General features: G+C 48.6%; 1 protein-coding gene and 1 pseudogene across 9 annotated transcripts; both read left to right on the top strand.

Annotated features, from left to right (window-relative positions):
- The first annotated feature begins 45104 nt into the window (after positions 1-45104).
- On the top strand, positions 45105-92299 carry TLE3 (TLE family member 3, transcriptional corepressor). Of its 9 annotated transcripts, none has more exons than XM_034783332.1 (20): positions 45107-45333; positions 45646-45746; positions 46394-46457; positions 47620-47664; positions 61651-61713; positions 62314-62388; positions 73439-73640; positions 76577-76593; positions 79478-79597; positions 79874-79924; positions 80625-80777; positions 81198-81330; positions 81826-82001; positions 83048-83124; positions 83689-83938; positions 84146-84393; positions 85115-85262; positions 88176-88326; positions 89206-89282; positions 89829-92299. In XM_034783332.1, the coding sequence occupies exons 1-20, from the start codon at positions 45310-45312 to the stop codon at positions 89934-89936; spliced, it is 2283 nt and encodes a 760-aa protein (XP_034639223.1). In that variant the 5' UTR covers positions 45107-45309; the 3' UTR covers positions 89937-92299. The 9 variants fall into 9 exon arrangements, with proteins under 9 accessions (XP_034639225.1, XP_034639223.1, XP_034639221.1 ...); XM_034783330.1 differs by having other exon boundaries at positions 81826-82016; XM_034783331.1 differs by having other exon boundaries at positions 73436-73640.
- A 7487-nt stretch (positions 92300-99786) lies between these two features.
- Positions 99787-99887, top strand: LOC117884564 (annotated as a pseudogene).
- Positions 99888-142846: the final 42959 nt, after the last annotated feature.

The raw sequence follows: 142846 nt of genomic DNA, 5'->3' as shown, positions 1-142846 counted from the left end.
GCATTTTTCCAATTGGATTTTTTTTTTTCAGTCTTTCCATACCTGGTCCCCATTCTACCTGTTCTCTTCGCCATTTCTGACCTTGTTTTTATTGGTTGTTTTCCTCTGCGTCCCTTCCTCATGCTCCACTTGGTGTCCAAGTTCTAATCCAACTGTCAAACTCATCATGTCTGAGCAATTTAGGCATTTTTTAAAAAAGGCATCTGTAGTGTGAGTTTTGCACCCAGAATTAGTGGTGGGCATAGGTGCTACCAAGAAGAGACCTAAGATCCTGATTTGCGGGCACAGGCTCCAACTCCCATTAAAGTCAGCAGGAAAACTCCCATGGACTGCAAGGGGAGCTGGAGCAGACCCAGGTGTCTAAACTGAAGCTTTGGCCACCACAAAAATGGAAACTACTTATCAAAATCAGTCCTGGTGTATTTTCTCAGCTCTAGTCTCCAGGGCTACCAGCTGCTTCAGGAGCACTTAAAAGGCACATTTTCAGCTAGGTTGCTGAACAGCCTCCCTGACTGTGGGAGTAATTTCATCCTGCAAAAAAAATAAAAATAAAAATAAAAAAAGGCCTTCATTTATTTTCACCTTAAAATGAATTGCAAGTGCAAATCTTAGTAGTTACCCATCTAACTACCTGACTAAGGGTAGAAATGAAATGTTAGATATTTAAGATCAGTGACGGCAGTTCAATTGTATGTCCAATAATGCAGGCACTTTTTTTTCCCCGCAGCATCGATAAAGGGGACGCAGGTGATTAAAAATGTATCCAAAAAGATGAAGGGGAACATGGGTTCTTCTGGAATGTCTTAGCCAGAAATGTTGGGGTCTTTGTAGATGTCACGTATTAGTCTTGGTGTTCTGATTTCTCGGCTCTGTTGCAATACCCTGCCTTGCCTTCTAGCTTGCAATTCAAAAGAGCAAATGTATAGTCATGGAAATTCTCCTTGTTCATAGTCTGTATTTTGCTAATAGAAAAGTGTAGCACTGTTCATTTCTCGTGCTGACTCAGACCTGCTTGTCCGAGACAATGTCAATGGCCACACTGAAGATGCCCTCTGAGAAGACAGTGCATGACAGAGAACTCAGGGGAAGAACTGCCATTCCGTCCCACCACCACCACTGGCCACAGCTGGCTTCACAGATCCCTTTGCACCAAAAATCCACTCTGAGACCTTACAGGGCTGGCACTGTGTTAGCATGTGCTGCTGTTTGAGGCTGTAGATGTATCTTTGTTAACCCTGGTTCAGCTCTACTGTTGATCGCAGCAGGAGTAGCTCTAGTGTAGACAAAGCTCCCGCAGACAGTAGTGTTTACGCCTTCTCTGAGCAGGTCTTCTTAACACCGTGTAAATGCCAGTGGCCTCTGACACCTTCACTAGTGCTCCTGACGCTGCCATTGGCGCGACGCTGGTGTTAGCAATAGCGGGGGAATGTTCAGAAAAAGGCAAGGCCCGAGGTGCCGACAGATCTGTCGTGAAAGGGACGCCCCACTGTTGCAAAGGCACGTGTTCTCCACATGCATGAGTGTTCAGAGCAGGCAGGCCAGAGCGGGGCTTTGGCTCAGAGCTGGCCATGATTGCCTCCTGGCTGGTTTCCTAAGTCAGATGCTTTTACCCAGAAACATGAGCCGATTGAGTCCAAAGTTTCCTTTGGCAGGAAAAAGGTCTCCCTCTCCTGCTCTGTATGGCCCACATCCTGTCCTAAGTTGGCCCTGACACTTTCTTCCTTTAATCAGTGAATGGTTGATGTGCCGATGCATTAACATTTCATATTCACACCCACCTACGAACAGCCCTGAGGAGAAGGCTTAGTTGGGAGGGTGGAGCTCCTATCCAGGCACTAACCATTCTTTATTAATTGGACTGAGTCATGGTGGTGGTGGCCTGCGATGCAAAGAGGTCAGAGTAGGTAGACGGGTGGTTCCTTCTGGCCTTAAACTCTCTGGTTCGATGATTCTGGGATTATCACCAATGAAATACTGTCAGGGCTAGGGAATGTATGCATAAGGCACTTATGAAACAGACCCTGCAATTCCTGCTTTAGCTTTGGCCTTCATAGCACTAATAATAGTGCTTCAGACTTGCATAGCACTTTGCAAACATTAATTCTCACGACACCCCTAGGAGGTGGGCGCATAGATATTAGCCTGGGTGTATAGATGGGGAAACTGAGACCAAAAAGTTGCCCGAGGCCGGAGTGAGTCATTGGAGGAGTTCAGGTTAGAACTGATTCACCCGTCGCTGTTCTCAGGCAACCAGGCCGTGTTCCCCAGCTCTGATGAGCTGTGCAGTCAGATATCTTAGGCAAGAATCTTGTTCAGTGCATTAGGGCAGAGATGCAATTGACCTTGAGTCTGCTGATCCATGATGATGCTTTCTGAGTCTTTCAAGGCTGTTAGCCCTTGTATACAGACTGACTCATACACACAGAGGATAAGGAGAACCTAAGGCTCCAGTCAGCTCCTGTCATGAACTCAATGAGGAATTTTCCAGGGACCATAAGCCATGTGAGTCCACAGATGACCTCAAATATTTTCATTGCAAATCAGCAGTTCTAGGTAGTTCAGTCTATGCTGTGTTTGGTTTTCAAGGCTATGATGTCAGAGGGTATCAGCTGTCTGTTTGCGTTCTGTTGGGAGCTGAGGTTACAGCTTTGAAAATGGATCGGAATTCTCATTTATGGAATGTTATGTGAGAACCTTCGTCATTTTGTCCCCCCTCCCGCCATTCCCCTGTCCCCACTCCAAATTTTGCTTTAGGCAAATAGCTATTTTCCCATCGAAACCATGAACTTGAGTTCCAAAATGGGCCCTTCTCAGTCAGAGATGGGTCTGCTTTCCCACCAGTGAATGGCAAACCTTAGAATAAACAGCAAACAGAAGAAACAATAAACAGCAGAAATCAGAAAGCCTATTTATATCAGAGTGTAAAGAAATTCAGGGCAGGTGAAGAAAATAAATCCAACTCAGGAATCGAATGGATAGCCCGGGAGCTGCTCTGACTGGGTCTCCTGTCCGTCTGTCAGTGCTTAACAATACAGGAGAGGTTAGAGCAGCTCTGGTCATTAGTAACAAATAAGCACTTGTTGCAGCAGTTTCATCTGAAGAGTGCCAAGTGCTTTAAAAACAGTTTGGGCCCCATTCTGCTCCATTTGAGTCAATGGGACTTTGACTTCAAGGGGATCAGGATGGCACCTGTATTTTTCACAATATCCCTCTGAGGCACAGAACACCTCACTTTGCTAATGGGTAAACTGAGTCACGGGAAAGGTGACAGCCTGGCTCCAGGTTACACTGAGTATGTCTGTACTGCATTGTAAACGTAGGGCTGTGGGACCTGATCCTGTTGGCTAGTTGTTTCCAAGCCCATGCTTGAGTGACCACACTGCATTGCCGGGCCCGGGTCTTGCAGCCCCATACTGCACTGCGCAGACCTCTGACTCAGGTCTGAGGCTTGAGCTGCGTCCAGACAGCCGATGATAGGGCATGGACCTGAGTCACTGTGGGACTCTGGCTTGAACCCCTTCCCCCAGGTGGGTCCAAGCCTTGGGTCCGAGCGCTTGCAAGAGTCAGACAGATGTTTGTGTGTGGACGGTAGGGGGTTGGGGCTCAAACCTGAGTTTACAGTGGTCTGGCAACGCAGTGTAGACACACCCACTGAGTCAGTGACTAGGCTGGGAATAGAGCCTTGGAGATGTGAATCCCTACCTATCTGCTCGTGTATCACAGGCATTTGGTAGTGTCATCTCCACAGTACTTAAATGCCAGATTTTCAAAGGTATTTAGGCACATGATGCAGAAAGGCACCAAGGGGAATTTCAAACGCACCTGGGCACCTAACGCCCATTGATTTCAAGGTATTTAGGCCCCTAACGTCCTGTGAAATCAGTGTTCCTGAGCCTAGGTGCTTACCTACATCTTTAGGCTCTTAAATACCTTTGAAAATCCAGCCCTAAGTCATTTTCAGTTAAATGAGATCGGCAGAGTCGACTTCATGGAGTCTTCTGTTCTTCCCTGGTTATACAAGGGTTTGTTTCCAGGAATGTTTAATAACTGATACCCATAGCCCCAGTGCTGTTTCAGTAGTCAGTTAGTAACAGCAATTGTCCACCTTAGTTTGCTCTTTACATTTGCAATGCCCTGGACAAACCAGAATTAAATAATCAATTAACCAATGTATCAGTTAATCGTGATCGGCATTTGAAGAACTGGCGACTGTCGCCATGTAACAAGAATACCGTCCCCACATTTTGTGACAAATGCTTTTATCTAGTAAATCACCAGTTATAATTTGCATGAGGGCTAAAATGCTATTTTAGGCATACATGTGTTTTCAAATTATTATAAAAAGCAGACATTAAAGTGTTCCACTCAGACATTCTGTGAATGGTTCTTAAAAAAACCTTTCTTATTTTTGTAAATGGCATTAGTATCTTTGTTATGTATTGAAAGCTTTTTAAAAAGTAACTGATTTCCTTGAAGTCATTAAAGTCTAACCTTTAAACTCCAGGAGTCTAATGGTTCAAGCCAAGCATAATGTTGAGGCACATCTGTGATAAATCTGCTTTTAATCTCCACAAAGTGCTTTTCATAGATTCCAACTTTAACGTATTAGGTGTTGGATGGACACACTGAGTGCTAGTAAAATACACTAGATTGTAATCTATTGCCTTTTACACAAAGCAGCATTTGGTTTTATTAACTATTGAAATATACTGAAAACTGTTTAAAAAGCACCGTGTAAATCTTTAAGATTCATGCTGTTTAATTTTATAGAAGTGTAATTCCTTGCAAAAGTAACAGGCGAGTAGTTCGGCTGGTGATTTAATACTTTGTACTCGATTAACCGAAATCTTGTGTCTAATTTCAGGGAAGCTTTGATTAATACGTCTTTCCTCCTTGAAGGACGGCTGCAGATGCCTGATGCAGGAAAAGAAAACTCCTTTAAATGTTTAGTAAAGAGCCTCAAACTGGCAAAAAGTGGTGCTGCAGTCGGAGTGACTAGCACTGGCTGCTTGCTTCATACGCTTGCATCATCGCAGGGGAAAGATGCTCTACTCGGGGTCCATTAGGCTCCAGTTCAGCCGGGCTCTTAAGCAGGTGATTGATTTTAGGCACACCTGTAAATCTCATTGAGTTCAATAGGATGCTGACGGCTTTGCTGAGCTGAGAGCTTAAATGGACACCTCCCGTCCCGAAACTCCAGTCTTCCCAGAAAGAAAGGAGATCCGGGGACAGCTCTGGTCTCTTTAAGTGCATGGGGAAAGCCAGCTGGCTAGATGCAGAGCCACAGTCGCTCTGCTGAAGCCAGTGGAGTTGCTCTGGAATTTGTCCTATTACCGAGAGCAGGATCAGCCCTTCCATGGGCATATCTTAGAATGAATGACAGACTCAATCCCATCCCGATTGCTGGGCGCCACTCAGAGGACATCCTGCTGGCGCGTGGTAGGATGACTCAGGGCAGGCGGCGGTGCACCTTGAGATGAGCAGTGAGCGTCCCAGCCACACTATGGCACGGGCATTGGGATCCCAGGGGCCTGGCCCTGCCCCAGGACAGCAGAGAGCGCCCTTGTGAGGCCAGTCTTCCAACCTGGTGAGTGCTAGGTTGCCATCCGGCTCTGCAGCACAGCCCCTGCTCTCACACATCTCAGGGCAGGGTTTTGCTAACAGTCTGCAAATGGGGAGAGGTTTTGGAGGCCCTTCTGATACAGAAGACGCTAGCGTGTTATTGAAGGGCAGACCTGCACCATGAAGGGGGAAGCGTGTCTAAGTCCCTTTGGCCTTAGGCTGTTATAGGGGGTTACCTGAAAGGGCCCAGCTGTCTCTCTAGCCCCATCCACACCTGCGGAGTTGGCACCCCGCAGAGCCCAGTGTGATGGGGGATGCGGGTTCCGTGGGGAAGGGACATAGAGCTGGTCAAAAAATGCCAATTTTTTTCACAGAAATATTGTTTTTAATTCCCCCACCCCACCTCCCAAAAGCTCCTGTGGACATTTTGGGGGCATTTGTTTAAAACAAGAATCAAAACACTCCAAAAATTTATTTTTTTTCTTCAGAAAGTTCAAAGGAAATCAACATTTTCCATGAAAAACTGTTGTTTCCTTTGAAAAGCCTTTGTTATCCAAAAAAAAAAAAAAAAAAATACACTCAGCAAACAACCTGTTATTTTCCCAGCTTATTCTAAATTCACAGAGCTGTGACTCCCTCTGCCCGTGGGGAGATGAGGGTCCAGATGAGAACAGGTCTTGCAGGAGATGAGAAAATGTCTTTGCTTCCCAGCGCTCCTTGTTTATTTTCAGCTCTAAAATAATGGGCTCACCTGGAGTGAATATTTTCAGTGGCGGTGTTGCCCGGAAGCCCCCGGGACAAACTGCGGGACCCTCGTGCTGTTATTTTCCTGGCTGTGCTGGGATCCGATAAGCGTCAGAGAAAGGTTCAGGTGGGAGCAGGATCAGCTGTCAAAGCCTCAGCAGCCCAAAAGCTCGCCTTTCGTCAAGGAGACTAAACGAAAAATGGTCTTGAGCTGAGTGTCAAAGGGCTTTTTCTCAACCTGGCTAGTCTGTGACAAAGAAACCTTGTGGCTGTAAAATCCACTGAGATCTCCCTCGCCGTTCAAGAAACCAACATGGTCAATTCGGAGCCCGCAGCCTTTCTTGTTCCCGCAGAAACGAGGCGGGAGAAAGAGAGCTCTGTGCAATGTCTGTGACTGTTCTCCCCTGCGCGCTGTGCCGGGAATAACCTCTGGTTCCTGTCATTGAAAGCACATGGCATTCTTTTGACACCAGGACATGGGTGATGCCCTTGTAGACATGCTGCACCAGTTTGCGCTAAGAGCGCTCAAAGGGGCAGATGCCCAGCGTTGTCACCTCTTCTGCTGGTCTCTCAGCCCTGGCACGTCTTTCAGTTGCTTGCAGCTTGTATGGGCAGCGTTTGGCTGATTTCTCATCCGGGCTAGAAATTCCAGTCGCCATCTCGGCTCACGTTCTGTTGTCCCTGTGACCCAGGACCTGCCATCCCCTAGATTACACAATACACTGGGATAGATCCACTTCCAAAGGGCCTGTTTTAGTCAGCGCCTCATCGCCTGTCTGGGAGGAAGACATTGTTTTATTTGCACTGCATGGGCAGAATGGTCTTCCTTCTTAGGTTGGGTCCCTTCAGTCTTTGGTTTAATATAAAGGGCCCGATTTTTAACCTGGCCTCTAAAGTTGTATCTCCCAGTGGTGACTGCATGAGTGTCTGCCACCACTCCTGCAGATACCATGTATCTATGGAGCTTCTGAACCTGAGAGTGGCCAGATTTATGGGGGCAAATGCAGGTCTTGGCTTGGGTGCAAAATTACCGGTGCAACTCTAAGAGGCCACAAAGTTGGAAAATTTGGTCCTAGGTGTATTTGGATCAGTATCAGGCCTCCAGAAAAAATCATTTTGCTCCCACAGGCAAAGTAACCCCTGAACTGCGTAGGGCTGAGTTACTGAAAGGCTGGAAACGCAAACCATTTGGGTTAAATTTAGGGCTGCAGAAAAGCCATAAATGTGGCCAAAAATCCATGTCTGAGTTCCCTTCTTTATCAGTGTCCAAGTCTGGCCAGTCAAGAAGGGCTGGTGTAGTGGGGGAGCTTTCAAACAGACCAGACGAGGGCAGTGAAAACCAGCATAGGAATGGTAATTGGACTGAGGCTAACTGCCCAAATTACCCAAACGCTTGGTGCTTAAGCAAGAACTTCTGCACAGCCCATCGTCTTTCGGGGCAGCGCGTCAGGTGACTGTACAGTCACTTTCCTGGTCTTTGGTGAACTCTGCGTCTTTACTCAGGCAAAATGCCCAGTGACGTCGACCGGAATCAGGACTGCGTACGAACTTCAGGAGGAAAATCAGGAGAGGAGCTGGGAGCTAAGGCACAGATACCTTCGGGGACAGCAAAGGGAACACAGGCAGCCTCGTCTGAGAGGGACTGGATTAGACTCCCTTTGGGATATTTCAGTTATTGCTATTTCACATGCCAGCAGGTGTCCCTGCTAAGTGACTTCACATGCCAGTCCCTGCGGAGTGACTCAGAGCACAAATGCCTGTGCCTGGACTCTGTGTCACAGGCTGACTGCCCGTCCGCGTGGTGTGCGAAACGCCAGCCGCAGGGTGAGTGTCAATGCCTGCGAGGCAGCGGTAGCCTGTCCTCTCAGGAGAACCAGCCAAGGCTGATCTAGTACTTGCAACGTAACAAGATTTGTGGGGAAAGACCCCCAGGTGAACCAGCCTGGGCCCGTCTCCTCAGCAGCCATGCCCGCTTTCTCTGCAGCTGAGCAGCACTCTCTTGGTACGGCAGTTGTGTTTCGAGGAACATTGAGCAAGAGCCAAGTATTAAATTAGAAGACAACAGGCCACTTGGGCTCGTCTGCTGATTGCTTCGACATGAATCCAAGTCCCGAAAGCGGGGCAGAAGACATGGGGATCGAATCGCGGCCCGGGGAGCCAGCAGAAAGGGATCTGTTCCTGACCATGGACAATCATCTAAGCCACACTTTCCAAAACTGGGTGCCCAAAGTGAGGCCCTTGGTCCATCGTGAGGCACTGAGATGAGGGGCCTGATTTATTTCAGAGCTGTGGCACATTCTAAGGTCCATGTTTGAGTTCAGGGGACGCTCCACAGCTCTGCCAAATCTGGCCACTCTTCACAGGGCGTCTAAATGTGGATTCCAACTCTAGATGCCCAGGCTGGAAAATGTTGGCTTGAGTCTTTTCTGTGCCTTGGTTTTCTCTGTGGTTGCAGGGGGATAATATTTTCCTACCCCCAGGACTGTGGTAAGGTGTTAATGAAACAAAGGGGCTTTGAGATCTCGAGTGGACAGAGCGGCGGAAGTGAATGGTTTGCTGCAGAACATCAAAATGGAAAATAACCTCCTTCCACGCCATTTGCCAAAGACAAGGAACCCGGTGGCTAAGCTTTTCTCTGAAGTGGTTTCTCAGCTTCATTTGACCCAAGCTACATATCTACCCGTGTTCTCCTCTAAGCCGCAGCCAAGCCTAGATGAGCAGCATCTTCACACGCTGGATGTCAGGCCATCTTTGGCTGTTTGCCGGGGTAGGACTAACCCTTTCCACTTTCCTCTCATTTGTGTGTTTCAGATGTGGACTGAACGAAGGGGCGAGCAGCCTCTTCACAGACGATCTCCAGGAGGGTAACTTCCCGCGTCGTGACGGCGTACAAGGCAGCTCAGACTGCGCCCCTTCAAAGGCGCGAACTCATTCCACGAGGGCTCTGACAACGTCGATGGCATTGCCACTGGACATTTGCAGGGCAGCCTCTTGGTCCTCTGTACGTACGTTCACAACCCACTGTGCCATTGCCACTGCATCCAGCTCGCGAGGCGAACTTTGGGACGGCAATCCTGCAGTCCTTGTTTACATAGGGTACGTCTATACTACCCGCCGGATTGGCCGGTAGTGTTCGATGTATCGGGGATCGATTTATCGCATCTCATCTAGACACGATAAATCGATCCCCAAATCGACGCCCGTACTCCACCTTGGCAGGAGGAGTAAGTGGAGTCGACGGGGGAGCCACGGCGGTCGACTTGCCACCGTGAGGACGGCCAGGTAAGTCAAACTAAGATACTTCGAGTTGCGTATCTTAGTTCGAACCCTCCTGCTAGTGTAGCGCAGGCAATAGATTCTGAGCCCCAGCTCCTGCTCGTGCTGCTTGGGAGGCACCGACATGGAATACACGGCTGCATCCACTCGACGACGAAAAAACGGTTCCTTACCCGTGCTGTAGCTGTTCTTTGAGCTGTGATGCGGACGTGTATTCCACAACCCACCCTCCATCCCCTCTGCAGCAGAGGCTGTTCTCCTAACGTTTGGGGTGAAGGGAACTGAGGGGGTCGAGGTGGCACTGCCCTTATGTGGCCTGGGGAGGGGGGAGGGCCACAGGGCGCAAGTCCCGCCCCTATTGGTGTTGCTAGGCTAAGTTCTCCAGCTTCGGTGCACTGGGCGCACACACCTACGGGGAATACACCTCACTGAACAACAGTTACCTGACAGAGAAGTAGTCGTGTTTTCTTACTGCACCTCCTGGCACTATGCAAGCCCTTTGAAAAGCTGCGGGTCCCTGAAGCATCACAGCTCAAACGTTCGCCCTCTACCCAAATCCAACCAGACAACACACGTACAAACACTTGCCTCTGCAGATATGGGAGGGGACTCGGCCAACGGAGAGGCGTCTGTTTTAAGGCAGAAGGGGCCATTGCGATCATCTGAGCTGATCTGCATGGCACGGGCGGGAGGATTTCATCCAGTGATTCCTGCCTCAAGCCCAGTCAGGCTTGTGGGTGAACGTAAGGGTTTTCCAGACTGTGCTTGTAGCATGTGTTAATCAAAGCCAGACACCCCCCAGAATACTTGAAATAGGGGGAACAACCCAAAAAGGAAAATAAGGGTTGAAAAGCTGACCCAAGGATCTTGGCTGTAAGTGGAATTCTGTGCTCTTATTAAAAGTCTTGCAGATGATGCAAGTACACGATACAGGGACATGCAGCCATGTGGTGTTCTGGACATGACACGGGCGTCACGGGGATTTGGTTGTTTACTGCCACTCTGCGAATGGCAATTTATATCTGCCTTTCAGCAAAAGGGTCTTCTAAGGTCAGGGTAACCCAAATACCCAGCTACGTTTACTATTGATGAAACGGCTTTTGTGCTACTTTGTGAAATCTGCCACATGTCCAGCTTCAGTGTTAAGGGCCTGATCCAAGTTTGCTCCCGTTCTTAACCACTTTGCTAAAATGTGTGTGTCCACCAGAGTCATTTCCAGCATCCGAGAGTGACAAGCGTTCAGTCCCCTCCAATCAAGGTAGAATTTGAGCCGTCACCCTAGAAGTAAAGGACTTTTTATAGATAGCATCATTGATCCCCTGAGCCGTCAGCTCTGCTTTCTGACTTTCTAAGCCACGTATTTAGGGACTTTCCAGCCTGTGAAATGTGGTGTCATCCTGGGCATTATACAGGATGTATGATGAGTCAATAAGAAAATCAGAATGATTGTGCTAACAATAAACTGCTTGGGAACAGGACTTGAGCCGATTTAATACAAGACTCGGATTGCCACTTTTTTCTTTTTAACCAGATACAATGGGCCTTGTGTGGTTGAACTGAAAAGAAAATACAAGAGAATTACAGAGTGTTGTCCAAGAGCATCCAAAATGGCGAGCGGATATTAGGAACCAAGTATGATTTTAGCAAGAAGCTGGCAGCACAATGAGTTTTGGAGGAAGAGCGGCTTGACAGGTGAGCACCTGTGTTTTCATGACGTCTCTCTTGGCCATTTGAAACAACCATTGTTCTAGAGCAGGCCAACCCAGACTGACATCCCAATGCACAAAGCCTGCAGTACAGTAAGATGTACAGAATAATAGTGATAATGATGCCCAGCTCTTAGCTTTTTTCATCAGTGTATCTTAAAGCAGGAACGAAACAAACGGAACATACATGACATGGGAAAGCTAATGGCAGGGGACAATGATCAGCAAGAGGCAGTGGTAGCAATCTGCAGCCCACCTGGTTTGATAGCTCTTCAGCAGCGTTATACACACATCATGCCGACACCAGCAGACCCCCTTGCTCAGTGTGGCCAACTCTCACAAGTTGATCCCGCTATTTGGGTGATTTTCTGCTAGCCCCTACTCCAGGAGTCATGTGAATACATGAGACTCTCAACTTTCGTTTTAAAAACCCCAGTAAGTTTCTAGCCTTCATAATTAGGGAGAAAAGCTTGAAAACCCGACCCAGGTGTGTCCCAGGGGCTCAGGAACCAGAAGACAAATAAAACGAACCCAACATTTACAATTGTTAAAAACTCATGATTTGAAGCCCCCTTCCTGGTTCTTTGAGGGCTGCCTCGTGATCTTTGAATGTTTGGGGTGAGCGGTGCTTTATCCCACAGACTTGGGCCTTCCCAGAGAAAGGGTATGAGGCAATTGGTCCCACCCCAGTTTGACAATATATAACCCTTTTTTCTAAGGCCTCTGCTTAGGCAGCCGTCAGGGCACTGGGAGACTCAGGAGATGCCTATGTAGCCCACATCCTTGGACTGCAGCATTTAGCACTGTGAATAAGGGAAGAAATGGCTCTTGGTTTTATTTTGGAGGGCTCTGCCTGCCTGCAGACCTGGCAGAGCTGAGCGGGGATGGGCCAGAATCACCCCAAAAATGGGTGTGGCACGGTCTAGGTGTTTGACAATACTTAGATTATTTCCATTGTGGGCAAGCAGCCTGCCAGGACACACCCAGTCACTCTGGGACCTGGAAGGGAGGAAGAGGAGTTTATAAATAGGAGGAGGAGGAGCCAGATTGAAGAACTCCATGGTGGAGCAGCAACAGGCCCAGAAAAGTCTGCTTAAGGGTTGTGTTCCAGGGACTTTGCCAGTTCTGTTGGATCTAAATCGCAGGCTCCTTCACCTCGCTGGAGAAGCAGACTACACTTTCTGCAAGCTGAGCAAATTGCAGACTGTTGTTGCAAAGACTTAAGGGGAGTTTGAAGGAGACAGCGGGATTATCCCTTGTTTTTCACCTTTAAGGAGCTGGCATGACCTACAGAGGGTTTCACCCCATTCCTTAGGGATTGGGAAGGGGAAATCCACCCAGAGAAGAGCACTAGGGGATTGTACACATGTGTGCACGCATAATTATAGCTTGGACTAAACTTGTGACAGTAAGAAGTACTAACGCTTGGGGAGAGCACCCGGAAAGTGTTATCTTCAAAGAGTTACATTGACAACACACGCAATTGTTTTGTGGGTTTTAAGTACACTGTTATGTATTTATATACAGAGAGAGAGTTAGTAGATATTTTTCCTTGAGTGACTTTGTGGCACTGGGTCTCTCGGCCTGCACTCTGTATAAGAGAGAGAGCTAGATCAAAGCCTTGAAAAGATTAAACTCTGTTCTGTATCCCAGCAGAGAGGACAGCTGAGGGACAGGAAAGAAGAAAGGCTTAGGCCTGATACTGGCCTACTGCATTTCCCAAGCCCGTAACACAGACATGTTGCTCTTGTTCATAAGCTTAATTACAATCTTGCCAAGTTTTTTTTTTCACGGATTGTACTTCAGTGCATGAGAAGGGGAGCATGATGGGGTTCGGAAGCTGGGCCCCCAGCAACTGGGATGTGGGCTAAACCTGAGTCTAGTCAGAGGGCCTTATTTTATACACGCACACGCCATATTCCTTCCCCTTCTCACTGCATACAGACCACTTCACATCCCACTCCGAACAGCAGGGTTGTACTTCTGCTCCCTTCAGAACTCCATTAACGAGGCTCCTACTCAACCATGCAGCATCCCTGTTGTTGCCGAGGGACTCGCGACTCGCTGGCTCCTCCCTTGTCTCCACGGCACTTCCTGCCACTGATGGCCAAGGCAAGGCTTGAAGCCGGGTCTCACGTTTGGTAGCACTAACACGGCCACAGCACTGACCAAGCCCATATCAATAGCAATCCCAGCACTGAGGGGTGACTGTCTTCTAGACACTGTGCCCTGTGGGAAGGTGTTCCCAATTATGTGTCGTTGACAGACAGCGCTGAATGAGTTACCAAGCATTGGCTTTTTGCTTTCCCTAGTCAGTGTTTTACAGAGGAGTTTGCCTCCGGCATGTGTGTGAATCTGGAGAAGGAGGAATGTCTCTGCACTTAATTGCTGACATCTCCACGGTAATGATGTCCATGGGGACTGGCCTCAGGACCTCTGTTCAGGAAGCACAGGCTTCTACCGAATGAGCTGAAGGACCAAGTCCTTGAGCGTGGTGGCAGTTAACAGCCTCGAGACGTAGTCTAGCCACTAGAGGGGGACAGAGAGACCGACCGTGCTAATGTGGGTTCTGCTTTTATATGCAGCAATGGCTGAAATAAAGACAACCTGCCCCCGCACCTAATCCACCTGCCCCCCCACGCTGAGAGGGGTAGAACGAAGGGGAACATGCCCATCTCCACCAGGAAGAATGACCAAAGCTGCGCTGGAGCCCAATGGGCCTTCGCCATGAGGCTGTGTCCCGAGTCGATTCAGGGTAGGAGGAGAGAGGCGGTGTGTTTCAAACGGGCACCCGAGTGAAGGAGCGTCAGGGGAGCCGGGAGTCCCTGAACGGGTGCAGAGCAGGGCTGGGTGTGCCCAAGAACTTGGCAAGAGGGAGCACGTGGAGAAATACTCTGAATTTAGCTGGGTGTGTACATACGTGTGTGAAGTGCTGGACTGGGCACTGAAGGACCCTATCTCCCCGCTGTATAGGTACAGCACGGCAGTGACAGCACAAGCCTCTGTCACCCTGCCTGTGCGAGAGGCTAGCTAATTCCCCATGGCCCTTGGGGCCATAAAAGGTGCCAGTCCTGATGTGCCACCGCCCAGTTTGTTCTGCCGGATAGATACATCAACTGGGAACTTGAGGCCCCCAAATTCATTAGGCCCCCTCCTGCTCTTACTTATGCCTCTATAAATCAAGGTAATGCCACTGACTTTATCTGCGTTCTTCCGGACTTACACTGAGCTAACGGAGAGCAAAGCCTTGCCCATTGCATGTCTCTTCGTGAAGGGTCTACTCATGTGATCAACGCTGGGGGCATGCTTTGCTGGATTGGGGCCTTGGCTCTGTCTGAGATGAGCTCAGGTGCCAGAGTTCAGATCTGGACATGAATCTGGGTCAGACCCTCCCCAGGGTTCTGGGATAGGGGGGGGGGGGGGGGGGGGGGGGGGGGGCACTTGGCTATTGGGGTTTGCTTTGGGCTCCGGCTATAAGACTGCAGCTCTACAACCAACAGGAAAGCATGTATTTAAGAAAAAGCCCTTTAAGCTGCAGAAAACTACGAAAGTGGTCTAAGAATAAAACATTTATGAGAATAATTAAAAGAAATATGGGCCAGGGAGTCAGAATTACAGGAGGTGATTTAAACGTGCACAGGGATCTTTTTATAGCAGGCCACTCTCAAAGGCCTCCAAAATCTGGAAGAAAGTGTTTTTGTTGCCAGGAATATAAGCATGAACTCAAAAAGCTTGGTACATTCTCCAGGCCCACAACGGTTCATGAGAGTTGGGGAACCTCCAAATTCACATGCTGAGCTTTGTATAGTTTTCCTGGGACAGGATTATATTTCCTGAAAATTAAAATGGAAAGCCATTGTTCAAAAGACTGTTCTAGGGGGGAATAACCTCATTTCAGAGTTTATGAAGCCAGTGTACGGTTTGGTTCTTGCTGGTTTTGCAAGGACTGTCAATATTCCTTTTTCGCTCCTTCTTCCTCGTGTGATTATTCATTTCGCCACTAGAGCTGGGCCCAAACCAAAACCCCAGAGCCAAAAACCTTTGAATGTTAAGAAAATGTGGATCCTGATCTGGATCTCTGTCTACATTTTGCAAGTCTGTGTCACAGCATAACATGAGGGCAGAGCACACTCTGCTCCTCCATGCTCCAGTAACAATTAGCCAAGAACACTCTCCTCCTCATCAGGATGCCATGAGTCAAGGAACCCACCAGCAGGTGGCCAAGCCAACAGCATCGGCCCTTGCGCCAGCAGAAACCGATGGCTCAGCACTTGACAAGACTGGCCAAGGAGGACATGTTGTTTTTCAGCTCCTGCGAGGAGGTCTGAAGCAATGGAGGTGAGCAGGAAAAGCAGGGGGGCCAGTGCCATTTCCGGCTAACCCCTTGTTTCACGCTTCCATCACCTCCTTTCTTTCCCCGGGCCCCACGTCTGTGCCAAATATTTTTCATTCGACAGAGGCTGTAAACAAGACCCATCCTTCTCTTTCTGGAGTCTGTGACCGGAGAGAACTTTTGGTCTCTCAGCTGAGCAGTACAAGGTGTTCCGGTGATTATTACCTTTAAATAATGTGGCTTAACAATTAACAGCTTGTTTGAAGAACATTTGCATTTTCCCTGCTGCTAAACAAGAGAGACTTTAATCTCCACGCAGCAGCTCTTGTTGGAACCAGCTACCAAAACCCTGGGCCGCACAGGTGAATGCAGGATGTTTTGCATACCTCATTGATCTTGCTTTGTAGGTTTAATCATCAATGAGCATGGCATCACCAAGAACTACTTTAATCTGCTCTGGGTACATCTGTATTTACATATTCCCCTTCAGAAAAGGGAAAATCTTCTTTGTAAAAGAGAAGAGCCAAGCTCCCTTCAGATCCGCAGGACCCGTACCTGTGCAATCCACTCTTGGCACAGGTGGGAACGGGGCTGTTCAGTTTCTGCGCTCATTGATTGCTTGGCCTCCTTTGAACACACACACACACACACAGAGTCAATTATCTCTAATGACGTGGGGTGTCTTTTGAGCCAGAATACTTTGAACCTAAAAGAGAATTTGAGCCATTTCAAGGTGAGGAGCAGCAAGCCGACTAAAGCCCATTAAAAGTTTATATTCTGAAACTATTAAAGAAATGCCTTTTAACAATTTAATATAATAGTCAGTGTAGAAATGAGTTCTCTCAGATGTCAAAAATCCAATCCAATAAATTATTGGTCTGACAACCAATTTCCACAGACGTATCATCAGGGAATGATTTTCGGAGACAGCCTGAGACGTCAATAATAATGGAGCCAAAAGAGACCTCGGTGTGGGTCATTATTGCTTTTACCTGTGGTAATGAAGGAACTGAGCTGCGTTGTGTGCTGACTGAGGCCTGGGATGCAGCTAAGGCAGCATTTTGATCTCCTGCGTTCTCCTAGTTAGTCATTCTGTTTGATGGGGCCTTGTAACGTTCCTGCTTTCAGCACCTTTCTCGCTCGTCTTGAAGAGATGTGGGAACTGATGTTTCAGCAGATGCTGGAGGCTGCAGCATATTTAGAGGCATAATGCTAGGGTAATATTCCTATTTATTTCAAGGACACTAGTGACCTTTTACAGATAACGCAGATAAATGCTAGACCCAAGCTGCATCATTCTCGCTTAAACCAAGAAATAGAAGCATTAATCATCTAACCAGTCATTTATCATGGTTTGGGAGCATTAATTTGATGGTATGTCATTTTCCATTTGGTTTGTGTGTTGTGGAGGTTGCATTCCAAGCACCGTCAATTAAATGTAACTAATGATTCGGAGCTATTTTTAGGAACGATGAGCCCTTTAAAAAAAAAAAAAGATACTAACATACATAAAAGGTTACAATAATTGACGTGATTGTTAAAATGCTCACCTCTGCCACCTATTTAAACTATACTCCACGAGGAGAGAGGGCTGGCAAGATGCCTGCTGTGGTGTAGACAGCCTGAATGCACAGGCATTGTTGCTTTGGTTAAAAAGACATTTTTAAGGCCTGCACAAGTGATCTGCTGTTTCCAAAATGTATTGTGGAAAAACTCATTCCAGGCTCCAAGTAAGTCGATGATTTCCTGGGGGAGAGGATGGCAGAAGCTCCCGGCCAATATCCAAAAAGTAAATAAGTCTCCCAAGGCCCTGGAACCATTTAAGAGGTTCAGCCCTACGGGCTGAAGTGGGACTTAAGTGGTTCCTGGCCCTTGTACCAGACCAGCTGCGTGAGGGTAAATTTCTGCCCAATAACATACAGTGAACAGGAAGAAAATCTGGTCTAGCCAGTCTATATGTGGGAGTTTAGGTAGAGAACAGAAAATTAACGGGCCACTTCACCTTGAATGGTCTCTTAGATAGAATATGGGCTAACTACTCAGAATAAACTGTCTCTTCCCCCTTGTATTTATCTGTGACGCTCTGAGTACCTTTCCCAGACCTTCAGAAGAGCCCCTCTGCAGCTTGAAAGCTTGTCTCTCTCCCCAACAGAAGTTGGCCCAATAACAGATATTAGCTTGCCCACCTTGTCTCTCCAGAACAGACAGTTGGCCTTCAGGCCGAAAATCCTTCGCACTCCTAGCCACCATTTTTGAGGCTAATTGAGATGCAAACATAACTATTGCTTTTTGAGCCGTAGGCTGTCCTGGACTACCTGGTGCAGAGAGGATAGACACGTGTGTCAAAGTCGGGGGGCAAAGCACCTGAGAAGAGCAATGGCCTTCTCCCCAAATGCTGCCCCACAGGGCTCTGTAGGTCAAGGAGGCAGTGATGGGGTGAATAAGCGAGGGAGACGTGATGCACCTGTTTTCTGCAGCTGGAGGCTCGGCAGGTGTCTCAGTTGCTTAGTTCTAGCACCAATACTGGAACATATTAGGTTCCACAAGTTATTTCAAGAAGGCCAGTCCAGTGGTTATAGTACCACTTGGAAGACCCCGGTTCAAGTCCCTGCTACACCACAGACTCTTTGCAAGTCACTTAGCATCTCTGTGCCTCCGTTTCCTTCTCTGGGGATGATAAACACTGCTCTAACTCACAGGGGTATTGTGAGGCTAAATGCATTCAAGACTGTGAGGTGCCCAGATACTGCAGCAATGTGGCCATGTCAGGGCCGGCTCTACCACTTTTGCCGCCGCCCCGCCCCCCCCAAAAATAGCCGCTCAGATTGCCGCCACACGAACTGCCAAAGCAAAAAAAAAAAAAAAAATCCACCCGGACTGTGCCCAGAATGGACGAAATGCCGCCCCTTAGCATGTGCCGCCCCAGGCACGTGCTTCCTCCGCTGGTGCCTGGAGCCGGCCCTGGTCCGTGTGCCTTAGGCTTCATCTCCACTGCAGACCGCACAGCTGTGCCGCTGTCAGGTCTCCTGTGTAGCTGCTCTTTGCTGGCGGGAGAGCCTCTGTCGGTGAAATTTATGTCAATCTGGGGGGGAAGGGTTGTTTTTCACACCTCTGACCCACAAAAATTTTACCGACAAAAACGGCGCTAGCGTAGCTATAGCCTTAGATCGAGGAATCCCAGCTGGACTCCTCTTTTTCAAACGTGTCAGTGCGCGCACGGCTGCACCTCAGGCTGGTGGTTAGGGAATGGGGGTTCTGCGCCTTGCTCACCTGACCTGCCCAGCTTCTGTAAAGAGCTCTTCCATTGCTGGATGAAAAAGCGCTCCAATGCTCGGTTTTAGTAACGGTGGCAACAGCACCATCAGGCAACCTGGAGAGCCACACCTTGCCACTGCATGTCACATCTAGCCTGCAACACCCTTATCTTCCCCAGCCTGGGACGGCTGCTGCGTAGAGCCGCCCCGCCCCGCTGGGTCAGACTGCACAGTGATGCAGACAAGCATTCGTTAGGCACTAGGTGGAGATGACCAAACCCGTATTCGGTGGTGACCTGGACCACAGCAAAGCTAAAGCTGGACATCAACTTGAACTGTCAGCATCAATGGGAACAGCCTCCCGGCTGTGGGCTTCAGTCAGAGGTTTGCCATCATCTGAGCAGGGAAAAGGGAGCGCCCTCCCGTGGAAGTGGAGGTAAGTTACATACATGTCTCCTGGCTGCACTTGGAAAAACCCAGAGTGCTCCCTGGAGAGGCCTCTTGGAACGGGTCCAAGCTAATGACAGGAGATGCAACCACAGGCATTTCAGAGCGGGAGATGATTTCATGAGGATTCAGCTAGTGCGGTGTTAGTGGTTTGGTCAGGGCCATCTCACAGGTTCCTTGCCAGGCTCTTCATTCCTTGTTGGCCCCAAAGCCCTTGGGGGCCCTAAGCACTAAGACGTTCAGGTTGGCCCCTGCCTGCCTTTGCCCTAAGTGAAATTTATAACCAACATTTTCTGGTTTTAAACTCTTTCCTAGAGAAGACAGAAGGGCAGTCCGCTCTGGGGACCTGGCTAATCATTGGGCGTATGTCCCCAGGGCACTGGCTAATGGACAGGATTTGTGGGTGGCAGGAGGCTGCTGGAAAGAGGACGAGTAGGCGCTCCGGGGTGGACCATGTTCTATGTTGCCTCGCCCCTGCTCAGAACCACCCTCCTGCCCTGGCTGCGTCCCAGATTAAACGTACGTGCTGCCAGCTCCTCCTGAGGGCTCCCTTAGGCTGGCAGTGAAGGGAGAAAGAGGACAGATCCGGTGAAGTGGAAAGAAACCCACGTGCAGCCCCGAGTGGCTTGTGTAGGGCTGCAGGAATGGTGGCTGAGATGAGTGGGCAATCGGCAGTCTGCAGAGGGGGAGGAGATGGAGGTCATGGACCCCTCAGGCAAGCGAGGAGTGAGCCTTAGTGAAAGCCATTGGACTCATCCAGCCTGTTCTAAGGGCTTGTCTACGTGGGGTAATTGACCAGAATAGCTATTGAGAAATAAGCTCTTCCACAATAACTATTCCGGTTCATTTCCCTGTGTGGATGAGCCCGTAGCCTTAATTCACATTGCGGGCTGACGTGGTGGTGGTGGCGTTGGTTTGTTTTTTAAGCAAAGCAACTTTGGATTAAAAGAACTGCACATGCTCACCCATGTCTGGCACACCGGCTTCTGGCTTGTGCTCAGTAAATGTGGGGGACTTGATTTCTTTAACTAGACAGAAAGAGAGAAACTCACTCGTGTGTTGGGACATTGTATGCCAGGTCTGGCCCCTTGCAGTTGGGCGTGGCTGACATGAAAATCCCTGTGAACTGGGACTTGTCATGGGAACCCTGAACTGGAGGCTTATCTTCAAAATTAGGTGAAGAGTGTGGGCCAAGCCTCTGAATTTGTTCAGAGAAGTAAGAAGCGGTTGTTTCCAGACTGCAAGAACCAGTCATCACTGGGCTGTACACCCATTCAAAGACATCCTTCTTTGAAGGGGGGGGGCCCTGGGGGGGGGGGGGGGGGGGGGGAGCTGCCGCAGGGCTTGGGGGAAGGGAGGTGCAAGGTGGAAGGCGCGAAACTTCCTTGCACCGGCCCTGTCTGGCATTGGCCACTGTTGGAAGACAGGATACTAAGCTAGATGGACGTGTGGTCTGACCCAATATGGCCATTCTTATGTTCAGACCTAAACCTGCCCATCTCTGATGGTCACTAGTTTGCTTGGGCACAGGTTGATCAGATACGTTCCACAGCTGTTTAAATCCCATGTTCGGGAGCCTTCCTGGTCATGTATTGTAAAGGCTTCAGCTGGTTCAAACTTCCACAATAACGCTGCTGCTGTTCACAAAACCACAAGGTCATATCTCGCCCCTGCTCCGGGCAATGGATTGGCTCCCTATAAAGGGTTAACCTGCTTTTAAAACTTCCCGGTGAACATATAAAGCCCTTCACGATCCAGTGACCCCAAGTATTTGCTTGATCTCTTGTTGCCACGCATTCTTCCGAGCACAAACACCTCAACACACATGCATCATTCTTCTCAGGAAAGCTTGCTTGTTGTCTTCAGTTATAAACTAAAGTTGACAAGTGTCAGACCTCTTGCCAAATGTACAGGGAGACTGTGGCATTCTCTCACGAGTGGTGGTCAAACAGTCAAGTCTATTCATTTTTTTAAAAGCAAACTGACAACATTCTCCTTGTCTCAGGCTTAAATTAAGTCCCTGCGTGTCTGATATGAAAGCGTTTCATACAGTTTGCTGGGCTGTAGAGCGTCAACTGGGTCTTTATTTGGAACCCTTACATCAGCGATTGCATTGAAGTCTGGGCAGGGTATTAAATGCAAAAGGCGAAAGGACAATGAGTTCCCTCTGGTTAAAAATGTTCACAGATCCAAGTCGATTAATGTTGGCAAAGTCCTTTGAGATTCTTATTTGAATTGCTCATGAATTAGGCCCCTGTGAGGCAGATGAATGTGATGATCAATGGTCCCTCTAGTCCAGTAGCCTGTCTTTGACAGTGACCAGTACCCATCTTCCCCTGCTGGCAGTCAGAGAATTAGGGTCACCCCAAGCATGCGGTTACATCCCTGACCACCTTGGCTAATAGCTATTGAGGAACCCATCCTCCAGGAACGTATCTAATTCTTTTTCCAACCCAGTTATACTTTGGGCCATCACAACATCCCCTGGCAATGAGTCCCATATGTTAATTGTGTGTTGTGTGAATAAGCGTTTCCTCTAGTTTGTATTAAAGCTGCTGCCCATTACTTTTGTGGGGTGAACCCCTGTTTTTTGTATTGTGGGAAAGGGTAAATAACACTTCCCTAGTCACTTTCCCCACACCGGTCATGATTTTATAGCCCTCTATCATATCCTCCCTTAATCGTCTCTTTTCTAAACTGACCAGCTCTAATTTTTTTAGTCTCTCCTTGCACGGAAGTTGTTCCATTCCCTTGAGCATCTTTGTTGCCCTTCTCTGAACTTCTTCCAGTTCCACTATATCCTTTCTGAAACGGGGCAACCAGAACTGCACGCAGTATACAAGCTGTGGGCGCACTCTGGATGCATATAGTTGAATTATGATATTTTCTGTCTTCTTTTCTATCCCTTTCCTAAGTGCTCCTAACATTCCATCTTAAACAAACACAGAAACTGAGGCAGGATGATTAGGTAACAGTCTCACGGTCACATAGGCTCAGCCTAGAACTCAGCTCTTCGACCCCAACTGCTAAGGATGGAATTTAACCCTTCAAAGGCCGTTTCCTCCAACTGACAAGTTCTCACTAAACAGACACTAGACTCCTCACACTGATGCTTCTCCTTTCATTTAGCAAATGAAGCCAGGCAGGTGCTTTGATCTCTCCGACCACAGACATTTTAGGGAGGGTTGCGGCTCCATCTGTTTATTGTCGCAAAGTATGTATGGTTTGCTTGAATCTTCATAAATGGCTTTGCTGACAGCAGACAACAGGAATTGATACTTCCTGCTGCAGGAGATTGATGTGTTGCGCACTCTTTACATTTGATTCAATGCTTTTGAAGAGTGAACTGCTTAGATTTCAAAACCAGCAACAGAAGCCCACATACCTCTTTTGGGCTGTGTATCCTTCCAGAGGTTTTAAGATGTGCTGGGAAGAGGGCACAAGTAGTGGGAAAGTTCTCTTTTCCCCTGGTGGCTTTAGCGAGCAGCTTGAGTTTAGCTTTCAGTTGAGATAAGCCATGATGCTGGAGGCCAGCCTGCCAGACCCGCTGCTCTTGGCACACTAGAGGTTGGGTTTGCATCCTTTCCTTGGAGGTTGAAAATAGTAACTATGGTAGGTGCAGGAAGATCCCATCAGCTTACCTGGCAAGCGGGAGATCTTCCTAAAGTGCTTATTGGGGGCATGGGTGCCAGAAGTGAAGTGACTTGCTGCCCTGTAACTTGAGGAAGCCACTAAATAAGAGCCAACACTGGCAGCTTGGCCCTGGCCCTGCAGTACCTGGAAAGGAGAACAATGAATTGATAACTAGAAACCCTGGGAGCAGTGGCCAAGGAACAACTGAATTCCATCAGCAGACCCCAGCAAGAGGCCGCACCCCTGTCGCAGGCCTCGTGGGAGCCATCAGGGGGTATTTCTGAGCTCCGACAGATACAACAGAGCTGTTTCGGAAGCACGGGTTCTCTGTGGGAACATTTTGACTTTTCATAAAAAAACCTCCAAACCCTGAACATTTTCATCCACCAGCTCTTCGGTTTTTGTTTCTCTGATGAAATGTCTCAGTTTTTCACAGAAAGCAGACCCTGGTCACGAAACACGTCATCTTGTCGAGAACCCAATTTTCTGAGGAAAAACATTTCCCAGGAATGGCTCTCGTATAAGGTTTGCTCGATATAACAAAGTGGGAACACGGCTGTCAGGCCTGGGCTTGGCTTGGGTTCTGTCATGCCCCTCCCCTGGGACAACGGGGCTGGAGCTCTCCAGAGGGACATTCTCCCACCATGAGGGGATCACTGGGTGTCAGGCAGCTACTGAAACTGTCTCCAACCATCCCCTTCTCGAATCCTCAGACGAGGGGACACTCCTGGGTGACAGATGGCATGACCAGAACACGGCTGGTCCACCAATGGCCAGGGGTCCCAGGACTGGAGAGCTGCACACGGCTTCTTTGTAGGTTACACTCAGCTGTACCTGGCAGATGTTGGGCACATCTGGAAAGTGAGCCCAATATCTCTTATTTCAGCCAATTGGCCCTTCACCTCTTCAGAGAGCTTTCTGGTAAATGTTAATGACACCTCCAGCTCCCCTGTGCGGGAAGGTAGGTACTAGCCCCAAAACAAAGGCAGAGTATTGAAGTCAGTTGACCGGTGTCCTGGAGACAAGGGACCTCATGGGCGCCCTGTCCCGTTCTGTACTCAGCCTACGCCCCCTTCCAAGGACCAAATCCTCCTCCCTGTACCAAGCCCCAGGATTTGCTGTGGCGAATGCCGCGGGAGTGGGGAAACAATAAAAAAACTGACGTTTTTTAAATTAGTTTTTTTTATATATATAAATAAGTTTGAGTGTGTCTCTTCCACCTGTGCCCAAGTAATCCCTGCTTAATGCTGGGGGTGAGAAGAGAATGTATGTTAATGGTTTGTTTGCACATTGAATTCGTTAGTCCCCAAACTTGCCCTTGGCAAGGCAATTAAAAATACCCAACTAGAGCCCTCTGTATAAATGTCAGCCGTCTGGTGGATGTGAGGGTCTATCACACTGTGAGAGATTAGTGAGTCTGGCCTGACTAATTGGGATCCTTTGCAGACGTTGCTCAGGGTTGCTTTAGCATGGAGGGGAGAGAGAGAGGATCTCTGGCAGGTGTGGTTAGAGCCATCGGAAGAAAGGGAAGCTGACCTGTAACCACAGATTGGAGCCCCTGCAAGCGGATCCATGCAGGTGGCTCTCTGCCCTCATGAACAGCTATGCTGATTTCAGTTCCACCTTCTGACCAGTTGCAGGATTGGAGCCTTTAACTGTTTTTCCTGCATAAAGAGGGAAGAATGAGAAACTATCCAGTAACTAGAACAGGAGAACTTGTGGCACCTTAGAGACTAACAAATTTATTAGAGCATAAGCTTTCGTGGGCTACAACCCACTTCTTCGGATGCATAGAATGGAACATATAGTGAGGAGATATATATACACATACAGAGAACAGGAAAAGGTGGGAGTTGTCCTACCAACTCTAAGAGGCTAATTAAATAAGAGAAAAAACTTTTGTAGTGATCATCAAGATAGGCCATTACAGTAACTGACTGAGTTCATACTACCTTCTCTACCCTAAGGCCTTGTCTCTACACTACAATTTTGCCATCCAGACTTCTCGGGGAAGCCCAGCCCTTTGTTTACCTTTCCGAGTGCAGTTTCCAATAATGCTAGCTGCCTGAGAGGGGCTTTCCTCCTCTTTCCAGCCAACTTGGCGCCGGGTGCAGAATTCCGGGTGCAGAATCTTCAGAGGTTTACTTTTAAAGTCGCTGATTAGTGGCACAGTAAAAATAACCCTTGCATTATTGGAGCAGTCAGTGACCCCCCTTCCCCCCAAACGTTTTGCAATGCCCTCTAGTGTTCATCAGCAGCAGAGAGAGAATCCACGGTTGCCTGAGAAGAGAGAGAAGCCTTGGCTGTGGAAAAGCATGGCCTCGCTGCCAGTGATTTGAACAGTCATCATTCCTATAAAAAGAGACCGCAAAATAGTTGTTACTGGACAAACACTTGTGGAGCTTCAACCAATACTGAAATATTACTGACACCAGCTCTGCAGTCGTAAACCCAGACGATTGTGTGCTGCTCGCCTGTGTCAGTGGTAACAGTCTTCCTGTTTCAGAGCTCTCCAAATCACAGGGGTAGGTGGTTTTGACATTTGATTAGCCACAGAGAACAACTTGTGCGTGCTTGACGAAGTGAGTGGGCAAGCTCAGAAGCAATCGTGGTGCTGAATACTTGAGCCTGTTGGAGATAGGGCCCTATCAGGGGAGAGTCATGGTGGGCACGGCTCCAAAGGGAAGATAAGTGGGCTGCTGGGAGAGATGAATATGAGGAAAGGAAGTGGTGAGTGAAGTCAACTGAAAACAGTTTCTTATGCTCTCCATGACTCATATGTTTCATTAACACACGGGCTTGCACCGGAGTGAGCAGACTATGGCTGCTAGAAATACTGTCTGGGGGCCGGAGGTGGGGAAACAATCCAGTATTCTTTATCCTTAGCACCAACCTTCACAACAGCAGAGCGCTGCCCCATGCAGCCTGAGCCGCTCCGTTGTTATTCCCGTGGATTCCCACTGCAGTGCTGGCCGGGGGCCGCCACACTATGCCAGATGCCAGTGAGCGATATTCTGTGAGGTGGACGCATTAACCCACGCGGTGCAGCTGCTTTGCACCCAACCATCAGCACAGCCTGGGCTTAGCGCCAGCAATAGCCAGCTTCAGGGAGGTCTTGGGGTGTAAGGCGATGTTGGGGCTCTAACGTGACTCTCCCTTCTGTTGCTGGCACAGCAGGAAAAGACGCATAGCCTGCATACCCCTGCATGACGGTGAGGTCTGGCTGCAACGTGAGCCCCGGGGGCTGTTAGCAGCCGCCACACGCTGGAGCAGCCCTGCAGCTGCTCTAAGTTGATTTAGTGGACCGGGCCCTGCACACAGCTATAGCTGAATTAGAGGAGTGTAAAGACCAGCTTTTGTATGCACACACACCCCTGCCCCCGGCCCAACCCTGCACCCTGTGTGATTTGACTGTATCTAAGGCCCTGTCCCATCGTCTCCTAACAAGTCACAGTAATCCTTTCATCGTGGCCCGAAGGCCTGTGGGCAGAGCTGGGGAGCTCAGTTCTCTCTCTGTGGGATACTTACGTGTGAGATGTTACTGCTCTGGAATCCCAGATAACCCTTGGCGAGCCTCCGCCTGCTTTCCAACAGAGCCAACCCCAAAGACAGGGCCCAAGCAAGGGAAGAATCAGATCATCGGTGTTTCCTTGTGCTACCTGGTGTAAAACCCCGACAGTGGCCTTATCGACAGCAGGGATTTTGCCACTGGCTTTGCTACTCTGATGTAACTCCACCAGTGTAAAACCTGTTGCACCGGTGGTAGTGGTGTTGCTTCGAGTGCCACCTAGCCCATGAGCCACAAAGGTTTTAAAGGTTGGGGGAAAGGATAGCTCAGTGGTTTGAGCATTAGCCTGCTAAACCCAGGGTTGTAAATTCAATCCATGAGGGGGCCATTTAGGGATCTGAGGCAAAAATCAGTCTGGGGGTTAGACTAGATGACCCCCTGAGGGACCTTCCAACCCTGAGATTCTATGCTTCTATTATAAACAATCTGGGATCCCAGCTTCAAATACTTCTGGGTTCCTGTGCAAATAGGGCAGACGCAGCCTGACTTGAAGGCCCGGCCCGGTCAGGGAATACGGGGACTCTCGCTCGTGTGCGTAGGAGTGGTGGGGAGTCAGTGCTAGCCAGGGCCAGGAAGGCTTTGCTGGAGCTGGGAAGTAGCGTTGCCAGGTTGGTAACTCAGGATCCGGCAGCCCAGGGCCTCTCCTGAACAGCCAGATCATTTGGCCACATGATCTGCTGGGCTTTATTGGTGGGCAAATGTCTTTCACAGGCAAGACTGAGGCCTCCAACCCTTTCCTTCTGTGACTGGAGCCAGGAGCCAGGCAGTCGAACCTGGTCCCATGAAGAGAAAAGCTAGTGCGGTCTCCTCCCGCACTCTGCATTCTCAACCCCCTCTGCTGTCCCTGGTCAAAGGTATTTTAAATGACTATTAAATGGGTCTGAAAGCATCTCTGAATTCAGGCAGCAAAGCAGGCGCGTCAGTTCATCTTTGCAGAGAGAGAGAGAGAGAGAGAGAGACTGATACGGAAAGTCCCTGGTGCAACATAACCAAACACCAGCCCAGACAGTCATGAACTCTGGCTCCCCCGCCCAACCTAAAACCTGTTGTGTCAGGCTGGTCATGATACCGTAGGGTTGTTTTCTTTTCTCTTGCTATCCCTGCTATCAAGTAGGAGTTAACAGCTCTTGTTTATACAATGACTATCTGGCCAGAGGCTGATTTAATACCTCCCACTTCTTTTAAGTGCAAATAGACTCTAATGTGTGTATTAGGCTACTTGAATGGCTGTTCTGGTGAAATAGTAGGTTTCAAATAATTTATTCCCAGTTAGTACTTGGGTGGGGGCGGGAAGAGAGCTATATAATGTATCTAAGCAGCTCTAGGAATCCACAGTCTCTGTACCCTGAACAGAGTGGACCAGCATGCTAACAGATTGCCGTAAAAAGATTTCAGAGCAGCAGCCGTGTTAGTCTGTATCCGCAAAAAGAACCGGAGTCCTTGTGGCACCTTAGAGACTAACACATTTATTTCAGCATAAGCTTTCGTGGGCTACGTCCCACGATGTTAGTCTCTAAGGTGCCACAAGTACTCCTGTTCTTTTTGCATAAAAAGATTGTCAGCAAGTACCAAGTCAGCAGTACACCATGATCCCTGCCGTTAGAGATGTCTCTGGCTAATGCACTGTTTTCTCTATACACCCTACTCATTATTATTTATATTCTGTAATGACCAACAATTGGCCCCATTATGCTGGGGACAAACAGAGCTATCGTTATATCATCTAGCTCTTTTATAGTGCTTTTCGTCAATAGCACCTCACAAAATCCCCATTTCTCAGATGGGGAAACTGAGGCACAGCCCATGTCTACACCGCCACTTACAGCGCTGAAACTTTCTTCGCTCAGCTGGTAGCTATTCCCCTCGCAAAGGTGATTTTCTTACAGTGCTGGGAGACCTCTCTCCCAGCGCTGGAGTCGTGACATTAAATTTAACATTGGCTGTGTAGCCATACCCACAGACAGGGAAGTGACTTGCCCAAGGTCACCCAGCAGAGCAGGGACAGAACCAAGACTAGAACCAGATCTCCTTAATCCCAGTCTAGTTTTCTGTCCACTGGGCCATGCTATTTGTTGCCTAGTAGACAAGCCTTACCCTGAGGAGCTTAAAATGGAGACAGCCAAATGGTAGAGAAAAGGGATTGTAATATACAAGCATGGTGAATAGTGTATGACCTGAGGGTGCAATATACATGTATAAAAGATCTGCAGCTTATGTGATACAAATAAAATATTTTGGACATTGAAGCATAAGACCAAGAAAGGTCAGCAGAAGAGCCTGATCCACTAAAGTCTTCCTTTGGTATCCCACATGATATACATTACTATGCACGGCCGAACAAACTTGCAATAATGCCATGTCACGGGTAAAAATGGTGCCAGGGTGGAGAGAGACAGTTCCTGCCAGCAGTACTCCATCATGTAGTTGCTGCTGTTTGGTGGGGTGAGTCAGTCAAAACGTCTCTTTGCGTTAAGCTTTTAAAGCCCTTTTTATTTAAAGCAGAGATTGAGGTCAATGCAGAAAAATGTTCATGCATTAAATTGCAAAACCTTACAGGATTCCGAGTCCTCTCTGTAAGCTTTTTCTCATGTAGGGCATGATCTGGCCCTAAATAAAGTAACTCTAATTGCCAATAAAATGCAGGCAGAAGTGACCGATTTTCACTTAACACATGTTTTAAAAGGTATAATTTCTTTGCCAGGTACTTAGAAAATTCATACCTATAAAATTCAGCTTTCTGTTCCAGGGCAATTTAAAAAGACAAAACTGGGGGGCAGGGGGAATCCTTAGCAGAAGAGTGTAAAATCTCCTGTCACTAACTTGTATGCAATTTGATGGACCATTATGGCTTCTTCAAGGTCACTTTGACCTATTATATGAATAGGAGGCTAGCATGAAAAAAACGCTAAATCTGCTCTAGAATTCATCTATGATAACGCTGGTGCCCAGGAAATATGTGTATTGAAAAGCCTGGTAATACAGGTATTGTGTGTGTGCTCAACAGACCTCTTACACCTTCCATGCCACGATCATTTGCTTTAAGACATCACATGCATACAAAACAGCCTCCCAAACTGGAGTGCCAGAGGAAGTTGCTATGGTGTGGTTAATCAGCCTGAGCTATTCTCAGAGTTGAAGAGGAATTTGCCATGCAATGTTTGTGGTTGGCATCGCCACAGAAGGCCCCAGTGACCCAGTCCTTTTACAAGCAAACTCCCACTGACTTCACCTTGTCTGATGTGCTGGCATAAAGACTGCCAGGGCCCAGCCCACATGTCTTTCTATCAGCAAGATCCCAGCCACAACCGAGTGACCTTCATGAGTGGATGTACAACGAACCCTGCCTGAAGGGACCACTCGAGGGACTGAGGAACAGTGGGTGCTGAGTAAAGGTAGAGCAGAAGGCCCCTTTATTTGGCAGCGTCAAAGGGCCTTAAAACAGGTCTAATGTGATTTACTCCAGCTTTCAGGTCCCTTGGTGGTGACGCAGTGGTGTAAAGGGGCCATGATATAAATAAGAATCAGACCCTAGAACTTACATTCCCTGCGCCAGCCCTTCTCCCTCTGGCACTTCCCTAGAGGGTGAATTTTTTTTAAAGGAAAGGAAACCCACTGTCCCCTGAAATACTAGGAGTGGGGTGATTTTTCCTCTCTCTTTAAGAGAATTCTCTCAGTCCATGGTCTCCATTTTGCATGCGCGTCCATGCTAATCCCTCATCGTCTCTCTTGGTGCAGCTCTGAGTTCCACTGGTATTTTGGACAGGAGCCAACTCCCGTGGCTCATTATTTGTTGCAGCGCATCCCTTTAGCGCTCTGAACCTACTGGAAGTATGACACACTGTTGCAGCCTGGTTGCCTTTTCAATGGGAACTTTCTACTCCTCTTTAGCGAATGCCATTGCAGGGAGGGGCAGATTCTGCTGCCCTGGCTCCGGTGGAAATCAATAGGACAACAGCCAGAAACAAATACTACCCGATGGGAATGAAGGTGGTGGAACCTGAGAGTCAGAATGTGAATCCTTAACTCCCATTGGTGAGCAATTATCACATGATTAGCCCCAATGGCTTCAGTGGGAGCAACTGATTCCATTAGGATCTGGGGTGGATGCTAGCTCTGCTGATGTCAACAGGAGTTTTGCCTTTGACTTCAAGTCCAGGATTTACCCCTGGCCCTTAGCAAAAAGTTCATGAGGAATGTGTCTCCTCTTGCAACCAACTCTGATAACTCCAGGGGAGGAGGGGTGGGAGAGGGGTGTTTTCGATTTGTTATAATACAATAGGAACAGCATCTCACTTTCTTCCTGAATGCAGTTTCTTGCTGTGTATAGTATATTGCCATTACTGCCATTTCCTTAAGTGTGTGGGCATTTCAAATGCAATGAACTCCATTTCTGCTAGAAACAAAGGAAATCTAGCTCTGTGTGCCATCAAAATGGGGAGCACTGGGGTGTTTGTAGCGCCAGCTCCTGCCAGTTTTCTTTTCTTCCTTTCTCTCTCGTTGTTGGAGGAGACTGCAGAAGGTTCTCTCAGTTTAAGGAGTTTAGTTTTTCAGCTCAAGGGAAGTCCAGCATCTTGAAGCAGAAACATGGTTGGGCTCAGGATGGCTTTAAGCCTAGCTCCTCAGAGCCCTTTGTACCCACTGCTCTCTTGAAAGCCCACCGTAGTAGCTTATTTTCCTTGAATTTACATCCACCAAGATACTCCTCCCTGATAAATTCTGGACCTTACCCCCCACCAAAGTGCCCAATCTGCCAAGGAGCATGCATGCTCCTGGGTGGGGAACAGCGTCATCTTTTTTTACCCTGGTGCTGCAGCCAGACTGAAATCTGCCTGCTGCCGACGGAGCACATGACTCCATGCTCAGAGAGGCGCGTAAAGCCAACAGGTGTGTGCACAACATGTTACGCGGCTGAGAAAATGAGGCTTGGGATCTGTGCCCTCAGAGTGGTGGAAAGGCCTGGGAGTAGCAAGCCTAGTGACACTGCAGAGGGCCCTCTCTGTCTCCATGGATCTTAACCTTGTGGCTGAGAACCGCAGCTTACCTCCCGCCCTGTGTACACATCCTGGGCCTTCCAGTGGATACTTCTCCCACTAAAGCCTTGCTCCCACCAGACACCTCTGTAGGCCTACATTGGCTTGCCATGCGATGCCCCCAGAGAAGCTTCAAAGCCTCCACGCGTCCCTTCCCTAGCCGGCTGCAGCTGCAGGAGAGAAGTTTGCTCTTACAAAAGTTCTCAAGGGGCTGAAGTGAGTCATGTACTGACAAGATATCCCCAGACCCTGTTTAAAAACAAAACCTTCCTTTCATGCACTGTAGGAGGTGACTGCTGGATTGTTTTCAATCAACCGCATCAAAACTATTTGTACGTTTGAGAATTCTACATCCTTTTTCTAAAACAACAGCTGCAACAAAAACCTAGCATGTGCAAGGCATGGGCATAGCAATCAGTTCCAAATGTGTATATGCAGCCGCCCCTCCCCATCCACCGGGCCATTGTAAATACTCTGGCTTTTCACCGGGATGGTGCCTCCCAACTGTAGATGCCTAGGTACTGTACAATGCTAACAAAGCAAGCTTCCCAGCACCGTGGGAGGCAGGGGGATATTGTTATCCCCCTCTCCCCTGGACACAATGGGCAGGTGAGACTTGTCTTTTCGGGTGTCTCAAGTTGGGCCCTAAAGATAAGGGACTGCTCTTGAAAAGGCTGGGCTAAATGACTTGTCCAAGTCTCAGGCTGAGCCAGGAATAGAATCTAGATCTCTTGACTCCCCTGTCTGTGCTCTCAGCGTTCGATCCTGTGCCCCTGTCTTACGATACCCATGACATTAAAGAGTGGGCCTTCCACCGTGCATGACGGTGCATACTGGGTATCTTTAGATATAGAGATCTAGGAACTATGAAAAGATACAGTGAAGGACAAATGGAATTGTGCTGAGGAAGTTCAAATGGAACCTCATGGCCACAGTTAGATGAGTACTGGGAGCCAAGATTCCTGGATTTTGTCCCTATCCTCTGCCATTGACTCACGTGGGGATTCTGAACAAGCTCTTTAAACCCCACGTCATTTTACGCATCTATGAAATGCCAGGTGTAATAATACATCCCCTCCCTCACGGCCACATTGCAAGGCTGAATTGTTTGGTAAGTACTTGGAAATCCTCAGCTGAGAGGCATTACAGTACACATGTGAGTTCAAATATCATGACTACACCTAAGTCCAAAGAGCAACACTTCCTGGACAAAGCTTTCTCATAAATGGTTTTGGTTGTTGTTGCTGCAGCGCTTGGAGTGCTGAGAAAGAGGAAAGTCTTGCTAGACTCCAAGCGGAGATCAGGTTCATTGGTGCTCATATCCTGCAAGGCTGCATCTGGAATTTGGATGCACTAAATTTATTTTTCAGTCCCAATCGGAGACTTCAGCATTCCCTGAAAGTAAAGAGGGAAGTTGCACCGGAAAATCTCAGTGGTGTGGTACGCAGTGACTCAGATGCTGTCTGAAATTGATTGACTTCGGCTGGACTCTGCATTGGGACGGATCTATATGGGACACATGCGTTCCAGCATCATTGTCTTGTTTTCAAACTGTTGACCGTGAAGTGTTAGCTTTGGTTCACTTTCCTGGATCTCATTTATAGCTGCAGTGAACCTTTTGCCAAATGTTTGTGTGTGGTTCTGGGTAACAATTGTTTGAGCTACATTCCATTAGCTCATGCACAGCGTGTAAACCCGTCCAGACAGTCAACCTGAGCGCTTCTCTAGGGACGGGACTGGGCTGCTCTTCCGAGGGCCAACGATCACCTGCGGTTCCTTTCAGAGTGAATAGCTCAGCTCAGTCTTTGCTGTATGTTGTCTAATTATAGACATTATGTTGCAAATGGCTTTTGAAGCTGTTAATGGTATTACTGGTGTTATTCTTCTAGCTGTTAATTATAACAGATTTGTTTGGGATGCTTTCCCGGTTTTCAGCTGTAATTGCTCTCCATGTTCCCTGATGTCTTGCAGTTCAGGGTAAGCCCTGTAGTTCTGGAAGATGATGTTCACCTCCCCTGCTGAAAATGGTTGTATAGTGTTACTTGTGAAGAATGGCTGCCATGTTCTACCCCAGAGTCGGCTGCATCCCTGCAATGGGCAAGTGCTGCAGCTATGGGCCTGGATTCAGCAAGATCCTTATGCGTGGGGCTAACTTTACTCAGGTAAATCCCACTGCATTTCAGGTGAGGCACATGCATAAGTTCCTTGCTGAAGCAGAGCTGTGGTCCATAAATCAGTATAGGATTCTTCCTGCTAAGTCAGCAATCTAAGGTATTATTACTAAAGTGCTACATAAGCGTGGAGCATTATTAGTAGGTAGGGAAATGGGAAAATATTAGGTGGATTGCTTCTCTTTTATTGTCTTTAAACTCTAAAGGGGTCTGTTCACTCTGCATTGAAAACCCCAGATTTATACAGCAAGCTGGAGTGCTTTGGGGTTGGTTTGTTTGTTTTTTCCAGGCTTGTTCTTCAATTTTCAAAATACCAATAAAGCAAACACGGAAGAAAAGGCTCTTGGAAATTCTGAGCCCAGTCCTGCACGCAGGGCTTCTGCTGAGCTCCCACGGGGATTTTAGTGCCTGAAGAACGGACAGGATTGTACTTTCGCTGCTGTGAGGCTGTAAAGCTTTACCACCAAGAGCTGATAAAATTCAACTTCAAAACAAAGCAAAATAAACTTGCTTTGATTGATAGCTTTCTTAGCTCTCCTCCATTGTCCCTTATTAGTATGCGTTCCCCTGCCTTCCCAGCTCTGAAATCCTTGTTTAGATAAACTTGAAAGCTAAAGGAAATTTGGCAGGCAGGGTCTTGCCCTATGGGAAGGGCAGATAGTGTCACCTTTAATGTAAACACATACTATTGACTGGGGCTGGGAATTACTTGTCAACGATAAAGCTACCTTACGTGGTGGCTGTGTGCACACAGTTGCATACAATGAACGCGGCTTTTATGTTTAGTGAGCTAACCTATTAAAGCAGGTCAGGAAATGAGATGGGGAACAGAACTGACTCAGTAACTTGACTCAGATTAGTGTGTGTGTGCGCGCCCCTGCATTGTTTGCAGTGTTGTTGCGGTGTTTGTCCCAGGATAGTGGAGAGACAAGGTGGGTGAGGTAACATCTTTTATTGAACAACTTCTGTTGGTGAAAGAGACAAGCTCTTGAGCGCCACAGGGAAGATATTACCTCACCCACTTTGTGTGTGTGTATGTATAATAGATATTTATGTATTGAGACTTCTATAGGGCTTTTAACAATGAGCGTAATTAACGATTGGAACAACTTACCAGGGCCGTGGTGGATTCTCCATCACTGACCATTTTTAAATGAAGATGGGATGTTTCTCTAAACGCTCGGCTCTAGGGATTAGTGTGGGGCAGTTCCCGGGCCTGTGTTACACAGGAGGTCAGACTAGATGATCACAATGGTCCCTTCTGGCCTTGGATTCTATGGCTCTATTAAACCGTTTCCCAGCCTCTCTTGGCTGCATCCTAACAAGCAAATCAACTCGATCTGCTGGAGCTGTGGTTTGACTCTTACCTGGCTTATTTAGGGATGGCGGGAATAAACACGAATCTGAAGGCTAGTACAACTAGTGCAAAATAACAAAACTTTCAACGCTGTGCTAGAGTAAACTAGGAACTGGACAATACAGCCCATGGAGTATCAGGTTTACACCGGAAGTATAGTGTCTGGGCCAGCCCCTCAGCTGGTGTAATTCAGCACGGCTCCAGCAGGGCCTGCATGGAGCTATGTTGAGGTGGACGAGCTGGGGATCTGGCCCTTACACTTTTGGTTCTCCATTCTTTGGTTGGGGGGTTTTCCAAACTCTCCCTCGGGAGCCTTACAAACTGCAGTGACCAGGGCTTTCATTCCACACCAGTGGTGAATTTGAAATGTCCTGTTGCCAAGACTCAGACGCCCCAGGGAACGATTTCAGCAGGGCTTTGTGAAGGATCCGGAGTTGAGTAGGTGTCTTGCCTACGAGGTGGTGGTTGGTGTCCCGTTGGGTGAAAGCACCTGCCGGAGCAGCTACTGCACTCCTGTCGCCGCCAAATGTTTTCACGATGCAAAGGCCATTTGCCCGGGGGAAAAACTGCTCATGCTCTCCATTTGTCACGAGAACAGCGCACCGAGTGTTGCCTTGACCCTTACTCGGTCGGCCCAGCGGCCCCTGCAAAAATCCTAAATACAAGGCTGCACATTGCTGCTTCAGAGAACAGAAGTAATAGGAGAGGATGCGGGTGCACAGCAGCTGTGGATGGCTCTGGGTGTCAGTCCACTTGTTTGAGAGTAATCGAAGGCTTGGCCTACACTACAGACTTATGTGGCCGTATAACTACACCGCAGTTATACCGACCAAACTCCTGGTGTAGACAGCACAATACCATTTGGAGGGCTTCTCCCGTCCACACAGCTCCCGCCTCTCGGGGAAGTGGAGTTCCCACGCTGATGGGAGAAGCTCTCCTGTTGGAGCAGGTAGCGTCTTCACTAAGCGCTACAGCGGCGCTGTATGTGTAGACATGACTTGTGCAGGGACAAAGAACCCCTGGAGAGCAGGATGTGTGAAGGCCGCCCTCTTTGGGGAGGGGCCAGTATGGGGGCATAAATAACAGCTCTTACCCATTGTCTGCACGTGCCTGGAAGGGCCAGGCAGAACATAGCTTGCTTTTCTGGTTTAACATTAGGCCGTTGTATGACTGGAACATGCTGCTTTTCCTTGATTGAAGTGACTCACTCCAGAACGCTGCATGAGTGCAGGCAATTGGTTAGGTGCTTTTTTTCTGCAGTTACTCCTGTGATCCTGGCCCTCACGTTCGGACCATCATTTTTTCTGTCTTTGTTCCTTCCTGAGCTCTGTAAAGCTCTCTCTGGTGCACCGGCTGTAGGTACAGGCTAGATGGGAGCTGAGCAAACGCCCTCTCCCCAGCTCTCACAATGTGCTTGGGACACGGCTGAGCGTCAAGCACCAGATCAGCAATTATGCAAAATCACAGGCCGACAGACAGTCACATGCCCTCTCCTTGTACGGACGCAGCTCTCCAGAGTCTAAAAAGCACTGAGTGACCCCCCCCGTATCTCCATCTCCCGACACCGACATCGGTGGTGTGTGGAGCTTGTAACTGTTCTGCCGTTGTTTTCCGAGTGCTGTGCCTTTACATTACCACAGCATCTTCCTGGCTGCCATTTTGTGACCGATCTGGCGCATGCTTTGCCGTCCCAGGGAGACGTCACGTTTGCTCTTCATTGTGCGTTTGCAGTTTATTTAATCCAAAATAAGCCATTTGGGCTGGTTCTTCTCTGTGTATGGAAAAGCGTAACAACGTCCACTTGACCAGGTGAGAGTCAGACTCTGAGTCTTGGCACGCCATGGGCTTCAGCTATTTAAAGGCTGAATTTTTATCTCAGACGTCTAGACCCTGTGCCACATCCTACCTGTTCACTCTCTCTACTGAGATCAACGTCCAGCTGAAACAGAATCTTCACCTACTTGTGTGCCCGGCAAGTCTTGCTCTTTCGTAAGCACTCCCCTTGGATAGCCCTTGAACCTCTCTTTGCACTCTGCCTTGGCCTTCAGATGCCATTCTTACCTTTGTCAGTTCCCTGAGTATCTTCAGAACCTCATCCTGGCCGGCATCCGCTACCTCTTGCTTGACTCAACCGAAGAAAAACCTCTCAGAACCCTCCAGTAACAGTACGCTCTGCAGAGAGCTAGTTCGGGTTGTTTTATTGCTGGTTTTGTTTTTTCCTTCAATGTCAGGAGTGTTTACACACTGTCACAAAAGATGGGGGTGGGGGAACCTCTCAGATGCCTTACTCTTCTCCGGGTTCAGCACTGTTTGTGTAGACTTAAGAACGGAAGATGCGACTTCCCATGCTCCAGTCACGCTTGTTCATATTATGTGGGCTAATCACGTTTGTTTCATATTGCAACCCTCAGAGCTTGACTTTGCAATAACCCAGGAGCTTTCAGGCTTAAGGGAAACAGTATGTTACTACTAATCTGAAATGGAAGGAGTCTCATAGCCCAGAAGAAACTAGAAACAAGTTGACAGTACAATACACATTATCATCCTCTTATTTCCTGGGTGTAGGATTCCTTCCCAGAACCCATGTCACTTTGTTTGGCACAGGAGAGAACGTTGGGGTGCCTTTAGGCAGAAAAAGTGAAAGTTAAAACTGTTATTTTTATTGTTATTGTTTTGAAAGCTGCCATCTAACACACACAACACAGTCAGTTAAAAATGTGAGATTTTCTTTTCATGCTAACTTTCTGTCTAGTCACATGAAAACACTACACAGAAAAAGAAAAATAACTTACCGGGAAAGTGGTGGGGGGAAAGGCTGATTTATAATGAGGATGTGAAAGCATCCATTTAAATAGACTTTTAAATCCATGTGAACCAGAACACTTCCTTCCCTCTCCAATGGCTTTTTTTGAACCAGGTAAATTTTAAAAACCTACAATCAAAAATCTGCTATTTCAGTACGGCGCTAGTGTGCTAAGTATCAATTAGCAACAGACATTCTTGGTCATCACTTTACCGCATCTCAACAGGACTGGAACTAAGATGAAATGAGAAAGTGATGAAAATTATAATCATTTTAGGGAAATCATTAAATAAAAACCAGAATTGCTATGTAAATACCATGGAACGGTTTGTGTAATGTGTTAAGCCAGCGATAACTAACTTTCAATGCAAAAACATCCCGTTTCCCACCCTAAAAAGGTGGAGGAGGGGGGATGCTTTTCCTTTTCCTTTTCCCCCTTTTCGTAAAAAGACTAGCTTGTCAATCAATTATGCCTCCCGATATCCGTAGGAACTGGGAAATAACACCCTCGTTTTACAGATTGGGATATTGAAGCACAGAGAGATTAAGGCCAAAACTTTCAATCCTGAGTTCCTAAAATCATCCGTCTAAATCCACATTTAGGCCCCAATCCCATAAGCCGACCCAGGCAAGTAACCTTACAGCTACACTGAACCCCACTAAAGTCACTGGGTCCACTTTGCAAGATCAGGGCCTGATCATACGCACCTATATGAAAGTGACCTGATGTCCAAGTACTATATATGATCTCCTGATGCTAGGACAGGGACACAGGGAAAGCTACCTAGCGTGTTACCTCTTTGGGGGCAGAGCCTGTCCTTTGGTTCTGTGTTCGCAGAGCACCCCGCACAATGGCGCCCTGGTCCAGGATACAGGAATACAAATAATAATATGATTGCACTTTAGGCCCTGATCCTGCAAGCACCTATCTGCTCCCATGGTTCCACTGCTATATGCATAACTGTTTGTGGGCTCCAGGCCTTTGATTAGTAAGCTAGCCGTCCTACTTCAAACATCAACTAGATGTTTGATTCTCAGCGAAGAGCCTGATCCGATCTCACAGTGTCAATACCAAAAATCAAACTGTCTTCAAAAGTCAGAGCAGAATCAGGCTCCGTGAAAGCTCAGTCACTTGACTCTAGTTCACCTGTTTTCAGCAAGGTGGAGGATGCTCCCAACTCCAGCCAAAGTCAGTGAGAAGCGTGACTGTTCAGCAGGTTCTCACGGACTCTGCTGGACCGAGCCCAAAGGACTGAAACACGCTGGATATTCAGTCCCACTGAGTTCAGCAAAACAAAAGGACCCTTCCGGAGTAGCTGCAGATACAGCACTACCGTGAGCTGCCTGCTGTAAGATCAATTAACCTTTCCTATTAGTGAAAAATTAACGAACGTGCAAACCCAAAGCAAGCACTGAGGACAAAGTGCAATTATTTGGGGATTTATCATAAATCATTACTTCCTTTGCCAGGCAGCAGGGAAGCGTCTCCAGCTTTCTGAAGCAAGCTGGTCTTGGTCAGCATCTTTTGCAGAAGCCTGGGGAATATTGAATGTGGCTAGGGGTAGTTTTTCCTCTGGGCTGATCTGAACACTTCAGGATAGCCCCCAGTACTCCTGCATTACCCACGACAAAGTATGTCACTGCTGGGGGTGGGTTTCAACTCTTGCCATCTTTGCTTGGTAATATTCCCACCTAGCATTGATCAGACACTATTCTAACACCCTACGATTGTTGATTGCAGTGTTGTGGTAGCCGTGTTGGTCCCAGGATATTAGAAAGCCAAGGTGGGTGAGGAACTATCTTTTATTGGGACCAACTTCCGGTGGTGAGAGAGACAAGCTTTTGAGCTTCCACAGAGCTCTTGAAAGCTTGTCCCTCTCCCCAACCGAAGTTGGTCCAATAAAAGATAGTTCCTCACCCACCTTGACTCGCTAATATCTTGAGGTAGTATTGACCGCCTGCTTTGGTTTATGAGCGTGGAGTAACATAAGTGGAAGCACCGACATACTTGGTTTACTACTGTCTTAGGGCCCAATCCTGAAAGCATTTACTATACGTATACTTGCTTCAGAGAGACAACAAGCGGGAGTAAGCAAATGCCTGGGAGTAACTACTTGGTAGGATCAGGCCCTTGGGTATCATTTCAGTGCAGTAATGTTCTCTCCTTGGTACAAATGTAATGAATCCAGGCCCAAGATGCATATCAAGTTTCTTGCCTAAATAGGTGCCACAAACTGCTATAGATGCAAAATTAACTTACTGGAAAGGTGAGTACCAGCTGCACCAGTCACTGGGCCGAGGTCTCTATTTTTTAAAATTTTATAATAATTTACATAGCGAGTTTGATCTGAAAGGATCTGCCTGCATCAGTCAAACTACAGGATTGGAGCCTATGGGCACAGTCCTTCCAACACCAATACAGCTTTGCTCGGATGAGTAGTCCCCTCGTGATCTACTCATGTGCACAATGTTTACAGCACTAGGCCATGCATGATGGAGCTGATTTTTCAGAGGTGCTGAGCACCTATTGACTTCACTTGGAATGTCGGCTGGTTCTGACAAGAAGGCCGATAAGACAGGCGAAATGCAGTCCCATCTCGGATGCGGAGCAGCGCACAGCACACAAACTGCAGAGTGCACAATGCCAGACTTAGCAGAGGCATAAACAATCCCCACAATAATGATCTCGATACATAATTCTCGAGGCCTGGCCCTTCCATAGCAATTTCCTGATGAGGCTCTCAAAATGCTTGTCCTGCCCTCTGTAAGCGAGAGAAAAATCGCCTCAGTTTGGAATGGAGAAACTGAGGCACAAAGAGTTTGAGGCCAGTATTTTCAAACCTAAAGTGAGGCACCTCAATAAAAGGAAAGTGCACTGATTTGCAGAGATCCTGTGCAACACTGGCAAAGTAGGTTCCATGCTCCTCCCTGCTGGCTCCTCTCCTAGAGGGTAACACCCTACTACTGCTACCGGCCAGCGAAGTTGCTCCTTTTAAGCTCAAGCTGGTCTGTGCTTGTGATGCTGATACCAGTCCCCAATACAAATCTTTCCAGCCAAAGCCCCCCAGGACGCCAGGGCAGTCAGAGCTCCTGACTCACTTGTCCTGGGCTTGGCTGCAAATAGGCTGACCAAAGAGGAGTGTGAAAAATCAGGACAGGGGGTGGGGGTGGGGGGTAACAGGCGCCTATAGAAAACGAAGCCCCAAATAGCGGCACTGTCCCTAGAAAATCGGGACATCTGGTCACCCTAGCTGCAAATCCTGAGCGTGAGAGAAGTTAGAGTGACAACCCCGAGATAAACCACAGGCAGCAGGTGGCTGCCTTGCAAGGCTGCTGCGGCTCCCGCTCCCGGGGACTCCAGTCCGGACTTTCCTTCCCGCTTCGGTGACTGGGTTGATGATTTTTTTTTTTTTTTTTAGGTTGTGCCAGGAACTCCGCTCCCACGTGGGGCGGACTCCAAGGTGCTCCATGGAGCGGCCAATGAAAAGTCCGCGCTCCAGTAGCAAATGACCCTGACACGTCTGGTAACATAAACAGTGGCGAGGCAGCCAATGAGAGGTGGAGGCCGGGACGTTTGGCCTTTGGGAACTTATTGTCCGGTTGATGCATGTTCCCCGCCGTGTCCGGGGCTTGCCCCAGCCGGGCTGTGTTCGCCATGGGGTGTTTGTGTTTGCAAGCAGGGGTGTGTTTGCCATGGGGTGTTTGTGTTTGCAAGCAGGGGTGTGTTTGCCATGGGGTGTTTGTGTTTGCAACCAGGGGTCTGCTCCTGCCCTGGGCCTGATGCGAGGCTCTCGGCCCGAGGGGGGCCCCGTGCTGACCCCCACGCTGAAGGGCTGCAGTCGGGGGGCGGGGAGGAAGGGGGCTGGCCTGGGCTTTGGGATTCCCTTGTCTCCTGCAGGCTGGGAAGGACGAGCCAGCTTCCCCCGTGCAAACACCCTGGTCCCCGCTCCCGCGGCGAGAGGCCCGAACTGCACCTTGACGGCGAGAAACCTGCACCGGGGGGGGGGGCTGGTCTTCTCCTCCCTCCTTTCTGGGGCTGGGAAATAGCAACCGGGCCGGGACCCTGTAACCACAGGCCAACAACCTCCCTCGGCGTCGGGGTCTGGCACGTCCCCCCCTTCAACCAGATCCCTGAATAGGGTGACCAGATGTCCCGATTTTATAGGGACAGTCCTGATTTTGGGGTCTTCTTCTTATATAGGCTCCTATTCCCCCCCCCACCCCGCTTGTTCACACTCGCTGTCTGGTCACCCTATCCCTCCCCCCCCAGATGTTGCAGGGGAGACATCTGCATTGTGGCAGGGGGGCGAGGGGGCCGGTTTCCTAGGTGTGCGCGCGACTTTCCTTTTTGTGCTTTTCCCTTTTATTATTTAAATTGATACGTTTCATTACTAGGGAGAAAAATAAAATATTCCTTTGATACACAAAATCAAATTGATATTTAGCCTCTGCTTACTTTTTTATGCCTGGCTCCTTTTCCCCGCATGGTAGTGACAGATTGTTTGAGCTGGAAGGAAAAGCCATTCAAAGCTAATTAAGCAGCCATTCCAAGCAGTATTTGCAAGCGGGAGGCTGAGAAGCGGCGGCGTTTGTCAGCGCTCGGCACCCGCGTGGCTTTGACTGACAAGCCCGGCGCTGGAGTGGCAGCCCGGGCGGCCTCCGCCAATGGACAGAAGGCAGCCGGCTCTGCCCCTCGCCGATTGGTCGGATGGATCTTTTTGATGGAAGGTTGCTTTTTGAAGAGGGGGGGTGGCGGCGCGGTGCGGGCCCCACGTGGGGGGAAAGGCAGGGCGGGTTGTGTCTGTGACGTGGGGCGCGAGGAGCCATTTTGTGCTAATAGCCGCTGCCCGGGCGCGGAGGTGGGGGTGCATGTGCGGGGCCTGGGTGCAGGGGCGGGCTGAGCCATGCGGGCGAGCCCTGCAAGCCGGGGGCTGCCCTGAGCCCTGCCTGGCTTGCCCCCCTCCCGGGCAGGTGCAGGACCCCCTCCCTCCCCGCTCATTCTCGCGTGGGCAGGACCTCGCCCCGCGTGTTTCCCTGCGGGGCCAGAGCCGAACCCCCGGTTCCGCGCGTGGGAAGGGCCGGGCCAGGCCGGGGTGCTGCTGGCGGAGCTCACCCCGGCTTTCCCAGCAAGATCAGCGGGCGGGGTGGGGGGCTTGGCCCGCCGCCGGCCCCACGGGGCGGGTTATTCCCCGGGGGAGCCAGGGGCCAGCGCCCCGGGCTGGGAAAGTGACCAGACCCCCAGCGCCTTGTTGATGGATTCCCCTCTCCAGGCCTTGCGGCGGGGCGAGCTGGCCACAGCCCGTCCCCAGAGCGCTCCCGACGGCTGGCCAGACCCACCCGGGCCGCCTCGCCTCTTCCCCACTCCGGAGTGCCGCCCTCCGGCGGGCGGACTTTCCGGGCATCGCCCTGTCGCCTTTGGGGGACCCCGGGAGGGAGGCCAAGGGGGGGGGCACCGTCCCTGCTTTGCAGAGTCAGGCGCTTTCTGCTGCTTTATCCTAACAGGCCTAGGAAGGGAGCGAGGCTGGAAAGTGGAGTTTGCAAACCCGGGGCGTGGAAAGGCTGCTGCAGATAAACCCTTTGCCGTGGGAATCTGGGCGGCCGGTGTCTTGTTGGATTGAACGGCTCAGGCCCCCCCCCCCCGTTACACTAAACCCGGCTTTGTACGGCCTGTACGCCCAGGGAGAGTCCAGTCCGGTCGGGCGAGTGTGTCACTGGCGTGACATTGCCCGGGCTCGTCCTGACCGCGGCTCGGACTGGAAAGGAGCCGAGGGGAGGACGATGCGGGGAAGCAGGTCGCGATCGCCGCAGAAAGGGCCGTTCCCCTTCACACGAGTGTCTCAGCCTCCGCCCGGAGGAAGGCCCCCCCGAGGGGATGTTTGCGTGTCTCCCCGTTTCGGGTGGAAGGCAGGAAAGCCATTCTGGGATTCCCCGGCTGCCTTTCTGGGGGGGGGGGGGGGATTGGCCTGTCCCCCTCTTTTTAGGCTTATCCCGGTTATTTGATCGGTATTAAATCTTCAACCCGTGAACGTGGCCGAGCGCTGCCCTTGGCTCGATTGCCCCGCTACACGCCTCTCTCCGGGGCCACGGGAAAGGGGCTCGTTCACACCGCTCCCTCCCCACCTAGAGCTCTGGGGCTGGGGGCTTTCCCACGCCCGCGCCCAGGCCCTAAGGGGCGCCGCAGACCCCTGGCAAAGCAAACCCCCTCCCCGGGCTGCTGCGTGGCAGGTGGGGCGTCGGGGCCAGGGGCAGAGCGGCTGCCCCCAGGGCGATGGTTGGGCTGCAGCATTTGCTCGGTGCACCCGGGGCGGCTTGCGAGCTGCAGAGCGAATGGCCAAGGCCCAGCCAGACCGGGGCTCTCTCCCCCTTCCCCCCGTTATTCGGGTCCCAGGGGTGGCCCCAGTTCCGGGCGCCCGGCCCCGGGTGCAGCCGAGGGGGGGGAGAGGTGTGGCGCTCCCCAGCGAACCCTGGCGCGCGCGCGCGCTCCCCGAGGAAGCCCCGCGCGCCCGCCCCAGCAGCGGGGCCGGGCCGAGGGCGCCTTGCCGACACAAGATGGCATTGTGACGTTCCCGCTGCCGGCGCCCATTCGCCGGCCGAGCCGCCCCGCCCCACGTGGGCTCCCCGCGCTGCCATTGGTCCGGCCCGGGGACGCTGGGCTCCTTTTTGTTACCCTTCACTCCCTCTTTGGAGCGCTCTCGCGCGGCGGCTCGGCCCCTCGTGCTCTGCCCGCGGAGACGGTGGGTGGCATCGCCGGGGTCCCGGGGCGCGCGAGCCGAGCGGAGCCGAGCAGGACAGGGGGGGATCCAGCAGCAGCAGCAGCCGCCGCTCCTCCGGAGCATGTGTTCGCCGCCGCGCTCCGGCTCCCGGCGGCCGGGCGTCCCCGCGGCTTGAACCCGCCGGCCAGGAGCCCCGCTGGGCAGCGGAGTTATGGGGCCGGCGAGGCGCTGACCGGACGCCCGGGAGAGGAGCCGCAGCAGCGCCCGAGCGGAGCCCGGGAAGGCGCCTGGCTTTGCCCCGCAGCGGGATTGGGGCTGTGCTCGGCGGCGAGCAGCGGGGCTGGACCGGGCGGAGAGCGGCGGGCTGCAGCCCCGAGGAGCGGCGGAGCCCGGGTCGCCCCGCCGGGGGCCGGAGCCCGCAGACCCCCGCGGGAAGCAGGGAGGGGCGGGCGAGCAGGATGCCCCGGAGCGGCCGCTGCCCCGCGCCCCCCGCCATGTGCGTCTTTCGCCCGAGGGGAGCCCGGCTCCTGCGCCCGGGGCCGGCGAGCCTGCCCGCCTGCTAGGCGCCCCGAGCTCGCCCCGCCCGGGACTTCGCTCCTTCCTTTGTTCCAGTTTTGGCCCCTGCGGGGCAGCTTCGTGGCCGGGCTCGCCTGAGAGCAGACGCCGCTTGGGGCCGGTGGGGGGGTGACCTGGTGGCCGGTGATCTCCTGCGATGTACCCCCAAGGCAGGCACCCGGTAAGTGCTCGCGGCCCACGGGCGTTTCCCTGCTCCCCCACCCGGGATCTTTCCGTGGGGGAGGGGGAAGGGCGGGGGGGGTCAATCTGCCCGTGCATCGCCTGGTGCTCGTGCTCCCCTGGGACCGGAGCGAGCCCCCGGCTCCGCGTCTCCAACCAGGGGAAGGGGATCCAGCCGGGGAAACTTCAGGGGTGGCGGTGTAGTGGGGGGGTCTCAGACCCCAGCTGGAGCCTGGTCATTTGGGGGAGGGGTGTCTCCTCCCGGTCTGTAAACGGCTTGTTTTCTTCCCGGGGCGTCTGTGTGTCCCCCTAGGCTCCCCACCAGCCTGGGCAGCCGGGCTTCAAATTCACGGTGGCTGAATCCTGCGATCGGATTAAGGATGAATTCCAGTTTTTGCAAGCCCAGTATCACAGGTAACTCTCTCTGGTCTGCCGGCCTCCCTCCCCTGCCTAACAAAGGTTAAATGTTTAATGACCGATTTTAAGTGCACACTAGAGCATGTATTAAAATGTCTTTAGAAGAACAATTTATGGCTCTGTGTGGACGAGCATCAGTCGCCAGCCCGGGCTCCTTTTGTTCCTCCCTGTTTGTCATTTCGGAACTGCCCCAGTTTTTAACCCTCTGCCTCCTGGGCTCGTCGGAAATGCTCTAGTAACCCCTCCAAGTCCCTGCTGGCTGGAGCCTTTATTTGTCACTAGGGGGTCCCCCCTTTGATCCATTCCAAGAACCCCCCCCACCCCCGCAAGGTTCCTGCTTTGCCATGAGAAATCACCCAGAAAAATAATTACCCCTTACTCTGCTGAAATTTCCCATCTTTCTAGCTTGCAAGACTTCTGCTAGCCTGCCATTGATTTGAGCGGAAACCTGGGAGTACTAAGGGGTAAATTTCAGGAGCTATTTAAAAACAAAAACAAAAATCACCTACTGATCTCGGGTGGTGTGTTTCTAAGAAGTATTACTCAAGATGGTGTCTCTTCTCTCCCCTCCCCTCCCCCACTTGACTTGTCACTTCATCACTGCGGGATCTTAAACATATATTTATTCTGTTTTATCCTCTTAGTCTTAAAGTGGAGTATGATAAGCTTGCGAACGAAAAGACAGAAATGCAGCGCCATTATGTTATGGTAAGAGACTTTAATCAGATTTTGCATCAGGCTGCACATGGCATTCGCTGATAATGGAGCAGTTAAATGGGCCAGGCAGGGGGTGGTGGTGATGCGAGACCCTTAAAATGAATATTGCCCCTTCAGAACAAGTTGCCTTCCTTCTGTGGCTTGCTTGGGGCTGGATGGTTCCTATCTCTAAACATTACAGCTGTCCTTTCAATGTTATCTGGCTGACTGGTTGTGAACCATCCTCTAAGGAGAGAAACAATACTTTTAGTGACCAGTCTTCCTGCCCTGTTTTGACAGGCGCTGATCATCTTGTGTCCTCCCTTTCTATTTACCAAATATCTGACTTGTGCCTGAGGACAGCAGACTTAAAAAGATTGGAAACCTAATACAAGTCTCCTGTTAACCCTCTCGCCTGACACCCTCAAAGAGGATTTTGAAGCATTTAGAGGCAGGAGTCCTGCTGACTCTTTATCACATGAGTCCATGTTTGTATCCTTGCCTAGTTAAAACTTCAGGCCCCTGTAAGAACGCATTTTGCAACTTGCTGACCCTGGAGTGTTTGAACTAACTTCTGATGTTAGGAGACAGGGGTCAGACTGCTCCTTGTTTTGCCTGAGGCCAGAGAAGGCCTGTTACGACATCCTCTCTCCCAGTTGCTTTGAGGAAAGTGGATTCTTTTGTTGCTACAGAAATCTTTTCACTCTAGTTGCATTACAGGGGCAATGGGTGAGGTGATTCTTTTGATTTGTATTTCTAATCAATTTAGCGTGACCAGCCTTCATTTTCGAAGCATGTGGAAAGAGTACAGGCCCATTCCCTGACTCCAAAAGACAAAGTGCAGAAAGAACTTTTAAAGGAAAAAGTCTAAGATGTTTGCTAAACTGCAGCATATTAACTTTTCTATTCGTACATACTGGTCACATACAGCTCTGGGGAAAGGTTAGGCTGCTGTTCTGTTTCTTCTAACTAGCTTCTGGAGAGAAGATGAACAAAAAAAGGAGTATTCTCTTGTTAAATGTGTCTGTTAAACCCTACATGCATGTAGCTATTACTTATGATTTAAAATTTCCTTGTCTAATATGCTTTAAGCACAGTTCTGCCCAAGAGGCTTTCCTGATAATGGTCTTATGCAAAATCAATGAAAAAATCTTTTTTCTTTTTCTTTTTTCAGTACTACGAAATGTCATATGGTTTGAATATTGAAATGCACAAACAGGTGAGTGATTCTCTTCCATATCCTATCTCCCTTCCCTGAACCATGAAAATGAACTCTTGGTTTTGATAAATAAAAGCTCACTGCTCAAATTGTTGGTGTTACACCCAGTGTGGAGCTGTTGACCATGAGCATGTATATGAAATTGAGTTGATGGAAGTCCAACATTTTTTGTATATGTTAGGGAAGAGTTCAGATTGTTTTTAATTGTTTACAAGGAGAGATGAAAGTAATGCTGTGAACTTCTTGTATGAGATGCAAACCTGGATTAGTCCATCTTGTGTATATGATTAAAGATGAAAAACACAGCTAATTAAGACAGATTTGATTGTTGGTGCAACTCAGCATTCTTTAAGGTCATACTTCTAATTAATACAGCACTGGAATGTATGACTTCAGAACAAATTGTCTTGTAGGATTTTAGCAGCCACTGCAATGTGGCTCAACGCCATGTTTTACATCCTACATCTGGAAGGTGAAGAAATGTTTGCAACTTTTGTCTGCTGTGATGTATAATTTGCCTAAAGGGAAAACATGAAGGACTGTTGCAGAATGTGATGTGCTACCTTGATAAGATTAAAGCTAAAGAGCCTAAAGGCTGGGCACAGGATGGTAAAACTTAAAGGAATGAAGTTATTATTGAGATTAGACCTGATTATTTGTGTTGCTGCTGCTTATTGGTTTTAAAAGTAGTTCTAAGAACTTAAGATAGATACAAGGTGACATCATCTTTGCAATTCATGAATCAAACCAATTTGACTCAGTGTTTTTGTTACTAGCAATGTAAATCGTATTGACACTCTCCTAAATAACAAGGTACTGCTCGCCGACTAGATTCAATACATGTTATTTAAATACACAGTGCTACGTGCCTTATTATTGATATCTTTTCTCCTCTTCAGTTCATACAGACTTGCTAGGTATATATAATTATTTAAACAGTGACACAAATTAACATTGTGTTTAGTCTTGCAAGATTTCTTCTTCCCATGCTGACTATCCATACTTTTTTCCTTTTGCTGCTTCCCCTCTGACAGGATCATTGCCTAGGATTACAGGCCTGTTTTGATAGTTCATGCATTCATCTGTGAGAAAGCTATAAAGATTAGCTAGTATAGCTAAGTGTCCTCTTGTTTGGATAGTGACCTGTGTAGGGGGAAATGCAAAGACCTGTGAGATTGTTCAGATTGACTTCCTGGTTGGGTGCTTTGGGAGAACCTATAGCATTTTCTGGCTTGATAAAGCCAGAGAGACCTGCAAGGAAAGGGGTTTCCACGTTGATCTCTTTGGGTGGTAGGCACCTTTTGGTGCAGTTATATCCCATTGCTAATGGGAGTTGTATGCCTCTGTCAAGAGGGCAATAGACCCTGAACATTTTTATTAGAATACATTTAGGGACGTAGAACAAAACAAAATGTGCTGCTTTTATTACAGGATATGTTTTACCCCTACAACTTACGCTAGAATTCTTTTCCTCTTTTTGGAAATCTGTGATGTATGCAGTGACATAAAATGAAATATACCTTCTTGAGCAGCGTTTAGTGAGGCAAACTCTGAGGTGTTCATCCTGGCGATTCTCTTTAAAATGCCTAGTGGCAGAGCAGTAGGGTGGAGTTGGTGTATGTTGCTAGACTACCCTTTTCTGTAACATTGCGAGCTGTGTTACAGTTTGTGTTTTTGTGAGAGTGTAAAAGACCCTCTTCCCTTTGGTGGAATTTTGCATAGTGGTGCTATTCCAGTGGAACAATGTTAGTTATGTACAAGTGTTTACATCTTGGGGCACTGTTCAAAAACACCAAACCCTAACAGGATAGCCTGGGTGGATCTGGTGTTCCCTGTCTTGCATTCCACCATTTTAAAGGACTAAATAAGAATATTCTTCAAATGGTTCCTGAGTGGAACCTTTCCTGGCTGCTTTCATCGTCACTGGTGCGGTATGTGCAGTACCTTATATTAGAATTGGGGAGGCTCTCTGAGGTGAAGCTGTTTTTGTTGTTTGATTGCCAATGGTGTGCTTGATGCTGCAGAAAAACAGAGCCACCATCCCTGTCTTAGCAGCTGAAATGAAGGTATAGTCTGTTTTCTGAATCTCAGAATTGGGTGAAATGAGCAAAGACGACAAGGGGGAGGGAGGGCATGAGAACTCAGGAGAGAAGAGCAAGTATAATCTAAAAGGGTTTGCCACTCTTCCTAACTGCAAGGGCTTTACAAAATAAATCCTACACTAATTGCAGTGTGGGTCCTGGGTGCATCTGGCTGAGGGTGGCTAGTCCTGAACAAACAAGTTTATCAGCTGACCTGTTTAGCGGTTGACTTGTGTTTATCTGCACACAATCAAGTAGACTGGAGTGCTTGAATTATTCATGCAGTGTCCTGCCCTCCAGACTTGACTGCTTGTGATTACGTCTGCCTGAGACAAACACTGATGGATACTTCATCTTTAAGCAAAAGGGGATTGCCTGTCTGTAGGCTTATATAACAGATTATCTCTTCTACATTGAATATTAGAAGTGTGTGTGTTTTTTCTCTTTACCAAATCACAAAGAGAAGTAAGAATAAAGGTGATTTCATGAATGACTCCATAGGCTATATCCGAGGAATTATGTATGAAGTGACAACTCACTCTATTGCATATGATTCAGGGAATTACTCCTAGTATCTGCCACAATCTTTTGTGGTAAGTGCTATGTTACCCAAATTCAGTCTTCTTAAATACAAGTTTTCTCTGCATAGTATTTAAATATATATTTGCTGCCTAGACAGTTTTTTTGAGGCTTTTCTTCTTTCCAACGTCGATTTTTGCATTGCATCCATTTATCGGTCCTATTTTGCTTTTTATCATCTAGAAAGATTTGGATGAAATAATCTAATTGAATAATCCAGAAAAGCAACTAATCATGTGTTGGGAGACAAAACCCCTTGTGGTGAATACTGCTAGTTTCTAGTTTTGATGGCTAAGAGCTCAGCACATAAGGATTTCTTGTTTTTAGAGTTAAACTAAAACTTTGGCCTTGGAACACATTTAAACCATATTGACACTTTCATGAGAGAATCCTGCTTCTTCTGGAATATTCCAAGAACAGGGTATACTTTATCATTCTTGTTAGCAAGGCGTGCCAGATAATAACTCGTTAAACACTTGAGAAGCCAAGTAACTGCTTATTATGATACTTTCTGACATCTTAAGGTAGAAACAAATCGTTTCCAGCTATTTTAACCCTTCGTGACAGCTGGCTCATGAATTCCCACCTTTAACTCCTGTTGTTTTCTGTATTAATGTCAGGAATCCTGGCAGCAGATCAAAAGATACCTGTTCTGAACTTTATTCCCTAAAGTAGCCTTGTTTGCCTTCTGCTGTTGCTGGTTGTGGCTCGCCCCTCCACACCCCCTCCCTGATTTAATTCTCATCAGTGAAGCTCTCCACTTTGCTAATAATGATAGCAGCCGCAAATAGCTTTCAACATGCCATTGACAGCCTGTTTGGAGAGAGCACTTGAAATAGTGCTAGACAGCTGAAAGTACCCATAATTGTGTACCAGAGTGAGAACCACACTGCTTAAGGACCTTATTTTCATGTGCTTAAAGAGACAATATCCTGGTTTCAACAAATGCCTCTAGTGCTTCGCGGGCAGTATTTATTCACCCCTCCCTTTTTGATGAAGGTTTCATGGGGTGGGAGGGCACAGATAGCAACAAAAATCCCTGATTACCAAAGCAAATGATATAAAATCAGACCAATCTGAATGGTACATTATGGGTAATTGAGAGTGTTTGTTAAGCTACACCTTTCCTTTCAATAAAGGTAAAAACTTGGCTACCCTTAAACCGGAGAACCTCCAAGTTTAGATGGGAGTTTGAAAGATCATTTAGTAAGACTTTGTCTTTTCATGTGCATATCTTTTTGTCTCCCTTTTTTTTGTTAGTCGCTGAATAGCTTCGGGGCCATGTTACCGCGTGGCCAGTAGAGCATATCGCGAGAGACTGCCCTAGTAATCCGTGGAGTTCAGAGTTTAAACACCAGGTTGAAATCGGCTATGGAAAAAGCGAATATTTTGGCAAAATTGTGACTGATAAAAGAAAATGGACTGAATTCTGCCCTCAGTTGTACATATGACCTCCCCCCACAGCCCCTATTGAATTCAGTGAGGGACCTTTGGTGTACAAGATAAGAATTTGGTTTTTATTCCTTTGCCAAACTCGAGCCAAAAGAGCTTATTTTTGGCAGACCTGTTTGAACCTCCTTACAGTGATTTAGGCTTAAAGTGCCTCCCATCAATGTAGAGGGGGTGCTGCACACTCAGATATATGGAGTAATGCATTCAGGTGCTTGCTAGGGTGGCGTGTTCTGAACGTACTTGAACACAGGTTTGAAAAATGGCTACTGGGCATGCACGTTAGCTGCTTTTCATAACTCTTTATTTAAGTATCAAAATTCCACGCGGCGTGCTCCTCCCCGGGGCAACTCCATTGACAGCAGCAGACATACCCACCCCAAGGATGAATTTGATCCAGTATTTATAGTATCCTAAATCCTATCCCTTTCCAGTCAGAGTTTTTGCCATAAGATGCGAAGTGATGTTGTCTGTTCTGGAGGAGAGTCGGCTGTGATGTTGGAACGGCCCGGCTTGGGTGCCTTCACTGGCTGCGTGTTGCTAACCTGTTATATTCTTACAGAAAATTGAGGCTAATTGACTTGGTGCTGGGACTGTTTACATGCCAGTTGGCAAGCCAGTTGCACTGCAGTTGTTTGGGTTGTAGCCGTGGCTGGCTTTGAAGGTGTGTCGTGGGGTGCCCTGACATTCTATGTACTGATCCAGGCTGTGCTCTAAGATTTCAAGTGGGTATCTGTGGGTGGTCAAGCCGGCGCAAGGTTAGACCGTTAGAAATGCAGCTGCACAGACATTACAATACTCCACAGCCCATGACATCGTTTGTCCTCAGCCAGTTTTGGCTTTTGAGTTTTTTAGTTTGCATCTTAATTCAGTTTATGGGAGACCTTCAGTGTTTCAAATAGAGTTCCACGTATTTCCTATGATAAAGTGATTCGTATTTTTTAAACTTCACTCTGTCGTGTCCATTTCTGAAGGTGGAGCAGTAGATTGATGTGTCTGAAACCAAGAGCAATTGCTGCTGTGCAGGGTTAAAATCCCTTAATGCAGTAGCATCAGACCCTGCTCTCTCCAAACTATTTTCACTGTTATGGCCTGTCTGTGTCCTAGAGTGCTGTGGGTTCTGGTAGCCCAGCGGGAATAGCTGTTCTGTTCAGAGCGGGCGACTGTAACCGCCCCTGAGGCTAAAGCATACTGATAGCAGGGCTGGCTGTGTTCTTGATGGGGCAGGATTTATAACTTGTGCAAATGTTCTCCTTCCTTCGCGGCTCCAGCAACCCCTGCCCTGACTAGAACCCCAAACCAGAGACGGGACTTGTGTAGGGCTGGGGAGAATTCATTAAGATTCAAGACTGTCTCCTTGCCCTTTTTTAACAAGCAGTTTGGATTTGTCTCTGGCATTTTACAGTACAGCCCCATGTGAACTTCCATGTACACATTTCCCCCTTCTGCTCCCACCCACGCTCCCAGCCCTTCCTTCTGCTTCGTCTCCCTCAAGTCAGATGAGGCTCCGCAGGGCTCGGCTGCACACAGAGGCTCTCCCCTCCTCTGGCAGCACTGGGCCCCATCCTCCTCTGCTCCCCCTCCCCCTAGAGCCAGGCTACGTGGGAGCTGGTGGCTGGTTCGAGGAGTGGCAGGGGTATGTCCCCTAAGGAGAGGGGCCTGGAGAGGAAGGAGCCCAGCCTCCGTGCTGTGAAGGACGTAGTGGCTCAAGGCCTGCACTCCTCTTCTCTTGGGAACCGTGTATCAGCGTGGTGCCCCCTCCCTCAAGCTTCTGTCCCCGGAAAGGGGGAGAGTAGAGCTTGGGCCCCAGCCTTTCTGTGCAAGGGCAGCAATGACTTGCGGTGAACCTGGCGTCTGGATTGCACCCCAAAAAACTCACTCCGCGGGTAGCGGTGCCAGTGTCCGGCCTGCCTCCCCCTGCTGCAGGCTCTTGGAGGATGTGATTCGGGGTCAGCTGGATGGAGTTCTGTGTGGTTCCTGTAAATGTGTGCTGGATCCCGGGGTGAGGCTTAAACTCCCCTTTGCGTTGCCCTGATCCTTTTGGTAACTGGGCACCGTGTAAAAGCTTCACCGTAGCCCAGGCTGCAGTGGCTACAGGGTTGCAGAAGATTATCTGACTCTGCTTCCCCCACCTCCAGTCGCGTCTCTCTCGCCTGCACCAGCAAAGCAAAGTGCTGTGGAGCATGGCTCAGACTCGCCGCTGGCGCAAGCCGCGGTGGGGCTGGGCCTCTTTACCCCAGCAGTGACTCTGGCCCTGCACACGTAGCGATCACTCATCTGTGGCTGAAACGCAGCTGTCGCTCCGCAATGCTGAGCTGGCGTTCTCAGAAGTGAAGAATAACAGCTCCAGTCAAGACTGCAGAGGAAGGTGGCTTTTTTTTTTTTTTTTTTTTTTTTTTTTTTAACTACCCAAACTAGGAACTGGTCTGAATGGAAAACGCAATGGGCTATGAAACGACCACATGCGGTCGGTCCTGGATGGATACCTCTGGAAAGCGCACAACCCACGCCACTTTGGCTGCACTGTCTGAGGTCTCCCAACGAAGATCAGATCAGGCCCTCCAGAGCCTGTCTTAGCTAGTGCGACCACAGCCCAAGGTCATGTGACTGCAGGCAAGTACTACTGTGGGCTGAAAATCAAGACAATCTCTTTCTCTGTGAGTCCTGCTAACTTTGTTGGCACACTGGTTAACCAACCCCCCATATCTTTTTCTAACAAAAGGGCTGTATGGAAGGCCATGAAGCTGCAGTCAGGCGTGGAAGCCGGGGAGAGCTGCCCTGACAAAGTGTCTTAGACTTGCTGTGACTCAAGACTCTTTAGCAGCTGACATGTCTGTCTCTCTTTCCTCCCCCACTCTCCCCCAACCACGCCCACCTGCCCTGCAAAAACCCAGGTCCTTTTTATCCAGCGTTAATTTGTGGAGCCGATCAGATTGGCAGCCCGAAAACTCATCGTAATGACCTGCCTTGGCATGGGTAATATGGTTTTACAGCCTGTTGCGGTCAAGCAAAGGCGTAATTTGCATAATGTTCTGAGGGGATTAGGTTGTTGAGGTTGCCATGGCAATCTAACGGAGATGAATTGAGATTTTTCTTGGCAGGAATTGCCCGGTGGCACTCGGGGGAGGGCTCCGTTGCTTTGGAGGGGAGTTGATGAATGGGTAGTGATACTGGGAAGGTGTAATGCATGAAACCTTACCCTGTTCTAGGCCAGCCAGTGCTCCCCTTTAGACCCCTATTCAACATGAACGGGGACAAACAGCGTTTAATATGCTTGGGAACTGCAAAATTAAAGTGAACAAATATTTAAAGATTATGGAATCTTATGTTAACAGGAAACCTAGCAGTCGTAAACAGAACATTTCTACAGATACTAGTTTTCTTGTGTTTTTTTTTTTTTCCTTTCTAAATTCCATAAGGAAATTGTCCTTTTTTTTTAAAAAAAAAACAGAACCTAAGTTTGGTTCCCAAATCCTTGCTGGAAGTTTAAGCAAAACTTGATTTTTTAAAGTACTGGTAATAGCCAAAACAAAACCATCTCTGAAGTAGCTCTGAGTGAAAGCAAGTGTCTCCTTCTTTCTCCTATACAATGCCCTCTTTGAGAATTGGGCGAAACTGTGAAGGGCTCTTTATTTTGCACAGAGATGACCTTGCAGTAACACTACCGGCATATGACCAGAGAGGTATCTCTTCCCGCCTGCAGTGAACAGTTGGGTCCATGTCAAATGAGGACCCTGGGCTTATAGGATTTGTTAGGGCCAGGAAAAACAAAACCGGACCTGCCCCCGAGAAGTAATCACACCGAAAAGAGCAATACATCTAGTGCTCGTTTCAGGAAGAGTACAATATGCTTCATTCGAAGACATAAATATTTAATGGAGTTGTAGTTTATGTATAATTTGATCAATAGGCCAATGCTAAAAGGGTCTTTAAAGAGGCTTACCCATCACATAGCAATTTGTGATCTAAGCGGAAACCTTGCTGCAAGACCCCGCGGTTGTTATCTGCAGTACGACCGCCGCCGCAAAGTAAAACATGCGCTCCCTTTCTGATTGAACCCCACGGCGTGCAACGCAGGGCAATGGAGAGGCTGCCCAGAAGAGTGTAAAATGTCAGCTCACTGGTAATGTCCCTCTTCTGTGTACTGTGCTGTACACAGCATATAGTACACCTCAAAGTTACGAACTGACCAGTCAACCACACCCCTCCTTTGGAACCGGGAGTCTGCAATCAGGCCGTAGCGGAGACACAAAATGCAAATACAGAACAGTACTGGATTAAACATAAACTACTAATAAAAAGGGAAAGCGGCATTTTTCTTCTGCGTAGTAAAGTTTCAAAGTTTGGATAGTTTTCTTGCTTTGGACTTATTGCTTACACTTCCGAGACTCCCTTTACCGTCTGTAAACTGGCCATAATCTCCCTCCCCATCAGGATGGTGCAAGGCTCAATGTTTGCAAAGTGCTGGGGAATCTTTGGGTGAAAGGTGCAAAGTTATTTCAGATTAGTCAACTGAAATCACAGGTGCTTACACGTTTAAAAGTTCAGTAGATACAGAACCTCTTTGGGGCAGGGACTGCCTGTTGGGTTTGTGCAGTGCCTAGGGCAATTCTAATACAAATAGATAACAATAGAACTGACAATGTTGGAAACTTCAGTGGACAGACTGCCAGACAATGTGTTGTCAAGCCATTGATAATGTACTTGTATGTACAGGCTTCAGAATGCAGTAACTTCGAGAGGTTTATGATTCAAAACAAAGAGCCAAGGAGCAGTGAAGACCTCTGAAAGAGCTAGTAAAAGCATAGGGTGCAATCCGATCAGTAAGGCTTTTCAGAAATGTCACTGTGGATTTGGAAGTATACAATGGTGATGCCAAAAAAAGGTTGACTTTTTTGAAGGGCGGGGGGGAGAACAGTGTTAGTAAAATTATTTGCATGGGGGCGGGGAACAATGGTTTGTAAGAACTTCTCCTTGAGACAATTTCACCAGCAGTCATGGGGTATATAGTTACTTCCTGGCTCTTTGGAAAGGAAAGAAGGACCTATGTTAAAATGACACGAGTCTCTCTCTAAACATCTGCCTGCTGTAATAATCTTCTTTGATTTTACTCAGACTCTGGGTGCAGCAACTTAACTAGCAATGGCCTGTCCTAATGATTCCTGCAAACCATTGCCTTCATCTGTAAAATTGTTTCCCAACTACTTTGTGTGTGTGGGTTGTTGTCGTTTTTTTTCTTCCCCATACGAAATATTTTGGAAGTTGTTTAACTGAAATATCTCTGTTCAAAGTATGTTAAAAAATGAGGGAGCCCAGAATTCAAATATATGCCCCTTTAATATTGTTGTGAAGCTATAAACTCTAATCACCAATCTATTAGAAGTCTTTGAAGATGCCAACAAGCATGTGGACAAGGGTGATCCAGGGGATCGAGTGTACTTGGATTTTCAGAAAGCCTTTGACAAGGTCTCTAGCCAATGGCTCTTAAGCAAAGTAAGCAGTCATGGGATAAGAGGGAAGGTCCTGTCATGGATCAGTGACTGGTTAAAAGATAGGAAGCAAAGGGTGGGAATAAATGGTCAGTTTTCACAATGGAAAGAGGTAAACACAGGGTCCCTGAAAGATCTGTACTGGGACCTGTGCTGTTCAACATATTCCTTAATGATCTGGTAAAGGGAATAACAGTGAAGTGGCAAAGTTTGCAGATGATACAAAATGATTCAAGGTAGTTAAGTCGAAAGCTGATTGTGAAGACTTACAAAGGGATCTCACAAAAGTGGGTGACTGGGCAAGAATATGGCAGATGAAATTCAGTGTTAAGTGCAAAGTAATGCACGTTGGAAAACACAATTCCAACTATATATATCTATACATCTCTATCGATATATAAATAAAATAAAATGATGGGAGTCTAAAGTAGCTGTTACCAACCAAGACAAAACTCTTGGTGTCATCCTTGGTAGTTCTCTGCAAACTTCAGCCCAGTGCACAGCAGCGATCAAAAAGGCTAATAAAATGTTAGGAACTATTAGGAAAGGGATAGAAAAGAAGACAGAAAATATCACAGTGCCACCCACATCTTGAATACTGTGTCAATTTCTGCTTGCCCAGTCATAAAAAGGATATAGTGAAATTGGAAAAGCTTCAGAGAAGAGCAACAGAAATGAGCAAGGGCATGGAATAGCTTCCACAGGAGGAGAGACTAAAAAGACTAGAGCTGGTCAGTTTAGAAAAGAGACAATTAAGGCGATATGATAGAGGGCTATAAAATCGTGACTCGTGTGGAGAAAGTGAATAGAGAAGTGTTATTTACCCCTTCCCACAATACAAGAACCAGGGGTCACCCGATGCAATGAATAGGCAGCAGGTTTAATACAAATAAGAGGAAGTGTTTCTGCACACAAGGCACAACTAACCTGTGGAACTCATTGCCTTGGGACTTACAATGGCACAAAGTATAACTGGGTTAAAAAGAGCTAGATAAGTTCCTGGAGGATAGGTCCATCAGTGGCTGTTAGCCAAGATGGTCAGGGATGTAACCCCATGCTCGGGGTGACTGCCAGGAGCCGGAAGGGTAAAACTGGTGGATCTCTCCAAAATTGCCCTGTTCCATGTACTCCTTTGGAAGCTCTGGTGCTAGGCACTCTTGGAGACCGGATACTGGGGCTAGATGGACTATTGGCCTGATCCACTCTAGCAGTTATGTTGTTAAACTGCTATTTTAAGTGTTTAGATACTACATGGCTGAGTGCTCTAGAAAAGCGTTTGCTAGATGGAAGGTACAGTGCAGTTTCAGGGGGGGACGGTGAGTTTTCTGGAAAACAGATTCCTGTTTGCCTTCATGTTGCTTTCTAACAGGGGAGGTATTTTCTGGCCATCTTGTTGCTAATGTAGCAGCTTGCTGAGAAGAGGGTGGCGGGGAGGGGGAGATGCAGGTTGACCTCATTAATCATTTCTGTTTTATTGATAACAAGCGGCTCTGAATTATCAAAAGGAATTTTTAAATGTTTGATCGTGTTCCAGTGTGCTTTCGACCAGCCTCCATTGTTGAAGCCGTATTTCTTGGATTCTTACTGATGTTCAGAGCGTGTTTAAGTTGGATCAAAAGCTGTTTTAACAGCTGTCTTAGTGGGCAAGGCTGTTGATATTAACCCTTGGAATACAGGGCTGCCCCCCCCCCTTTTCAGTCTTAAAAAGAGCAGTTTGAATGCTAATGTCTTTTGGCATAGTGATGCTATAGTTTGTGTGACTGACCGACATCAGTTTGCATTACTGTAAGCTCCCTTGGCCAGCAGGCACTGGGCTCGCTGCAGAGGCGGGCAGCCGGATCAGGGAAAGTGATCTCATGTCCATCACCCTCCTGTGAATGGAATCCCGTTCAGTCAACAGAAAGGATGGTGCCCTCAGCTGTGCCTGGTGTAAAAGTTGGGTGGGTGGACTAGGGAAAGGAGACGACGACTCTTCCTCAGGGCTGTGTTGTGGCTGTGGCAGAGCACTGGCTCTTCCCCGCTGTTTCAGAGCAGGCCACATGCCTGGCGGGGGGGTCTAATGCTGATGTATTTTCAGTGCCTAAATACGTGGGTGATCCTCTGCCTGGGCATTTATAATGTGCTCCTCCTCTTAGTACGTGAGTGCTTGACTGGCCCGCCACACATCCCTACGACTGGCATGTTGCTCATGAATACAGATTTCAAAAAGGACGAAGTCCCATTGGTTTCTCACGAAGAGCTGAGGAGTCCAAGTGTCTGAGTCGCTATTGAAAATGAAAGTTAGATCTTTTTGAAAATTTTACCTGTAACTTTTCCCCCTGGACTGAAGCTGTCGTGGCAAAACCTACTTTCTTGAAACACCTTTAATGTGACGCTGCAACTATTCTGATATAGGGCTTTGGCGTCTCTTCCGTGCAGCCTTATGATCGCACAAGATCCGGTGGTAGTTAAGTAGTCTATCATTTCTCCCTCACACCAGGGCCCTAAGTGTGAGACCCAGAAGCTGTGCTTGGTACAGGCACATAACTTTGGAAAGCTAATGCAACATTTGATTTACTTTCTGTTCCATAACTCCTTCACTTGGCATTGGACTGCCCTATAGCTAGGATTTCTCCTTTCTGGAGAGCTTAAAGTCTGTTATCTGTGTCTTAAACTGAGTCTACGGCCTACTTCTCAGCTATTCCAAGACCCAGTGCTTAAGGCTCCTTTACACTGCCAAATGTGGATCACTGCCAAATGTGGATGTACATTACATTCACTCTCACTTTAAGGTCCTCTTTCAATGGTAGAGTGGTGTACAGGGGTTTTAGTGAAGAGTCAGGTCTATAATATTTAAGTTTAAAATATGAATTGCTGACTCATATGAAATCTAGGTTTTCACTTAACCTAAAACATTTTACTCAACAGAGATGTTGCAAAAACCACAATTTGACAGTGGAGAACATTATTATTAAACTTCTGAGTTATGTGGTCAGCTGACAGGTGCAAATGGTTTCGGGTTAAAGTTCTTGAATGTGATGCAAGTGCTGCAGAATTAACTAGAATGACTTTAAAAAACATTGTGGATGAAAGTGGAGATCAGGGTAAAATGTTGGTTGTTCACAGCACTGCCTAAGGTTCACCATTGACTAACTACCTGTGCAGGGTTTGTATGTAAAGCTTTTCTTTAATTAAAGAAAGCCCGTAAAACTTGGAACTAAGTAGCGTGAATGCAATGTGATCTCAACAGGCTGTCATATGCAGATCTGAGCTGAGAATGCAAAATTCATTTGAAATGTCTTTGAAAGACATGAACTGTCATCGTAAGCAAATTTCTTCAAAAACTGCAGAAATGTTTAGATAAATCTTCAGAATTATGACAGGTTTCAGAGTAGCCGCCGTGTTAGTCTGTATCCGCAAAAAGAACAGGAGTACTTGTGGCACCTTAGAGACTAACAAATTTATTAAGTTATTTATTATAAATTTGTTAGTCTCTAAGGTGCCACAAGTACTCCTGTTCTTCAGAATTATGTTAATCTGCATAGCTCAAAGCCACCTCCACTTTGGAATTGTAGATAAGCTATCTGAACGCAACAGTGATCTTTTAAAGTTCCCTTTCAAATAAAGTTATAACCTAAAATGAACAGATGAGTGGAGAATGTCGATTTGAGTTGAGAAATGCCATGGTGATTAGATGCTTTGTTAGATGCCTAGATAAATGGACAAGGATCACAACTCCATGCTGGGATGAGGCTTAATTGCTAAAGTGTGAATAAAACCAAGTTGGTCTTTGTGCTACTTTACAACCTAGCTTATTTAAGTGTCTGTGTGACTGGGTTCCATAAACCTGTGGATGTTGCTGTCGCTTAAGTGATCTGCCAGCGTAACCACAATGTCCTTGCAGCAGCTGCAGGGAGATTGATATGAAACTGACACGTTAGGCTAATACAATTTTTCACATGCTTCCTTGCTAATTTGGATAACATCAGTATTTTAACCATTTAGATTATTTTTTCTTGAGACCATTGTGGTGAAAAATACAGACAGACATGAAACTGGTTCAGTTTATCCCAATCTTGTTTTGCATCTTTTAGCTCTTGTCAAGGAAGGGAATTCAAAATTTGCCAAATCAATAAATCATCATTTATTTCCTCCATGCACCTGGCATGAAAGATTTAGAGAAGGTATATTTGTGTGCTCTTGATGCCTCTTTAAAATTTGTTCCTTATGTGACGTGATCTATGGAAGGGGGGAGGAAAGGGGGGAAAATGGTTGGTTTTGGGGATGAAATTTTTTTTTTATTCTGAGAAGTCTTGCTTTTATTCTAAATGCTTTAATGTTTCTCACGTCCGCACAAGGTGATTTTTTGACTAAACTAAATGAGGTCTTTTTTCTTTTCCTTTTTTTAGACCGAGATTGCTAAAAGATTGAACACAATTCTAGCTCAAATCATGCCTTTTCTGTCACAAGAGGTAAGGGAATGGATGTGAATTGTTATTGTATGATTGTCTTCCGTTCACATAGTGCTGATATTGATGAGAACAATTTGGAAAGTCATCTTGGGCCAAGGAGAGGTTATGCTAGATGTGACCCACTCGTGCTACAAGTCTTTAGACTCGGGTTCAAATTCTGACTCATGGCACAAGTGGAAAAGGTCTTGGACTTGTTTAACAGTTAGTTTTACAATATGCGCAATCACAATGTGGCAAGACAGTCCGCCTCTGTTTAACAGAGGCCACGGATGCAGACACGGCAGACAATGCATGTGCATTGTCAGAGCAGTAAAAGGAAACTTGCATAGTGTCCAGCTCTGTGTACTGCTCAAAGCTTTTTGGGCCAATGCAACTCCCAGTGGAGCCAGAGAGTCTTTTCTGTTGATTTCAGAGGGAACTGAATCCAATTGGTCCTTAGCGCCTCATTTTCATGAGCAAACGCACCAAGTAAAGTGAATGCAGCTTGCTGATGCCTTTGCCCCTTGACTTGGCTGTCCAGGCTTTCTTTGATCTCTCTTTACATTCTCTGTTTGGAAACATTCCTTATTCTAATGTGCCTTTGAAATTTTGTTCCCTTAGCACCAACAGCAGGTTGCCCAGGCTGTTGAGCGTGCCAAGCAAGTGACAATGACAGAGCTGAATGCTATCATCGGGGTACGTGGACTTCCAAATCTGCCTCTCACCGTGTGTATACCCCTTTTATTCCTATCATTTACCATGACCAGAGACAACCCTGCACTTAGCTGGCTTTGAAGAATGGCAGCTTGCAAATATACTGACAATCAGGAATGTTTCTCTGAACCTTAGTCACTGCCAGAGGGCTGCACATTACAAATTGAAATTCCCAGTTTGATCAAGTAGGTCTTGGAATCAGAAAACGGATTCAGGGCATGGACCATGTGTCTGTAACCCAGTGCAGTGAGGCCCCGATCCTGAACGAGGTCTTTGAGCACTCCTGCAGTGCACGCTCTAAGTGTTGTAACTGACTTTAGAGGTGGGTTTAAACGGTGTGAGGTGCTGCCAATGTGATGAAAACATCTGTTCTTAATGCTTCACTTTTTACTCTTCTTTCAAAGCCTCATCAGCCATGGGGAAAGGGACTGATTTCTCCTTTTAGCAGCTGGTGATAATGTTGCTGCTACAGATCAAATTATTGAGATCAGGCAAAATGCAAAATTTTTGTAAAAAAATCTATATTTAAGCACAATATGGGAAACTAGCTAAACCTTTCTGAGATTTGGGGCTGTTCTTGATTGTTTTTTATTCTTTTAATTGGTCTGGATGTGTTAGCCCTTCTTCTGGCCACCTGAGATCAGGTATATCTCTGTTGTATTGTTTATGTGAAATGTGCCGTAAATATGATTGACTTGGTGTTCCATGCATTAAGTTACTCATGTAAATGTTCCGGGTGTTTATCACTAAGATCCCAAAAGTTGAATACTGCAATGGTTTTAATTGTTTCTAGCAGTGATAGAATTACCTTTGCCAATTGTTCTGCTTGATCCGGCCTCAAAATAGGCCTTACGTTTGATGTACTTCAGGTATTTACTCAAAATCCCAACAGAATGGGCAGTAGTTGAGTACTACTATTCCATTCCCATCTGTAGACAGAGCCCTTGTGTCTATTGGAGCTAGATGCACACAACCATGGAGTCAGTTAGAAGTCTGATTTTTCAATAAATAAACTCTAATACTTTTAAAAAAGTAATTATTCATGGTGCCCTCTTAAGCTAAAAGAAACTTCCCCCGAACTACTTTGTCATCTCCGTTCTGTCAGCACTCAGTTCTTTCCATTGTTCTTAATGGAGCAGAGGCAAACCTGGCTTCTCTTCCCTGGTAATAGCCTCATCGTTGTTGTCTTGTGAACTGTCAATGTGGGACTCTCAATAATTGGTGTGTCCCCCAGGAAAACAGTGGCTCTCAAAACAGAGTCTGGATTGATGGTTTTAACTGGGTATTTGGCCCCAAAAATCTCTAAGGTAGATCAAAGCTTTGGCTCGGACTCCTTGACGTTACCCTTGTGGGGGCCAAGTTTGAATTACATGTGCAGGGACACATGGAAACTAGACTCAAGAATGTGTCTTGTTTGGCATGGGTGTCTAGCTCTCAAGTGTGTTTAATGTTTTGCAGTGGCGTTTGTGCCTTGGCCGCCGATGGCACAGGGCAATGCAGGCAATTTGCCATGTCGTTCACAAACTTAGCTCCTCTGAAATTAGGGTTTTAAGATGACTTTTAAAGAGATGAGCCTGCTGTGTCCTCTGTCTTGCTGCTGCCTTCCCGTTCTTGGCATTTCTGGTGCCAGCGCACTGGAGTCGTGCACTCTTGCTCTGCTCTCTGGCCGGTGCGCAGGGTGATCTTGGGGCTCAGTAGTGCAAGTGTGAAAATGGAGATGGTTGCTTTGATTAGCTTCTTTTAAGTAGTGTTTAGGAGGCTACACGGCAGGTCAAGGCAGCTTGAGGCAGATATTGGAATTCAATTAAGGTAAATGAGAGGGGCCTGTGACCCCCATTTCCTAGGTAATTGCTTCCTCGGATCAGAGTGAATGCAACTGTCGTCCCATCGTTAAGCAGGCAGCCATTTAATCGTTTTGCCTGACACATTTTCACAAGGCAGGAATTATGGGCAGTCGCGCAGTGCGTTAGCTCGGGGGCCGTGCTTGACTGCACACTTGCAAAGGATAAAAGCTAATCCAGTCAAGCGTTTTTATCTTGTCAAGGAAGGAACCCAAAAGTGGCTGCTGTCAGAAAGACAGCAAGAGATCACCATAAGCTTTGATCGTGCGAGAGGAGAGAGGGTTCGGCATTAAGGCAGTGCGTGGCCTGCCCCCGATGGCTTAGCGGATACGCACTGCGATGTGGCAGATCTGCTTGGTAGTGACCTCTGGCTAACGAGGCGTTGCAGAGGGGGGAGGGGATCACCCCAATCTCGGAGGGGCCGACTGGCTCATGTAATTCCCGCTGCATTTTCATGCCCATTAGCAGCCAGCCGCAGAGCAATACTGCCGCTTTGGAAGGAACGAGCCTACCTCTTCGGGGGTGCTGACTGTGACACTTGGAGGACTCGGGTCGTTCTGGAGGGCAACGGGCAGTCCAAGCGTAAAAGGCTGTTGGAAAAGGGCGCCCCGGCCTTTCTAACGGGGGGCCGTGCCCAGTGGGGGGAAGCCAGCCCTTCCCTTGATCGAGCCCTGCTCTAGAGTCCCTGGGACAAGGGTCTCGAACTGCTCAGCGTCGAAAGGAGCCAGCTAGTGTGTCCTTCGCCGCCTCAGAGCTCCTTCAGAAACACGAAGCGGAGAGTTGGTGTCTTTGTCTCTCCATTTTGTGCATACCCCCAGCTTATTGCTGTAGGGCTGTTTGTGTGGGGCAGGGTTGCTTGTGCTGACTTTTGGGGCGGGGGTGCGTGTACATAAAACCCCATACCTAGAAAGTAACATGGCCTGTGCCAACAGATTGAAGGAAGGGGGGGGGGGGGGGAATACCAAATTTGATGCCTATTAAACTTGACAGATGCTTTAAAGAAATTTATTTATGGAGAAACAAGTTTGCTATAGTATGCAAGTAGGACTTTATTTATAAACATCAGGAACTTGTCTTTATAAGCTAGTGAAGGAATCAGCATTTTAGTTCAGCTGCTGTAAACAAAATTGACAAGTATGAAGATGCAGCAGATCATTAAAACCTCTTCTCTTGCCGCCCCCTCCCCACCCCCCTTTCTGAGGTCAAGAACTGTTAATTTTATGCATCTAGGTCATTGTCTTACAGTTCTCCTGCTCCAGGCTTCTGTGAAATCGAGCCCTCGATTTGGTTCTAGCTCTGGAAATGATTAGACTACTTTACTAAATGTAACGCAAGTGGTGAACTTAAGTGGTGAACCATTAAATCGGTTAACAAAGGCATGAAGCATGATGTACATAATCCAATTAAAAACAGTCTACATACAAGATACTCCTTGCCAGACTCCCTTGTAAATTGTAACCTCCTCATAGCTTAACCATATTTGTTAAGACCCCAGAAGGAAAACATCTTTGTGTCTGTGCATCTCCAGCAAACTTCTTTTTGTTTGGGATTAGGATTTAAATGAGATGTATGAGCTCCAACAGCCGTGCTAAATTCCAAACTTCTGTTTTTGGAAGTTTTCAGCCTAGGTGCTAATAGTCACCAGGAATAAAATCATCAGCCTTTCCCTAGGGTTAAAGGCCCAGTACACAAGAGAGGCCCGCCCCTTGTTTTACCTTCCTAATTACTCTGTGCTGGTGTTTACCATGGGGTTTGGAAGACCTCTCTCTCTGTTTCCAATGCCCACCTTACTGCAGTGATGGTCATTCCAGCCATTCTTTTCTAACCTCCCTGTCTGGGGTACAGGCCGTGTGATGCACAAGCTGCACCGGGGCACACTTCACAGTGTAGTGAAAGCCACAGTCACACTAGCTGGGTGTCACCATTTCAACCACAGCCCTGCTAATGCACACCAGCACTGCTGTACTGTCGCTGAAGGCAAAGGTGTGATGTCTCCTGCTAGTGCCCTACACTCGCACCTAAGGTGCTAATTTCAAAGCTTGGGTAGGACCACTGAATGGCTAACCTCAGCACGCACACTCGGACACTGCTGCTGTGTTGGAAATAGACTTCAGCATGGCTTCTCTCACCAGGCTCACGCCAGCCATGTGGGCAGGGAGTAACTCTCTTCAAACTTACTTTCAAGAACATTTTTTAAAAATTGTCGCTTTTTTCCAAAAGCAGAGAAGCTTTGGGGACAATTTCAAATAAAACAGGAGAAAAACCCCACATCTTATTCTCTTGTCTACTACATTTATCAGCAAGTATTTAAAAAAAAGAAAACCCCTTGCTAGTATAACAGAGAAACATAAAACACATTCAGATGGAGAGCTCATTAGAAATGTTTTCCCCTCTTTTGTCAGTAGTCAGCTGTGTTGTGCGTAATCTCTCTGCAAGGAAGTTGAGTCTTATAAATAATACAAGAAAATTTCATCTCATGAAGTGCCTAGATACTACAGAGATGGGTGCTATCCAAAACCCTAAATCAGATAGAGGTACAAATAATCCCAACTAGAGGCACTGACAGGCACCGACTCCATTAAAAAATTAGCAGGTGCTTAGCACCCACCAGCAGTCAAGCTCCCCCTCTCCCCAGCGCCTCCCCCTCCCCGTCACACCGGTAGCCCTGCTGATCAACTTCTCCCCACCCCTTCCAGCGCCTCCTGCCCACTGCAGGCAAGCTGTTCTGTGGCACGCAGGAGGCAGAGCAGGGATGGGCATGCTCTGGGGAGGGGCGGGCGGCGGGGTGGCTTTGGGGGAAGGGGTAGAGTGTGGGGGAGGCCTGGGGGGTGAGTGTGTGTGTGTGTGTGTGGTGGTGGTGGGGGGGGGTGAACACCCCCTGGATAGAGAGGAAGTTGGCACCTATGGATTCACTTAAGTCATTCTTTATAGGTGAGTGCTTCACAATAAACCCCCAGCCCGCAATACTCACCCCAAATGGGCCATGTTGGCCTGGCTCAAGAGGAGGTGGGTTTGTGGAGAATGGAGGGCATGTGAAGGTTTGGGTTTAAAGAGCTTCATTGATTGCGGTAGCCAATTATGGTTCATCTTTGTCAGTCAGTACCTCGTCAGTCAAAACGACGGCGTTAAATATGCGGAGGGGGCCAGCATGACAGCCTGCAGGTATCGGAAGGGAGTCCGGATTTCTGCAAGCAAAGCAATGATTCAAGAGGGTGTAGCTAAGAATAATAGGATGATGCTAAGAACGGCTAGTCAGTGGGATAATCTGCTGAAGGAAGTGGTGGGGGGTGCCATCGCTCAGCACATCTCCAACTCCACTGGACCAAACCCTAGTGAATGCCCAGCCCGGAGCCGTGCTGCAGAGGCAGGAGGCTGCGCTCGGTGACCAAACACCTCCCTCCCGTTTCCACAGGCGGTGATTCCGACGGTGCCTGGTCTTTGGTTCCCAGTGCGATGAGTTAGTTTTGGCTAACATCATGGGCAGTGTGACCGGTCGCAACCACCGCAGAAACTGCTGCCTGCTTTTATCTCCTGGGAGGCAGAGTGGGAAGTTTCTTTCCTGTTTGCACAGCGTTGTCCTCGCCACCGCCGTCCTCTTATTGACAATTCTGCAGTGCCAGCAACAGACGGGGCCAAGGACTATAAATTGCAGATGTGTAGCTTCAGGTCTCCTGCAGCCTGGGTTCAAGCCTATCCCCTTTAAAGCCGATGCCACTGAAGTCAGTGGGTGTAGGATCAAGCCATCTGTAATCCCCACACCCTTTCCCCTCCCCATCCACTACCAAAGCTCGTAGGGAGGTGCGAACTTTGAGAGTGAAACTACTTTTGAAGGACTAGGTTGGCCTCTTGCATGGCTGAGAAGTTAAGTTTCCGGTATAGGCCGTGTTTCAAACCTACACTTCACTCTGAAGCAATAAACAGTGCTAGCTTTCAAATCGCAGCCCTGGTCGGGAAGTTGCATCCCCTGTGGGGATTTCCCCTTTTGTGAAACGTGCCCTGCTGAGAGTGTTAGAAACCGAAAGCTTTCTGTGGAGAAACCCGTCAGGTGCACCAGGGCACCCGCACAGTCATGCTTCCCCTGGCCCCCATCCTGCCCCTTTGCTCTGCATCGCCTCTGGGCTTCCCCATTTCCACTGAGCCCTGGGCCTCTTGCAGCTGTTGAAAGATGCGTCTGTCCCTCGACCCTAGCCTCCGCTCCATGCTAATTCCGCACGGTGGCCTAGACCAGCTAAGCTGCACATGTTGGCAGGTCACTAGTTTTGGAAACTCCTTAGGATGCATCATCTTTATGGGAAATGACCATGGTGAAAGGGGCGGGAACGGCACTTCCTCCAGGGCGGGGGGGAGAGGGTTAGTCAGCCCAAAGGGTCATGTGCTGAGCTCCCTCACCACTTGCTGGCCTCTGGGGGAGCTGACCTTAGTCAACATGTGGTGGGATCAGGGCCTAACAATTCAACTCTCTGCATTTCTGGGGGAGGCGGCGCAGATGCAAGCAAGACTGGGTTCGAGGAGCTTTCCCGCAGTCCCGCCCCAAGTGTTTTCACGCCTTTGTGCCCCGGCTCAGCAGAACCTCTGTCCTAGTGCTTGTGAAAGAGCAGGGGACTCCAGGCCAGACGGCAGGGTGAGGTCATGCCTCGCAGAGCTGGGCTAGGACGGGGTGAGGGGCATGTTGCACCCTGTAGAAGGCTGTAACAGGGATCTGCAGCTCTGGGTTCCCTGCAGGCAGTGTCTGGGGACAGGCTAACCCAGCATGTAACTCTGCCATCAGTGAATTCTGGAGGCCCGAAAGGAGAGTACTTGCAACAAGCTCAGATCCTTAAGGTAGCAAAGGGCCCTGACGGCAGCCACTATCCCTCCACATACTTTCGCTGTTGACACAACATGGTCTAATGGCTCCTTTCAGGGAGTTACTGCCTTAGAGTAAATAACTTATGTGCTTAAAATGGCCCAAATAAATACAGGAGAGGGAAGCAGGCAATTCAGACTACAGCCAAATCCCTGTGTGAATGGACAATGCGGTGCAAGGATAAAACAACCCCATCGTTCCCAGGCCCCCAGCAGAGCTGAACTCAGAACTGCACAACTAGGAGTGCCCCAGCTGTTGGCATAAGCCAAATTCCTCGCGTTTCCTTACGTTATGTAGTCCATGGACCAACATAAACTCAAAGCAAGCCACTGACTTCAGAGGAGTTTCTGCAGTTCTTTGCCTAGCAGCAGAGCAGAAATTGGCCCTGCAACTTCATCATTTCCAGCATTGGCCTGTGGGTCCTTGGCCATGCAATGGAGTGGTCCCCGCAGCCGTCCCTGGGGGAAATGAGTGCCTATCAGATGCCTTAGGCTTTTCATTCAACCGCACCTGGGATCTGCTTCTGAGAGAGGCCCAAGTCTGTGGCTGTTCTCCATACTGAAACTGGGACCTCCTGCAAGGGTAGGAGATGGACACCCTCTCTCTGCCCCTGTCTTCAGGGATACATGAATATTCAGGTCCTCCTTTCGTTGAGTACCTTGTGTCCAGATCGGGCCTGACGGTCTCTGCCTCACGGAAATTCTTGTGTGCTCTGAGCCATTCTGGGAAGCGTGGCTGGAACAGGCCCCAGCAGAAAGCCGGATCGATTAGACCTTGCAGTGGTTTCTGCCTCAGTTGGGTGCAGGATGTCAAAGCAGGGAATGGTGGCTTTTCTGCTGCAGCAGGGAGGGTCAAAGGGAGGTGTTGAGCTGAGGAAGTGGTCGCTTCAAAGGGATTTGGATAAACATCAAAAGGCTTGAATGCTTCTCCACAATCACCCAGCCCTTTCCCCAGTGCTGGTATTCACCTGCCCCACAGGGAGAGTTTCTAGACACGGCGTGTTGCTGATGCACGGCCGTGCTCTCCAGCACCCAGCAGCAGGCCGAGGCTGAGGGTCCAAGCTCAGGCAGCGCGTACCCTTGTGACAGGCACTTGCAAAAGTCCGCTTGGGGCGCGTTAAAATAAAACAGAGGGAAAATCCTCAGCCAGGCACTCCCTGGGGTTCCACCTCCTCTCCCTCGAAGCCACCTGGTATTTTAAACAGAAACTTGGGCAGTGGGAAAACTTCTTCCCCCAGCCATGTTATTGTTTAGCTTCTTCCAGCCAAAAAGGAGCTAACTGTTCCCACCCCTGGAATGGCACCTGCCTGGACAGGTGGGGCTAGTGACTTTCCAAACACAGAACAAGAAAGAGCAGAGAAACATGCGTCCGCTGTAGCCTCTGAATTGTGTCTGGCTGCCCCTCACCGTGACATGCAGTATGGTCAGTAACCCTGTCGGCGAATCACGTGTCACTCTTGCTAGTAGCCCAGGCTGGTGTGTGGGCGTCTTCCTGTAAGCAGTAAAGCTCTCCGGCTGGTGACAGCACCCTGACCTGGGCTGTGGTTTGGCCAGTCTTATTTCCTCCTGCTGGGTCATGCCTGAGAGCTGTTGGTGCAGCGCTGTGAGCACTTCCCCTGTCTCTGTTGCCTGCTGATGCATGATGGAACCGCTGCCCAGAGCGCCCCCACCAGCGGCCTGAGGGGTGTGGCCACGAGACGTGGTTGTGCTGTGAGGACGCGGCTCGGGAGTGTAATGAACTCATTACTAGCCCATCGCTGTAGCGTGCACAGGCCCTTTGTTCCCCCCACCCCAAACCTGCGGGTAAAATCTCACCCCATTTCCACCCTCCCCCATCTGCAACAGGACCGGGGTAGATGGACCCTCTCCCCCAGCTGAGCACAATTACCGTGTATTGACGGGAGCAATAAGAAGCCTGAGCAAAGGAGGAGCGCGTAGGCACAGGGCCGGGGGGGCACACCCAGGGCCGAGTTGTGGCTTGGGCGTAGTTTGCCCTGCCTGCCCTTAGTTACTGGGGAAGTGAGTGTTGCCAGGCCTACCCCGGTGCAGATCGCTGCCCCCTTTGCCCTGGCTCCGTCGGCGACCGATGCCCCTGTGCGAGGGGAAGTAGCGGTGCGAGGGAGCTCTGTGCCCCCGGTGCTGCGACTCGCCATGGGAACACAGTGGGTCCCCTCGCTCCCCTGGCAGGAAAGCGCCAGGGTCCTGATCTGGCACTGTGGCTGGAGAAGCCGGATTGCACACCTCCGCTCTCTCTTGGAGTGACTCTCCGAGCAGCCTGTATCGGCCAAGCTGTGGCCGCCTGCCCCCCATCCAAGCGCTAGTCCCTCTGGGGGCAGCGCCTCCAGCACCCTGCTGCTCAGGGAGCGGGGGAAGTAATGCTTCCTGGATGACCAGCCCCACTTCCTGCTGCGCCCTGGCCAGGCCTGCCCCTGCTTGTCCGCTGAGCTCCCAGCTCACGCCTGCAGGCGCTTCGTGTTCCTTAAAGCCAAGTGAGCTTGGAATGCCTTTCGTCCTGCGTGCGAATGGCTCCTCTGCGTCCCGTCCGCAGGCTGGGCTGTGGCTCTGGCGGGGAGAGGGCGGTGGGGTTAGACTGGCAGCAGCTGAGGTGCTCCCCCTGTGCTGCTCTGGGGGGAGAGGAGATGCTGCCAAGGCCAAGTGGCTCCCTGCTGGGGCGGGTGTCAGGCAGGGCTTGGGGATGCAGCTCACGCTGTCTGATCCGCCTGCCTTGAGAGCTGACCTTGCTCAGGGTGTGGCGTTGGCAAGTTCAGGCCACCCGGCCGCAGAGCCTGCGTCAGGGCTGGCAAAGGGGCGTCTGAACTCTGCGACTTGGTGGTGTTGCAATGGCAGGTGGGGGCCCTGAGTGGGAGGGGTGGGAGGTGTCTGTCTACAGGGAGCCAAGGAAAACAAACTGCAGACCGCTGGCAGCAATGCCCTCTCCAAACCGGGGCAGTTACCTGGAGCGTCACAGCGGGCAAGCCGGATTCAGCCCTAAGGCAAACACTGCAGGGCTGCTGCCTGGCTCCCCGCCCCCATCCACCCACCTGGCTGCTTTTTCCTTTTTCTGCTGCACTCTCCTTATCGGGTGGTAACTGATGCCTTGTCAGCAGAGCGGCTTGACAAGCTGCAGAGATGCAGCCTGCCAGGAGTTACCCCCGGGGGTGTGACCCTTCCAGTAAGAAGTAGCATGTTCTCCTTTCTGTTGCTAAACAGAGTTAGCAAAAACCAGATCCGTAACCCACCCCCGAGCCAGCTTCCCCATGTGCTGCCGTGGTGGAGACAGCACTTAGCCAGGGCTGAATTGGCCTGTTTGTGTCAGGGAATGGGTAGAGTTGCAATGAATCTGGACACTAGAAATGTCGCTGTTTTGGGGGGGGGATGTTTAGGGGAACGGTGGCTCTTCCTTGCTATATGCAAAGCTCATAACAGTGCCTCTGTTCCATGGGGAAGTCTGGGCGCTTGAACTAGCTCAGTGATATTCAGACCTCAGGGTTTGAGGAACCAAATTAGTGATCAACATTACCCAAAAGAGCCACCGTCGTGGGAATTCATTGTTTCATTTACTATAGAACTATCTAGTCCTATTTAAACAACATGATATACGTATCAATAATTAAAACAAAAGCATCCTGATGGGTTAATATTTAAATCACACGGTGTTTTGTAGCAGATGACACAAAAGAGCCGCAGGAGACACATTAAAGAGCCACGTGCGGGTCGTGCCCCTCAGTCTGAGTATCGCTGTACTGGCTAGAATACTCTAGGACAAGTGCAAAAAGACTGTCTAACCTGTTTTTTCTTTTTACTGCCAAATGCCTTAAAATGACTCCCCAGCCAACAAGCAGGAACTGCCTTCGGAGGCAGCGGGAAAGGATAGCGGGATGCTTTTCCTTTCTTCCCAGATCGCGTCAGTTTTAACATCTGGCAAAAACAAGCCTCAGAGTTGATGTGCCGGGTGTATTTCTCTCCCTCCCCTCCCGGTTCTGCTTACGTCTCGGAAATGCCTCTCGGTAACGTGGATTGCCGGGAATGAAATGGAGCCCCCAAGTGACGGTGTCTTTCAAACACCTGCGCTATTTCTCCCTGGCTCAGAGGGCTGCAGTTATAAGCTCTGCCCTGTGTCTGTGCCTCCCTCCCGTCAGTCTGACTCTTCCTAACATGGATTCTCCTTGCAGACAGAGGAATATGGTGTTTAAGCCAGTTTAATATTTCCCCCCACCATAATATTCTGAGTGCATGAAGCAGGCCCCGCCCCTTCCAGTGACTCCTCCCAATGTCACATGACCATTTAATATCTGCATGACCTGCCGTTTCCCATCAATTGCTTACCGCTGATTTTATTGCAGCAGCAGCAGCTCCAGGCCCAGCACCTCTCCCATGCTGCTCACGGCCCCCCGGTACAGCTGCCTCCTCACCCTTCAGGCCTTCAGCCGCCAGGAATCCCTCCCGTCACGGGGAGTAGCTCAGGACTGCTGGCTCTCGGGGCCCTCGGGAGCCAAGCCCACTTGGCCGTTAAAGATGAGAAAAACCATCACGACCTGGATCACCGAGGTGAGAACAAAAGGCCTTAAAGATACATATCCTCGTCTCCCTCTCTCTTCATCTTTGCCCCTCGGGGCTCTTCAGAAACGCTTCTATGCCTCTGCCGGGCAACACTACGGCAAAAGCACTGAGGGGCTTCTGTGACGCCTTTGACAACCAGGGACCGAAGCCTGGGGCACCCTCTGCTCCTGCAGGAGGTGCCGAAGCAGCAGCGGCCAGAGCCTCCTAGCGCGGAGACCGCTCATCTCATGGCACCCTCCAGAGATCTCCACAGCTTCCCCCCCAGGGGACTTGCTTGGCTTCTGAGGTGCAGCCGGTTGGTCTTTGCACTGATGGGATCCCCCTGCGTAGGGGAAGCAGTGGACCGTCTCTTCTGTTCCACCTGTGCCTTGTAGTGGCGGCTCTGACCTGGCTATCTAGGCAAGGTAGGGGGTAGGGGCTGAGGGTTTGTTCATTAACCCTCTGATGTGCTTGTGTGGAGCAAAGCTGCTTCCAGGTGGTCCCTGGTCCTTTTCCCCCAGGGTTGGGTCCTGGCTATAACGGATCTGGGCAGAAAAAATAGAACAGAGCGAGGCTGCACTTAAAAATGTGTTGGAGGAGAACGTGCACTGGGATGCACTAATTTGTTTTCCCGACTGTTGAACGTTTCCGATGCGGAACTGGATTGGCAGCGCGTGCAGACTAAGGGTGAATTGCAGAGAGTGTGTCTGCTCCCCAGAGTTCAGCAGCAGGCGCTAGGCTCTCCCGGTGAGTGGGTTGGGTGGAGAAGTTTAACGCCAATTAAAAATAGACTGGCACCCACCATGCATCGTGCTGCATATGTCAGAGCGACCATTTGCCCCATAGGGAGTTTGCTGCATCCCATATGTGTGGTTTAAAAAAAAAAAAAACCACTGCAAAGATGGTTTTGTTATTTTTGTCTCCCAAAGGATAATGGGAAAAGAAACTCTAGTCCTGCAGTTATATTAAAAAGGTACTTACCTGGCGAACTCAGAGTTAGTATAGCTTCATGGTAGCTATATACTTTGTAGCGGAGTAACAACAGGTTGGAAAAGTCAGTCTTTGATTTGTATGCTGACTGTCTTATGCTGGAAAATAGAAGTGAGGGTAAGTTTTATAGGGTGACTAGTACCCCTTGGGGATAAGCCAAGCCAGCCCCAGGAATTTTTAGCTGGGACATCAGGCTACCCCATTTGTTACATAAAGGGCCATGGGCTTGGTCCTCTGCCCAGAGCAGGAGACTCTGTTCCTGAGGTCTTGTCCCAAAGGTGCTAAGCCGGGGGGGGGGGGGGGGGGGGGGGGGGAGGGTAATTAGTTTTGCCCAGGTCCAGACTCCAGAGAACATTCAAAAAACAATAAGAAGTAAATAAAAAGATTTGGGGATCTGTTCAAAAGCGTCTGGCGATCCGGGTTTGGCCCACGCTCTGCCTATTGACTACCCCTGCGCTAAGCCAATGTCAAGTGGACTCTGTGGGGACTAGTGTTTTCAGGGAGTCTGGATATTTCCAGTGTGAGCCCCCAAGTCAGCCTGGCTGGCTGGTGTAGAACATTCTCTGCAGTTCACCTGCTAACGACAATGACAGCACATACTAGCCAAATCCCGAGTTCATGTTTGGAGCAATTTATTGGAGTTATTTCCAATTTTAAAAAAAAAAGTGTTAATTTTTTTGGGGCCCTGAGCCGTTTTCTTTGCCCATGTGTAATAAGGAGCATGGTTTGGTGACCAGCTTTTGTAGCAATTTGACCTTATGCTGCCTGATTTGCCCCTGCTGATGGTCTGATTTGTGTCCGTAAGTTTATATGCAGGCCTATTATTGGAGGCTTAGTGGATGCCTTTCCTAAAATCAGAGCCTCTCACTCCATTTGTGGGATCTAGTCCTAATTGTGTTCTCTATTTGAGGATCCGAAACAGCTACACTGTATGCACTCAGATGCTTTGCAGGTGTCCTCCTGACGAGATCCTTACAGGGTCATTGAGGTGGCAGTAAGAAAACATTCCAGCAAGGTTTATATCTGGATCTGGACACAGCAAGAGTTATTGCTTAAAAATGGCTGCCAGGGCTTAATGAGTCATATGAAACCGCACAGTCTCTCTCTAATTGCAAGAAATCTGCTTGGAAACTTGCACTCGTCTGGAAATAAACAATGCTCCCTGCCAAAGTCATTTTTTTTAATCACTAGAGATAATAAGAGAATCTTTGTAGAACAAAAAATGGTGGCATCCAGTCAAGTACAAACCAGTACAGTGCTGGAGGAGTTCCACGCGTCTCTGCTCTCTATTAATATGTCACGGTCTCAGGTCTCTTCCCCCTAGATGTATCAACTTTTAGAATAGTTATCTTGTGCTTCTACTAACCTAGGAGGTTTCATTGTCGTGGGTATTTTTTCCCGGTGAAAGCTTCAGGAAAAAATTCTTGAAAGTTATTATCAAATTACATTCATTTTTTCTACATGAGTTTAAATTGTCAGGCGATCTAGGGGGAGAAAGGGACTATTTATGTATAAATTAATGACTAAACCTCTGACCACATCCCTTTAAAGTGGCAACACTTATCTTTGTAATTCTACAAAGAGGATGAGTCTGGATGTTCAGTGTCTTCTCCTCCTGGATTTATGACTTACCGTGTGTAAATAGTTTAGTTCCTGCCATTTCTCTTTGTATTTCAATGCATTTCCCTTTAGACACTGTTTATTTTGCCATATAATTCACTTAGACAAAAAAAAAAGGGGGGGGGGATATTGGGGGTGTGTGATTGGGCAAGAGAAACTAATTTAAAATGAAAAGAGCCAGAAATGGTTTGATTGAATTAAGCCAGAAGTCTCTACGTGATGAGGAACTGCGAGGTTTATTTTCTGTTAAGACTTATTTGAACTTGTTTTATTTTTCTGTCTTCTCCTTATCTTGGCTGGGACCTTACCTCTGACACGGGCCTCATTCCTAACAGAGCGAGACTCAAATGCAGTAAGTTCTGTTATGTTCTTTTTCTTTTTTTTTTCTTTTTCTTTTTTTATCTTGGTTTCTGATCGCTGTGCTTTTTTAATTTATCTATTGTTTTTAAAAGCAGACTTCCGGGTTTAGACTCTCGAGTGATCTTTTTTGGCCCCCCCCCCCCCCCAAATCATATGGGTGGTGCTAACTAAAATAGAATTTTTTGTTTGACTCTGACTATGTTCCGCTTCGATTCTGCTGAAGTAAACATTCAGCAAATGCACATTGTCTGGCCAGTACGCTTTCTGTATGCCAGTTATGAGATTTGGTTTAAATCTTTTTGATTGCCGCACAGCTTTAAGATTCTGTTTCAATTGAATAAGCTTTGTGAATGAGTGCAGTCAAGTCTGTAGGCATAAAACTCCTTCAGCGATTAGGAAAGCTATTTTATTCCTGATCACTGTTCTATTATCTTGGGTCATCTAATCTGTTGGGATGGCTTTGGCTATTACATTGTGTTAAGTAGGACTTGGAAGGTCAAGCAGTTAACTAACCATCTAAATAGTAATGGTTGTGGGCAATTGTTGCCTCTAGCAGCTTTTTGTTTAATTCTTGTTTTGACTTGGTTGCATCTTAGAAGACACTCTGGTGTTTGGCAAGAAAAAGGGAAGATGATTCCAGAGAGAGAGTTTCTGCCCATGCAAAACCAACAAACCTGCTGCCTCACTTATTTTTTTTTTCTTTATTTTTTTGGTTAAAGAACAGTCCACCCCCATCCTCAGTCCTCTTTAATTCTATCCCCTCCTCTCTCTCTCCCACCCCCCGTCCTTGCTTTGGGCCTTATCCCAAGGTACACAATGCTTTCTGTTTAAAAGAAAAGCTGGCAGGACAAAAAACAGTTGAGTCTTCACTTTGCACTGATTTCCTGTCATCCGTGCATAGCCGACTTTCACAGTGCAGAGACCACAAATGGGCCTTTTGAGAGTCAAATGCAGATGGAAATAAAAGTGCCGTTTAAGGGGGGCTGAAGGGAGGGATTGGCCATCATTAAGTTGCTTGTTAAGGTTGTAGGGAGCGGTCAGGGAGGGTTTTGTACGAAAGATAAAAATGTTTGGGCTCCTTTTTCTTTGGAATTGGGAAAATGTTCCCGTTGGGGATTTAATATGAACTATAAGCAAAACTAGCTTCATTCATATTTCCTAGCCTGAGCAATAAAAAATATTTAGTTTCTTGGCAGTGCGCCAAGAAACAGCTGAATGGATCGATGCCTCTAAATGCTTGACATGATTCTCTGGTAGCTGCGAGCTTTTTCAGCATGACTGCCTGAGAAGAAAGGCCCTGGTGTTATCCAAAGCTGCTTATTGGGTACTGAGGAGAAACATGAACTGCTTTAGTTCTCCTTTTCAGACACCAAAGAAAAGGAAGCAGAGGAGCTTAAAAACATTTCTATGTAGCATGGGGTGGCAGGCACTCCTCTAAGAAATGAAATGATGGTAATTTCTGCTGCAGCTTGTAGAAACTAATTGAATTGCGGCTCTATGAGAACATCCCCAGTTGGCACTGCTGTAGTTAAGGCTAAGTAGCCGTTTTTTTCCAGGCTAAATTCTGCTCTCCGAAGGCGGCTTCGCGCTGCCATTTTTGCTCTTAGCTAACACTTGGCCTGCAAGAGGCCTTGTTGGAATCGCAGACGTATTGAGTGATGTTTTCTGAGATCGGATGCTGTTGCTTAGAGGAAAAACAAAACAAAAAGCCCACCAACCTGACCACGTGAACATATTGACATCATGTCAATGTTTATTTTAAAAATCTTTTCTGCATAGCTTGTGGCTTGGCAGAGGTCGGTTCCCAACGTGGTCCAGTTGCAGTTGATGTAAAACAGTTCCAGTGCAGCGTGTTGACTTTTTTTGCAGTTTGCCTTCTAATAAACCCAGCAGATGAAATCCTGGCTCCATTGAATTCTATGAGAATTCTGCCACTAATGGGGACCAGACTTTCACCCAGAATGCATAACTTCATCAGTAGGACACTGCAAACCCTTTAGCAAGTCAGTAACCTCGTGCACATAATTGAGTGTGAGGACTTCAGTGGGGCTACTAGCCAGAGGAAAGTTATTCACGTACTTGCATGTTAGCAGAAATGAGTTCCCAAGTACTGGCTAGTTTTGGTGAGCGCGCTCGCTCTCTCTCTTTTTTTTAACTTCTTACCACCTGCAATCAACTGCAGAAGCTACCTTGGAGAAATACGACTGCCATTTTTCTTTTTAAATTTTAAATAAGGATGTTAACATCCCCTCCCTCCCATGAACCATTTTAAATGCACTCGAAACTCAGCAAGCTATGCCACAAAGCTGTGCTCTGCACTGACCAACCCTCGTTCCCCTCACAAAGCCCTGCTCATGTCCAAGGGGCTCCATGCAGGTCAGGGTCTGACCACATGGAGCTGTTTGCAGGATCGGGGCCCTGGTCATTGAAAAGCTCAAAACAACGGTCCATAGTCCTACCCTACAGTCAATGTCATGGCGCAGCTTCAGGCTTCGTTGTCTTGCTCTCTGTGTAGAGCTCAGTAGTGTCGGATGGTCAGGGCTAGCCGGGCTGCTCACCTGCCAAAGTCTGCATAGCGTCAGAGCCAGAGTGGGTTCCCAAGTGGAGAAAGCTGTAGTGCCCACCTCTTCTGACCTGGGGAGGGGATGGGGGTAGGAGCAAGCCCCTCTGTTGGTGCAGCATGGCCTGAGGAGAAGGGCACTCAAACGGGCAGGTCCCTGGCCATGGAGGTCAAAGGTCTGCCTTTAAGACTCACCCCTGTTCAAAGAAAGTTTTAGCTGTGTTTTAAAAGCTGCCACTTCTGAAATCCCTTCAGATTGTGATAATCCATTTAATGTGGAGCTGAACACCTTCCTGGATTTTTTTTCTGATTCCAGAATAATTCTGTCTCGCCATCAGACAGCCTGAGAGCTAGTGAGAAACACAGGAGTTCTACAGACTACAGCATCGACGCCAAAAAGCGGAAAGCGGAGGAGAAGGACAGCATGAGCCGCTATGTAAGTCAGAAGAGCTTTTCTTGGTATTCACTTAACACTTGTGTGTGTCTGAAAACGAGGTGTTCCAGCCAGATGGTGTAACATGGGGGAAACAATCTCGTAGTGCGGGATAAGAGAGCTCCTTCTGTTAGGGACTTCTTTATAGTCGTCTTGGCTACAGTTTTCAAAAGCACTGAAGTCCAGTTGACTTTGAATGAGCTCTAGGCTCCAGAATCCCTTTTGAAAATGCTACCCCTGACTTCCTCTCGCAGTAGCATGACTTGCTGTGTGTTTCAGGACAGCGACGGTGACAAGAGCGATGACCTGGTGGTCGACGTCTCCAATGAGGTGAGTGTGGGTGTCGCTTTGCAAGGCTGCTGCTTTCGCTCTGATTTAAAGCTGACTTTTTGGGGGGGAGAGTTTGGATTGAGGCACCAGATTTGGTATGCAGGCCCTAAATCTCCATCACAATGCACGGTCTGGTGCCAGGAGGCCTGGCCTGGCCTTTCTCTGCCTCCTTTTTCTTTCCAAGAGCGGCCATATTGAGACCCGAGTACTGTATCCCCACAGGCCAGGGATAGCTGTGGCGGGGGTAGGCCCAGTCCTGAGCTGGAGAAGGCTGCCCTGTTCCTAGGCCTGTCCTGGCTTAGCCCTGATGAGGCGCTGATCAGTCAGACTTGTCAATGCGTCTGTGGTGCGGACGCCCAGTCGCTATGCGTTGTGTTGAGGCCCCTCCTACCCTAGCTCTTTTCACATGGGCTACTGCTTTATCATCGGCTTTGAACTAAAGCCCAGAAGTGAAAGGAGCTGTGTCCCCTCCCACAGCCAGTCCATTTCCCCCTTTAGTTTAAACGCGCTCTCTTTGGGCTACCTTAAACTCAGGCTCTTTCCGCTGTATCTGAGTGCAACGACAACATGTGAAACAAAGAATTGTGTGGTCAGCATGGCCATGGCCCTCCTGCGCTTTGAAAACAGTGACAAGCGGGTACTTGAAAGCTTTCCCCCTCCTCTGCCACTGGGCAGGTGCTAAATGCCGTCTTGTCTTTAGGATCCAGCTACACCCCGTGTCAGCCCAGCCCACTCGCCGCCTGAGAACGGGATAGACAAAACCCGAGGGCTGAAGAAAGATGCTCCAAACAGCCCTGCCTCCGTCGCCTCATCCAGCAGTACGCCGTCCTCGAAGACTAAAGACCTGGGCCATGTAGGTGGATTAGTGCCCAGTATGCGGCAGCGAGGGGCTGCGGGGAGGGCTGGGGCTGCCTCTACCTTTGGAAGGAGGTTGGTCATGTGGTGTCTAAACCTCTCGGCCATGTCTTCCCAAGGGAAAGGTGCGCTCGAGCTCGCTGGCTTGAGGCAAAACCCCAGTGAGGACAAGGCAGCGTGTCGTCGTCCCGAGAGACCGGCCTTTCACATGACCCTGTGAACTCCGTGACGACGACACGCTGCCTTGTCCTCCCTGGATTACGCCTCCAGTCAGTGAGCTCGAGCCTGGCACGCACCTTTCTGTGAGGAGCCCCTCCTGCACTGAAGGCAGGGCAGCAAGACGCAGTGAAAGGAGAGGGGTCTCTTTGTGCTAATCACTAAGCCACATCTCTTCTTGGGTTTTTTTCTTTCTGGCCAGAATGACAAATCATCCACGCCTGGGCTCAAATCAAACACTCCGACGCCAAGGAACGAAGCCCCAACTCCTGGGACGAGTACCACTCCAGGCCTTCGGTCTATGCCGGGCAAACCAGCGGGCATGGACCCATTGGGTATGTGCTCCTAGAGTGGTCGGCTCTTTGGGGGAGAGGCCAGGATTTGCTCTGTGATTGCGAGTGCAGTGCGGCCCTGACTCTGACTGGGGCCTCGCCTCCTACATGCTAAATGCCAGAGAGTTCGATGGTTTATGGCAGTGATACCGAGTCAGCCGCATTGTAGTCTCTGTTGCCGTGGCGTCAAAACAGCGGCCTTGTGCTGCCATGTCACTAAAACGTGCTGGGGAGGCTGGAGCCAAGCGTGGCAGAGCCCTTCCTCTGGCAGGTGGAGCTCCCCAGCTCTTCACCCACCACATGCTGCTAGTTTGTGACTTAACATTCATCTCGTTAGAGCCACCCTGTCCCTGCCCGTTTCCGGGGAGACAGGAGCACGGGTGGGTGGGTGGGTGGAAGCCCCAAGGACTCGGGTATTGTGGATGTAGTTTAGCAGGCTACAACTTTCCCAGGTGCCTGGTAGGTGAATCTAGTGATCGCCAATTTCCTCCTCTCCAGCGTCTGCCCTGAGGACCCCCATCTCCATCACTGGCCCCTATGCGGCTCCCTTCGCCATGATGGGACACCATGAAATGAACGGCTCTCTGACGAGCCCAGGGGCCTACGCCGGGCTCCACAACATCCCGCCCCAGATGAGCGCCGCTGCTGCCGCCGCCTATGGCCGATCGCCAATGGTGAGCTTTGGAGCTGTACGTAGAACTTTTAGCTCCTTCTTTGGTCACGCTGGGGGGGGGTTGGAGGGGGGTGTCTTCCGTAGAGCTGCTGGTGTGCTGAGCTCTGGGCTCTCCCCGTAGGGAGCGAACAGTCAGCTCTGGGCTCCCACCCGGTCAGCATCATACAACTAGAGAGAGAGGGGAGGGCGGCGGAGGAGATGGTGGAGTGAGTCACTGCTATGAAGCCAGATGCTTTCAAACAGCTGCCTTTGGTTCTGCTCCTCTAATGGGCTTTCGGAGAACAGCCTGGCTTCAGTGCCAACGCCTGCAATGTAAACCCAGCAAACCTCAATGCTGGGACTAAATGTGCTGTCCGGGGGTCTGCGGGCACCGGGAGAGAAGCCTCTCTCTGAACTGGAGTTAGCGGGACCTGCAAGGGCACCGCACCCCTGGGGACCAGCCCCGGCACCTGTTTGCAGGGGCATGTAAATCCGAGCATGTGTCTTGATCTCAGCATCATCCGCTTGCGATCAGGTGCCGAGGTTTCAAACAATGCTAGGAGGGTCTGTTTTCGTGGGGCCAGATCCTGGGGTCCCTGCCCACTTATAACCAGTCTGGAGCCATGCTCTCCTGGAGGCTTGTTGGGAGCTTGCCTGAGTATGGGCTGATCAGAACATGGAGAAAGGACCTTGGCTTTGGCCCTGGGGTTCCTTGCCCATCTGGAAGCAGCAGGACGTTGGGGAGCACCTGTTCCCACTGGATTTCCACTCTAGTCCTGCAGATCCCCAGACCCTAGGTAATCCTGGCAGTAGCTTCCCATTTCTGGGGGGGGGGGGGGGGGGGGGGGGGGGGAAATATGTCTGGAATTATTATTGTTAATCAGCTGTCCTAAGGGCATGAGGAGTGATGTGAAATGCGAAAAGCCGGAGAAAGCCCCAGCTCCTCTGTTCCCTTCCACACACTCCAATGCCACGTGGGAGTTGGCTCAGTATCGCTGCTGGTGTGTGTAAGAAGCGGGGACGTTTCATTCAGTAGCCAGCATCTGAGGCCATTTGTCTGTTTTACAGGTCGGCTTTGACCCGCATCCGCCCATGAGGGGCCCCGGTCTCCCCACAAGCCTTGCGTCCATACCCGGCGGGAAGCCGTAAGCCACCGTTTCTCTTCCTATGCTGTGTTATGGTTAGGTGACTCGGGGCGTTTGCTCCCTCCCCTCGCCACCACTTTCATGCTGCTTTACTCCTCTATGCGCCCATTGTCCGGTTTCCCTCCTCCTTCCCCCCGGTCAGAATCAGCACAGCCTGGCCTTGGTGCGAAAGATACGTGGCTTCTTCCAAAGTGCTTGATGCCTTGTCCCCGGGTTTGCAGGCAGTCACGTCACTGGGCGCACAGGGCACCCAGTTGGACCGTTTTCAGAGCTGCAGGGGCCATCAGAGATTCCCAGGCCAGAAGGGACCATTGTGATCATCCACGCTGGCCTCCTTAGCGCCCTCAACATCCCCGCGGAAGTCAGTGACTGACGGATGTGCTTCCTGGGAAAGGGAGTCTGACCTTGCTGTCTGTCCTGCCGTGCTATGTGGCACACAGCCCAGACGTCAGAGCAGTCAAGCAACTACATGATGACTGTGGGTTCTGTACCATGTGTGCAAACCTCTCTCCTGGCCTAATCCCTCTCCCCCGCCCCCCCCTTGCCTTTGTCCTCCCTCTACAGAGCCTACTCGTTTCACGTAAGTGCTGATGGGCAGATGCAGCCGGTCCCATTCCCTCATGACGCCCTGGCTGGCCCCGGCATCCCAAGGCACGCTCGGCAGATCAACACACTAAGTCACGGGGAGGTGGTATGTGCTGTGACCATTAGCAATCCAACCAGACACGTGTACACCGGAGGAAAGGGATGTGTGAAGATATGGGATATCAGCCAGCCAGGCAGTAAGAGTCCCATTTCGCAGCTGGATTGTTTGGTAAGTTGCAGACGGAATATGTCCATGGGTGCGAGTGTGTGTCTGTGCTCTTGCTAACCTGATCCGGTCTGACTAGCTTCGAACCATCGTGAGCTTGCTCATGCTGACCATGCAGAAAGAATGTCACTTACTTTCTCCTACGCCTGTTACAAGACGTGTTGGACAAGAACCTCCCAGTAACCGTAGCGCCATCACTTATTCCTGCAGAACAGAGACAACTACATCCGTTCCTGCAAACTCCTCCCCGACGGCCGCACCCTGATTGTGGGAGGGGAAGCGAGTACACTTACGATCTGGGACCTGGCATCCCCGACACCAAGGATCAAGGCTGAATTGACCTCCTCTGCCCCAGCATGCTACGCTCTGGCAATCAGTCCTGATGCAAAAGTCTGCTTCTCTTGTTGCAGCGACGGCAATATTGCTGTGTGGGATCTCCACAACCAAACGCTGGTTAGGTGAGTCTTTAGAAATGGATGTTGCCAAGACACCAGTGTGAAACTATGTGAGGTTGATGTTTGGAATTCTGTGCTTTTCATACCAAAACATTAATTTTTGGACACTCTTGAATTGTTCAAGAAGACAGATGGCAGAAAGTCTGGCAGCACGTGAAAGGAAATAGTGTTAGTTTAGGTTATGGGGGCAATATATAAGTAGTGATCAGAGCTCAAACTGCGCCAGTGTCCACTGGCATCTCTCTCAAGCTTCCTTCTTGTTCTCAAGTCTCAGCTTTACTGAAAAAGAAAAATGAGTTTCTAGCTGCTACGAAACCTTAAAAATGGGAACTGAGGGCAAACCGGTGGAGGTGTCAGCGCCTGAAACATTAGCTCTGAGAGATGGGAGAGGTTGCTTTTGTGGGAAGAGCTGGGGAAAGAACTACTACTTCGTTCCCCAGTTAAGTCCCTGCCAGTACTCAGCCTGTAGAACAGACTGGAACTTGTGCAACTTCATTTGTTAGATTGTATCGTCTCACACGCACAATTTTCTTTTGTATAAACATGGCATCCAGCTTCCTTATCAGCAACTGTTTTGGCCTTGGAGTGACTGTACAGATACTGATGGGTTGTTGTTGATCCCTGAATGTAACGCAAAGCAACACAAGTGTTGAGAGAGACACAACTGTGTTTGGTTGAGGTTTCTAAAGCCCTTCCTCTTGTGTGTTGGATTTTTGTTTCTCAGGCAATTCCAAGGCCACACAGATGGCGCAAGCTGCATAGATATCTCGCATGATGGTACAAAATTATGGACAGGAGGTCTGGACAACACGGTGCGTTCCTGGGACCTTAGGGAAGGAAGACAGCTCCAGCAGCACGACTTCACTTCCCAGGTAAGCACTGGGTTTCTCTTGGCCTCCAGAGGAGGGAAGACAGCCTGATACCGGGCTACTGCAAAATTCATCTTGTTGTGGCGTCTGATGAATGGGGTGTTTCTTTCCTTCGGCCCTGATACCGGAGCAGGGTGGGCTATGCGCTAACCAGTGGGTTTAAGGTTATCTGGTATCACCAGTATTTGGCTGGAGTTTGTGGCTGAATCTCTTCTGTGTTGAAATGTCATTCAAGGGTCTCCGTGGCAACTGGCAGGGTGCATCTTAATATTCTTCTCAATCTAAATGGGAGGGTGCCACAATTCTGGCACCTCGGGTGTCTTACAAAGGTGGGGCAGACCCGACTGCGTTGCTTGAAGGTTTGTGTACCTAGTGGGCTGTGGGTGGGAGGGGAATGATGCTTTTCCTTGTTAGTGTACAGACTAGCGATGTCTAAATTAAACAGCGTGGTTGTTCCTTTGTCAATAAGTCAGTGACATGAGCAGTGGTTGCCGTTAAGAAGACAGCATTTGTCAACAGGTGCCAACAATTGCCATAGTTCGGAACATGAGACTGGTCACACTGGGTCAGACCAGTGGTCCATCTAGTGCGGTACTCTGTCTATGACAATGTCAGGTGCCAGATGCTTCGGGGGAATGAACAGAACTGGGCAATTTATTGGATAATCCATTCCCTGCTGTCCAGTCCCAGTTTCTAGCAGTCAGAGGTTTAGGGACACCCAGAGCATGGAGTTGTGTCCCTGACTATCTTGGCTAATAACCATTGATGGATCTATCCTCCATGAATTTATCTAATTCTTTTTTAACCCTCTTATACTTTTGGCCTTTGCCACTCCCTTGGCAAGGAGTTCCACAGGTTGACTGTGCGTTGGGTGAAGAAGCACTTCTTTTGTTTGCTCTAAACATGCTGCCTGTTAATTTCATTGGATTACCTCTTTAGGGGTAAACTGGTACCTCAGATTTTACTGTTGGTAAATGCTGTTGTCTTAATGGTAAGCAAACCCCTGCTGGATTAACCAGGTCTGCTGCTGCAGTAAGTGATATGAATTCCCAACTTCCTATGGGATTTCAAGTTTCTATTTAACTGAACGCCCAGTAGTCGGAGGCTTACTCCAAATACCTGAGGCTGGGCGGCTATTGTCACTGCACGTCAGTTCCCCCAGACCCCATATCGCTAGTTAAACTTGTAAGTGCCTGATAAGGGAATAGAAACAATGCATTTCTGACTGTTCTGCTGAATGAGAGTCTCAGCTGCTAAGCCCCAGGCACTGTCTGTCAGGAGTTCCCACTGTATTAACGCTTGGCATTGGGAATCTGGCTAGCCTGATGCCATGCAGTCAGTGCTGCTGTGGCTTCCAGGCCATGAACAGGCAGGACTTAAAGCCCAGTTAATCTTGCTGCTTTCCAGGCAGAGTTTTCCTACGTTGGGAAATGCTGGAAAGACGCATTCTGTCCACCTCCATAAATACTCTGGCTGGAAACCTGTCCCTGGAGCAGGTTGCATTTGAGGCTACAGTGCTAGATTCAAAAGAAGAAAAATCTCTTGTCGTTTGTTCATGTGGGTCCTGGTTTTGTTGGACTGGAAATGTCAGTAGCTTAGGTGATTGAAGCAGAATCCTTCCAAACTCACCAAACCACTTTTGTTTTGAGTCGTCGATCTTGCTGTCAGTTGTAGTAGCCAGGACACACATTTAATATCAACCCAGGGCATGTGTGCCCCCCAGTATAGGAGAGCGCATAGAGGCCCTAATTTTTATTCAGTTCTACTGGAACTTGGAATAGCACAAGACTATAAATGAAGAGCAGGGAATTTTCTGCCATTCCAGGGAAACCGTGCTCCTGACCCACTCCAGCTCCATCGACCGAGGTACCAGAATCTCCCTCTGAACAAATCTGTGTGTGTTTAAATAAAAAGTTCCTGTTTCATGATGTGCCTTTTGTATTGATCCTCGGCTTTCAACAGAGCTGGAGTCAGTAACGCCTGGCTGCAGAAGCCATGGCAAATCCAGCAGTGGCAGATGCTTAGTCTTGTATTTAATTGCACTGAAGCTTAAGTTAGGAAAAACAGGATAATCAGTGTTTAGTTCCTGGTTACTAAGATTCTGAGTGTGCATAGGAGTATGGGAGAAAGGGCCTGTGGTTTCCTGGATAATTCTCCATTGATTTTCCCCCCCTCCCCCTTTCATTTAAGTAGATCAATTTATATGTTATGTACACAGTTTTCCTCAGCAATTACTGCTCCTGGACTCCCTGTGACCAGGGCTCAAAGAATTTGTAGCTTTGGGTGGTGATGGAAAATGTGTACTCTTCTGGGGTGGGGGAAATTCATTGTATGGAACCGGACTTGTGTTGCTGCCAGCCCCGAAGTGTGCAGTTATTTCTGTTGTTGTTAGTTTAGGACTAGTCATATACAGGGCAGTACTCAGTCAGGAGGAAAAGACTCTCACTTCAGCAACCAAGGAGAGGCATTCTTAGGGGACTAGGGAGCTCCAGCTACAGAAATCTTCGCCTCGAGATCGCTTGTTTAAATCTGGGTGAGGTCTGCGATGACTAAAAGCTGTGGGACAGTTGATGGCGTGAGTTTGGACCCTAGCTGATTGGTGCCAGTTGTGACGTGGCCATCCGAGTAGCTGTCTCGGCTACTTCCTTGTTGTGACAGTGACCCCAGCATGGCTGCGGCCTGCTGCATGGGCCAGGTCGAGAAGCATGCCATGCATCTGAGCCTACCATGGCAGCGCTCTGGGGAAATGAACACCCTGGTGGTCTCCAGCACAGCCTGTGAGTCCGGTCCCTTTTCTCCTTGCAAAAACCCATGTCTGTAGCAAGGTGGGTTGCGGAAGGTTGGGCAAATCCAGGAAGCTGATTGGCTGGTGAGGAGATGAACGACCGTTCTAAGACTGTTTGAATATCCCTTTAGATCTTCTCGCTGGGTTACTGCCCCACCGGTGAGTGGCTTGCGGTGGGCATGGAGAGCAGTAACGTCGAGGTGTTGCACCACACCAAACCGGATAAATACCAGCTTCACCTGCATGAGAGCTGCGTCCTTTCTCTGAAATTTGCCTACTGTGGTAAGTTACCTCTGGCTTAGTTAAGAGCTCTGGCCCCATTGACTTTAACAGGGCTGCTTGTGTGTTCAAAGTTGGGCATGTGGGTAAGCCCCGGCTGAATTGGGACCTCTCTGAACCACTATCCTGAGCACTTCCATAAGAGATTGTATACATTTGGTCCATGTGTAAATGACTTCCAATAGGATTTGTAAGGAGGATGGTTAAATTGTAGGTTCCAGTTGTAAAACAACCTCCCTGCTCAACTGGACTGAAGGTGTGACGTGCTAAGCAATATCACTGAAAACTGTGTGAATCAAAGTCCTGCCCACACATTAATTCGCTAACCAAAGCAGAGGGAAAATGCACTGATTGGAAGCCAAGGCTTAGGAGTGGTGAATCGTCTAACTAAAAATTGCACATTTTAAGCTACCTCGGTTTGCTGCTATCCTCAAAGACAAGCCAATTGCCTTCTGAAGTGACAAGGCCAGCAAATGGTGGTGGTAACTTTATCAAGGCAGTTGATTAAAAGGTACTAATGATAATAAAATGGCCTTTTCTGTTCTATAATCCCACGCTGGTACATATGTAGATAGCAAATACAAGGAAACGTAGTATCACTTGCCAGGATTCTGCCAGACCTTTTCATTGGTAGGAATTGTTCCTATATGTGTGCTCAGCTCAGAAATGGAGAGGGGCAGTGCGTGACCTTCCCTACCGTGCATGCATTGATTTCACAGTCACTAATAATCTCCTGCTTGGGAGCTGACAGAGGCTTGGCTCAGAAAAGCCCCACCGTTGGAATAATGTTCCCATTGTGAAACTAACCTACACAATATAAGTTGCAGCTTTTGTGTCTGACCTGCCCTGATGTGGGGGAACTGACGCCGTGCTTTGTTTTAGGTAAATGGTTTGTGAGTACAGGAAAAGATAATCTTCTCAATGCCTGGAGAACGCCATATGGAGCAAGCATATTCCAGGTAAGAGGGCGCTCTTGCTTGGGCCTTTCGAATGTCTGTCCCTCTTGTACCAGCCGTGCAATGGGGAGAGCCATTACAGCCGCAGAGCAACATTAAATACTGCTCTGCAGCGAGCCGGGTTTGAGAGTAACCTCGGGTCTGCAAGCACGGGGCTAACACCATTGTCTGTGTAGTTCGGAAGGTACAGAAACTAAAAACGGGGATCACCTACCGCAGGAAGAGGGGCAGATGTAACATCCCGCTCTTCCGCAGTAAGGCCAGGGATGTCTGCAAGCCGTCCTGTCAGTGTCTCACAGAAAACGTGTGGAGCTGGGAGGAGAACCCACTGGCTAAAAATGACTGATAGTGAATGTGGCTGAAAGGAACTTGACAGAAAAGTGTATTTTGATGCATCCACAACTTAAAATTTATCACTGTTTTGCATGTAAATAACAGTAACTGTCTCATCACAAAGAAGCATTTCTCCTTAGTCAGCTGCAGTTGAAAATGGAAGATCTAGAATGTGAACTGATTTTTCTGTTTTGTTTTTTTTCCTCCCTTTTCCAGTCGAAAGAATCCTCCTCTGTCTTAAGTTGTGACATTTCAGCAGATGACAAATACATTGTTACAGGCTCTGGTGACAAGAAGGCCACAGTCTATGAGGTCATCTATTAAACAAGGATTTTAACAGGACTGTCAACTCTGAATATTAGGCTCGAGTCTGACAAGACAATGGCAAAATCCTGAAGGATGTAGGGAAAGGAAAGGAGAGCAGCCATGCATTGAGAGTGTTTCCTGCCAGGCTGTGTAATGTGGATCTTCATGGACTCCGAGGAATGTACATGGACTGATGCGTTTCAGCAATTTTTATTTGAAGCCGTGGCATATCTGGATTTATTCGGAGGTCTGTGAATACGGCACACATTGAAGCCCTAAACAGGTTTTGTTTGGGTTTTAGGGTTTTTGTTGTTGTTCTTTTGTCTGCGCTTTGGTGGCACTATAAAGGACTTATTTTTTATTGTGACTTTTTTTTTTTTTTTTTTGCGCTCTATATAAGACTTGTGAAAAATGTAAATAACGGACTAGTAAATAGAACTGAAAGGGTGAGGTTAATCCTCCTGGTACACTAGTTGTGTATTTTTTATTTTATTTTTTTTTGTCTGCTGTAATTGTATTCCACTGATGGGTTTGGTGGTGGCAATTCCCTCCCTCCCCCCAAAAGTATCCATTTGAGATACTACTTTGACCTGCAGCTTGTAACCAGATTGAGCAGAGATGTCCACTGGTGAAAGTTGTTCCTACTGTCGTACATGTGAATTGTTCAGTGTGTTAGTCAAATGTTTGAACACTGTATGGACTGAAGTGAAATTGGTCAGATCTTCAGCTACTGATGTGACATCGGCAAAACAATCACATTTTTCTATGGATTTTTGTGCTCATATGTTTGAAGAAAACAGGAAGTCCATGTTCTAAGACACTTCTGCTCAAGCCCTTCTTGATCTTCGGACATAAATGATGAGGAATAATTTCAAAGAAAACCTAGTAAAATTCAGCTCAGGGAGCCGCGAAAGAGAGTAGCAACTTATGTGTTTTGTATTCAAATGAAAGTCAAGAATTAGAATGGATAACCTTTAAAATACAATTCTTTTTTTAAAAAAAGTTTACTAACAAGTAGGGTTTGTGTGAGGTGGGGGCGAGGGGCTGTCTCTGGTAGGGGTCCGTGGCTTTATGGTCTTGTCACTTTTGGTATATTGGTTCCATCGGAGGAAAACCCATCCCCACACAGGCCGGTGTATCAACATTTTGTACTAAAAGGTTAAATAAATCAACAGGAAATAAAAGTATTTGTGTAGCAGAAGTGCTCACCCTGTATTGTAGCATATGGAAGAGAATTTTTATACTACATTTTTATGGATTATTTTTTAATTTTTGATTTTAATCTGGTCAAAAATAATTAGGGTTACGGTGAAAACTACCTGTTTGAAAGCGATAGTACAAAAGAAGAAACGGACAATGAAGTTGGAGATGTTCTTTAACTTTCTGTTCTTGGACGTCCATTCAGCATCACGTCTGAATTGCAAGTAGTCAGCAGTACCCTCCAGCAGTAGCTATTGGTTTGGGGTGGGGGAGAATATAGATTTGGGGGTGAAAGTAAACTTCATAGGAATTTTTTCCCCAAAGTCTCACATTAAGATTGGACTTTTTTTCCCCCCAGAACAAAAACAAGGGAAATTTCAAAGGCAAAAAGTATGCACCCCAGGAGACTTAGTAGTAGTGATGCACCTCTGATTCCAAGAAACTTGCCTGTCATGCAAAAAAGTGTGAATTTTGATTTGTTATGCACTGTCACAAAAAGCTCTTAAGTAAAAAAGCATCTTTTAAAAAAGAGAATGGTTTTTTGAAGTGCAGTTATGTGCAGAAAAATGACTATGTAAAGATGGCACCATGTTCAGTGAATCTGCTTTCTATGAGAGCCAGATCTGCTTATTTTTAATGGCTACACATTTTTACTCTTTTCTGTTCACTTGTATTGTTCCGCAGTGTGATAGCAGAAGGAGACGGATTCTTTTATGGCCTGCTCATCATCTGCGGAATGATTTTTGTAAGTTCCAGTTGCAGGATCATTATTACTGGTGATAATGTGAGAGTGCTAATGAACCCAGCTTGACTCTCAGTCCCCCATGTGAATTAATCCATTGAGAAACAATGAACACAGAGCCAGAGAATGCCATATTTAGAGTCACTTTTCAGTGTACAAGCCACACTTTACAACCAGCTTGGAATGAGTTGGAAAGGGTTAGAGGGTTTTGAACTTTGAGTGACAATTCCCACTTTAATAACACCACAAGCTAATGTCCCAAAATGGTTGTTTGCAAGTTGGTGCTTTTTAAATAATAATAAAAAAAAAAGATAAACTGGGTGTAGCTAAGTAGGCGGAGGGTTACTAAGTCACACTGTCTCAACTTTACACCAAAGTATGTAGCAGAATATGTACAGCTGTTAATAACTACAACTGTTTTTGTAAAAAAAAAAAAAAAGTAAAGAGAGAATAAAAATTAAATGTAATGAAGCTCAACTGAAAACCAAGTGTCTATAAACCATTTGCGCTCTGAAAACCTGCACTGAGTTGTTAATAAAAACAAACAAACAAAACGGCCATTGTTGTTCTTACGGGCGGTGAGCCTGGCCCATCGTCTGGTGGAGGGATGAAACCTAAGGTCGGTAACTCCGTTTCCTACTCACCATGGCCACAGGCTGGGCCGTTGCTGCGAAGCTCGGGCCTGATCCACACCCCTTGAAGTCGTTGGGAGTCTGCGTTGATGTTGAAGAACTTTGGATCAGGGACGCCGAGATGAATGTGCGCTGGGGACCGGCTGCGTTGTTCTGTCTCCCGTCGTGAGCACAGTGGCTGGGAAGCGGGACTTGAAGGGAAAGTGAGGAAGCCGAGATCAAAGGGCCAATCCCCCAGGCCAGCTCATGATCGTACACAGTGCCTCGGGTTGTAGTTGCTCCTTCTCCTGCTCTTGATGCTATATCCCTGTTGCCACTGTAGAGTAGCAGTTTAGAGCATGTGGCTGGTGGGTAATGGGTGTGACTGTTCAGTGTTTCGATATGTACGTGACTGCTGAAGTCACCGGTAAAGACAAACCAACAGCAGAATACGTTCGAGGTGCTAAATGAGACTCCAAAGTACCTCTGCCCGCATTTTACCTTGTCCTTTTCCTGTGACAGATGATTCCAAACAAGTCATGAGAACACTAGAGCCAGGCCTTGAAGCTGGCTGCGTGCTGTAATCCAATAGATGTGGGGATGGGATTTCCTCCTCCACATTATTATTATTATTATTATTTTATTTTTTTTAAACTCTGTCTTATTTTGGAAAACATCTGTTCTGTACAGAGTTCCCACTCTCCGGATGAAGAGACTAAAGAAGTAACCTGGGAAGGTGATCACAACCGCTGCTAGTATTGGCAATGCGATGGTACCTGCTTCAAGAGATTGATGGAGAATTGGCCACCTACTAGAGTTTGCCTTTAATTAAAAGTTGAACAAAAATTAATACAGAAAATCTGGATATTTCAAAGTTCTTGGGGCAAGTTTCTCCTTAGAACCATCTTGCCCCAGTTCTGCACTGATCAACCACGGGATGACCTTGGTCTTCACACACATCCTATGGATGTAGAATTAAGTTGGTAATTTAATTTTGGTTGGTTGGTTCTGTGGCCTAGCACATGGGCAAACGGACACTACTCTGCCCCTTTGATACATAAATACCTGCTGCACCCCACGCGTTCTGTCCGGGCGGTGAGTGAGGCTGCTGTTTCCATTGACAAATGGAGTAATGCAATGCTCTGTGCCGTTTGCGGGGAGGAGAAAGTCTTTGGGGTCTGTAGGCGTGCAACCGAATTCTTATTTCTCAGAGGGGTGGGGATAAGTTGGTCTCCTCTGTGGAAATTATTTGATGCAAATGTCTAGTGTTCCATTGCTTTCAGAACAGGCGACCCCTGACAGAGATAAAGCACTTTTCTTGAACTAGGACATATGTAACATCCTACAGGGGTTTCCCCAGTGATGTATTGAACATGACAGAGCCTGCTGGGAGGGAGAAATAAAAAGCCGGAGCAGCACTCTAGCGGCTTGGGTTTCCGATAATGTACAGCAGTAAATGGTTATGAGTGCATTAAATCTGATTTTAAGCTGAATGGAATGAGGCACTTACACATGGGGCCATTAAACGACACAAAAATCACCAGAAATTCTTTGTTGTAAACTTTGGAAGAATTTAACGCAAAGGCATAAAAATGTGTTTGTACTAGTCCAGTGAGTTGGATCGTTACTAAAGGACCAAGCCTACGTTGCACTATTGTTGATGATGTATGCGTATTGTGATGTTCTCCTTTCAACAACTTCCAGCAATGTGTTGGCCTTTATAATTAATTTGGCTCGACTGTAACCTTTCAAAAAGCACTGTCTAGAGAAGGTGATAAATTTTTGAATAAGCTAATTCCACTTTCCCGCTACCAGCAAGGCCCTCTTCATGAGCTGGGCTTTCTCATCGCTCTCCAAGCTGTGTGCACTAATTTCTTATCTTGCATATTAATAAGGGCTTGTAAAGATGCTTTTAGTTCCGCTTTGGACTGATGTTGCTATAAAATACCGTAGAGTAAAGAGAAGCCGTTGCTACTTCGCTTGGCAGCTTAGCAAATGGTTTGACCACGTGGAAGCCGAGCATGTCCTATTTGTCAGTTACTCCAGTCTGGGGATTGCTCTAAATACCTGAGTTTAAAAGAATAGCTTATTTCAAGGGAGAGCCATCCCAGGCTGCTGAATTAGACTTGCAGCATTTTTGGTCTTTGTTTTGATGAGGTGCTTCGTTGGGGAAGCTTTATGCTTTGATTTCAAAGGTCATCTGTAGCAACTGCTATTTGTTTAACACTCTCTGGTTCAAGCAGCCCCCGTATACGAAGCAAAGTAAATAATTGTCAAAAAAGCGTCACGTTTCCAGGGGAATTCAAGGAAATGTACCTGAAAACACTCGGGCCAGCGAAGAATCTGTTCCTCAGGATCGACCGACTCCCTGCATTTTGTTTCTATTTCAGCTCCTCTTTGCACTTTGTTTTGTGCCTGGGGATTTATCAGGAAAAACCTTGCGTCCATGGCCTCTTGACTGGTGACGTATTCAATTGACCTGATGGATTTAGTTGTGTCCTGTTATGTTCCCTGTGTTTATCGTGGTTGTGTTCCCTGGCAGGGAGGGAGCTGTGCCGCCCCGCTAGAGAGATGGCATACAGCTTGATTTTCCACAGGTTTTCTGCACTGCTGCTTGATGGGATGCTGCAAAGTCATCTGTTCTGTCTTTCAGAAGTCCCATGCCGGCCTCTAGCTGTTAACTAAGCTGAACAAGTGTTTGCTGGAGCAGCGGGAAAAGCCAGGCCCAATGCTACCAGGTCTAGGCACACTCAGGCTATATTTGGTGAACAATAATTGTTTTCATTATCTTCATCTGCTCTTCATCCGAGCCATCCTCTCATGAAAGCAGCAGCAGTCTCTCTCTCGCGCGCGCGTAAGGGCTCCGCAAAGAGAGGGAACATAAGAACAGCCGTACTGGGTTAGATCAATGGTCCATCTAGCCCAGTATCCTGTCTTCCGACAGTGGCCAATGCCAGGTGCCCCAGAGGGACTGAACAGAGCAGGGAATCACCAAGTGATCCATCCCCTGTTGTCCATTCCCAGCTTTTGGCAAACAGAGGCTAGGGACACCATCCCTGCCTATCCTGACTAATAGCCATTGATGGACCTATCCTCCATGAACTTATAACAGGGTTCAAAAAAGAACTAGATAGTCTTGGCCTTCACAATATCCTCTGGCAAGGAGTTCCACAGGTTGACGGTGTGTCGTGTGAAGAAATACTTCCTTTTGTTTGTTTTAAACCTGCTGTCTGTTAATTTCATTTGGTGACCCCTGGCTCTTATGTTATGAGACAGATATGTGATGCTGGCAGCTTCAATTCTGCTTGCCAGCGAGGCCCAGACCAGGCAGCCGGAGACCCCACCAGTGTAGCTTAGCCTTGACCTCCAAGGGACCTCTTGAGGGGGGGTACCTTTAGTTTCATCCTCCTGTTCAGTTAGCACCAGTGTCACCTCCTGCGGGGGAGCTAGTGTTGGGCAGCACCTTCTCCAGCGCGTGAGCACCAAGCAGGGTGCCCCTGAATGTCAGGAGTAGGGCTGGCTTCAGGGCCCAGCTGCTCAGCCAGGGGTGGGCGTCTGTCTGGCAGGGATTGGATTCAGACCCTCCCCCAATTCGTTTTGCATCCGCTACCCAATGGGCATCAGCCAGTGACCGCTCTGTCTGCGCTGGGCTGGACTCAAGCTGGCATCCTGCAGGAAAGTTCCTGCTCCTATTGCCCTGCCGGGGCCAGCTGCCCTGCCTCTCTTCGGCGTGGGGGCGTATTCAGCAAGCGGGAAGCAACCTTTATAGACTCCAGCAGCTCCTCGCTCAGAATGCAAGCAGCCGAACGTCGGGCAGGCCAGGTACCGCTGCAGTCTGGGTGAGTGTTTGCTTATTGTCTCCACTCCGGCTGTTGCCATGTCTGGAAGTTATGAAAGCCCTTTTTATCCACCATACGCTCAGTTGCTGTGGCACCTAATGCCAGTCTCTCATCCCGGGCGCTCGGAACAGATGGCACGAGGAGGCGCGGGATGCCATCAGCTGTTGTTATCTCTAGCTGATGACACGGAGTGTAAATTTTGTTGGCACTACTCCCTTCATCTGTTCTGCCGCTGCATCCCACCAGTTTTAATTACTGTAATTGAGTTATAATGAATGATTGTGCATTACCATTGTCTGGGATGTGGCGGGGAGGATTCTGTTCGTTAGACACTTCATTTAACAACATGCCCCTCCTCGTTGCTTTGTTTATTTGGTTGAAGGGTGTCATCACTTCAAATGGCATAGATAAAACAGTCCTCGCAGTGTCTGCCGTTCGATGTTTATCATCTCTCCGGTCCCAAGAGCTCGTGCTTCACCGGATCCCGGTGGAAAATTGCAGTACTAGATAATTAATTTGGCTTAATCCCTCCAAAAAACTGCAGCTTGCTTTGCCTGCTGAAAACTATTAGCAGCAATTGATAAATGTAAATGTATGTGTATTTTTATCCAAGCGCCTCCCCCCACCCCCCACCCCATGAAGACTGTCTTGTTTGACTCTTCTATAGCGGGTGTTTCACCCGTCCCAAAGCAATAGAATCAACAACTGGCTGCAAGTATGTTTTCGCTGCATCGCCCTTAAATCATCCCTGTGACAGTTTATGCACAGCTAGGCCTGGCAGATTGTTGGCCTTTGAACAGGTGACTCTGACTAATGCACATGGATACCTCCTAATACCTTCTAAATATACCTCTGCCCAAATGCTGCCTGTTGAAGATGAATTTTTAATGGCATTGAGGAGTATGTCTGCATTTCTCATATCACTGCAGCCTCTGCAAGTGTTTTAGAGGGGCTTTCCTCTGGCTGGAAAAAATAAAAGCCCTGGCCAGGGTTATGGGGGCGGGGAGGGAATTGGTGGTACTCACCCAAGTTCCAGCCCCGAGCTAAGTGCCATCAATTTGCAGTGCAAAACCAAGCTGCCACGCTCAGCAGATTGTGTGGCTGGCCTGGCTGTTTGGAAGACAGGGAAGCCCTGAGCTCAGCAGGAATATTGCCCCCCTCAGAGGGACCTAGGAGCCCTGCTGACATTGGCTTCCCCTTGGCGGGTCTCAGATGGTTCCCGCGCTCTGTTCCTCCCATCTGGCCTTTCGGCTGCATGGTTCGGATGGGAGAGGGGGCTAAAAACAAGTGGCCCTTCCCTAAAAATCATCCATGAATAGCTCCACTCAGAGTAGCTTGTGCAATCCGTGATCCTCCCTCCCCTTTCATGCTGTGATCAGCCATGAAATAATTTAAATGTCCACATTTTAAACTATCATCAATGGCATGTGAGTTAACCTCCCTGGAGACACATGGGGCAGTTCATCTTTTCAGAGCTATTGTGTCAGGCTCTCTGCAAATGCAGGCAGGCAAGGCTGCATCCGTTTACACTCACATTGTCAGGGTTCTCTCTGTGACCCGTAAGGGCTAGACTTTGCCGTGTGTTTTTAATGAAAGCTCAGATTCTGGAGACCAATGAGACCTTCAGAACTAAGTGCCAGGTCGCTGACCCGGCCCGGTCCAAGCCCTGACCGCGGCTGAGTTTTTCAAAAGCGACTTGTGCTTTTAGCATGCCTCAGTTTTAGGTGCCCAACGAGATGCACTTTAAAGGCCCTGATTTTGAGAGAGTGCTGAGCACCCCCCCTTTGAAAATTGGGGCCTTTAACGAAGTCTCCAATTGGACATCTCAAATCGCTAGTTTATTTTTGAAGCTCTTGGTATTACTAAGGTCTCCACGTCTTTTGGAAAAGATTTTTTTTCTAGGAAACCAATAAAAAGGGAAAGGACCATCTGAGGCCACCCTTCTCCGTGGATAGTGTCTGGCTCTCAAATATCCCTGTGTTTTCGGCAATTCTGCCACACCGGACATTCCTCATACTTACACAATTTTGCCATGCAGAAATGAAGCTGTGTGTGTGGATGCACTTGTTTATTTTAATCTCCTGGGTTTCATTCCAACTATCCTCTCATGTGGCTTGGGGTGACACCATCTATACCGTTTCAGGTTTTACAAACTGAAATTGTTGGGCTGTGGTCCTCAGGTTGTAGTATTTCTCCCCCCCCCCCCCAACGTTAGTTTATAATCGGACTTGATTTCAAGTTTAATGATCATGTGCTGGTGCTGAAAGCTCCTTGTTAGTGAATGCTGCATTGGCTCTAGTATTCAAGTTGCTTTTGTTAGCTACACATTTTCACTGAATTCTCATGTTACAAGAGGACATGTTGCATCACCTGAAACAATAAAACCACATACTATAATGCCACACATTAAAAGTTTTTCTCTTTTTCTTAGCTACATGGAGCAAGTACAGTAGTTGGCAAGGAGTTTTCTGAACTAGAAAACTATGTTCTTTCAATTCACAAGCCGTTCAGTTCACTGATTACCCAAGCCATCTCCAGTACCTGCTGAACTGTTTATAACTCAGCCAAGAACAAATAAAGGCTATCTGCAGCCTGGGAGTTGTAGGTCATGGTGGCTTCCTACAAGTGCCAGCATGTACTGTACCTGCCTCTATTAAAAACGCTGCTGAGTATTGAAAGGATCTGTGCTAGCTCAAGCAGAACTTGTGAGCGTGGTGCAGGAATCAATGGGAGAGTTTCCATGGCCTATGTTATGCAGCAGATCAGACTACATAAAATGTATGCCCTACATCTTGCAAGTTGCATTGTGCTGAAGAGGCATAAACGCCTCATGGCTAGACTGCAGTTGAGTTGGAGAAGCTTGTCTTGTCCAGCATCCGTGTGAAGGTCCAAAAAACTCTGCTTCTGGCGTCGGAGACGCTAGCTCCTACCAGTACAGTTCTAGCTCGTAGTTGGTCAACGGTGAGATGTTCTCCAGTGAAAAACTCTGCGTGGAGACATGGTTGCATTAATGACGCTGTAGCCTTAATGGCCTGTGTCTACCATTCTTGGACCCGCCCTACAGGTGGTGAGGGACCAATCAAAACTAGCTGCATAACGTGCAGGACGGTTGCCGAACCAGCTGTGGGATGGTGGGTCTGCAGCTAGAACATCCAGCTGAAGTGGATCACTAGCAGCCTCGAGTAGCATTCTGGAGCAAGTTTAGAAAGAAAGGTGGGTAGCGAGGCAGGGTCTCTCCTGGGTGCAGCCCCCACTGACAGCTCGCTAAGAGTCCTAGACGCTCATGATGGGCTGCCCAAGTCCACTGTGTTGATGGCGCATTTTCTTGTTTAGGGCACTAAGCTCAGTGACTCCTCAGGGCTTATCGACCCTCGGGAGATTTTTTTTAAAATGTCCCCGCTGTTGCGTCAGCATGCGCAATGATGAATGCCCTAGCAGAGACAGGGCTCCTGCAGCTACTTTCAACATGGCATCCAATAAACCTGTTCAGAGCAAGTCAATTGGAATGATACAGAGAAGATTAGCATGGCCCCTGCGCAAGGATAACACGCAAATTTGTGAAGCGTTCCATATTTTAGGGGGGAGGGATGGCTCAGTGGTTTGAGCATTGGCCTACTAAACCCAGGGTTGTGAGTTCAATCCTTGAGGGGGCCACCTAGGGATCTGGGGCAAAATCAGTACTTGGTCCTGCTAGTGAAGGCAGGGGGCTGGACCTTTCGGGGCCCCTTCCAGCTCTGAGATAGGTATATCTCCATATATTTATTCGCTATGGCGTTAAAAATGGCTGCGGAAGCCTTGCCTATATTAGGGCTTTCAGGATGGCTACCGCTGGTGCCACAGAGGGAAATCGGAGTGGTAATGTGACGAAGGCCTGCTAATGTAAGGAAAGGGTCTCCAGTCTCTGTTGTACTCCACTGAGGGGTTACACATGCACACCATGTGGCCCGAGCTGGAGGATTTGAAAGGAGCCGTGACTGTTGGTCCGTGCACATGCCCTTGCCTCACGTCAGGGTTTTGTCCGAGGAGCTAAACGGCAGGGAAGACGGACTGCTTCTCCAGTTCCTTCTCTCCGCCACATGGTTCGAGTCGGAGTGACTAGTGTCCTTTTGTCTCTGACACACTTAAAAGAAAAAAGTTTTAGAAATTGTATAGAGTTTGGTTTTATTCGACTGTTTCTTACGTAGTTTTCATTTTTAGCAGGAGTTTTTGTAGGATTTGGACTTTGGGGGAATCTGTTTTCTGCCCCCACCTCCCAACCCCATTACCCACACCTAGTATCTGGATTATGCAGAAGACACCAGGATTCAAGCTCTGTGCCTCCTGCCCACGTTACAGGTAAGTAACCCCCTCTTTGCAGGGCTGGGCCCCCATTCACTGCCTTCTATTGGCTGTTAGAATTCGGGGTCTACCATTAATATGCCTGCCTTGATTTCTTTGCATTTTCCAAGATTTGCTAGTTTGCAGTTTTCCTAATGTGGGTCCTGGTTTTGCCACATATGCGGCTGCCTTCAGAAATCATCCCCCCCACTGACACAGAGAGAGGGAGCTGTGCCTCCTCTAAGGAGTCCTAAGTGATTGGCCTCCTTCTCCTGGGATGGGTCTGTGATCTCTGTTCTTCCCAGGACAAGCACTCCGAGGGCGCACAGCTGCCTTACCAACGAGCATCGAGCACTATGCCTCCCTGCGAGTGAAATCCCACCTTTTAATAATGGGTGGACAGCCAAAGTCAAGTAATGAAGCTGTCAGGCTTATCTCTTCAGTATTTATTAATTTCATACCAGTGCTATTTCTGGGCAGTTTCATTTCCCTTGCCACACGAGTCCCGCCGCTAGTGATGCTTTGCGCGTTGTTGGAAAAACCCATCGGCAAAGAAGGAATTTGGCAGAGCTGCTGGAGGTGGAAGGGACTAGATTCACAAATCAACCTGGCGTGGCACGGGCAGAGTTAAGGACAGCAGTGACTTCAGCGTTCCTGAGCATGCTCAGTGCCTGCAGGGGAGCCCGCTGGAAGGCCAGGGTGGAGCGGAGCGCACACACGGCGGTGGAGCTGCTGGGTGCAGCGGGGATGGCTCCACAGGGACTGGTGGTGATCAAATGCATCCTGCTGTAGCCACTTGAAATGCTGGGAGCTCTGCACAGCCAGCATACTGGGCAAGGGGCCACCTAGGCTAGCCAACGGGAGGTGCCAAGCCGAGGGGTGTGTGCTGATCCAGGCGCCTCCCTCTAGTTAGGATTCTCGGATGCAACCCCTCGCTTGGCATTTGGCACCTAGGCTGTTTTAGCAAGAACTCTGGAAGGGGAGGAAGGCTATGGAGCTCCATCCTAACTTGTAGCCCAGTGGTTCGGGCACTCGCCTGGGATGGGGAGAGCCCTGGTTCAAATCCCTCCCCCTCCGGGAGAGAAGAGAGTGGAACGGTGCTGCAACCAGTGGGCTATGGGATATTCTGCAGGGGCTGCCTCAGTCGCCCCTGTTGAAGCTGTTCCACCCTGGAGAAATACAGAGAGCGCCATGGTGCCAGAGAACCCGCACAAGCTGCAGCCTGGTCATCTGCGCACTCAGCTGGGTGGGGGAGACCCAGGATACAGTCCCACCGCTCCCTTGACTTTTATTTATTTACTATCCGCAGCAGAGCGGCTTCAACTGGCCAGGCCGAGGCAGCCACTGTAGCATTTGCCACAGCCCAGGGGCTTGGGCCCTCACCTGAGGGAGGTCCCCCTCCCCTGTCTGCTCCCCTGGCTGGGGCCCAAGCTGGCAGGCGAGGTCTGAGCGTGGGCCCTGTCGGCGAGTTTGGCGGAGGAGCACCTCTCTCTTCCCCTGTAAGACAACTCCCACCTGTTTATGCTCTCTGTATGTGTGTATATATATCTCCTCAATATTTATTCCACTCTATGTGCATCCGAAGAAGTGGGCTGTAGTCCACGAAAGCTTATGCTCTAATAAATGTGTTAGTCTCTAAGGTGCCACAAGTACTCCTGTTCTTTTTGCGGATACAGACTAACACGGCTGCTACTCTGAAATCTCTTCCCCTAGTTTGCGAATCACTCCAGGCCTCGGGCTGCCCAGCGCGGGGCGGCACTGCATGCGGGCACAGGAAGAAACGTATGGGCCTTGGGAATTTCACTGCAAGCACGTAGGCACTGAGAGAGTTTAGGCGCAGTCAGGGCTCAGTGGTAGCTGAGCAGACCTTTGTGAATCCCATTGGGGCCTGCCTCTGGGATTCCGGCACCTGACGTGGTCATTAGACACCGAAGTCCTGCTATAACTCTAGTCCTTAGTACACTGTGCCCAACCCCCTTACAAGCGCATGAGCCAGCACCCCACTGGCGGATGGATGAGCTGTTAAACCAGTGCTACCCGTGCCATGGGGCTCCCCCCCTGCTACTCCTAACTTCTCTGCACACGCTGCTAATGCCCCTAACGTGGCAGGGGTTCCCCCATTCCGCACTGGTTAAAGCGAGACCCTCGCTGGCCATCGAGCCTTTCAATAGCAATTTCCCTCAAAACCCAGCCATTTCGAGTCCCTGCCCTGTGCTTTCGCCAGGTTCCCGGGCCGCTGTGGCTAACTCTGAAAGACAATTGGTCAGCCACGCAGCAGTGCTGGAGAGAGGACATGAGAGAGATGAGCACAGTGACTACACACACGCAGCAGGGGTTTTCATTTTGGGGGCAGAGGCTGAGATTGTATTAATTTTTGTTTTAAGCTAGATCTCGAGCCCTGTTCTTTGAGAGTGTCCATCACTCTTCTGGGCTTTTAGAAGATAATGTGCTTGTATGCAGCTAATATTTCTTTTAGGCTGTGGTTGGCTTAGGGGAAAAAAAGTGAGCGCTTTTTTTTTTTTTGATGAACAATTTGGCTCTCTCTCTGCACTAACGAGCATGTTGTAATGAATGGGGCCGTTTGAATATTACTCCCCTCCCCCCGCCTTTATTTTTTTTAAAAGGTAAATTCCAGCGGGCTCAACACGACACAGGAATTGCCCCAGAGGAAGTTGGCTGGTCACCAATTCGTCTTGTAAAAAACAGAGTCGTCATTGCTCTTGAGCGGAGATGAAACAACCCTTCGGCATTCAAGTGTCTAATTCTGACCAGCCAACATTCTGCTACGATGCAAGTTTTTATTGTTGCACATAAAAGTCAAAATGCAAAACCCTCCACACCCTGGGTTTGTGATGGGCGAGCTGATAACACGACTCGCTCATGCTCGCACACAACTGAAACTGAAAATGGTCGAACACTTGCCAACCTAAACACAGCTAAAAATAGCTCTAGTGAGAGGAGCAGTTTAGGAGAACACCCAGAAGCTGTTGATTGTTTTGCTGACTTAACTAATCAAACCCTGAGGCTCCACTAGCCCTGTGATTATATGCACAAGAAAAAGACCATATGGAGCATCAAGCCCACAGTAAGCTCTTTATCAGTTATGTAAGGCACAGAGGCGTGCCAAAAAGTGGGACGGGGAGGGGTGTTTGGGAGGGTGGGAGGAGGGTCGGTGCATCGTTGGGCCCTTTTCACTTTCTTCTGCAGCAGCAGCTCTTGGCCATAGTCTAGAGCAGAATATTGGGCTCGATGGGCTGGTCCATAGAGTGGATGGTTTGGTCCATGGAAAATCCCAGTTCTCTTTGTAAAGCCAAGGTAGGTACTGTAATGAAAAAGGCCGGGTTGTCTCATGAGTGGGGAACTGGGCAGGAGTCTTGGATTCCACACCCCAGCTGGCTTTACTGGTACTAACATTGAATTATCGGCAAAACTATCCCTATAAATACGTCCCCCTCCCCTGCGGCTCGCCTCCCTTTCCTTCCCCTTCTACAACGCTCGCCTTGGCTCCTGTCATACATGCAGAAGTTGCTCATCTGCTCTGTCCCCACCACCTGCCTCAATGACCCCATCCCATTCCATCTCCTGGTCTGCCTCGTGCCCACTCTCATCCCTTCCCTTGCTCTTCTCCTTAATCGCTCCCTCCTCTGGCTCTTCCCCCTCCCCACACAAAGATGCTCTAATCGCTCCCAGCTTAAAAACCCACCCTTCACCCCCTTGCCTCGCCAGCTACCACCCCAGCTCCCTGTCAGCTCTATGCTCACTGAACGTGCTGTCTACAGTCACCGTATGGGGCTCCTCTGCTCCCATTCCACCACTCGCACACCTCTGAACCTGCTCTCCCCGAGGTCATTAATGCCCTCTTCCTAGCCAAAGCTCAGAACCAGTACTGCACCCTCGACCTCGTTGACCCATCAGCCCCCTTTGATTGACCACGCGCTTCTGGAAATCTCCTCTCCTGGTTTGCCCCCTACTGCGGCTCATTCCTTCGGCGTGTCCCCTGGAGGCTTCTTCTCCAGACCCCTTCTGTGGAGGTCCAGAGGGCTCTGCCGTTGGTCCCCTTCTTTTCTTCCTCCACATCTTATCCCTGGATAAGCTTATCTGCAAACACACATTCAGCTACCACCGCTGTGTTGACCACTCACAGCTCTATCTGTACTCCAGACCCACCTCATTCTGACCAAACTAAAACCTCGGCCCCGTCGCTCCAACACCACCAGCTAAAGTTCAACATGGTTAAACTCTCCAGCCCCCTGCTGCTACCTCCTTTCTCGCTTACCGTGGGCAACACCATCATCCTGCTTGTCCCCCAAGCACAACCTGGGCATCACCTCAGACCTCTCGCTAGGGCCTCACATCCATGCTATGTCTAAATCTTGCTGATTCTTTGTGCATAACCTTGCCATGATATGGTCTTTCCTGACCATCCACACAGCTAAAAACTCATCCAAGTTTCCATCATCTCGCATCTCAGTTACTGCAACATCCTGTTCTCTGGCCTCGATAAATGCCATCTTGCCCCACTCCTACTCGGTCAAGCCCTTGAAATCCCAATGCACATAGTTTATTCATTCAATGGGCTTGGCTCTCTTCCAGCTCTACTTGCCCCCTCGCCGGTGTGTTCTGCTGAGAGGTGCCATCCTAGCTGGTCACATGCCTGAGTTTACAGGTACACATTTCAAAAGTGCCTAAGGTTGCGTCTACACAGTAACTAGATGCCCACCACTGAGCTGTGCCAGCTGACTTGGGCTTGTGGCCTGGTGCTTGGGCTGCGGGGCTCTTTCATTGCTGTGTAGACGTCCAGGCTCCAGCTCCCACCTCACAGCGTCCTAGAGCCTGGGCTCCAGCCAGCACCCGGAAGTCTACACAGCAGTGAAACAGCCCGAGTCAGTTGGCATGGGCCAGCTGTGGGTGTCTAGTTCCTGTGGAGATGTATCCTAAGATCTCATGTCCCCTTGAAAGTCCCATTAGGTGTGTTTGAAATCTCACTCCTCCTCAACACTGGGTGCAGCGAAGGAGAACGATAAAATTATCAAAATGCTGCTCACCCTCTGGAGTAAATGGGGAGCTGAAAAGCCAGAGGCGCGGAGACCATGAAGCTCATTGTTACTTCTTTCTAGCAGGCGCTCAGACATTTCACCCACCACTAGACAGCAGCCCCCTCTGATGTGGAATACAACAGCTTAAAGGCATCGCAGGTGAATTTGTCCCCATGTTGGAATTGGAAGACACCAAGCGTATCCCAGGCCCTCTTGTGACATGTAATCTAGCATTTTAGTGAGCCCAAGCAGTCAGGACCTGTGGTTTACATCTGTCTTACAAATTGCCCCTTGGCCAGTCTCTACCCAGTACAGTTCCCTCTAACATCACACTGGTTCAGTGCTCACTCAGGCAACGTCTACACTTAAAACACTACAATGGCACAACTGGACCACGGTAGTGTTTAAGTGTAGACGCTACGTAGGCCAAGGGGAGTAGGTCCTCTACCGCCCCAAGAGACGGTAGCTAGGTTGACAGAAAAATTCTTCTGTTCACCTAGTCCTGGCTAAACCGGGGATTAGTTTAGCTTAACTACATCTCTTGGGGGCTGGGGGGTGAATTTTTCGCTGAAGCAAGCGTCTACTCTGAAGTGCTGCAGCTGTAGCATTTTAAGTGTAGACATTGCCTCAGGCTCAGGCAGGCTTCTAACAGTATGTTTTACTTGGGTATCTTCTGCTTTCCTCCAATCCTTTTCCCACTAGTAGCCGTTTCACGGCTGCGTTGTTTAATCTGTTTCAGAGCGTTCAGCGCAGGATTGCCCAAGTTTTCATCCTTGGCGATGCGTGGAGTGTGCTCACTTTGTTGACCGTGTTAGAGCCTGTTCTGACGGTGTTTGCTTTGACTAAGTTTGCAATTCACAGTGTGTTTGGTTTACGGGAACTTGGATTGTGTTTTCATGTAGCTGAAGGTGAGCGGGTGTTTGTTTGCATAGGGCTTCGCTGACTGGAGTTCACCAAAGCTGGATTTCGTTTGCATTTCTTGTTGTGCAAAAGTCCATTTTTTGTATTGTTCCTATGGCTGAAGGTGTAACTTTCCAGCCCACACAAAACTATACGTATCCTACGTGCATCCACGTTTTGCAGGTGCAGTGGCTGTCCCCTTGGACACTTCCATCACTTCTGCATGCACAAGTGTTAGAATTTGTACCTGTAAACCCCCCTGGCAGATGTCAGCATAAAAGCTGGGTAGCATATAGCCCCATTCTTGAGTGGAAGATGAGCAGAGACCCAGCTGAGAAAGTGGCCTATAACCTATTTGTTGCAAGAACGGTGAGTGCACAAAATTAACAGCAGTTTGGTTAATAATGACAGCAATGATCATGAAACCTACATTACTTTTGTCTTGTTCTTATGATTTACGGGGGAAGGTCTCACCCTGACATTCAGTGAGCATGAGGTGTCTAACACTCATTTGTGTTTTTGAAAAATCTCCCTCTGCATTCTAAAATTCAGGGGCTTTTGACTGGAAAGGACAGGAATTTAATAGCTTGAATTTTTACTTTGGAACCTCATTATTTTTTATTTCAAATCGTCTGGCCCCATTTTGACATGTAGTCACTAGTCACGCAAACAGACAATGATCTCCTAATCTGGCTGTTAGAAGACACACCCCTGCTATTCTACCCTGGCAGTGTGCAAAGGTTGGAAGACAGTGGAGAGGAAGGAAAGAGGGTAAGAACAGGGTGCAAAAGTTCAAATGACACCAGTTAATGGGTTAGACGTGGTTTCTGGACATTGAGGGCCTGACTATCATTTAGGCAACACATAACCTCTGGGCATTCTGGCTCTTGTGGCCAGTTAGCTGCACTGTTTCCATTAGACTAAACTTACCGCGCACATTCCTCGTGTGTTGGGCACCAGTAAGCTGCCATCAATATCAGGCATGTGTCCTTGTGCCTTGCCATCGTTTCTCGAACAAATTTAAGCCTAGTGGCCAATGCACAGAAAATCCCTCTCAGCGTTTCTTTTTGATGGTGTTGCCTTTAGTCATTTTCTATTATACTAATTTAGAATAGAGTGGGAGTGCGGGATCAGGGTGCTTTGACGCTGCCACCATGAGCTTAGGAAACCCTTTTAGGAATATGCGACAAAGAGTACCTGGGTTTCCTTGGTTTCCTTGTTCTGATGCCGGCACAGTTCCTAGTAGAGAGCTGTGCACATGACTGTGTAATCATTACTGAAACTGATCAACCAATGTCCATTATTTTTTCCCAACTAACCCTAAACCAAGGAAAAATATGGGGCCTCTCCTCCCCCTCTTTCCCAACTGTTTCCTTCCCCGCTGGTAGAGTCAGCATCTGGGAACGCTGCTGCTCAGAGCTGCAACTCAATAACAAAGTATGTTAACTAAATTGTGTGGGGAAGCTAGCATTGTGTCTACACCCACAAAGCCTACTTACCACCAAGAGCCAGCCAGCACTGTGTGTAAAGAGTGTTACAAATTGTACACCGAGATCACTTGAATAAAAATCAGGGCCGGCGCAACCCATTAGGCAACCTAGGCAGTCGGCTAGGGCGCTAATATTTGGGGAGGCAGCGACCCCGGTGGCCAGCTCTTCGGCCACCCCAGTCAGTGGCGGTATTTCAGGGGTGGGACCTTCCACCCCCTCTGTCAGGGGGCGATATTTCGGGGGTGGGACCTTCCACCCCTCTGTCGGGGGCGGTATTTTGGGGGTGGGACCTTCCGCTGCCTAGGGTGGCAAAAAAGCTGGCGGTGCTCCTGATAAAAAGGCTTCAGCCTTTTCTGAAGAATCCTTTTGGCCCCTATTGTGCCACTCAGCTCTCGCCAGTGGAATAACACCAGCAGGAGAGAGGTTTTCAGGGTTGGCTGACAGTGCTGGTTCATTTCCCTAATGGGTTAATTTCCCAGCAAAGGTGACAGGAACATAACACTCTCTCCATCAAGGCTGAGTGAAAACTAGTCTGTGCTGCTGTAAATGGAGTCCACAAGTCTCCGTGTACCTGACTGAGTTTTGAGAATGAAGTAGTTGAGCGTCGGAGGAATGCACAACACTGCCACAGTCACCAAGCCTGAGTCACGCTGCACAATGGCCCCACAGTGTTTAAGCCATGGGGTTTGGCCTATGTTGACTTGCAAAGTCTCTGGCATAAGAATGTCATGCTTCTCGCGCATGTATAACCACTCTGTCTTTTTAAATCTAGCTCATTACCCAAGTAGCGCATTAGCTACCTGCATCTATCATGGGAAGCACGAAGAGGAGAAACACAACTCTAGCTCATTAGCGTGTGGTTTTCAGGGAAATAGTCTAACTTAATTACTCCAGACTAGAGCCCCAGCTGTCCACTGCTCCTCATGCACATCCTCTCTCGTGTTAAACGTAACGCAGTCAAGCGTATTGAAAATGGGGCGGGTCTGACTTAGATGGGTTCTGGGGACTAGAGCCGTCTCTGAGACCTGATGAGCCATAGTGAAGGCAGATCTGCCATGGAAGAGATGCTGAAGGCTCTTAAGAGGCGTGAGAAAGTGGTGGTGGTGGTGGGTGTCAGACCCACAAGTGGTATGGATGGTGAATTAATGTTTGAAGGAGAAGAGCAAAGATGGTAACACTCCCAGCCCTGGTCTACACTGTAGGGGGGGGGAGACGGGGATCGATCCGTGTTATGCAACTTCAGCTATGTGAATAACGTAGCTGAAGTCAATGTACTTAGACCTACTCACCGTGGTGTCTTCACCGCAGTGAGTTGACTGCTGCTGCTCCCCCGTCAACTCCACCTACCCTCTCGTGGCGCGGGAGTACAGGAGTCAATGGGAGAGCGCTCGGGGGTCGATTTATCGCGTCTAGGCTAGACAGGCTAAATTGATCCCCGCTGGATCAATCGCTGCCCGCCGATCCGGCGGGTAGTGAAGCCATATCCCCAGAGGATTTTCCCTGTTGATTTTGACAGTAATGTTCCACGTCTCTGCTGTAGTACGGCTGAGACCAACCCTAACGCTACTGTAAGACACATTTAAGAGGCTAAGCAAGGCAGCATGCTAATAAAGAACTACCTTGGCTGATAATTGGATTTCATGCATGTCAATTTCTCAGCATCTGCTGAGAGGTTAATTAATAGTGCATTTATCCAATGCAAGTACTAAACAGGAGTCTATTGAAAGGGTCGTACTCTGAGGCCTGGGCTACACATCAAACTGTACTCAGCCTAGCTCCATCACTCGGTGCTGGGGAAAATGTTGTGCCCCGAGCGCCATAGTTAGGTTGACCTAACCCCCGCTTTAGATGCAGTTACATCGCTGGCAGAATTCCTCTCGGCGAGGTGGAAACCCCCCTCCACTGATGTAAGAAGCGGCTCCATTACGGCACGACAGTGGCGCAGTGCAGTGCAGTATGGCTGTACATGCAGTGCAGTATTGCTGTGCGTGCAGCCAAACCCAACACTGCACGTTCACGGGGGCCTGGGGCGTAGGTTCATTGCACACACCCCTGAGCGCCATGCTAAAAATATTAATTAACATACACGTCTTGTACTTAAACCTAGCAATTAGCGACTAGCGTGTCTTACCCCGACGCTCTGCACCCAGAGCTGAGCAGGGTGCAGCTAACGTAGGCTGCAGGGCAGGCTAACCGGCCTGAAGTCCTTGCCTCTCTAGCAGAAGCAAGCCCGTGAACCACATGTGGCTGTGGTGAGGCCACGCACATGCGCAGCTGAGAGTGCCTCGCGCTCGCTCACTTTCCCCTCAGACACAATAACTGACGTCTCCCCCAGCTCCTCAAAAGTCCTGGAAGGTAAATTAACCATGGTCACACCTTTGCTTATGATGTCTGCGACCAATGTCTGTAACATAGCTCAGACCCGATCTTGCCAACCCCCAGCATCCAGACAGGGGCACCCCTAGAAATTCCCCCCCCCCCCCACCCCCCCCCTCCCCCTGTGGAGCCATCCCCCCCCCGCTGCCCCCCACTCGCTTAACATGGCTCCTGGAGCCAACCTTTTCTCTGCACCCCGCCCCCCCAGCTGGACCCTGGCCTTGTATAACGAGCCCTGAGCTGCACGTGTGCTCCCTGGCCTGCAGGTGCTGCGGCTTTATGGCACCCCCCAAATAGCACAAGCCGCATGCGACGAGTACAAAGGGGAGTGACCCAGGTGACCCACTCACCCCGCTGCGCAACAAGAGCAGTTCTTTAGCCGTGTGAGGCCGCGGGGTGTGGCCCTCACCCTGTGCCCAGCCCCAGGGCCCTCACACCCTGTCACAGGAGCAGAGCGGCTTACAGGGCCCCTAAAAGCCCTGATGGGGGCTGGCGAGGTTCCCGCGGGTGCAGGCACCGCTGAGGAGGCGCTCATGCTGCAGTGGGTGTGTGAAGGGAAGGGTTATGGCCGTGGGGCTGATCAGGGGCGGGGGGGAGGCGGGGGCTTGTAGTGTGGCCCCAACTCAGGGCTGCCCTCAAAGGCTGTTATTTCTGTGCAGTTACAGGGACCTGGGAGCGGGGGAGGGCACCAGCGAACATGATGGGCCGGGGCCCCAAATGTCTCTCAATGGGCCTGGGCAAGGACCTGTCATTGGTGGGGCCATAGCATGCAGCACTGCGCAGCTGCTGGAACTGAGAGGGCTAAGTTAGGCGGGTCCCTTCCAGCCCCCCAGTGCAGCCAACGCTCAGGAGGGAGCAAAGGTGGCGTAAAGCCACCAGTGCCCGGGCTCGGTCGATGCCCATTATATATAACTGCAGGGCTAGTGCACCGCATGCTGCCCTGCACCGCGGCGGTGAGGGTACAAGCGGGCGTGTACGTGGGCGAGGAATTTGGCCGTGTGTTTATACCAGGAAAGACGGCACAGTTAATCTGTGAGCTGAGCGCGTCACCCTCCCAGCCCCACAGACACTGTCTGCGCCACAGCACCCAAGCCAATGGCCCAGCAGTTTTAAAATGCTTTATGGCCGCACACAGCAACTGTGCTGAGCTCAAGGCATATGGAAGTGGTTTAATTACATTTTGACACTAAGAGCTGTTTTATTATCCCAATTTTTGCTGTATAAATAGACCAGGCACTGGCTTGCAGGGGTGTAATCCATTAATGCTCACTTGGACTTATGGCCTTACCCCTCACTTGTAGAGAAATATATTATTCCGCTGCCTAGCCTACTTCCAGAGCCAGAGCGCTGGCGACAGGGCTGGCTGTTATTGATGACGGCTCGTTACCGCAATCTAATAGTGGGCAATATGCTGTGTGGTTAAGTGGCTGGTGCGTTTAAGTGACTGTGGAACTCTGCACATTTAAGTGGCCGATGGGTTTGTGCTAAGAAACGATTTCCGAGCGAACCAGAACACATTTTCCTACAGCTGAGGGTATGTTTAAATCCCGGGTCTGTGGCAGGAGCCCCAGCAAGGTAAAGCACAACAGTAGCACAGGGGACATCAAGGAGCAGCGGTGAGGGGTGTGTTTATTACAGGTTAGATATGTGATGAGCTGGGGGCATCGGCTTAATGCTGTATTTTGTGCCCTTAGCCTCCCTCCCCGCCCTGCCGCCATGCACATGTGCTGTTTGTCGTCTGTTGTGTCTTGTGTGACACCTAGCTTGTGAGCGCTCTGGGGCCAAGTCCCTCCTGTTGGTTATTTCTATGTACAGCGCCTGACACAACTGGGCCCTGATCATTGCATGGGGCCCTTACAACTTCTTCCAGTGCTGTTACATGCCCCTATTCTGGCTTAGAAAAAAGACAGGTGGTGTACGTCCTCAGCAGGGGAGGGGGAGAGTGCAAATGTGTAGGTTTGCTGGCATTTTAGCAGGGTTTCTGTGGGGTATTTAGGACTAAGACTGGGCCCCTCTGTTTTGCTCACTTCTGAGCACTAAGGCACTTTGCACCCAGGCTGCAGAACCAAAGTTCTACAGATTTCCCTGTTCCTAGGGCAGCTGCAGACTCTTGCGGGGCACTCACTGCTCGCACGCTGGATAAAACCCTGCATAAGCGCAGGGGCAACTGCCCCCAGCATGCCCAAGGAACATACAGAGGGCGTTAGTGCCAAGGTGCCAGGCCTACAAAAGCTACCATCTGGCTCGGCCGCTCACTGCAAGCCCTGCTGTGGGGGACGCCAGAGTCCTTGTGCCTTCAGACATGAACGCTTGTGAGCTGTCGCTAAGCCATCCCGACTCCTGCTCGGAACCAGAGCCATGAGATTTCGGGCTGAACCTGCTCCAAGTTTGGAGGGGTGAGGCCGGGTTTGGATCAAGGGCCCCTTCTCTCCCCTCTGGGCCAGATGCTGATGGCCCTGCTCACTTTTACTCTCACCTTCCAGCCTCTGACCAAGCGCCCATTGGAGGCAGTAGCCAGAATACAGGTTAGGTGTTAGGCCCTGACTCAGCAAGGTACGTAGGCGTGTGCTTCATTGTAACCCTCAGGGTTAGTCTCATTGACTTCAGTGGGAGTTAAGCATAAGCATGAAGTTAAGCACATGCTCTCCTGAAATGGGGCCTTAGGAGGAAATAGGCAAGGTGGGGCCCTACGTACACTCAGCCTGAGTGAAGCGAAGGCAGAGCAGAGGGGCCTGAGCTTGTGTGGGCCCTGCAGGCCCTGTTATAATGGGCTGGGCCTGGCGCCTAGTGGGAATTTGGTTCCACTGGTAACTAAACACAACAAGTGCCGGGATGAGCGACCGCGTCTTGCCCCCACCAGCTTGTTAGCAGCGCTGCCAGGCCTAGCTGCTCTGCGGGGCCTGGCCCAAGTGCGTGGCCTGGGGGAAGACTGCAAGGCGCTGCCCCTCTTTGCCCAGCCCATGGACAGGCCAGGGAGAATTGCAATGATGGGATTCACAAAGGGGTTTAGGTGCCTAACGCCCATTGCACTCTGTGAGAGTTAGGCACCTGAAAAGCTTTGTGACTCCCCCACAAAGACACGATGGGGGCCATGGCTGCCTCCTCACCCACAAGCCCGCAGCAGGGTGGCTGGCTAGGCACGGGGCAGGAAGCTGAGCCCCACACAGTGGGGGTGGGGGAGCAGTAGTGAGTGTACAGATCCTGGAGGCATTGCACAGAAAACTTCCCAGCAGGCCATCACCGGGGGCAATGGCTAAACGACACTGTCTAGCCCTGAGCCACCAATGGGCTGACGTGGAACGGCAAGAACATGGAAAATCCATCCATGCGTTACCAAGGCGGTAGCCTGTGGACAAGTGGCGTGGTCTGTGGATAACACACTGCAGTGGGGCTTGGCAGGTCTGGGGTCTCTCGCTGTCTTTGCCCCAATGGGCAAGTCACTTCTCCTCTATGCTGCTGTTTCTCCTCCTTCTGGTTTGTCTGCTTACCTCTTTGGGGCAAGAACTATGGCTCACTATGAGTATGTACAGTGCCTAGCACGCTGGGGCCCTGTTTTCAGCTGTGGCCTGTAGGTGCTATTGTAATGCAAATAATACAGCCGGGGTCAGCAACCTTTCAGAAGTGGTGTGCCGAGTCTTCATTTATTCACTCTGATTTAAGGTTCCGCGTGCCAGTAATACATTTTAATGTTTTTAGAAGGTCTCTTTCTATAAGTCTATAATATAGAACTAAACTATTGTTGTATGTAAAGTAAATAAGGTTTTTTAAATGTTTAAGAAGCTTCATTTAAAATTAAATTAAAATGCAGAGCCCCCCGGACCCGTGGCCAGGACCCGGGCAGTGTGAGTGCCACTGAAAATCAGCTCGCGTGTGCCATAGGTTGCCTACCCCTGTAATACAGTATAACGTGGAACCAAAAAAGTGTGTCTCAGCAACGCGTCTCCTCAGGCCGATTTCCCCTCAAAGGAATCCATTTGGCTAGTGGCACGTTCCCAGCTAGCCATGATCAATCTGCGTCTCATATTGGTTATCCGCGTGCAACGAGGGGCACTGGCTGCACAGCCCGGGAGAGCTCCTCGTTCACAGATGCTATTTAAATTCATGCAGCTAATATCTCCCTGATAGTGTGGCTATTAAAAATAGATGAAAAGGTATAAACGTTCAAAGGAAGGGTGACTGGAGCGTCTCTTCGGGTAGAAGGAAGGAGGGGGATGGGTGTAAGTGAACACGATGGCTGTCCATCAAGCACAATGAAAGCCGGCCTCTAAGCCGCTGTCTTCACCTTGTAAGGACAGCCTGCCGCAGCACACTTGGATTATTTATGCCCTCCTATTACCGTGAAGGCACTGACTGCTTTCAACTTGGGCTCTGGTAGGCTAAGAAATTTAAAAAGTCAATATGTTGCTAAAAAAAACACACAGAGAATTTCAAAGAAAGATAAAGATCAAAGCCTGAAAGGTCAAAGCATAAAATGTAATATCACAGCCAAGATAAAAGCAGGAGTGGTGCAGAGCCCCTGCACTGCTCCTTCGCCTGCCATCGCTTGCAAAGGGGAAGGCTGCAGCAGTGGGCAAACGGCAGTGCCGCTGAATGCGGGTGTTGGGGGGTCAGGAGATCCAGGAGCGGGAGACGCCTTTAGACGCTAGAATACCATGGTGCCATGTTACCTAGGAATTGGCTAGGAGTACGCAGAGCCAGGGCTGAAGGCGTCCAGCTCCCTGATTTAACATCCGCTCATAGCTGCTGTTTTCAATGTAATGATCTTCATCAACCAATCTTTTCTGAAGGCTGCAGCCGTGATTTTAATAGGAACGGAGGTCACTCATTTCCCCAGCGTCAGCATCTGTGGTGTGTGGAGCATCGCGGCATGCCTGCCTGGGTGTGCACGGTGCTTTTCCTTGTACGAGCCATCACACAGAGCCCACCGAAAGCTGGGTAAGTTGGTAGGGAAAGGCTTAGGGCCAACGTTTTCCAAAGTCCTGCATTTGCCTGGACCAGAAGGAAAATGGGTAATGAGGCACAGGAATATCTGCTCTACACATGCCAGCGTGGGCTTTTGCATTTACAAATAGATGCGACGGCAAACATCAAGCTCATTTTTGTCTGCCACAGGAAACCACCAACACTCGTGCAATATGCTCCCCGTCCTCCCAGTTTCACTGCAGCAAGCCATGGGCGGATAGACGGTGGGCACTATTCAGATGAGCCGTACGCTCCCCAGTTCAGCGGGGTTCACAAGCACCTACTTAACTTCCAGCATGTGAGGGGAGCCCAATGAAGTTTGATTTGGGCCTATGAGCAACACAGCAATTAGGCCCAGATCTTCAGCCCACTGATGTCAATGGGAGGCTTGCCATGCATTGACTCCAGTGGGCTTTGGAGTGACGCTCTCTGGCTGAAGATGTGCTCTCCACACCGCTGTGCTGGACTCTGCCAGAGTTTACCCTTGATGTTACCTGGATACGAGACGTTCTGTGCAGTTTATGGCTAATCCCGTGTGCAATTGTCTCCCTTCGCATTAACGTAGGGTTTTTTTTTTAATGCTCTCTGTTTACTACAGCATGTGTTACAATGAGGCCAAAGGCAGAGTCAGGTTTTATTAGCTGCTGGCTCCATTGTGCTGTGCAGTATTCTTGTAAAGGACTCCTTGGTTGGATTCACTCTGCTGAACATGCCGTCCTGGTGTCACTCAGCAGAATTAAAAAACCGCCCCGGCTCTTGCAGGGAAGTGGGTAACGAGTGCATGCAGAGGGCCACGAAGAACAGACTCCCTTCAATTGGAAGGGGAAAAGCAAAAAGCGCAGGAATAAAGGGGTTGTTTCCATGGACACAGTTGAAACACCAGGTGAGATGGCCAAGGCATGCTTGTCTGCTGGCTCAGGGCTTAAAGATGCATCGTATCTGTGTCTCTAAGGCAATGCTCGACAAACTGCTGCAAATAGTAAGTGAGCATCACCTAAAAACCAGTTCTTCCTGGGAAACCAATGGTTTCAAAAGGCAATACCATCAGGGGGATGCTGTCTCCTCTGCCCCCGGCCCTCCCCCCTCGCCCCACAGAGCTTTTCGTAAGGAAAAGAGGTTGATTGGGATTTTCAAAAGGGCCCAGGGGACTTAGGAGCCCAAGCCTCATTGCTTACCAAAGGGAGTTGCGCTCCTAGGTCACCTGGGAGCTCTTGAAAATGCTCCCGCCCCATTTCTCTTTTAGGGGCTGGTGGTTGTTGGTTTTCCTCCCTGACCTCTACTCACTCTCTGTCTCTGACACGTCCCAGCGCGCGCACACAGCTCTCGCCTCGTCCGCATAGTGCTCGTCTTCAGCTGTGCAGCTCCGACCAGCCCAAACCCTCTCGCTCACCCCGCAGACTTGGGGAAGACCCTGGCTTCAGGCTCTCTTGACACCTGGGATTCGATTTCTCAAACCCATCGGAAGGTTTCTCCGTGCTGCTTTAAATAACAACAGCCTGTATCTAGGCCGAGCACAGCGCACTTACCTTCTCAGGTCCATGAAGGTGTGAAGAACTGGGAACTTGCTGGATTATTTGTGCTGACTATGGGGCACGCCTCTTCGTATGGTTATGGTGGGTCACCTACTGTAGTGTGAACGGTGTTAAGGAACCCAAACCCTTGAGCCAGCCCAACAAAGAGGCAAACACAACAGGCCATGAAGAGGCCCCAAGGCTGTGATGCAAGCAAAGGGAACGCTAACTCACCAAAGGACGGCAGGGCCTAGAAAAGGGGAGCGCGGGGGCCGGTGTGCTGAGAGAGGCTGCCTAGGGAGCATCTGCAAAAGCTGCCCCGTTGGCGAGAGGACATGCAGACAGAGAGCGGGCTAAGGAGCAGGACAGCCTGCTTCTCCCAGACGGAGCTGGGGGTTAACGGGGCTCTGGGGCGCTTACGAAAGCTGGCCTGCAGAGAGGAAGGTGTAAGACAGACCCAGGCCTAGAGGCCTGTTGGTGTTTAACCCTTAGCGCTACCTGTGGGGGACGGCCTCGATAATGCCTTGTTTGGAAAGCAGTGTTTCTGAGTCATGTTAATCAGCCGCTGGAGGCCCCCAGAGCCAAAGGGCTCACAGGTACCCCATGCCACTGGCCTGTCACACTAATGCACTAACACACAGGCAGCTGCAGCCCGGAGGCCCAGTCGAAGAGTGGTTGGGCCAAGCGGTTGCACCCAGAAGGCGATGCAGGAAGCCAGGCCTGAGAGGGTGTGAAAGGGGGTCTGAGGAGCCGTTCGCCCTTCAGCCATGACAGAAGGACACAGACAAGTAACCTAATGTAAGATTGCCCTGCACTGGGCGATGAGACACAAGGATTCTGTTCCTCTTCGAGCTGTGTGTGTCAGTTAACGGGAATGGCGCATGTGAGACGTGGGCGTGTTGCAAGCGAGGCTGTGCTCTAAGGAGGGCACCACTGGATCCCTGAACACCAGGCGTAACTTTCATGAAACAAAGACGAGGCTCTTCAAAACATAGGGGAGACATCGAAACAGCTGCAGAAGCAGCTTCTAGGCACCTCTCTGTGCCTAGTAGCTCTTTGACGGACACATACGTGCTATTACGACGACAGCTTTGCCTGGTACCTGGAACTGGCTCGACCTAGCTTAGCCTATAAGAGAGTTCAAGATACTCTCAGGACAGCAGTTGGCCCTGCAAGACTTCCAGCCCCTTGTGCTTGATCCAAAATGGATCGGAAGCTAGAGCCATGATAGTTTTGACTCTAATCCAGAGTCCCCACCACAGAGGCAGATGTACATCTCCTTTGCCCACCCTTCCCCCTTAGAAAAGTTTGCAGTGGGGTTCGATTGGCGGTTCTATTTGAAGCTCGAATCAAAATCACTCTGGCCGTATCTGAAGTGCACCCACTTCTGGGGTAGAATGCTCTTTTGCCACGCACACCAGAAATACAAAACCCTTTTAGGTCAGGTGTTCAATATAAACTTTGGGGGAATTGTAAGTAGGCAGGGTGGAATCTGGCCAGGAAGACACCAGGGCTAACATCCCTGGTCTAGTGAAAATGACCAGGCATCCTCTGAAAACTGCACATGACCTTGGTTTTAAGTCTTTATTCAAAAGCTATATTAGCATTCACTAGCTACTTATGCTCATTGGCTTACTCTTCCAACAACCCCCAGTGAGGGTTCTCATACCAATGTACCCCAGCGCTGGTTAGATTGCAGTGTAGTAGGAGCTGGGTTTCAAATGTACGTGCTAGAGGCTGTAGGGTCATATTTCTTTTCACTACAGTTCTCTTTATAAAAGAAAAATTACAAACAGGAGTGAACAGCGTGGCCATTCCTTTCATTAGCCGCACTCAGCATGAATGCGGAGGAGCAGAGCAGACAGAGATGTAAAGGCATCCCAGACTGTGTGTGTGTATTGGGAAATATACATAATCAACAAGATTAAGCACCCTGAGGGTAATGCATTGGGGACATTAGAGCGGCGATTAAATGTTTGCTGCATACTGGACAGGCATTGCCTGATCTAGTGCAGAAAATAAAGCTCGCTTATTAAAAAGTTTCCTCCAGTCAATGACTTACTTACTGCTGCTTCTGAGCAAAATCGAAATGGACCTTCACCACCAGCCCAGCCAGTGACCCTGAACGCTGCATTGCTAATGCCCAGTGGCGGGACTCTGCTAAGGGCAATTTCCTGCCTTCGCCATGTACTTTGGAGAACTTGAATGAAGAACTTGTTTTGCCAAATCTAGAACACATTGAAAAAACCGGGGGGAGAAGGGGGCCAGGGAAGAGGGTCTTGATTTTAGGATAGAACACAAAGCAGTTGGGGGGTCTAATTCCCAGCAACCCGTGAGCTCTTGGCTACTGCGGGTTTTAGGTTATTTCCTAGAAGCAGGACAAAGTACGATCTCTAATGTTTGAGTATCAGGGGCTTCCAGAGAGTGAGAAATTCATGGGAAATTCCTCCCCCCCGCCAGTATAAATTCCATAAGGAAAAAATATTTTGAACCCCCCCCCCATTTTCTTTGCAGAGTTCTCTTGGTCTCACTAGCCGTTAACACTCCACTGGCTTCTCTCGTCCTGCCCCCACTCCCAAGCAGAGGTGCCATAATGCGTCAATTTGCACTCAGCATCGATAGTTCTTCACTCAGTCCCTTTTGCTGGATGTTTTAAACAACTAACTTCTCCCATCAGCAGCCACTAACCAGAGGAAGGCTCACCGGAAAGAGGCAGGAATCATGGCTTACCATTGGTCCAAGATCCAGCACCTCGCAACGCATGTTTTGCTCACTTTATTTCGTGTTTTCAGGCATAACACTGCAGAAGGGAATTCAGGGGATTGAAACGTAACAGAGAAAAAAGTAGAAGAGAAAATTTACAGCAGTTTAACATCTTTTTTTTTTTTTTAAGCTTTATTCTTTGCAGTTGCACATATTGATTCTTATCCTTTATTTGAATGTTCCTTCCACATGAGTGATGGGTAACATACCTTCCAAAGGGCTGCAGCAACTGAAAGCAACATAACGACGTCAATGCTGTGTATCCAATAAATGTTCCTCTCAGGCTTGTGTGCCAGAGAAGTGTTGATAAGAGCTAGTGCTTATAGAGTGGTTTTCATTAGGAGAGCTCAAAGCACTTTACAAAGGCGATCAGTATCATGAACCCCATTTGACATATGGGGAAACTGAGGCACAGAGCAGGAAAGTGACTTGTCCAAGCTCACCCAATAGGCCAATGGAAGAGCCAGGACTAGAATCCACTAGCCCTAAGGAACCCGACCTGATAGTTGAGTGTTGAGGAATTAGCCCAATGGACAAAACTCAGATGCAGTGGAAGCAGTTGTAACTCCGCTGGTCTTGTATGGGGCCAGATTTGCCCAGTATATTAAAGTTAATGTTGGTTGTGACCTCAGTAACAGGGCCATTGCCTAGTTCTGCGCCTTTCTCCAAATACGGCTCCCACTATCTCCTACTGGGCTGGAGTCAGACAATCAATATGGAAGGATGGGTAGCAGTCTTCATTGTATGGCACCCACCAGAGCGCTTGGTGAGCCACAGAAAACACACAGACAGTAGATCCCTGTCCTGTTGCCCCTTTGCCTCCGCCCTGACCCCTGTCAGAGACAAGGCTGGGCATGCTATCGTGTTGCTCTGCCAGCCTCACAGCACCATTTTTGCCTAAACTGTGGAGCAAAGGGGCCGTAGTAGGCTTGACGACCTTCCCCCTGGTTGTGCCTTTGTGACACCGTCCTGCACCCACACAGCTGCCAAGCTAAGTGATTTTTATCTGCACAGGAACTTGAAAATTCCTCAGCTCAAAACCATTGCTCTGTATCCCAGAGGAGCCAGCTCGGGTTAACCAGCACATCCACCACCCACCCAGCACAGTTTCACTGCAGATGACTTTGCAGACACAGGGGCAGAGGCAAGAAAACTGCTTCGCCGTCTGCCCCGAGTTCTTAAACACATTCCTTGTGTCGTCTTTTCCTAACACTTAACCTTGTGATCTTCACTCTTTGAACACCCAGCGCTTTGGCAAACAGCCGTATGGACCACCCTCAAAAAGCAAAACTCTTTAATTTATGGAGATACTTGCTTTAAATCATGAGGTTTTTTTCCCCCCTACAGTTTGTCCTGACTATAAATTTTTAATGACAGTTTAGAAAACATGAGCAAATCTTCAATGACATTTTTATCACCTGCCTAATACTTTCAATAAAAGGTTGCACAGAACTGCATTCTGGGAGCTACACAGCCTAGATAGCATCAGTCTAGATAGCCAGTGTTCCAGAGACCAGCACAATAAAAAGGAGGGGGCCAACTCCTCAGTCTTGCCCGAGCTAAAGTGTAGCAGCACTTTTGGTGTGTGCTCGGCAGAACTGGGCAATCCCCTCCTGGGTACAGTGTTGAATATTCATAAACCTCTAGGAATAGCGTGCAGTGATGGCTGGGACATAAAACAACCTAAGAAAACACATGCACCAAACGTTTTCACTAGACTTTTGCCCTCCAGATTCCTTGAGTACCAATCAGACTGAGCCATAGGGTAAAGAATCCAGAACACGTGTGTGGCATTCACACCACCCTATACAAGCGTGTTAAGTACCTTGAGTTAACTGGCAAAAATTAATTGTTAATTGCTTTGCTTGGCCCCAACATAGTATTAGACTGGAAGCCAATGAACTACCAAGTGCGTTTCCCAAGGGAATGCTGCTACGTGGCTGGGAATTACAGAGTCACCAAGCACGTTGGTGGTGCACTAAGATTGCTAAGCAGCCAAGCCAGACCGTTTTAAGGACGGCTGCAGGGTGCTCGATCTGCCCGAAGGCGACGGGCCTTTGGGAATTGCTTGGTGAGACGGAATCGTTAATTGGCCATTACAAAAGTGCAGCGAAGACAAGCCCATCGTAAAGTGATCCCTCCGCTCATTTGCATCCTGCACTCCTATTGGTTGCAATACAACGAGTCAGCAGGGTGTGGCACAGAGACAATGCACAGTAGTTACCCAAGCATCAACCAGCAAGCCATCGGCTTGGCCATGCTGCCTGGCTACTGGGGCAGCGGGCACTAGGGGGGAAGGGGAGCACTTGTCCCCTGACCTTGGTTTGCCCCTCCCAGAACATTTCTGAAACGATGGCCACTGAGCCGTGCGGGGCCCACAGCTTTTCCTCCACAACCCCTTGCCCATTGTCGGTGTTGCTAGCACGGCCTCTGGGAGAGCTGTGCTGGACAATCAGCCGACCGCTTTCAGCCAAGCCATGTTTTCAGAGTGAAGCGCAAGAGGCCGTGCTAGAAACACACTGACCGTGCACCAGCCTGGCCCTCTGCTCCTGTGCTGGGGTTGGGAGGAGCAGGCAAATGTCCCTGGGACTGCAGTGGCCCTCCTGAGCTTTGGAAGAGAGAAGACAAGGGGGAGCTGCAGAAAAGATGCCTGGAGGAAACCAGTCAGTGTGGGTGGGTTTACTGCACCAATTGGTTATTTATATAGTGCTGGGAGCATATGTGGCAGTTCTCCACTCTGCATAGATACAGGCAAGCAGATGGTTTGTTTCTGATTTAATAGGGCTCAGCGTTAGCATTTTTCTAGTGTCATTTTCTTTGTACACTTCGGCAGAAGGAGACGGCGAGACTTGGCACTAAATTCTGGGCATGCCAACAAGGCCCACTGAAATCAAGGGGGCGCATAACTGCACATGCATCTTAGGGCTGAGACTGGCCTTCAGTCTTTGGGCAAAGTTCAGCTTTGCGTCGATGGGTCTTTGAGTAGACCCCAGAATGTCGAAGGGAAAATTCTGCTACTTTGTTTCTTCCTCATACAGTTATATGGGGACCCTGCCCGGCATGTGCTATCTTACCCGTGTTTGCAGTCACAGGGCAGGATACTAATGAGAACCCCCATGTGTTTACTTCTATTGTGTTACACTAGTATCTCTCCTGGCCACTGCTACTGAATCTAGCTGCATTAGGTCATTGAACCTGATTCTAAGGAACTATTGACTTGATTTTCAGACGTGCTCAGCACCCCCGCCGCCGCCTGGAAATCCAGCCTCAGCCCTCCAATAGCCGGCTGACACAGAGCCTAATTTGACTTTGGTGTAAATTGGGTGTGACGCCATCACAGGTGTGGTCCACTAATGTAAAACCAGCAGAAATCTCCACCCTCCCTATTATCTCTCACGCTGGATTGAGAGACTCTGAGCGCCATTCAGCACAGGATGTCAGCCTCCGTCCCCCACTTGGTAAACAAGCAAGAACCTCCCTGCTGTCTCCCACGTGGCCCCTCACACATGTGAGGTGCTCCCCATACACAGCCACAAAGACACCTCACGGGCCTCTTTTAAATCCCTCCATAAAACTCACCTGTGCCAGGATGCCTACCAAAAAACCCTTGAGACCAGGCCCTGGTGTGCTGAGCCGGCCTGTCCTGCTGACCAAGAGCCGCTCATTGTTTCCTTGGGCTCCCCATCAGGCTGTCTGCAGCCAGATGTTGTCTCTTTTCTTATACTTGCCTTGTAAAGTCTTTGGGGCAGAGACCATCATTTTGTTCCAGGTTTGTACAGCGCCTAGCACCATGGAGCCATTATGTGCTGCAGTAATCTAAATACTAACAACTGTGATCAGAATCAAACCCTTAGGCGCTTTGGGATTCTCCAGTAACGCCAGTGGAGTCATCAAACAACTGTATTTTCTATATGACAGCTGCACTCTAAATAAAGGGTTAATGTACATTTTCAAAGCGAGTCACAAGCCCAGCCCCCAAATTCACGGTAGCAATTGCTTGAACAGATTGCGCTAACATTCATTTGTCTTCATTAGGTGCAGGAACTACATGGAAGGGATGGTGTTGTGGCCCAACAAGGGGCCTTTTCAAGGGTCATTATGCAGTTCTTCCATGTAATAGAGACAAATGTAAATCGCACTTAATCCCGTGTAAGTAACGCTTGCTGTAAATTCAGTGACTGTCTCCTTTTAAAAACTGCAGGCAATTGTAACTGTAGTTCTGATTGATTGGCCTGGGTCTGCCCCTGGGATGGAGGCCAGATTTAATTGTTTCCACAACATAGTTTCATTGACGCCATTTTCGCCTCAGAGAATGGCTAGACTTGGGACTTTCTGCTGGTGGTTCGACAGTCAGCCCTGCTGTCCATCTTGAGCTGAGTAGCCTTTGCGTCTATTGATGTCAGGTTCTTTAGAGGAATGTCTGCACCTCATAGGATTCATAGGTTCCAAGGCCAGAAGGGACACTGGGGGATCATCTAGTTCCGGGGTTCTCAAACTGAGGGGTGCTCCCCCCACCAGGGGAGGGGTCAGAATGTATTCTGGGGGGCATGAGAGGCTTTAAGAGAACAGTGGCTGCTGGGCGGGCACCCAGCTCTGAAGGCAGCGTCGCCACCAGCAGCAGCAGCGGTGAAGTAAGGGTGGCAATACCACACCACACCACCTTTACCTTTGTGCTGCTGCTGGCAGCGGCGCTGCCCTCAGAGCTGGGTGTCTGGCCATCAGCCACCGCTCCCCACTCTGCCATCAGAGCTGGGCGATAATATATGTACTTGCATGGTGGGAGCGGGAAAGGGGCGGGGCCCAAATGACTACAGACACCCAGAAGGGGGGACACGATCAAATATGTTTGAGCCCCCACTGATGTCATCTGACCTCCTGTGTAACACAGACCATAGAACTTCCCCAAACTAAATCCTAGCATAGCTCTTTTAAAAATCATCACTACCTCCTCAATTGGGCCCTAAAATAAGACCAGGCTTCATGGAGAGGAGGAAACAGCTAGACTCCACCAGTCAATAGAATTAAACGCCTCCTCACCGAGATATCCTATAGCACGGAGGAGTCTGCTGAGCCAGACGGTCACATGCTACTGGCTCCGCCTCCTTACTTCCATCTGCTAAACTGTGTTAAAAGACAGGTGCATTAAATACATCTCTGATGTTATTTTTCCATGTAAGCATTTGCTGTCATTGCCACAAGAATGTTGTATGATTGGTGACGCTAGACTAGTTTGGGGGCACGAGGGCATGCAGTACTTTACAGAATGGGGATAAATAATGTCAGCTGGGGTAGCAGAAGGGATAGCAGGATACATTTGGAAGGGGGTGGGGGAGAACCCCCTCTTGCCACCCCTTGGCGTCATCCCTGGTGATGGTGCCTTTGCAAATCTCTCTTTTCAAACCTGATTCTGATCTCACACCAGTTTCACACTGGTGTAAAGGCACTGACATTAGTGGAGTTACTCTTGGCTTACACCAGTATAAGAACCAGGCCCCCTCTCCCCCCATACATATTTCCTGTGTGTGTGTGTCTCTCTCCCTCTTGTTTGGTTTTGTTTAGGGAATCATCTTTCTCTGTCTCTGGAAGGAGCCAGAGAGGCACCAAAGAACATGTAAATCTTGTTTGGTTATCTCTACTGAATTGTAGGATTGTTTTTTGTCATTCATTTCCAGTGAACTGACGGTCCTTTCTTTTGCAGCTGGGTACTCATTGTTGGTATGCTCTTTAGTAGCCGTTTGCTTATGTTGTCAGGCCACTATGACACCATAAATCCTAACAAATCCAACAGAAACAATAAGCAATTGTTATTGAGCATCATCAACTCCTTTTTAATCATTAGGCAATTCCCCCAACCCCCTGGCAAGGCAGTGGCTGGAGGCCTAAGCCGTAACCCATGTTTATATCATAACCGTGCACTGGAGGTCACCTAGGCTCCACACTGCTAGTAGGGGGAGAGGCCAGATATTGCTTTCCTTAGGCTTGGGTTATTGTCTGGCTGTATATTTACCCACAGCTCCTTAGCTGAGTGCTAATAGAGTCCCACAGGCGGCTACAGCTACATCAGAAAGGTTAATTGCTTTGGTCTGGCGTGTGCCTCCGCTGCGATAATGTTCCAGCCTGTTCAGAACAGGCCTGAGTCAAAACGTAGGATTCAAACACCCCAGCGTGTGTTTGGCGAAGTTCAGATCTGCATTCAGTGCCTTAGGTCCATCGGTGTTATTCATTATTGAGGTAGCCATCCCTACCTTCCAGCCTATGGGCCCCAATCCTGCAAACACTTGGGCCTGCGCTACACTAGCGGGGGGGTTCGAACTAAGATACGCAACTTCAGCAAAGTATCTTAGTTCGACTTACCTGGCCGTCCTCACGGCGGCGAGTCGACCGCCGCGGCTCCCCCGTCGACTCCGCTTACTCCTCCTGCCGAGGTGGAGTACGGGCGTCGATTCGGGGATCCCCGATAGATCGATTACTACCCGCCGATCCGGCGGGTAGTATAGACGTACCCTTGCACACATGCTTAACTATATTTACATGACCAAACACTGAAGTCAATGGGGGTTCTTGCAGAAAGAAAGGTATGCAGAAGTATTTTCAGGATGTGGGTGTAAGCAGTTCCTTTGAATGTATGTATCTACTTATCTACCGTCCCATCTCCGTCTAGCTTTTCCTAGAGCACCCTCCTCCCAACTGTGTAATCAAAAGTACTCCTCGCTCTTTTTACATTTATTTAGTACAGCAAACAAATTGACCACAACAAACATATAATTATACTTATGGATGTATTCATTGATAAGTCTTCTCCATCCACCCCTCACTGTTGAAATAAATTAGCCAGATAAGGTGGGTGAGGTAATATCTTCTATTGGACCAACGTCTACTGGGGAGAGAGACAAGCTTTCGAGCTTACACAGCCCTGCTCTTCAGGTCTGGGAAAGGTACTCTGAGTGTCACAGCTCTAACAGATTAAATTAATAATTTAGCTAGACACTAAAAATCATGGTCTTAATAAAGACACCGGATTTATGGCTCATTATAACAATCTGTAACCCACTAACCCTTCTTTTTGTTCTATGATTACAGGCGTGTCAACTTCACCTTGAATGGCCCCTTAGAATATGTGCTAACTACTTACCAGCGTCTACAAGAGGCACGCGAACGACATCACAGAGCATCAGCAGCGCACAATCCACTGACCGTGAACTTCCCATGCAACATCTGCAGCAAAATGTGCTCCTCTAGCATTGGCTTGTATAGCCATCAGAGGGCACACCATAAGACCAACAACTGATGCTTTGCACAGATTTGTCATCATCGGATCGATGGACTACCAAGAAGACTTCCCCTAAACTATCTGTTAGAGCTTGTATTGAGCTGTGGCACTCGGTACCTTTCCCAGGCCTGAAGAAGAGCTGAGTGTAAGTTCGAAAGCATGTCTCTCTCATCAACAGAAGTTGGCCCAATAAAAGGTATCACCTCACCTTGTCTCTCTAATATCCTGGGACAGACATGGCTACAACAACACTACAGACAACATGTTGAAATAAACAGCTGGGTTTTTTTATTATAATGAAATGCGCTTTACCTTCCGTTGGGTTGTAAACTCATTATGTCCCATCATTGTGGTAGGTAATTGCAGTGCATGACTCAGAACATGATCAGCACTGCAGAGTGTTTGTCTCTTTCTTTCATGAAATACTTCCATTCGAGAACATGAGCTTCCCTCTGAGTCACCCTGTGGAAAAGAATTGTTGCTATAGCTAATGACCTCTCTGATGGGATATTAACACCTCTTCATTTCAGCTGTGGACAAATTGCACAGTGACCACTGGAGCAGTTTAGCAAGGAATGCAGTAGATTCCCCATCACTTGGAGTTTTTAAATGGAGGTGGATGTCTTTCTGAAAGACATGCATCTGAAGAAGTGAGGTTTTTTACCCACAAAAGCTTATGCCCAAATAAATCTGTTAGTTTTTAAGGTGCCACTGGACTCCTTGTTGTTTTTCTGAAAGAGATGCTCTAGTTCGAGCTGCAGTTACCGGGTTGGATACAGGGATCATAGGGTGAAGGAGGTGTTATGACCTGTGTTTTGCAGGAGGTCAGACTAGATGATCATATGGTCTCTTCTGGCCTTAAAAATCTATGACTCAATGATTCTAGCTACTGATGGGGAGAACTAGGGACATGTCATTTCCCTGGACCCAGTCTCTCGGCATACCTGATAAACTTGGCAGGTTTGTAATTGCACTAGACATGGGAATAGCAGATATTTAAAATGGCTGCTAAGCTCATGGTGGCAGCCATTTTAAGTAGGGTCAGCTTCCCTCCCCACTCACTTCTGCTGCTCTGCCTCCCAACACCCTCCCTTGGACCCAGACAGTTCTTCCCTCTTCCTTCCCAGCCTTCCTCCCTTCAGCTTCCTACTAGCCTTCGGTGTCAGGTGCAGTAACGGATGGAAATGTTACCCATTTATGTCTCCCCGACTCAACAGGGTTCAATCAGAGTGGAAGGGCCTGCATTGAGGTTGGTTAATTATCACTATGTCTACGTACAAATTACTTTGGTATCATTTACATTGCTCAGGAGTGTGAATAATCCACCCCCTTTGAGAGACATAAGTCACTCCGGCCTAAGCGCCAGTGTGGACAATGCTGTGTTGGTGGGAGAGTTTCTCCCACAGACGTAGCTCTCGCTGCTCGTGGGGACTGGCGTTATTAAGCCGAGCTCGTTCCCGTCAGCTTAGAGCGTCTGTGCCACTGTAAATGACATAGTATAGACCAGGGGTCGGCAACCTTCCAGAAGTGGTGTGCCGAGTCTTCATTTATTCACTCTAATTTAAGGGTTCACGTGCCAGCAATACATTTTAACGTTTTTAGAAGGTCTCTTTCTATAAGTCTATAATATATAACTAAACTATTGCTGTATGTAAAGTAAATAAGGTTTTTAAAATGTTTAAGAAGCTTCATTTAAAATTAAATTAAAATACACAGCCCCCCAGACCAATGGCCAGGACCCGGGCAGTGCGAGTGCCACTGAAAATCAGCTCGCATGCCGCCTTTGGCACCCCTGCCATAGGTTGCCTACCCCTGGTATAGACACAGCCTTAAAATGGAATGATAGCACTTTGCTAGAAGTAATTGGTATTGTGCATAATAAAATACTTCAGCTGGACTCCACCCAAATCAGGGAAAGTGTCAAATGCAGGAGCTTAGCAAACAATTGCAATCAAGTGAGATTTCTTACAATAATTGCAGCTTTTAAGGAGCCAACTAATTTCTCCTGAAATCAAATGGTAAGAGAGGACATTAACTCCTACTGGCTTTTCAAAATACAAAAGGCCACAGTTAGCAGCATCAGCTAGAGTGTTATCAGAAGTATGCTACATATTCTGTGTCATTTACCTCTGGTCTGGCTCCTCCAACCTCCTCTCAAAATGTTGTTGTTCAAGACATTTGAGAGTTATCTCTTCCCTGATCAGAACCTTCCCATCCATATGGCAAAGTATTACAGGGTTCTGCAGCAATTGTCCAAAACACCGTGTCTTATTTGCTAGCAGCATGTGCTACTTCAGTGTTGGGGATGCACATCTCAGACCTCCGTTGATAGCTCATGCCAAACTTTGGCCGTGAGTGCATGTCCATTCTTCACAGGCACTCCATAGGAGCCTGAACTGTAACACATCCTTTGACATGAATGCGTATTTTGATTTCTTGTCTTAAAGCTGGACATTCAAGTGCCCGTGAAATCACTGGGAATTGATGCATTCAAGACAACCCTTCATTTCTGGGTAGGACCTACGTGACCTGGCATAAGAGTCCCTAAAGAAGAGACCTTGTTAAATAGGGAGAAATCTCAGAGAAGCCTGCTGAGGTAAATTCACACCCGACACTCAAAGAGAAAATAAAAGCTATGCAGCTCAGCTAAATATTGGCAGGTCATAGCATGATGGTAAGTGCTCTTAGCACCTGGAAAAATGAGATCTAATTGAGCTGGGTTCTCTCCCACTGCAGGCTGCCCTTTAGGTCTCTCTTCTGACAGGCCCAGGAAGAGACGGAGGCAGTGGATGTTTTTGAGTCACCGTCAGCTGCCCAGTGAGGTTCATTTGGGTCAAGGCAGAAGAAACTCGGCTCACAGGGCTGAATCACAAAATGACTTTGTAAAAGAGATTTGCATTTTAATGAGTTTTTTCCCCCTCTTCCATGGACTTTTCATGCTTGAACTTTTGTACCTTTAGAGCATTCATCAAAGATGGGCTATGTGCAATCTGAACGGAGCCGGGAAATGCGAAGGACCAGATGCCAACCTCAGAGGTAGCTGGTGCTCCTGCCGCTCCCACCCGTTGAAGGTGCAGTCTGACGCCAAATAACAGCGACCTACGCTGTGTAACAGGCATAAATAACCTACCCCTGTAGGGGCAGTGGGGAAGATGATTATTACTTTATATATTACAGCATCAGGGGCACAAACGGAGCGCGGGTTTATTCTGAATATACATTCCAATGGACATGGAATGCAAGGAGTAGGATGATAGTGGGACCCACTGTCCTCAGCTGGGATTAACTGAGCACTCAATTCCCAGCTCTAGGAAAAAGCTGGGGATGCTGCCAGTAATGGCAACACCCATCAGACAAAGAAACCCTCCTCCAAGTGGTTCAACTGCATCCTGCACTATTGAAGCCAATGGGAGTCTTATCGTTGACTTCAATGGGAGCAAGACCAACACCTTTCAGCTCTCAGCAGCCTGGCAGGGTTCTCAAAGCAGTACGTACTCCTACCAGCTGTCACTGGGAACCACACTCCAGCTAGCTGCAGGGGCAATACAGCCATGGTCTCCCCGTGAGAAAGCTGGGTAGAGTGAAATGTTCCAACCTGGCTAATTTTAACCTGGTGTGAGCTGTTAACGGTAGTCTAGCAAGCCTTGGGCATTAACACTAGTAAAAAAAATAATCTGCGGCGGATGGGGAAAAGTTCAGTGGCTGCATCCAAATCGTCCTGGGGCGACAATCCAGCCAAGTGATGAGCTGGCAGAGAGGGGCAGGATTTCTGTTTCTTTCTTTCTTCTTTCTAGTGCTGAGTCCCTGCTCTCTTAACTCCTGGGAAAGGAACAAAAGTGGACATAGAAAAAAGGAGAAAATATTTATACTACATTGCAAGAGATCATTGTTTGTAGCAAACCAGATACAATTATTACCTGCATTTCAGTATCGTGTTTCAAACTAACTCAATGGCGCCACTCAGCAGAACTGCATGCTCCTCATAGTGTCCCCCCCACACACACGCGCGTGCAAAGCCCAAACAGCCTAAAACAAGCACTGGACTGGGACTCAGGAGATCCAGGTTCAATTTCCAGCTCTGCCCCTGCTTCATTGGATGACCTTGGGCAAGTCACTTCCCTGCTCTGTGCCTCAGTTTTCCCATCTGTAAAATGGGGATAATGATACTGACTTCCTTTGTAAAGCACATTGAGACCTACGGAAGTGCTGTATAAGAGCAAACTAGTCTTATCCAAGCCACCTCCAAATCTCTTATGAAAATGAATTCTAGCAATGTATGGCAAGAGAAAATAATACTGTAGAAAGCAGTTTGATTGCAATGTAGTTTTTGATGTAAGATGGTTGCACTGAGGTTAGCTTGGTTGTGTGGATTTTGATTTAATTCTTTCCTTGGGAAGCTGGTTTGTAGCCTCACCTTGGGTATTTTACTCTCGGAAGAAAGCCTGAACTGTAGGAATGTCAAATGAGGTTAAATAGTTGCCCTAGCATCACTGTCAGACAAAAACCGACACCTTCATGCACTAAATCGCTAAGAGACAGTCAAGGACTCTTCACAGTGGCTGCAAATTGTGTGACTAAGCTGGAAAATACAAACCACAAGATCTTCTTGGCCCGCATGCACCATAATCAGACAAACCCATAATGGAGCAGAGACAAAACCCCCTCATTTTAGACATGTTGAAATGATTGGAAAAATCCTTTGTTTTGGTCTCCTTGTCTGTTAGAAAAGGGCTTCTTGATTCTACTCCTGTTCACCCCAAGCCTGGGTGATTGCAACCTAAAGGACTCAAGAACACTTGTTTCTCGGCTTAGCTATTTGTTTGCTGGCAAGATGTATGTATTTAATGAACTGTTTTGCATGCTTGGATTGGGCCTGAGAAAATTAACTGAAACCATTGTTACCAACTGGCCTTCTGGAGCGCTCTTCAGAAGAATTACCTGCGACACAGCAATCTATACTCGGCCAATAGATGAAGGGTGGCTGAATTGCAGCTTTGAGCAGTCCATTGTTGCTGCAGAAATGTTTAGGAATCAGCCATTTAATGAGAACAAAAGAAATTAATTGGTGGTTTAGGCCTAATGAGACTGCTGTGCAAATTAACAGTCCTCATCAGCAGAAACAAACAGAGTCCTTCAATGAATTGCTGTGGAGCGTTATACTGACTAAGCGTTTGCTGGGATGATAAATAGCAGGTCAGAAGAGACCATCTGTGCTTTTTTTTTTTTTTCTGCAGAGAGAGGCAGTGAGGAATGAGGCTTAGTGGGAAAAAAAAGTAGATCTCAATAAAGCATAAATTCTCCGTTTTATTCATCTAGGCCCAGCTTGACATCAGCATCTTACTACAGAGATAAAGAAGAAAACCACTTGCATTTGCATCTGAAAAGAGCAAGACTATATGGCCTATACACTCATGAAGCCAAAGAGTTCTGATTTCAAGGGATATTTAGCCCCTATTCAAGCTTTCACAAAAGCCTACCCTCCAGTAAACCAGGGGTAGGCCTGTCTGATTAAGGCTGTAGACAGAAGCCTTGTATATCTGTCACAGAGCTCATTTGTTCCCTCTGTTTACTTAAGACGTTCTTCAATTCCCAGTGAGGATCTGTATTTCTGGTTGGGTTTACTTATGCTCATATGCTGAAAAAAATCTGTCTGATCTTTAATAATCAAAGTAATTAGAATAATCCTTTCAGGGCTGAATGAAGGATTATTTCTTCATGTCATTTTAGTTTCATCCTCATTTGGGCTCGTAAAATGTGGAAAAAGCACTTCAAAAGCACCCCCGTAATGCGCTCAAAAATTCCCACCCACATGACTGCCAAACCCAGAATTCTCGGGGACATTTCCAGTCCTTTGCAGGTTTGTCTAAAGGAAATTTATTTATTTCAGCGGTGGTCAAATAAACACTGGGTCCGCTGAGACGTGGGGAGCGTTTGTTGTTTTGCTGCCTTGGTTAGATAAGGAAACCTTTGATGAAGTGAAGGGACTTTGAGGCCTAATCTGAGCCTAGCAGCTCCACACAGCAATTGTAAAATGCTGCGGTGTCTGTAGGGAGCAATAATTACATAGGAGGATTAAAAGGTCCTAAACCTCACCTATATTTCACTTTTGTAAACCAGGGAAGAACAAAGAATTCTTGGCTTGCCAAGAGGAAAGAATAATTGACACAATTCACAGGCAGTGGATTATTATAATGTAAATAAATGAATGGGATAGGGCAAAACTAATTTAGGCCTTAAACTTTTTCATCTGGCATTTAACAAGCGGGATAAACACATCTTTTTAAAGGAGTGTCATGAAACTGAAACCCCCATTTTCATTTTATTACATCTGTTGCCCTCTTTGAACTAAGCTCTTGCATTTGGCTGTAGGAGACCAGGCAAGGCTAATGTTGGGATAGATTTGTAAAAACACCCTTGTAAACCAGGACAAGTTTGTTTAGTTACAGGCTGGGGATTCTACGTATGGGCCACCTGGTGCTGAGTGCAGTAGATCCAAACAGAACCTTTCCCCAACGTAGCTGATTGTTCAGATTTTAAAACTAAATTTAGGTAGGTCCCCGCATCCCCCATCATTCTGCTGCTTCTGCTGTTTTTTTTTTTTTTTTTTTACTGGACTCAAGCTTAGAATCAGAGAATATCAGGGTTGGAAGGGACCTCAGGAGGTATCTAGTCCAACCCCCCTGCTCAAAGCAGGACCAATCCCCAACTAAATCATCCCAGCCAGGTCTTTGTCAAGCCTGACCTTAAAAACCTCTAAGGAAGGAGATTCCACCACCTCCATAGGTAACCCATTCCAGTGTTTCACCACCCTCCTAGTGAAAAAGTTTTTCCTAATATCCAGCCTAAACCTCCCCCACTGCAACTTGAGACCTTTACTCCTTGTTCTGTCAAGATACCATTTTTCTTCCACCATGACTGGAAATAAGAGGTACTGTAAATTTTGTGGGAGCCTTGTTTACATGAGATTTTCATCCTCATGTGGTTTGGACAAGCATCCAAAATTCTGGGGGTTTATCTGTATCTTTTGCCATTGGCTTATCTATATACCTATGTACACATAAAAGCGCACACTGTGTGGGAGAAAAAATGGTATTTGTGTTTAGGTACAGACAGGGCCGGCTCCAGGGTTTTTGCCGCCCCAGGCAGCCAAAAGAAAAAAAAAAAATGCCGTGATCCCGATCGCGATCTGCGGCAGCTATTCGGCGGGAGGTCCTTCGCTCCAAGCAGGAGTGAGGGACCGTCCGCCGAATTGCCGCCGAATAGCTGGATGTGCTGCCCCCCTCCGGAGTGGCCGCCCCAAGCACCTGCTTGCCAAGCTGGTGCCTGGAGCCGGCCCTGGGTACAGAAGTAAATACCAGGGGATCTGTGTCCTAGCCCCAGCAAGGTCTGGGAGCCACCCTTGGGTAAGTCATCGATTGCCTGATTTTTAAAATCAGACACACATAATTATGAGTAAAAAATGTGCATATAATTACACACCTGAGTTATGTGTTTACTTACTATGATTGTACAAGTAAATTGGGTAATTGCAAATGCAAATATATGGCTAGATGTGCAATTACCTGATTTGGATGAGTGTGTGCAGAAATTACATCAGAAAATTAAGCACACTATTAAACTCACATTTTTGCACACATAATTGCACTTGCCTAATTCTGAAACTCAGATCCTTAACCTCACCGTACTTCAGTTTCGCCATCGAGACAGCGAGAATAGCAATTCCCTACCTCACATGAACTATTTGATGCGAAATGCTTTGAGATCCTCAGATAAAAAGCTCAAACTACTAATTATCAGCCCTGTTGCTATTGCTGATGTAAGATCAGCAGCCACCTCTGAACAAACATGCTGTACGATTAGGCAAGAGGCGGGACAGAAAAAGATAATCAAGTGCTCTTTTGCCAGCTTGACATCTGATTTCAGCTGATGAGAGCAACTACACAAACAAACATTTGAAATCTGAGTATTCCAAAGTCAGGACATGTCTGTAGCAATCTAGGTATAAGAGATTGCTTGTCTTGTTTTCTGAACTGTAGGGTAAATTTGTTAGAGAGAAAAGGTGGGTGAGGAAATATCTTTTATTGGCACGACTTCTGTTGGTGAGAGAGACAAGCATTCAATCTTACACAGCGCTCTTCTTCAGGTTAAATTTACGGACAGTGTTGACTGATAAACACCACTTGGGAACAGTTATTCATATTTATTCTCCATAACTTATATTGTGAACAGCTGTGTGTGTGTGTGTGTGTGTGTGAGAGAGAGAGAGAGAGAGAGAGAGAGGGGATGGGGAAAAACTGTCCTTTTTCTGCTTCTTAATAAATACCAGTGATTTTCTGGGTGGTTGTGGAAGGGGAAAAACATGCTTTTTGTCTCAAATTCTGAATGATTACCAGTGGGAAAATAAGAATGAGAAAATCAACAAGGAGCTCAATATGTTAAACTAAATGACTAACATGAATGCATTCCTATTAAACAGTCAATATCAGGCTGGCAGTTGTTGTCTGTTCCTGTTCCTCATTAGACAAAGCCTTGACCTTGACCTCATTGCCCTGTTTGCCGGGAGACAGAATCCCATAACAACTCGTTTGGCAAATGTATTGGCCCAGTAATCCATAAATATTGATTCATTGTTTGCAGTGTAATTTAAATGTCAGTTATAAGTCCAGGGCAGATAAAGATCTGTATCAACAATAAAAGTAGAGAGAGGCTATAAATTCCTTGGGGGAATCTAAGCTAAAATGAAAATGAAATGGACGCGTCCTTTAAAAAAATATATCCTGCGCATGAAAGGGAAGGAAGTCATTGATTATCAGGGTAATCAGTTTGAGTTTGCAAATCAAAAATTAGTCAGCCCCCAATTCTAGGTTCACATACACTGTCGTGTTTAGGGCAAGCTGTTTTGGTGTGTTTTGGTAATAGATTTGACCCAGCGGAATAAACTGCAGCATGTACTCTTTGATGCACAGCAGAATAAATGATGGTAAACGTTTGTAAATACTGTTCTGGAGCTCTTTGCAGTTCGAGGAGATTAGACCAGCGTGTGTCCCTGTTATCACGGAGAAAGAATAAGGGCCCTTTCCTGCTAGCCTAACAACTAGACTTCATTTACCCAAGTCTGAGTCAGGCAGCAGGAAAGAAAGGCCTTACTGCGAGCAGGAGCCTTTGCTAAAGGGGTTCTTCAGCAAAGTTCCCGCACAGCGTTGATTTAAAGTTCTCCGCCTTCATGGCATTTGGTTTTATTAACAAAGTAATTAACAGTAGTATATCAAAGTTCAGCTCACACCTTCTCCCTAGGCTTGGTTGCGCCTAGAGTTCCTCTCTTATATTGCTCAACCCACACCCTAGTTCTTCATTCCCCTAGACAGCCTCTGCTACCTCCCTTAGAGCTGGTTTGGAGAAACAGCCACCTGCCTCAGTGAGTCAGCAGCACTCACGTAACCTTTTTTCAGCAAGACCAACACTTGCTGCAAAGTTGTGTGTTTCAGGCAAACACATCTCCTTTAAAAGTAACTGCTTTCCTTTGGTGACAGGAGGGAAGGACTGGACTGACAGCTCCAAAATGACAATCAACAGAAGGATGGCATCATTTTAATATTAGGACAGGTCCTACAGGAATGCAACATTCATTATCCCACTAAATGTGGGTCAGCAAGCTAGCAGAATTAGCTCTGTCCCTCTCACCGGGGATTGCTGTTTTAAATAACAGGTCTGAGTCATGAGGGGGTGGACACCACAAGTAGCATGTTGGAGAAATAGCGCCATCCCAAGGGAAGCTCGGAATTGCAAAGGCCATGAAATCGACACAAATTATTCTAGTCTGTGTCTGATTTGCTCTTGGCACCAACAGATGTGATGTAATGCAAGCACATAGGCCCAGCTCCTAAAAGGGCATTAGGCGCCTCGACACCTTTTGGGATCTGGGCCATAGGACCCAATCCCACAAATACATCTTCACATGTTATCGTCAGTGGGACTCCTCCTGTGAGTAAGAACTAGTCTAGAGAGCAAGGGCTGTCCAGAGGCATCGATTAAAACCAACGTTAGGTCTGTTGACATCCGGTAGGATTCCAAGATACAGTCCCTTGAAGGTTGCCTTGTTAAAACGGGAGCTTTGACGTAGCTTCAAGGGAAGCAGATTTTAAATTCCTTTTATTAGGCTATTAAATAAGGGGAAGGGAATAGTGCTGGACTGCAATTATTTAATAGATTGTGCTGTACATAAATTACTCAGGAAATCAAGCCAAAGGGGCCAAAGGAGAAGGGTTTTCCCTTTGAATAGTTCTTTTAAAAAAATAACTTTCCACCTTTGCTGAATCCTTTGCGAGTCCCAGAGATTGCTTGGCCTTTCTTCACAGATGCCCTATATCACAGTTATGTATCAGTGACAGTGGGATGCTGGTTAACACAGTCGCCGCTGTGCTGGGAAGGTGCTCAGGGGTGGGCGAATCTCCAGAGTGTCAGAGAAGCACCCGAATGTGCGGAGACTTCTCTGAACTGCATCTGAACCCTTCGTGCCTGGAAATCCCTCAAGAACTGGCTGTTCCGTGAGGTTCCTGGGGCATCCCACTTGCAGCCAGGTGGCACTTATCACAGTGATGGTCTTTGCCTCACGCTTCTGCTTCCTGACTCGGCTGGACGCACAAATCTCAAAAATTAAACTCTACAAAATGTTTGAAATTCAAAACAGGTTCAGCTCCTATAATCAGTGAATGTTCAGGTTTGGGGCTGATTATTACTAACTGTAATTATTAAATTATTTTATCCAAACCAGGTCACCCTCTCCTGGCCCTCAGTCCATATGGTAGCCTGGAGTGCTCAGAGTAATAAGCCTCTTCTGGCCAGTGCACCTCGGTAAGCCCAGACCCTGTGGTCTCTGCAAATCTCCTGTCTCCCCATCACTGTACTTCTGGAAGGGACAAAGTCTTTGTGCATACTCCCTGTTCCCCACACAGAACCAGCTCCCAGGAGAGGCTAGAGGCTTCCCCCCAGAGTCTGGGTGATCACCACTGCTGAGGTACGGCCTTGCTAATGGAGAAATCATTAATACCGTGCCAACGTTCAGCTCAGTCTTCCTACCTGGGCTCAGCTGCTCCTAGCACTCCTCCTGCAGACTTGCTCAGCCCATACTCTCTCCAGCTCTAGCGAGCCCCTCCCACCCGCCTTGTAGCTGGGGGGTTACAAAGCAGGCCTGGAACCGGGGAGTTCTCTTCAAAGCACCACCTACAAACCAAACACCATCTACCTGAGGCAGCAAAATGAGAGGGCCACACACGTTGCATTTTGCAGATGATCAAAATATGATCTTGAGGTCCCCCAAGGCAGGGCTTAGAGATGGCACCTGGCTGGCTGGGCTCCATTTGGCTTGGAGTCCTCTCTCTTCATTGCTCGGTCGCCTCCTCTCGTTGTCCAGTCACCAGCGGGTCTTCCCAGGCACACAAGTCCTCAACTGATAATAAAAAAACAAGAAGAAAAACGCTTTTAACACTGTAACCAGCCCTTTCCAGGCCCCCTTTATCCATCACTACATGGGCACGGGCACAAGGCAACTTTTCTTCCCTCCACATTTCCCCTTTAAAACCAGTAGGCAGCATGCCCAATGATCCTGTCATGGACGCAGCTACCACTCCACCAGGAATGCCAGCTGTCCACTGCCCTGCGGTCCTCGGTTTTATCATCTCCTATCATCCCCTGCCATTTTCCCACCAAGCAACGCTGACTTTGCAGGGCTGCAGGCCAGTCACATGCCGAACGGTGTTTCCTGTATGGGCACAGCATGCTAATCGGGCCCTGCCCACCTACAGTGCTGCAGCTGGCTGACTGGACACCACTCGCATGCCGCGTCCTCCGCCATCTCCATTGTGCACACGGACGCAGGCTTTAGCCGGACCAGAACCCGATCTCCTTGCTGCCACGACGCAACATGCAGCCGCGGATGCCGTGGCGTGATGATGAGCGCTTACCAGAAAACATTGGACACAAGCTGCGTGGGCCCCCAGGCGTGTGATCGCATTATCTGTGGGTAACGTAGAGAAACGAACGCCGATCACCACCGTAGTGAAAACTGGCTGAATTCCAAAGGGTAAAGCTAGAGCGAAGAAGCAGACAGGCTTTAACCTTGCAGATGCTTTTCCTTCTCTGTTGTCTCATTTCTTCTAAACATTTAATTACTCTTCCAGTTATTTCCCTGTTAAGACAGTGTGCTGGGGAGCTAATCAACTTCCCAGCGATACAAAGCAACTCCTATTGACAACAATGAGAAGGAGCTATGTGTGCAGCTGGTGAACACAGCCCACAAGCTGTTCACGATGACTCCAGGAGATTTGAGGGTTTCCTCCGCTTGCCTCTGCCAAGGCATATGGGAACTTTTGGGGAAGGGCTTTTCTCCTTTCCCCCAGGCAGAGTCCTCCCCCTGTCATCGGGCACTTGGTTTCCTGCCACAAGACTCAGCCAACCCACGTGGCCTCAGTTGGAAAGCAGAAGAGGTAGGCCTTTAGACCTGCTTGCTCAGCATGAGATCTGGAGTTTGGTTCGGGGTCATCTCTCATGATGAATAATGGAGCCTAAATCTCATTGTACAGTAAGTTATATTTTGGGGAACAAATACATTTGTCAATTAAAAATCTGCAGATGGCCCTTCTTGACCACCAGACTTACCATGGCTTCTGGAACAGACAGCATGTTACTGGATACCAAACGTGAACCAGCATCTGATGTACTATATCAGGGTCTTGTACCCAGGGTAGAGGCTTTTTTCCTGCCCATGAGGAAGAAGAGATACAGTCACTTAAATGCACTGAAGTCGTTGGCAAGCCCTGGAGGTATCACAAAAATCCAAGCGGACTGTGTCCAGAGTGACCTATTCTTCTTGTTCAGCTCAATCTTCCTGCAAAACCTTGGCTGCCTAGTGAGTGAATTTCAGCTAGTGCAGGTTACTCGATGGCAGTGGTTCCATTCATGTTAGAAAAGGAAAATGTTTCAGGAACCTTAGGAACGTTAGGCTGATCTCTTCTCCTTCGGATCTATACACAACTTTCCTGGGGTCGTGACCCTCTGGTTGAGATCCCATGCTCTTTGGCGATGCAAAGTGTTGTTAATGATGCTTCTTCCTAGGCACTGCAGAAAAGTGTTTTAAAACAAAATATGCCCTACACTGCAGTGTGTGCTCTTCATTGTGTTTCTGCTGGCTGGAGGTGTCTTTTCAAAGACTGGAATGTCTTGAAGGTTCCTGGCTAGCTTAGCTTCAGACTTAGCTAAAAGAGAGGCTAGAATGGACACCTGTTCAACAAAGGAACCATAAAGAGAAAGGGAGAACGTCGCTATTCTGCAGCCGTGATGCAAAACCACTCCTGGGCCTGCCACAGAACTGGTCAGAGGAAGCGCATGTTTCCAAAAATGCACATGCAGACATAATTGTGTGCTCAGATGTGTGCATCTTCCTGATCTGTTTCCAGGAATGCCCCTGTGCACCCATGGGGGGGTTTGCATAGGCAATGAATTTGCATGCACTGTCATGGATTTGCCCATTGCACCAAAAACGGGTCAAATGATTGTTTTTCACTTGCTTGGATCTGTGTGTGGCTGGGGGAATGAGGGAAAGAACGGCGCTCTGCTCCTCTCCGGAATCTGCTCAACCATCCATGACTTTCATCTCCGTCTCATAACGATTCTTCCAAGTAGCTGATCTTTACTTTGCCCCGGAGATTACATTTCCAACCATATTCCCAGGAGGAGATACCTTAGAACAGCCCCACTCCCTTCACACTCTGCCAAAGTAGTACTTAGCAGCGTGTTTTGGTTTGCCTTTATACAAAGTCCACATTTGTTTCTGGGGTTTTAAGTCAGAGACCGAAAAAATTAGTCTGTTGGTGCTGCACCACATTCCATGTTGCAGAGACCCAAAACAAAGAGGGCTCGGAAAGGGCCTTTAACCCCTTTGTTGATTTCATTGGGTTTGAAGTGCGCAGGAGGGTTGGCGTTCACAGCACTGCTCACATAATACAGACGGGGGGTGACGTATGTTTACAGGGCAGGAAGGCCATTGTGGGCGGGGGTGAGAGGGTGGGGAGGGAACAGACAGGCCCCAAACATTGCAACAATGGCTGCTCCTTCCACCTTCTTTGGCTTGTTTTTACCTATGCGTGTAAGGATGCCCCGGCTGGGAAGCTTTGCTGAGTTGCAGCCAGTTGTTTCGTGCAGACTCTAAGCTCTTACCTTCATCCTCATGTGTGCGTTCAGCGTCCCTCGTGGAGAGTCAGGTCTTTTGAATGCCAGAGCGGAAGTACAGCAGCCTTTAAAAATTACTCTGAAAGTGCTTAATAGCCCCCAGTCGGGCAGTTGCCATAAAGGCAGATATCCGGAAAGGCTTTTGTTAAATCACACTGCTGGCCGCTTTCTGTCTGATGCACTCCTAGGAATGCACGCGCACCAAGTCCACAAAACATATTTTCATGCGCCGGCATTTCCTAGCAGCTGGTGTGCAAAGCCTCACCTGGGAGCGGGCAGAGCAGGCAAGCACTACAAAGCATCCTCTCCCCTCTGCCAAGTATAACACAGGAAATCCGAACACGTCGTAAATGGTACAAAGGGGACTCACCAGCGGCTTGCCTATTGTGCTCTATTACTCCCGGGCACAGGAAGCCCTTCCTGTCGCAGAGAACCTGGCCACGGAGGGAAATGGACCTCACACTGAACCAGTGAAAGAGGGATGGGGAAACAGCAAGAAAAGGGTGGGCACAGCAGTGGTGTCCTCCAGCTATGGAGTTAAGCAAAAGGAAGAGAGGAAGGATGGTCCAGTGACTAGGGCACTAGCCTGGTGTTTGGGAGACCAGAGCTCAGTTCTTGCTCTGCCACAGACTCCCCGTGTGTGACCTTGAGCAAGTCACTTAGTGTCTCTGGGCCTCAGTTTTCCCTGTGTACAATGGACATAATAGCCCTGTCCTGTCTCACAGGAGGTCGGGGGGCTGTGAGGATAAAGCCATTAAATATCATGAAGTGGGTCAGAGAAGTACTTACGACAGGTAAAGAAACCAAAAGGTCTCTCAGCTCTCCCAATGATGGTAATGCTTTGCTCTTCATCGGCACCTTTCAGCCAAGGTTCCAAAAGTCCATTCCAAATAGGAGTGAATTCTCCTCACAACCCCCCTTGGAGGCAGGCCTGGCAGGGGAACCATTAGTGCCTGTCTAGTGTTATTCAGAGCGAGCAGGTCTCGCATGCTCCCAGACTTCAAGACATTGGTGCTGCTATGACATTGTTGTGAGCAAGAAATGCCTCCTGGATGCCACGTTGGGACTGATGTGCAGCGTTCCACACTTGGTCTGGGCACTCCCTGTTCCGGTGTGTAAATGTACATGCTGGAGAGGGGACTGCACCCAGGAGTGGCAGGAGAGTATGTTGGAGAAGGGAGGGCACTCTGTGTGTAGTTTTTTGTTCTTGTTGTTGCATGCCAGTACCTTAGACGAAACATTTTTTTTAACCTGCAAATTTGAGATGGAAATGATCAATTGCATATGCTTCCAGTGCTCAATGTCAATATTTCCCAGCACTGTTGAGTGCTAGTAGCAAACACAGAGGCTGAACACTCTGTCTCGTGTGTGTGTATGTGTGTGTGTGCGCATGCACACACGTGCCTCTTTTATGTACTCTCTCAGCAAGTTCAAACGTAAGAAAAGCAGTGATAGTTTTGTGCCAAATCCACTGTCCATATAGGACTTACTGGTCAGTCTTCTGGCCACCTGAAATTTCACAGTGTCATTGGGGATAGAACTCAAACCTTTCTGCTCCGAAAACACAGGCTGCCCTTTGTGTTCAAAAAGAATCTTGATTAGCATTAAGCAGTGTAGGGGCTATAGCACACAGATGAACAGTTCTGATTTCACGCAGCAAAAAGCGGTGGAACACCCACCCCATTAAT

Source organism: Trachemys scripta, chromosome 10, assembly GCF_013100865.1.
Source record: "Trachemys scripta elegans isolate TJP31775 chromosome 10, CAS_Tse_1.0, whole genome shotgun sequence".
Lineage (NCBI taxonomy): Eukaryota > Metazoa > Chordata > Testudines > Emydidae > Trachemys > Trachemys scripta.
This window is presented reverse-complemented; position numbering and strand designations above follow the sequence as displayed.

Bases quoted from the DNA above. Each gene is read 5' to 3' on its own strand.
- TLE3 (XM_034783325.1), top strand. From the start codon at position 45,310: ATGTACCCCCAAGGCAGGCACCCG. The intron at 46,458-47,619 runs GTAAGAGACTTT...TTCTTTTTTCAG, and splicing joins TGCAGCGCCATTATGTTATG to TACTACGAAATGTCATATGG. The intron at 61,714-62,313 runs GTAAGGGAATGG...TTGTTCCCTTAG, and splicing joins TGCCTTTTCTGTCACAAGAG to CACCAACAGCAGGTTGCCCA.